The sequence below is a fragment of the Triturus cristatus genome, chromosome 5_1 (assembly GCF_964204655.1).
Source record: "Triturus cristatus chromosome 5_1, aTriCri1.1, whole genome shotgun sequence".
NCBI lineage: Eukaryota > Metazoa > Chordata > Amphibia > Caudata > Salamandridae > Triturus > Triturus cristatus.
This window is the reverse complement of record NC_140587.1, coordinates 16,735,432-16,879,610: the sequence shown is the minus strand read 5'-3', so window position 1 is coordinate 16,879,610 and position 144,179 is coordinate 16,735,432. Positions and strand designations below refer to the sequence as shown.

The window sequence follows — 144,179 nt, the reverse complement described above, 5'->3', positions numbered from 1 at the left end:
CGAATACCACACTAAAACACCCCTGATGCATCCCTTACCCTAAGGAGATTTCCAAACTTGTCCGTGCAAGTAACGCTGAGTTAGCACAAGTTGCTGTGTCCATGAGGAATAGCAGTGCCACAACAATGCAACCAGCAGACGGCATGCGCAAGTCCCTGGGGATGAGAGACACACAAGAAGTCAGCCACAACAAGCACATCCACTTGCATGTGCATGTACTCGACACATATAAGGATGACAACATGCTAGGTGACAAATCTGACTCGGGAAATACACTCATCAATTGCCCCATCACTCGAGTGACACATCCAAACACACCTCTGACTCACATGGCATACATGCAGATGGAGGCACACATTGCAACACATGCCACACAAGGCCCAATGCGTGCACACTCAGACACTGGAACTCACCACTAAGCAAAGAAGTCGCGTATGAGCCGACTCCGGATGTCCTGTTGCGGCTCCACATCCTCCACATCACTAGCCTCATCACCAAGCCCTTCATCCTCCACGGGTGGATGGTCCTGATCATCCTGATCCAGGATGAGTGGCACAGCTTTCTCAACTGCCATGTAGTGGAGCATGCAGCACACCATGAAGATTTTGCAGACCTTCACCGGTGCATATGGGAGTGCGCCGCCGGTCTTGTGTAGGCACCGGAATCGGCTCTTCAGACGGCCAAACGTCCTCTCTATCACTCGCCTGGTCCGGCCATGGGTGGTGTTGTAGCGGTGCTGGGCCGCCGTGCTGGGGTTGCAGAGAGGTGTGATCAGCCATGGCATGTTGGGATAGCCAGCGTCCCCTATATGGAAACAACATGGACAAAAGTAGGTCAGGAGCAGCTGAGGGACAGGAAGTGTACGCAAAATACAGGACTGACAGAGTGTACCCACCAACAATACATGCTCGTTCGTTGCGCAGCTGCAGCATCATTTCAGGCACCCTGCTACGCCTCATGATGTAGGCATCGTGTGCTGATCCTGGAAAACGAGAACAGACATGGGAAATCACCATGTTGGACAGACACACGACCAGGGCATTGATGGAGTGGTAGTGCTTGCGATTCCTGTACGCTACCTCCTGTGCCTGTGGTGGTACCAAAGCCACATGTGTTCCATCTATGGACCCAATGACATGGGGCATCCCTCCCAGGGCATAGAACTCACGCTTGACACCTGTCAACTGCTCAGGAGTTGGGAACTTAATGAACTCATCCAGGTGCAGCAACATGGCCTCTAAAAAATCATGCAGGACCCGGCTAAACATAGTTTGAGACATCCCACCCACATGAGCAATGGTATATTGAAAGGTACCCGTGGCAAAGAAATGTAGGGCTGCCATTACCTTAATCTTGGGTGTCAGTGCCGTAGGATACCTGTGTAGTGGTTGCAGGTGTGGTGCCAGCCTTGCCGTCAAGTCCTCAATCAACGTTTGGGTGAAGCGGTAGTGGCGTATACAGTCATTCTCCCGCATGTCAGCCAAGTCCGGAATCGGTCGGGGAAGAGGCGGAGCCCTGCAGTAATTTGGAAGTGACAAGGAAGAGTGAGTGCATTACAACTACAAGTTCTATGTACTGAGAACATGTTAATCTGTCAATACACATATGCCACATACAGAGTCAGGTATGTGCTATATGCCCTGGACACGTATGCCAGCCAGGTGACACTCCTACCAAGACCCAGCTACAAACGTGGATTGTGAACCTCCACATCCCACGGCATGGGACTAGCTGTGGGCCAGTGTAAGTGAACAGCCAGACGCATTACAGGAGTGACAGACATCCACATATGTGCAGATGAAGGATGTTGATCGCAGAGACAGGTAGTGGAAGACTAGAGCCACAGGTCACATGACATAGAACTGGGACAGACCACACACCTTGCCATGAAGGTGTACATGTCATGACTGCTCACACATAGATTGAGAGTATGCAGATATGTCCTTGTTTCGCTACTCCGTGTTCCATGCATACATACACACCTTACGTCGGATTCCACATGTGGCCTGGTGTGCATAACAGTGTGCCATGGCCATCTACACACAGACACATGTTGCTTGCAGCAACTGCTGATGCATTTGAGGGACACCAACAGCAAGCTAATCGGAACAGACGACACATACATGACATAGTCAGACCGTGCAACGCGGGTAGTCACATGTCAGGTGTGAAAACCCCTGTTGCTGGCATCAGGGGACAGTTGCGTGTGTTGTTGACTATGCCATGCCAGTGAGGCTTTTCTCAAGTGTACTGTACTACATGCACACATGTCAAAGGAGTCAAGGGGATGTCTGGCACATAGTGCACCATCACACATGACATCTGTACACATCTCATCATACATCTATTGCCTTCACAACTCTGGAGTAATGTGCCACATCACAGCCTGACACACCTGTGCCCCACACATGTAGTACTGCACAGACAATGCCTTGATGTCCAGCCTTGGACAAGTATGTCAGCTCTATTCCTTTCTGTGTGCCGCCTGTCACCACTGTCACGTGTGAAAGGCACCATACATATACGCTCTGAGGGCGTGTGTATGTTCTAGGGGTGGGCGGAATTTGCGGAATTAACCTTCGCAAATTATCGCGAGAATGTTTAAAATTATCGCAAACAAGCAGAAATATCGCGAAGATGCAGAAGTTTTTTTCCGGCATGTTCGCGAGATTTTCTGCATGGTTGCGGGTCGCCAACTTACCCATGTGGTTGCTTGCGGGCGCGGCCATCTTGTTTTGAGTTGTTCTCGCGGTGCATGATCGCGAGAAGAAAGACGCGATCGCGCGACGCATGACGTCACTGCGGGCGCGAACTGTCGCGAGACAGCGCAAATGGCTAAAAACAATACAACATCTCATGGAGAATGCGACCGGATCAAGAAAACTTGTCGGCGAACGCAGGGATTCAGGTAAGGCGATCGCGCGCGCGCGAGAATGTATCATTTTACAGCGCGAGCAAGAAACAAATTATCGCCAAGCTGCGGAAACCGGAATTTTTGACATTTTCGCGCTCTCCGCGGAACGCAAAAATGTCAAATTATCGCAATTTCCGCGAACGGAACGAAATTTTTGCCCAGGCCTAGTATGTTCCCTATCACTATGGGAGTGCTGCCGTAGGCGTACCCATAGTGATACAGACCGTAGACTCGCGTGTACGCTCCGGGTACGCCTACGCGAGCTAACCCATAGTGATACGGACCGTACACGCGTGTGTACGGTGTGTATCACTATGGGTACGCCTACGCGTGCAAACGCATAGTGATACGGACCGTACACGCGTGTGTACGGTGCGTATGACTATGGGTACGCCTACGCGTGCAAACCCATAGTGATACGGACCGTAGACGCGCGTGTACGCTCCGGGTACGCATTCACGAGCAAACCCATAGTGATACGGGCCATACACACGCGTGTACGGGCCGTTTCTATGCATTTGTGGTGCCCTAGGGCCCTAGAAAACACCGTACCTGTGTGTGAATATCAAAATTACATAGGGGACACATGAGGGACAAGTATAAAGTCCTAAATGCATGCTGGTTGTCATGGAGACCGAGTTTAAATTTTAAGTTTTTGCATCAGGTGGCCAGCAAGAGTCGGTTGGAAACAATCTACTTTGTTGCAAAGTGGTTGTTGACTTGACATCATGCTAAATTAAAAAAAAATGCCTCCTATGTCTGGGCACTGCTGGGGGGATTCTGCACCCACCCCTCCTATGTGTGGGCACTGCTGGGAGTGATAGGCACCCACCCCTCCTATGTGTGGGCACTGCTGGGAGTGATAGGCACCCACCCCTCCTATGTGTGGGCACTGCTGGGAGGACTCTGCACCCACCCCTCCTATGTCTGGGCACTGTTGGGTGTGATAGGCACCCACCCCTCCTATGTCTGGGCACTGCTGAGGGGACTCTGCACCCACCCCTCCTATGTCTGGGCACTGCTGGGGGACTCTGCGCCCACCCCTCCTATGTCTGGGCACTGCTGGGAGTGATTGGCACCCACCCCTCCTATGTGTGGGCACTGCTGGGAGTGATAGGCACCCACCCCTCCTATGTGTGGGCACTGCTGGGGGGGACTCTGCACCCACCCCTCCTATGTCTGGGCACTGCTGGGGGGACTCTGCACCCACCCCTCCTATGTGTGGGCACTGCTGGGAGTGATAGGCACCCACCCCTCCTATGTGTGGGCACTGCTGGGAGTGATAGGCACCCACCCCTCCTATGTGTGGGCACTGCTGGGAGGACTCTGCATCCACCCCTCGTATGTCTGGGCACTGCTGGGAGTGATAGGCACCCACCCCTCCTATGTCTGGGCACTGCTGGGAGGACTTGGCACCCCCCCTCCTATGTCTGGGCACTGCTGTGAGTGATAGGCACCCACCCCTCCTATGTCTGGGCACTGATGGGAGGACTCTGCACCCACCCCTCCTATGTCTGGGCACTGCTGGGGGGGACTCTGCACCCACCCCTCCTATGTCTGGGCACTGCTGGGTGTGATAGGCACCCACCCCTCCTATGCGTGGGCACTGCTGGGAGGACTCTGCACCCACCCCTCCTATGTGTGGGCACTGCTGGGGGGACTCTGCACCCACCCATCCTATGTCTGGGCACTGCTGGGTGTGATAGGCACCCACCCCTCCTATGTCTGGGCACTGCTGGGGGACTCTGCGCCCACCCCTCCTATGTCTGGGCACTGCTGGGAGTGATTGGCACCCACCCCTCCTATGTGTGGGCACTGCTGGGAGTGATAGGCACCCACCCCTCCTATGTGTGGGCACTGCTGGGGGGGACTCTGCACCCACCCCTCCTATGTGTGGGCACAGCTGGGGGGACTCTGCACCCACCCCTCCTATGTGTGGGCACTGCTGGGAGTGATAGGCACCCACCCCTCCTATGTGTGGGCACTGCTGGGAGTGATAGGCACCCACCCCTCCTATGTGTGGGCACTGCTGGGAGGACTCTGCATCCACCCCTCGTATGTCTGGGCACTGCTGGGAGTGATAGGCACCCACCCCTCCTATGTCTGGGCACTGCTGGGAGGACTCTGCACCCCCCCCCTCCTATGTCTGGGCACTGCTGTGAGTGATAGACACCCACCCCTCCTATGTCTGGGCACTGCTGGGAGGACTCTGCACCCACCCCTCCTATGTCTGGGCACTGCTGGGGGGACTCCGCACCCACCCCTCCTATGTCTGGGCACTGCTGGGTGTGATAGGCACCCACCCCTCCGATGCGTGGGCACTACTGGGAGGACTCTGCACCCACCCCTCCTATGTGTGGGCACTGCTGGGGGGACTCTGCACCCACCCATCCTATGTCTGGGCACTGCTGGGTGTGATAGGCACCCACCCCTCCTATGTCTGGGCACTGCTGGGGGGACTCTGCACCCACCCCTCCTATGTGTGGGCACTGCTGGGAGGACTCTGCACCCACCCCTCCTATGTGTGGGCACTGCTGGGGGGACTCTGCACCCACCCCTCCTATGTCTGGGCACTGCTGGGTGTGATAGGCACCCACCCCTCCTATGTCTGGGCACTGCTGGGGGGACTCTGCACCCACCCCTCCTATGTCTGGGCATGTACGCTCTGAACATACACGGGTGGGGGTACGCTCCATACATACACGGGTGGGGGTACGGTCCATACATACGCGGGTGTGGGTACGCTCCATACATACGCGGGTGTGGGTACGCTCCATACATACACGGGTGGGGGTACGCTTAGAACATACACGGGTGGGGGTACACTCCATACATACACAGGTGTGGGTACGCTTCGAAAATACGCTGGTGGGGGTACGCTCCATACATACACAGGTGGGGGTATGCTTCGAACATACACGGGTGGGGGTACGGTCCGCACATACACTGTTGGGGTGGGGGTACGCTCCATACATATGCGGGTGTGGGTATGCTCCATACATACACGGGTGGGGGTACGCTTCGAACATACGCAGGTGTGGGTGCGCTCCATACATACGCGGGTGTGGGTATGCTCCATACATACACGGGTGGGGGTACGCTTCGAACATACGCAGGTGGGGGTATGCTCCATACATACGCAGGTGTGGGTACGCTTCGCACATACGCGGGTGGGGGTACGCTCCATACATACACGGTTGGGGGTACGCTTTGAACATATACGGGTGGGGGTACGGTCCGTACATACACTGCTGGGGTGGGGGTACGCTCCATACATACGCGGGTGTGGGTACGCTCCATACATACACGGGTGGGGGTACACATCGAACATATGCGGGTGGGTGTATGCTCCATACATACGCGGGTGTGGGTACGCTTCGAACATACACGGGTGGGGGTACGCTCCATACATACCCGGGTGTGGGTACGCTTCGAACATATGCGGGTGGGGGTATGCTCCATACATACACGGGTGGGGGTACGCTTCGAACATACACGGGTGGGGGTACGCTCCATACATACACGGGTGGGGGTACGCTTCGAACATACACGGGTGGGGGTACGGTCCATACATACACATTTGGGGTGGGGGTACGCTCCGTACATACCCGTACCCACGCTCACCAGTGCTGGTACGGCCCATACCCAGGCCTTTGGCACGTGGGTACGGGCCGTACCGCCATTGTTGGGGTGACGTATGTGTGGGCGTGTTACGACTTGTACCCACGCTCTTAAGGCGTGGGTACGGTACGTACCTGTATTGTTGTGTTGCCGGTTCGCGTTGTCACCCACTTCTGTTGTGGCGGACGCTTGCATTGCTGGACACGCCCCCACCCCCTCGAAGTGACCAGGCCCTGGAGGTCAGGTATGTCCAGGGCATGTATGATGTGTGACTTGGGTGGGGGTTATGTGTCCTGCCCCTGCCCCCCCCCTTTGCCCCTGGGTGTGGTTCTGACCTTCTGCGGCATCTGCGTCGGTACCTGTGCAGAAGGTCGACTGCTATGAATGCCGGGATGACACGTAGGTTGGGGTCCATGGCTGTCCGTTGCGTACAGGTGTTCCTTGTGCGCGTCGTCCTGATTTCCCGGCAGTTTTTGGCTGCCGGAAAATATAATCCGTGCGGGGTGACGTCGGTACGAATCGCACTTCCTGGTTCGTGAAACGCAGGCTGCACGCGTCCCGACGTCACGTCAGCGCTTTCCCGGATCACATTTGTGTGTTTATTTTCGTCGGTCGGTGTTTTGTACGATTCGTACGGAAATAGTGTTTCCGTGCGAATCGTACTTTGATATTTGTAATGTTTATTTCCCGGGTACAAGTCGGACGGAGAAAATGCTCCGTCCGACGGTTCGTACCCGGTTTCTCCAGGATCGGAATCGGCACCTATGTTGTTGCAAAATGCCAACTGGTGCTTGACCATGAGAACCCGCTCCTCCCACCACCCAACATGTAAACATGCGTAGCTGGGCGGGAAGCAGGCTCCCATGGCCACACCTCTGAGTTGCTGGTATATCTTGCTGTTAAACATGAAGAAATTATGTGTAAGACACCAATCAATTAGAAACAAAATGAGATTGTTATGTTTATGGCAATTGATGGGTCTTTTGCCAAGGAAATATTTACATGCAGCAAGACCATCATGGTGACGTATGCTCGTATAAAGCGATGTAATGTCCATGGATATTAGCAGATAGTCCTCGTGCCAGGGTATGTCTTTAACTTTGAGCAAGAAATCACTGGTATCTCTGAGGTAGGTTTTCTGGTTGGATACAAGATCTTGGAGAAAGAAATCCACATACTTGGAAATGTTTTCACATACACTTTTCCTAGCTGAGATTATAGGCCGACCAGGGATGGGGGTCACATTTTAGTGCACTTTAGGCATAAAGTAAAGGGTAGGGAGAACTGGTGATTCAATGCTGAGAAATGCACATTCATCTTTACTCAGCTGGCCTTGTGATCTGAAATTGTTGAGGTGTTTCCTGAGTTCCTTGTTGCTGTTTGCAATTTCCTTGTGGTTGGAGAGCCTGTAACAGATGTTGTCACTCAGATGTCTGTTGGCTTCCTCCAGATACAAGCTGTGGGGCCACAGCACGATATTTCCCCCTTTTGTCCGCCTTATTAATGATGACTTCGTTGTTATTTTGCAGTTTTTTCATGAGTTCATTACATCTGAGGCTCTGCATACGTTTTGCGGCCGTCCGCCTCTTGGTTTTGAGATGCAGGCCTTTTAGCTCCTCAGTGATGACATCACTGTACATGTCAACCGCATTCCTTGGCATCATAGGGGTAAAGGTAGAGTGAGGCTTGAAAGGGCTTGGAATTCGGCGTGAACTCTCGATACCTTCATCTAATAGAACTTGTTGTGTAGGCCTCGGTGTGCAAGGTACTGCTAGTTCACCCAGGATGTGCAGTGTTGGGATGTCTGCCACCGTGAGTGATTGCTCAACTGGAGGAACGGCGTGTACAATGTTAGTAGTAGTGGCATTATTTTGTTTTAATTTGAAAAACTTCATCAACTTCAGTTTCCTGATGAGCTTGAAAACATCAATCCGGGAGTTACTGTAGTCAAATGTGCTTTCAGGGCAGAAAGTGAGGCCCAACGTGAGGAGTTGTTTTTCAGCCTCAGTTAAGTCCATAGTGTTCGAGTTTATGATAGTGTTGGTGTCATTTTTCATTTCTTTCTCCAGTTGCCTCTTCTTTTGTTTGTTTCGTTTATATATATATATTTATTTAATTTATTTTATGTTGGACCCGGCCTCGTAGGATGGCCCTCCGTGCCCCCGCACCACCGAAACCTGGTGCCTGCAGCCCTAGCACGCGGCCCAGCCGACCTTTCCCACCAGGACACCTGCGCCAACTCCGGACATCCCTGTCCATGGCCTCTCTCCCTTCGGCCACCCCGGGCCCGCGTGCCCACTCCCTGCAACAAGATGGCCGCCCGGCCCCAGCGCGACCCGGGCCTAGAGGCGCCACTCCGGCTGGAGGACATCACGCTTCCAGGGGATGAGAGAGGGAGGAGCAGTTTCTATCGCACCTCTGAACTCCCCTGGGACGATGGGTTTCGATCGGCCCTCCGGCCTCCCTGCGGGCTGGCTCCGTGCCTGCTGGGTGTCTGGGACTCCTCCCGACCCGGCCCTGAAAGGATCAAAAGACAATAGCAGGAAACCCCGACAAGCGGCCCCCAGGTGACAAGACCCCTGCCTGCGCAGACTCCGGACATCAAAGCAGGGTCGACCTATAACAAGGGGTGCTCTGAGACTGTCCGGCAGATTCGACGCTGGAACAACGAGAGCCTGCTGACGTGGTCGCGGCTCCTGGAACTGGAACTCACCTGAGCCCTGCTGAGTGACTCGCGGCTCCCTGAAGATCGTAAGACCTCCGAACTTGTACCTGAGCCCTGCTGAGTGACTCGCGGCTCCCTGAAGATCGTAAGACCTCCGAACTTGTACCTGAGCCCTGCTGAGTGACTCGCGGCTCCCTGAAGAACGTAAGACCTCCGAACTGGTACCTGAGCCCTGCTGAGTGACTCGCGGCTCCCTGAAGAACGTAAGACCTCCGAACTGGTACCTGAGCCCTGCTGAGTGACTCGCGGCTCCCCCAGACTCTCACGGTCCCGCCGGACCCCAACTCCGACCACGTATCCCCCAGCTCGAGGATTGTGAGCTGTGCGCCGGATACGTCCCTGCTTTGAACCGTTACCAGAGACAGTCCCGCTACCCCCTACCTTTCCGAGACTCTTGAGCCCGTGCTCACCTTGTACATATTTGCAGTGATACCTATTTGATAAAGCTTGTTCTGAGAATACCCAGTGTGGTCTCTCTGTGTCGTGTGGTGCCAGACGTACGATCCTAGTTGCGAGATCCCCCCCCTGGGGAATCTCCCGCCAGTGCCCGGCTACAATACTACACGGGTGGGACTCAGGGAAGTCAGGACCCCCTTCCGGGCTCCTCTGAGGTCGCCGTCTAACATTGGTGGCAAGCGACGGGATTCGGGCCCATCACCTAGAGATCGTACAGTGAACAACGGACGCACGACCAACAAAGATGGCAGAAGGAAGCGCCACGAGCTCCGCAGAAACCAACGCCAACAGAGTGTTCCAGGTGGAGCATCTGGAAGAATACACACACAAAGAGCTAAAACAATTTTGCAAAGAACTTAAAATCGCTACCACTGGCCTCAACACTAAGGAAGACTTGCAGAAAGCCCTGAAAACTTGGGTGGAGACCGGGGCCTCCCGCCTGGAAGGCACGGGGGAGCGCCCCGACGAGGCCGAACCCCCCCAAAGTGAAAGCAGTAGCAATCAGGTGCGAGGCATCGTACCAGACGGGGGCCTATCCCCGGAAGAGCTCGCGGACAGAGAGAGAAGCCGCAGTCATGAACTCGAGTTAGCCAAACTCAAAATCGAGGGCGAATTGAAGTTAGCGGAGAAAAAGCTAGCAGTAGAGCAAATGCGTGTACAAGGCGAACTGGAAGAAAAGAAGCTCCAACGGGAGCACGAAGGAAGAAAGCTCCAACTGGAGCACGAACGGAGCTTAAAGGAACTCGAGCTCAAGGCCCGAAATGAGGACGGGAGGCCCTCGGGGAACCGAGAGACGGCCCCCCCAGCGGAACAGAAGGTCCACATCCCCAAGGATGTGGTCAAAGAATATTATAAAAACGATGACATTCAGCAATGGTTTCGGGCCTACGAGGCCGCCATGACCTCCCATCGGATCCCACAGAAGGACTGGGGGGCGGGGTTGTGGGGACGGTTTCTGAGCGAAGGAAGGGACACCCTGCTCGACCTACCCCTCTCCCTGCAGACCTCCTACAGCCACATGAAAGAGGCTCTCCTCACAAGATACGGCCTCACCCCAGAAATGTACCGCCAACGGTTCCGGGACTGCAGGAAGATCCCGGGCACCACCTGGGTGGAGTATGTAAACTTTTTTAGTCGGGCCTTCGATGGGTGGGTCAAGGGCAGCAAGGTCACCACCCTTGCCGAACTCACTGACCTCATGTTATGGGAACATCTGGCTGCGAACTGCTTCGTAGAGCTACGTCAACATCTGCTGGATAGCAAGCTCACAGATCCCCGGAAGCTGGCCGTGGAGGCCGACCGCTGGACCAACACCCGGGTCTCCCGGGGCATGGTAGGAGAGTACCCCCGAACCAGTCAGGGACCACCCCGCCAGAGAGGGGGAGGGAACCAGGGAGGGCCGAGGGAGTCCCAGCCTAGCCCCCCGAAGACACCACCTCCACCTTTCCCGGCGGCCCCCCCACCAGTAACAGGGCCCCCTGGGAGACGAGGACACCGGGTGACCGTCACATGTTTTCGTTGCCAGAAACCCGGGCACTACGCCAATGACCCAGAGTGCCCCATGGCCACCCAAGTCACCCCTGCGAGACAGATAGCCAACGTAGCCCTGGGGGAGGAGGTTGAGGAAGCCGAGGAGTGGGAACCCGCCGCCATGGCCCTGGTATCCCTGGGAGATAGGGAAATGATCCCTGGTAGCCTCCTACCGTCCAACACACAGAAATATGGGCAGCTCGTCAAGATCAATGGCCACCAGGTAGAGGCCCTGCGGGACACCGGGGCCAGTATCACCGGTGTCCTCAGGCACCTAGTTCCCGAGGAGCAGATCCTCCCCAATGTCTTTTGCCCCGTAATATCTGCAGACAATAGGGAAAGTATGTGTCAGGTAGCCCTGGTGCCATTTGAGTGGGGAGGGGTGATAGGTAAACTCAAGGTGGCCGTAAGAACCTCCCAGCCGGTCGACTGCCTCTTAGGGAACGACCTGGAGAGTTCTCCCTGGAAGCACGTAGAGCGCAAGGCCCACCTAGGAATGATGGGACTCCCCGAGTGGGTGTGTGCCACCACCCGTTCTATGACAGCCCGACTCACTCCCCGGAGAGAAGTCGAGAGCACCCCGGTCGAAGTAGCCAGCACCGTCCCCGCCGAGGGTCCTCCCGTTCCCCCATCGGAAGGGTCCGTCGCCAGCAACGAACCCGCACCATCCGACCCCGCCCCAGTCCCCGAGTTGGGGGATCTACCCGAGTTGGCCCATTGGCGCCACGAGGGCGGGCCCACCCGAGAAGAATTTTGCCGGGAGCAAGCCACCTGTCCTTCCCTGGTCGGGCTGCGGAGCCAGGCCGAGGGCCAAGCCGCAGGTGACCAGACCGGAACGCACCGAATCTATTGGGAGAATGACGTCCTGTATAGTGAGCAGAAATCAGTGGAGCTGGGATCCGGACGGGTACTGGTGGTACCCCTCCGCTTCCGGGATTTCCTCCTGGGCTTAGCCCACGATGTCCCCCTCGCCGGTCACCTGGGTCAGGACAAGACCTACAGCCGTCTCGTGACCCATTTTTATTGGCCTAAGATGAAAGCAGCGGTAGAGGCACACTGCAAGTCCTGCCCCACGTGCCAAGCCAGTGGGAAGAGTGGGGGGAAGCGCAAGGCTCCCCTCCAACCCTTCCCGGTCGTCAGTACCCCCTTCGAACGAGTCGGGATCGACATCGTGGGGCCACTGGACCCCCCCACCTCCCAAGGTCACCGTTTCATCTTGGTCCTAGTGGACCACGCCACCCGCTACCCAGAGGCTATTCCCCTGCGCACCATTACGGCCCCCGTGGTGGGCCGGGCCCTGATGGGGATCTTCTCCAGGGTGGGTTTCCCCCGCGAGGTCGTGAGCGATCGCGGAACTAATTTTATATCCAGGTATATGACGTCCCTGTGGCAACAATGTGGGGTGTCCTATAAGTTCACCACCCCGTACCATCCCCAAGGGAACGGCCTAGTAGAGAGGTTTAATAGGACTTTGAAAGGGATGATCGCTGGCCTAGAAGAGCCCCTCCGGCGTAAGTGGGACGTCCTGCTCCCCTGCCTCTTGTTCGCTTACCGGGAGGTCCCCCAGAAGTCCTTATGGTTCAGCCCGTTTGAATTACTCTATGGGCACCCCGTCCGAGGTCCCCTCAGTTTGGTTAAGGAAGGGTGGGAGGCAGCACCCCAGACCACCCCCCGAGATGTGTTCCAATATGTCCTGGCCCTCCGGAACCAGACCAGGAGGTTCCGAGAACTGGCCGAGGCCAACCTGGAGGCGAGTCAAGAAGAAATGAAGCGCTGGTACGACCAGAATGCTACTCTGGTCGAGTTCCAGCCGGGCCAGCAGGTGTGGGTCATGGCCCCCGTGAAGCCTGGCGCTCTCCAGGACCGATGGACTGGGCCCTACAAAGTGGTCGAGAGGAAGAGCCAAGTCACCTACTTGGTGGACGTCCAGTCGCCTCGGGATCCCCTCCGGGTCCTGCACGTGAACCGCCTCAAGCCTCACTTCGTGCGGACAGAACTGAGCCTCCTGCTGGCCACCGATGACGGGGCCGAAGATGAGTCGGATCCCCTCCCGGACCTCCTGTGTGTCAAGGAGCAGGATGGCTCCGTGGAGGGGGTGAACCTCTCCCCAGCCCTCACTGCCCAGCAACAAGCGGACTGCCGCCAGCTCCTCAGACAATTTTCTGACCTCTTCTCCCTGACCCCCCGGGTCACCAACTGGTGTGTTCACGATGTGGACACCGGGGACAGCCCGCCGGTGAGACACCGAGCCTACCGGGTTCCTGACCGGGTCCGGTCCTGTATTCAAGCCGAAGTCTCGAAGATGTTGACCCTGGGGGTGATCGAGCCCTCTGACAGTCCCTGGGCCAGCCCCGTGGTCCTGGTTCCGAAGGCAGCCGCCCCCGGTGTCGCCCCCGAGCTCCGGTTCTGCGTGGATTACCGGGGGCTCAATGACGTTACCCGAGCCGATGCCCACCCCATTCCACGAGCCGACGAGCTCATTGACCGACTAGGGGCCGCCCGGTTCCTCAGCACTTTCGACCTCACCTGCGGCTACTGGCAGATTGCGCTCACCGAAGGGGCCAAGGAGAGGTCTGCTTTCTCCACCTCCGATGGGCACTACCGCTTCCGCGTGATGCCCTTCGGGATGAAAAATGCCCCGGCCACTTTCCAGAGACTGGTAAATAGGGTCCTGGCCGGACTAGAACAGTTCAGCGCGGCCTACCTGGACGACATCGCTGTCTTCAGTTCAGAGTGGAGTGAGCACCTCCAACACCTCCGGAGAGTGCTAACCGCCCTGCGCCAGGCAGGCCTCACCGTAAAAGCCAGCAAGTGCCAGATCGGGCACGGATCCGTAGTCTACCTGGGGCACCAAGTCGGGAGTGGCCAGGTCGCTCCTCTACAGCCAAAGATCGACGCCATCCTGGCCTGGGACCCACCCATCACCCAAACGGAAGTCCGGGCCTTTCTGGGACTCACGGGCTACTACCGCCGATTCATTCGGGGATATGGCAGCCTGGTCGGCCCTCTCACTGAACTCACGTCTAAAAAACAGCCAAAGAAGGTGCAATGGACGGCTGCCTGCCAGGAAGCTTTCGATGCTCTAAAAAAGGCCATGTGCACGGCCCCCGTCCTCCAGGCTCCCGACTACACCAAGGAGTTCATAGTCCAGACCGATGCCTCCGAGCATGGCATTGGGGCCGTCCTGTCCCAAGTGAATGATCAAGGCCTAGACCAGCCCGTCGCCTTCCTCAGTCGGCGGCTGCTACCCCGAGAACAGAAATGGAGCACCATAGAGCGCGAAGCCTTTGCCGTGGTCTGGGCACTCAAAAAACTATGACCCTACCTGTTCGGCACTCATTTCAGGGTCCAAACTGACCATCGGCCCTTGCGATGGCTCATGCAGATGCGAGGAGAAAACCCCAAGCTACTGCGGTGGTCAATCTCCCTCCAGGGAATGGACTTCACCGTAGAACACCGCCCTGGTACGGACCACGCCAACGCGGACGGCCTCTCCCGGTTCTTCCGCCTCAGCGAAGAGAACCCCCCAAGGTGATGGGCAGTTCTCTCCGGCTTTCAGCTGGGGGGGACGCGTGTTGGACCCGGCCTCGTAGGATGGCCCTCCGTGCCCCCGCACCACCGAAACCTGGTGCCTGCAGCCCTAGCACGCGGCCCAGCCGACCTTTCCCACCAGGACACCTGCGCCAACTCCGGACATCCCCGTCCATGGCCTCTCTCCCTCCGGCCACCCCGGGCCCGCGTGCCCACTCCCTGCAACAAGATGGCCGCCCGGCCCCAGCGCGACCCGGGCCTAGAGGCGCCACTCCGGCTGGAGGACATCACGCTTCCAGGGGATGAGAGAGGGAGGAGCAGTTTCTATCGCACCTCTGAACTCCCCTGGGACGATGGGTTTCGATCGGCCCTCCGGCCTCCCTGCGGGCTGGCTCCGTGCCTGCTGGGTGTCTGGGACTCCTCCCGACCCGGCCCTGAAAGGATCAAAAGACAATAGCAGGAAACCCCGACAAGCGGCCCCCAGGTGACAAGACCCCTGCCTGCGCAGACTCCGGACATCAAAGCAGGGTCGACCTATAACAAGGGGTGCTCTGAGACTGTCCGGCAGATTCGACGCTGGAACAACGAGAGCCTGCTGACGTGGTCGCGGCTCCTGGAACTGGAACTCACCTGAGCCCTGCTGAGTGACTCGCGGCTCCCTGAAGATCGTAAGACCTCCGAACTTGTACCTGAGCCCTGCTGAGTGACTCGCGGCTCCCTGAAGATCGTAAGACCTCCGAACTTGTACCTGAGCCCTGCTGAGTGACTCGCGGCTCCCTGAAGATCGTAAGACCTCCGAACTTGTACCTGAGCCCTGCTGAGTGACTCGCGGCTCCCTGAAGAACGTAAGACCTCCGAACTGGTACCTGAGCCCTGCTGAGTGACTCGCGGCTCCCTGAAGAACGTAAGACCTCCGAACTGGTACCTGAGCCCTGCTGAGTGACTCGAGGCTCCCCCAGACTCTCACGGTCCCGCCGGACCCCAACTCCGACCACGTATCCCCCAGCTCGAGGATTGTGAGCTGTGCGCCGGATATGTCCCTGCTTTGAACCGTTACCAGAGACAGTCCCGCTACCCCCTACCTTTCCGAGACTCTTGAGCCCGTGCTCACCTTGTACATATTTGCAGTGATACCTATTTGATAAAGCTTGTTCTGAGAATACCCAGTGTGGTCTCTCTGTGTCGTGTGGTGCCAGACGTACGATCCTAGTTGCGAGATCCCCCCCCCTGGGGAATCTCCCGCCAGTGCCCGGCTACAATACTACACGGGTGGGACTCAGGGAAGTCAGGACCCCCTTCCGGGCTCCTCTGAGGTCGCCGTCTAACATTTTACAAAACTCAATGGTGTTTATAGTTAGGGTGACCAGGTGTCGCCGTGTCACCGGACACCACTTTTCCATTCTTGGACTTAGCATTCACATAACATTATCTGATGGGTTGGTCCAATTGGTTGAATTAAAATGAACTATGACTACAACTCCCAGAATACACTTAAATATAAAAGCAAAGTCTTAGGACAGAAAAGTGATGTCTCTTTGACATAGAGGCAACTCTGGTCACTCAATTCATTGTGCTTAAGGATGTTGAAAGGATGAGCGAACCACTGCGACTCCAATCTGAGACAACACAGTTAACACACCGTTAACATACTTTGTAACGTCTTAGAATTTAGGAATATATATCCTGCACGACACTTAGTAAAAAAAGTGTGCCGGTGCCACAAACTTAAGGAATACCTAATAAAGCGAAATCCAAACAGATTTGGAAGCAGGTGCCGGGCATGACACATACAAAAGAGAACTCTGAGATCAACTTCGCAACGTACTGAGAAATGCGGGTTCAAGGGGCAAGTTAAACACGACCTACACCGCGCCTCTCTCTACCTCAACGCTTCATGAAAATGTGAGATTCTTGCGAAGCCTCAGGTGAAATACCTTGTGTGGAGTGTCAGATATCACGTCTACTGCCGTTGTCACCTCTACCACACACTTCAAGCGCTGGTGTTCCCTACTGCCCCAGGCCAAGGTGGTGTCTTCACACTGCCTCTTGGGTTTCGGGAGTCCTTGCTCAGGAAGTGCAGTCCAGGTTTCCACTTTACATTCGAGGACTTGTAGTCCGTTGTTGACCACAAGGAAATGAAGACTGCAAGTACCAAAATGCAACCCGAAGCTGAACCGGGTAGGCTGCCGCAGCTTGCTTATAGACCCAGGAAAGGTGACGGTCCCTGCACTCCTCTGCGAGAGTGTTGGACCCGGCCTCGTGGCGTGGTCCTTACCCCCGGGGATTGTGCCCGTTCCCCGCCCCGGCCTTCACGGGCCACCCTTCTGAACTGCACCGAGGCCCTTCATCCTGAGCTGCACGAGGTCGCATCCCTCTCGTGGCCCCGCCATCTTGTTGGCATCCACGTGACTCTGTGCGCCAGCCAGCGCGATCCCGCTCAACCCGGCCTCGACCCCAGCGAAGCCCCGACATCGGGGCACCACGAACTGGCCAGGGGGTGCCGCAGGAACCATTCATCGCCCCCGGCGGAGGACAGTATCAATGGGACCCCCAACTGTCCTCTCCTCTCGAGGTGTGATCGCCCTGCAACTCCCTTGGGCCTGGCGCCTCTCCTGCTGGGCGTCTGGCCACCTCCACCCGGCCTCTCCGCCCCCCCCGGGCGCCTGGGTCCGGACATCAAAGGGCTCCAGACCTATATCTGGGGCGACCCCGCCACAGATCGGCAGTTGTATCCCGGAGTCGAGAGCCCTGCTGATTGAATCGCGGCTGACCCTACGGAGAAGAACTCTTGTCGGAACCATCACGAGCCCTACTGACTGCGTCGCGGCTCCTTCTTGTGAACCCTTTGAAGCCACCTGGAACATCGGAGCCCTGCTGACGCTGTCGCGGCCCAACCTCGCTGAAACCTCCCTCGGAGCCCTGCTGACGACATCGCAGCTCGAGCTGAGCAGAAACCATCTTGAGAGCCCTGCTGATTGGATCGCGGCTCTCCACGAACTGTACGCCGGAGCCCTGCTGACGCCGTCGCGGCTCGACCCCTCCGAGATCCGGAGGTCCTCCAGCTTGAGGATAAGAACTGGGCCCCAGGTACCCTCGTACCGCACTCCTGCCAAAGACTGTCCCGCTACCCCTACCCTTCCAAAGAGACACTGAGACTTTTGGTGGATCCCTCGATCCCTTTGTGTAAATATTGACCTCGTAACCTTTTTATTGCTGATAAAGAATTGCTTGTCTTGAGACAACCTCCTTGAGTCCTGTGTGGTGGTGTTACTGTGCTAGTACGTGATAGGAGAAGGATCTCTCAGGAGACTTCTCAGCAGCGCTCGGCTACTTCGTACAGTGTGAGGGCCCCCCCTTGGTGGTCTCGCCGACTCCTCGGGGTCCGCCTTCCAACAGAGAGGATATCTCAAGGGCACTGCCGTTTTCATGCTCCGTTTGTTTCAAAGCCTCGTCCCCTGATGCACCTGCCTTTGCTCGGCGTTGAGCCAGGGCCGGTATTGACAGTCAGTTGAGCTGCGGTGTGCCCTGCGTGAATGAAAGGGCTCGCTGTGTGTCTGGGTCGGGGCTGTGCGTGCGCTCCCAGCTGCTCTGAGCGTGATCTGACCGGGCACGGGCTGCAGCCGCCACAGCAGACCCGGAGCACAGAGGTAGCCCCGGGGCAGAGGGCAGGCGCTGCCAAATAACACCGGCGAAATGTGGCTCGTGAAACACCAAATTTGAGCTCACCTCCAGACCGCAAAACCGATCATAGTCTGTTCCCTCAGAGGCTGTCCTCATACAGCCAGGCTGGTAGACACAAGCATACACCCTGAAGTACACAACCGGCCGACACATACACCAGACCAACACATGCATACATGCAACACATGCATATAGCCCGGCAGACAGCCACACGCACACATCCTGGCAGATGACATACGTCCAGACAAGAAGGACAAGAAGGAGCATTGCTAATGCTAGTAGGTTGTTTTAGGAGAGGGTTCACTCTCCGGTGTTTGCTTTCTCCGCTCAGGCATAGTTTATGAAGACACAACAACAGACAAACACTTACTGCTCTAGCGCCTCTGTGAAGTCTGAAGACTGGTTGCGTGGTTATACTCCAAGACCCAGGGAGACCCAGAGCCCAGCTCTTCTCCCTTCAGCAGAGCCCAGGATGAAAGAATTTCGTACGACTGGAGACCTCCAGGCTTTAAAAGTAGCGGCACAAAAAAACTGAAAACGCACCAAAGCAGAAAATGAGGCTCGCCAGTCCGAGCTGGGTTTCTGCTGCCACCGGTCACTTTGAGGAAGTTGATTAAGCTGCGCTGGATATTTTCTGAGCTTTACTTCTTGCTGTGATACCTACAATGGGAATTTGCATACAATTAGTGCCCTGGGGAGGCATGTCTGTCTGTGAAGGCGTGAGGAGGGTGTCTGCTACTCCGGAGTCCATGAGGCCTACTATTCAGTATCGGCCACATAGTGTGGTTTGATCAGGTCAATGGAGACAAATCTATTCTCCTTTTTTCTGGCAAGAGGCACAGAAGTACAGGCTTTCTGTATGATGGGCCAAATTCTTTTTTGTCCACTATCTTTTCTCTGACCAGATCCCCAACTTTAGGAATCCAGACAGGTCTTGCCGTGACTGACTTCACTTCCCCAGTGGCAGTCCTCTTTACCTGCACATTGCTTTGCAGGGCTCTGGCTTCGTTCAGGTCCTGTAAGATAGCCAAATGTTTATTGATATCAAAAGGTTTTTCATCCACCACTGTGCCTTCACAAGCAAGATGAGGTACCCACATTCTTGTCCCAAACAGGAATTCATAAGGAGTGACGCCCCTTAGAGAACTTCTTGGCATGTCATCTGAACCCCATATGAATGATTGACCCAACTACCACCCACACCTAATAATCTAGCTGTTAATGATTGCTTGCTGTCCCGGTTTTTCCTCTCCATGACCTATTTTCAGTCAGGATGGTATGAAGGGGAGTACCACAATGCTACACCCAAATTTCCCATGGCCTCCTTTTAAGCCCTAGAGCTGAACGCGGGGCCACGGTCAGAATGTAATGTACCAAGTGCGCATGTAAAGACTTGCAAATCTTTGATAACAGTTTAAGTCAAGTCAAGTCAAGTCAAGTCAGAGGTACTTATATCGCGCACATATCACTCTTGCGAGTCTCATGGCGCTTGCAGAAACACTCCGAAAAGATAGAGGACCACAGATTAATTGCCGAAGAGCCAGGTCTTTAACTTCTTGTGGAAATCACCGTGATCGGGCATGTTACGGAGATGATAAGGCATCTTGTTCCATGAAGATGGGGCCAAATAGGAGAAGGCACGGCCACCCTGCCTAGCAGGGTGAATCCTGAGGGGGGTGAGCAGGGCAGCATCACTGGAGCGCAGAGCCCTATAGGGTTGGTACCAACGAAGTTTCAGCAACCAATATTTGGGACCGTTTCCATACATTTGCTTGTGAGTTAAGCATAGTGTTTTAAAAAGAGTTTGTTTTCTTACTGGGAGCCAATGGAGGGTCTTTAAGCAAAAACGAGCCGAGGTCCTGTATGGACGGTCCAGAACTAACCTGGCGGCCGTATTTTGAAGAACTTGAAGTTTAGCCAAGAGATCTGAATTAATAGCATGCAGAAGCGAATTGCCATAATCCATTCTATTCATAATAAGGCCTTGATTAGAGGTCTACGGGCCTCAAGAGGAAGCCACTTAAACACTTTACGCAGGCTCCGCATAACACCATAACATGTGCTAATCACATGCTTTACGTCGCCACTCATAGACAAGTTATTGTCGATGTAGAAACCCAGGTTCCGGACCACGTTCTTGTGTGAAGGGCATGGGCTGAGCCTAGACGGCCACCAGTCATGCGACCAATGATCAGCTGCTTTGCCAAACAGTATGATCTCTGTTTTGGTTCCATTTAGTTGGAGATGGTTTGATGACATCCATTCATCCACCTGGATCAGACAGTCTTTAAAACCTTGCCTAGTTTCCCCGGGATCAGGGCCCAAGGTAATTAGGATCTGACTATCATCCGCGTAGGATATGACATCAAAGCCATATTGCCTAATCACTGCGGCCAGAGTGGTCATATAAAGATTAAAAAGGGTGGGGCTCAATATAGAGCCCTGAGGAACACCCATCTTTACCGTTCGTTCACTAGACGTGATGTTGCCCATCTGGACCATGGTTTTGCGATCCCTCAGATAGCTGCTGAACCAGTTTAGAGCCGGCCCCCTGACCCCCATCTCCCAAAGTCGACGTTCAAGTATATGATGGGAGATGGTGTCGAAGGCCGCCGACAAATCAAGCAGGATGAGGATGGCTGACTGCTGCTTATCCAAGGCTAATCTGATATTGTCCGTGATCTCAATCAGTGCCACACTGAAACCGGATTGGGAGGGATCCAAAAGGTCATGGCTTTCAAGGTGATTTACGAGCTGCTTATTTACTAAAGACTCCAATATTTTTCCAAAGTAGGGTAGCAGGGAGATTGGCCGATAGTTCAAAAATGTGTGTGGATCCGCCGAAGGTTTTTTTAAAATGGGCCTAATTCTGGCTTTTTTCCAGCACAATGGGAAGTCTGCTTTTACTAAGGACTTATTGAAAATTTCTACTAGTCTAATTAGGACTGTAGGGGCCAATGAGGAGAATATTTTAGGGGGGAAAGGGTCATCAGGGGAGCCAGATTTGATTTTTAAAATGGCCTCAGTGACCGACTTGAGGTCACATTCCTTAAAATTCAATAAAAGGTCACATGAACTCAGTGAAGTATGAGAGAGTACTTCCAGGTCAGTGTCAATGTGTGCAGGGGTAGGCGGAAAGGTTTGATGGATATTCATAATTTTGGCCTCGAAGAAGTCGGAGAGGGAATCCATCCACGTTTGAGAGACGGGCGCTGTGGATGCGTTGGTAGTGGTTGTGAACTCTTTAAGGATATGGTATAGCTCCTTAGAAGAATTATCTGCCATATTTATCCTATTGACCAAATATGATTTTTTAGCTAGTTTAATGTCGAGCATATAACCATTATGCATCTTTTTATAGTTGTCGCGGTCAACAAGATTTCTAGTTTTCCTCCACAATTTTTCTGTGGAACGGCACAAACGTTTAGTGGCCTTGAGTATATCAGTGAACCAAGGGGAGTTTCTGATCTTGGGCCTTATGTTCTGTACCGGGGCAATTAAATCTAGAGTGGTTACGATAGCATTTTTTAGTTGTAATACATCGTAGTCAACACTCGTTTCGGGGTTTAGGGGATAAAAGCAGAAATTATCTTTGAATAGTGGAGTGGTAACTTTCACCAGGGTCTGCGAAATACGGACTCATTTTCCGGGTGAGATTTCTTATTAGGTACGGAGGGAATGGTAAACTTCAATAGGTGGTGATCTGTCCATATTAATGGTACTGGAGTTTCGACAGTCAATTCCAATACATTAGTGAACAGGAGGTCAAGCGTGTGACCAGCACAATGGGTAGGCCCAGTCACCAGTTGGCCTAGACCAAGGGTGCTCATATCTGAGAGTAGTTTATCTGTGTCAGGATTGGCAGGTAATTCCGCATGATGATTAAAATCCCCAATAAGCAGGAATTTATCTGAGGCTAAAACATGAGGGGCGATGATTTCAACTAGCTGGTCGGAAAAGTTTCCCTTTAAGCCAGTGTCAGCCGAGCGCTGAGGCCATACCCATAGGAATCTTGACCATGAATCCACTGCAACCAATATATATTTGTAAACCCCATCAGATTGTAAGGGGCCGCAGTGGTCCAAATAGACACACCCAAGAGGTCTGTCTGATTTTAGCAATGGTTTCTGCGCTGGACGTGTTATGGGGGAGCCTTTCATCTGATGACAGATGTTGCATTTTAAAACTAAAGGGCATATCTACAAGGCGGCGATATCAAATTATCGCCGCTTTTGCGTCCGTTTTCGGCTGAAAAGCGGCGATAAATTTATCGCTATATCAGCAAGGTCACGCTATCATGTGAAACTTTGCCTTAGCGCCTGAATTCCTAACGCTCATCTTTGCATCTCTAATGAGATGCAAAGTGGGCGTTCCTCTCAGGATAACGGGAGAAATGTCACTAAGCGACATTTCTCCTATTATCAAGCCTCACGCAAAGCAGCAAAGCGACAAGAAAAGTAGCGATAACCTCTGTTATCGCTACTTTCCTTACGCCTGATTTTAAACTGACTTAGCCATGATATCCTATGTAAGGTGGATATCATGGCTAAGTATGTGAGGCCCTATCAGCAAGCTATCGCCATACTTCGTGGGATTATCGCTGGGTTTCCAGCGATAATCTCACATTTGGCAGTTAGCGCAAGGATTTTTATCACTTTTGAGATAAGCGTTGCTAATAGCACGCTATCTCAGCGATAAAAATCCACGGTAGCCGGCGATAATTATCCTAGCGCTAAGTGCGCTTAGCGATAATTATCGCCGGTTGTTGCTGATCTGCCCCATAGTCTTTGGTCTGCTTTGTTAACCTTGGCCACCAATAGCACTGTTTCAAAAAAGAAACAGTTGCCATAACTCCTGCATGTGCAGAGCCTAAACCCTTGTGTGCTGCTAATATTAAGCCGTATATGTGATCCATGTTTGGTGTTACTCTATCCCTCACTCCAGGATCTGAGCAAATGGAACGTTATTTGCATCTAACTTGTAGAAGAACTTGAGTGGAAATCCTTTCAGAAGTGCTTTTTTGTCCTTGCGCGATGCAAGACAGCTACCATTATCTGCTCGTCTATTCTCGTTTTTGAGTGATTGCAGCTACGAATGGAGTTTGTACTGCCCCCTTCGCAGCTTCATCAGCCAATAAATTCCCTTCAATGTAAACGCCATCATTTTGATGACTTAGCTTTGTATCACGTGAGCTCTTGGTAGTTCGTTTCTCAAATCAGCTATCTGTTCTCATAGCATTTTGTGCTTTATTGTGCCACCTTTTGAGTCCTTAAACCCATTTTTTTCCCAATAATGTACATATTCATTGTATGACTGGACACAGTAAAACGAATCACAATCAGTTAGTGTGGGGAATTCAGGAGCAGTATTTATCAGTGCCAGTAAAAGAGCTTTTAGTTCTGCTAACTGAGCCGTGCAGTCTCCTAGAGACTGAGTCTTTGTACAGCTTGAATGGAACTTGCCATCCTGCATACGACCTTTCACAATTGTGCATGCAGCACTGTATTGCTGTTTACTTTCTATGGCCGGTTGTGCAGATCAGTCCGTGTAAATTATATGTTCATATTGATCTAGAGACATTGTTTCATTTGGTAGAGGATATTCTTGTTCATATTGCAGAAATGCTTGTGTTTTCAGACTAGAGTCGTATCTGTATTCTATATCTGATGCAGTGAGAGAATTAGCCCATTGTATCCATCTCAGATGTAAAGCTTTAGCGTTTTGAACGCTTGCCTTCGTAGCAGCCTCTAAGGCTGGTACTGGCGTCACAACTAATATTCAATTTCCCTGAGCAAGTGCTCTTTCTCTCACTATGGCAGTCTGTACAGCTGTCAGAATTTTTTCTGGGGATGCGAAACACATCTCAGCATTTGTGTACAAGTGTGAATTGCAAGCAATGGGTACTATTTCTCCTTCATTATATGTGAGGTATGTGCACCCAGATTGACCCGCAACTATACGGATCACCAGGTTGCGGACATTCGCATGTGTCTGTACGTGTTTAGATGCTATCATGTCTGCCTGGAGGGAACTAAGTGTATATGTGTGTTCCTGTGTCCATTGCCTAACTGAAAAATCAGGTCTTATGATTTCGTAGAAAGACTTTACTCTTTCTGCCAATCCAAAATGGATGTTCTTGTGCATGGGTTTAGATGTCTGTACTCCAAAACTAGATGATATGTATTGTAAGGTTTAATTGCGGGAAACAAAGGATTATTCATTGAGGAGGTGCAAGTCCCCTGGTATTCAAGTTGATCTAAGATCTCCCTGACCTGTTTTTTAGCTTCCTGCGGAATTGGATACTGGCTCTGTGGTGTTAGAGTAGATTTTAATGGTATCTCGTGATGAGCTGAGTCTTAATCCCATCCAATTGGTTTCAATATAGTGCTGGAGCAAGGGCTACTGCCCACTCCCATGCATATATATGTTTTAGGCATTGGGGAATGAGGTCGGAAAAAGCTGGCATAATTACTGTTTCTCCGTTTGGGCAGTCTATAAAAAAAGCAGGCGGCCAATCTTTTTCTGCTATTAGGATGTCATAGCTAAAAGTTAAGTTCTCCCAAAGCAGACGTTTAATCCTCCTTGGTTTGTCCCCCTCCTTCTGGAGGTTTTTTTTATGTAACTTATGTGGAACGCTTACCCTAGAATCAGACGTGTCCACCGTGATACATTCACTCAACTCTGCTGTCATCAGAAATTCCATCAGGTTCTGGCGAGCTATTGTTAATTATGCTTCACTGTCTAGCATCGTCAGAGCCCATTCCCCGTTCAGTAGTTGAGTCCTCAGAATTCTGGGCATGTCTAAATTTGTGACCTGCTACTTTCTTCTTTTTGAATTGAGGTTTAGGTTTTTGTTTTTCTTCTTTTTTAGGTGCGTAGTCTGCAGCGCATTGAGTGTTTCTGGACTTTGTATGCTCCTCCTGTCTGTGTTCCGATCGTCCTTCTCTCTCTGAGTTTTTCGATGAACCCTGAAAGGAATGAGAGGAACGTGTATCAGTGTCCGGATACCTGTCAGTTTTTCAAATGTTGTCTCTATTCCTAAGATTATACCATTGAGGAGACACACCTCTGGATTTAGATCTATTTGTTTTATTCTTTTGTTGTTTGTTATTGCCCCATTTCTTCTTTGAAGAAGTAGGTGCATGCTTAAAGGTATAATTTTCAGGACTCCCCATTAGCTGAGGTTTTACTGGTCTAGCCCCCAAACTGTCTCTACCTAATTCTACATAAGCAGTTTCTATTGTTTTAGGTAATTCTATCTCCTGTTGTAAAGGACTGAATTTTTTTAAACGTTGGTGTATTGCCACTGATGTTGCCTCCCCTTTAATATTTGCCAACATTATAGCTGATACCTGGGCAATTATATTTAATAACTTCATCCCTAAGTTCAGAGCAGGTTCTGCTCCATACTAATTCTGTATCTGTCGCAAAACGTCTGGTATTACTGCTAATGAAGGGATACCATGTGTTCTGTTATATATGGCAGCGAAGACCGTACCTCAAGGAGGGCAATCCTCTACCGGGGCAGCTATCCCCATGGGCAAGCAAATTGTCATTCTATGCTTTTCTTGTTGACCAGTGTGTGGAAATACTGCCTCTAGCTGTGTTATCTTTTGAGCTATCCAAAAAGGCATTTGCTTGCGTTTAGTCGGCATTTTACCAATTACTGCGTGTAATGTCTGTGCTGTAATTTTGGTTGTAGTATTTTGGACGAGCCCTGGTGGTATAGCCGGTGGCAGCTGTAGTGTGAGTGTTCTCACTTCTCATCACAAACTGGGTCATGTTTCGGTAAGTTTTGTTTTTAGTTCTTTATGATGTGTGAGTAAGTCTCCTCCTGGATTGTCTCAATGTCAGGATGTGGTGCATATGTCGCCAGTACTGGCCATGTTGCTCCGTCTCTTCTGAGTGGACCACGTCGTACTCTATTTCTTGTATGGGGAGGGCGCCTTTAAACCAGTAATAATGCTCCTGGTAAGTGAGCGGAATTTCAATGTCTTACTATGGACTATATTAATTTGGCATGTCATCTTCTAAGTAGTAATGAAATGTTTTCGAACGTGCATCTGCATGTGGGAATTTAATTCATGAATAGAATACCTCTGTTCTATATGATTCGTGTACCTCAATCACGATTATTACTGGCCCACCCCTAGTTCTTAAGCCATCTTCTGCTGGTTTTAGAGTGATAGCAGTTCTAACATTTTCTGTAATGCGTATTGCATCGGCATCATCTTCTCCCGAGAGATTTAATTGAATCATAAAATCTTCCTGTCCTGTCATTGTTTTGGCAAGAAGAGCCTCGCAAGGGAACTGAGATAAGGTGTTATGCACAACAGGAACAATGTGTCCTTCCAGCTTGATTAACCAACAGCCAATAAATAGGATTTTGCCTACTCAGCTGCGGCGGAGTTTTGTACCCTCCCACTCCAGACGTATCTGGTGCAATGTGAGCAGGGGTCTCTGAGAATAGCACAACTGAACTACTGAGTTTTGACTGTTAAATAAGTACCCAACCAATGTTGGTGGTGTCATGTCGTGCAGTTCCTATAAGAGCTAAATAGGATCTGCGCGTTTAGACAACATACACTGTAGGATTGGTGCCGGCCTTACTCTGAGCACCCCCACTGGGTATGTTTAGCCTATATACCAGCTCGCTCACAATGCCACTGGAAACTCCTCTTACCAAGGAGAGAAATGTTCTTGGCAACCAACGAACATGAAAACCCTGATCCCTCAGGACCCGGGAAACAGTGTACTACTTTTTGCTCAGTCACTCGTGCTCACTTAGTCGCAGGGAGATACAACAGAATAAATGGTAGGGACGTTTTCAATACGTATTTATGGACCGGTCGTTATTCTAGTGTAGAATAAATGTGCTGTAACGATTATTAAACAGTAGCAGATATAAATGACTTGAAGCACTAAGAAAATAAAAGGATGGTAGATTTCTACCATTCTGATGTAATCATAAATACAGGCAAGTATATAAAATACATGACAATTAAATGCGTACTCCTACGGTGCTACCCAAACTAGATGTACTTACATTTACCTAGCATACATGTAGGTGTTAAGCCAAGAATCCCTCTAGGATAAAGTCAACCCCCATTACCTGAAGTGAGAGACTGTGGGACCCTGTCCTGGTCTCGGGTTGGACACCCCGACAAGGCAAGTCAGACAACTGCGAGCTGGAGTATCTGCATGCAGGGTGCTTGAGCGTCTTGCGTCAGTGTGTCGGCATTGAAGTCCTGATCTCCTCTTCTTGTCTCAGCAAGCTGTGATGTTTTAATACCCAAAGGTCTCCCCGGGGGTTCTACCTTGCTGTGTCAGTGTTGGATTTAGGATGACTTCGGGAATTAACTTTATACATAGTTATTATCCAGGAGATGAGCCCTGCCGAGTTTCCAAGAAACCTCATGCATAATATATGAGGCTGCTACTAGTGAAATCCAGCGTTCTGTGTGCAGTGTCTTATCTAGGTAAAAGGTCAATTCAGGGGGTGGGCGGAATCTGCGTAGTCGCACTACATAAAGCTCAGTGAAACGGCAAAAACTCTCCACAAGCATGCAGAAATTCCGCAAACACGCGGAATCGCTTGTTCCGCCCAGTCGCGATGCTTTTTTACTGTTCCCGAACGCTGTTTGCATGCTCAGGGTGAAATATCTCGCGAACATGCATTTTGAAAGCGTGAACAAGCAAATAATTCCACAAAGCCGCGGCTCGTGGAATTTTGGGCAATTCCCCATTCTCTGCGGAACGTGAAATTACCCAAATTACCCAAATTCCGCAAGCGGTACGAAATTTACCGCCCAGGCCTAGTCAATTCCCCAAGAACCGTTAGGTATGTAATGTAGGGGAGAATATAGTTGAAAGTTGAGATGTTACCTGAGCCTTTAACGAGGTACCTATATGGAATATAACAGTGGTTCTTCTATGAATTGCTGAACATTACAATGCCATCCAGGTAGGCTACATAGATGGCTAAACAGGCACTGAAAAGTGGCAGGAGCATTCTTCGACCCAAAGTGCATAACCTTAAACTGATACAGCCCTCCCGCTAATTTTATTTTCTCATCGGTATCTTGTGCTAAGGCCATCCGCCAGTACCCACTGGCCAGATCCGAGGTCCTCAAGTATTTTGTAGGACCTAACTGATCCACAAGCTTATCCTCTTTGGGGATTGCATGGACATCAGTTGAGGGCTTGGTGGTCCACACAGAACCACAAGTCATTAGACCCTTGTTTTAACACCACAGAACTAGACCACAGACTACAAGATCTGTCAATGAACCCTAGGTCAAACATTATTGCAACTTCTTCCTTAATGCATCCCTGAATCAGGTCAGGATGTGTGCTGCACATTCTGCACTTCACTGGCAGTTTGTTGTCTGTGTTTATGTCATGCACACAGACAGGTGTGAGCCCTGGAGCTGAGAGGACCTTGGAAGGCCATCCCCACACCTCTCTACTCTGCCTCTGCTGCTCCAGGCATTAACTGAGGGGCTAACTGATCCCCTTCCACAGTGCCGTTTCTCATGTCATTTTGCAGCAGGACAGGAAGAGGCTCCCTAGCTTCCTTACTTTGCCATAACCATGATATTCCCTGTGTAATAACTCCAGATGTAAGGCTTCAGACTGTTCACAAGGAACACCCTTTGGGTTCCCTTGTGGCACCTGTGTCCAGTATTTAAACCCCAAAAACCTCTGAACTACCTTGTATGACCAACCCCATTTGTCCTCCAAAGCCCTGGAACAAATAGGCTTTAGCACAAACACCTCCTGACCTTCCTGATTTCCAGTCTGTGTAGCTTTCTGGTCACACCTATAGGAAAGGGCCTCTTTTGACATGGTTAGCTCTGACTTGTTTCCTGATGCCTGATGGGACTGATAGGTTCCCAGTGCCAGATCTCTTTCCTAAACACTGTACCACAATTGGCCCAACGTCAGCGATCCCTGTAAGTCCCAAGTAAACGATACCCCAGGTACCTAGGGCATGAGTACAAAAAAGGTCCCTCTGGGGATGCAGCATGTATTGTGCCCCCCTCACCAAAACTATACATACTGCAATTGCAGGCTGCTTGTCTTGGTGCAGAGGAATCCGAAGAGTCGACATGGCCCACAGCCATGTGTGTCATGACCCCCACACACTGCATAATGTATAGGTAAGTCATCCCTACTGCAGGCCTTTAACCCTAAGGCTGAGTGCACTATATCCTAAGTGTGGGCTGATCAGCTTGAGCAGATATACCCTTCAATGTCCATTCTCTTCTGAGATATTGTAAGTTCACAGGGAAGTCAAAAAGAGTAAATGGGCTGGATACTTGTCAACACGGGTTTCCTTGCTCCATGATGGCTTCACTCATTTTTAAGGTGTTTGGTAACAAACATCTTGTCTCAATGAATCCTAACTGATGCCAGTGGTGGACCTATTAATAAAGTCCCACAGACGACCCTTTTAGAAGGTCCCCTAAAAACCTACCAAGCACTAGTGTGGTCTTTGACTTGTTTTGCCAGTCTGCCATGACCAGACATGTTTCTGACCTCATGGGGTGAGAGCCAGCACTCTCAGAGGACAGAGGCAAAGTCTGCTCTGGGAGGAGGTGCTACACACATCCACCAGGACATGATGTCCACCATGGGTGGGAAGCTTTAAAAGCAATGCTGCCTTTGAAATCCAACCTAGGATCCTCCAGTCAGAGGCGGACTACAAGCCCCCTTTCCTGCTCCACTTTTGGCAGAAGGAAAGGCTGGAAAACTAGTTGGATTAGGAGGAGGGTCCCCACTGAGCCTACACCACGGGCTACAGACGGATCAACAGAGCAGCAATGCACTCTTCAAGGCAGCACATTTGCCATACAGGGCTCCCAATTTTAACCTGCATATGGCTTGATCAGTGCAGTAATGGCTGACTTCACAGTGACCCCCTCCGGAGTCTGGGGTGACCGACTTGAGTCTGCACATGGGTGATGGCCCAATTGATGTATTATCATCAGATCCATTTATAGAAAGTTCCCACTCTTAGGAGTCCATAATACAGCTACCCTCTGTTCACACCTAGCACTTTCTGTGATGGAAACTCCAGATATGGAACAAGACTCAAACACACCTGGAGAATTGCAGCAGTAAATCACATGCAGGTTAGATACACACACTCAAACAGAAATAAATGCACAACAGAGGCACACACTCATACAACAGTAACAGTTGGTTTAATTAAAGAATTTGGCCCACGGACATGATGCCAGAGCAGCCGGTCAGTTGCATTCATCAGATACAGCCCAAACAATGCCTAGTAGTAAGCAACACCCTAGATAACACACATGACACACCCGGCCACCTGTCCCACCTCTGAACGTGAACTCCAGTGGTATTTATGGCCCCTTTTATCAGAGTGGGATCAAGCATCTAAACCTGCAATGTATGTCCCACTGTATCAGTATTTCCTGTCCATAGACGAGCTTCACTTTATTGCACCCACTGTACAATATAAAGCATGCCATGTACCTAGTGCAAAGTGAATACCGGAAGCAACTGTAGGAGATGTGGCTTCTATTACCGGCCATTATCGATAATTAAACATAAACTGTTCCTGGTGTCCAAGCCTCACCATTCTCCTTTTTTATAATCAGAACCTGCTTCAACAGGTGCAGAAGCTGCTTCCTCACACCTCCCTGTGGGGTTCCACTCACCAGGAGCCCCCACTGGACCTCACTCCCTCCAAGTGCGCTCCTCTTCCTCGCTGGGCGTATTGGTTTTGGAAAGCAGGAAGGTCCTGGTGCTTCAGGCTCCAGGGCAGGGAGACTAGCACACCTTAGACCTCAGTCCTAGTCACAAGTAGAGATCTTCCCCTCCTCGACGTGAAGCCTAACTGGCTGCTTGGTAGTTGGAATATGGAGTTCTGATGGTTGAATCATGATTTGTGGAGCCTTTAACTTACCTTTGTTCTAGTTTGTATTTAACTTGATACATCTGACTTTACACTTGGAAAACAAAGGACATTGACAAAAAGCAACGTTTTACCTTTAAAGGGGATATTTATTTCTACATAGTTCTAAAAACCAACAATTAGTTTTAGCATGCCATTATGTGATTGTACAACATGCATGTGAAGTTAAGACGTACAGCGTGGCACATGGGTGGTGCGCCTTAGCTTGCGCTTCTGGGTAGGGGAGTGAGAGAGGTAGTGCAACACGAACATATAACAAGACTAGTAACTCATATCCGCTCCATCTAAGTACATGTTACTATTTCCTCATGAGAAATGACGGCTGGCTTTTGTATATGTGGCCTCTTGTATTTTATGAGGCCCCTCATGCACCCCAGGGGAGGCACAAGTTTAGATGAGGCGTATTAAATCACACAAGGGACTGGTTCAAGCATTTCTACTGCAACTCACGGATTGGAGATTATTTATACTGGGGCATATTTACTAGGAACAGACGCATCTGCATAGATGTGTCAGTTTCCTTGCGTCACCTCCAAATGTCCTTGCGCCACCATGGATGCGCTGTATTCATAATACAGTGCACCATGGCGCAAGGAATTACAGATACATCAGAAATTCTGACGCATCTGTTGGAGGAAAAGTAACGCATTGTTGGAGTTTGTCACAAAAGTGACGCAACTCCAGCAATGCACCAGAAAACATAGGCAGGTCTCATTGAAATTGCCCTGCGTCAATCCTTAAGCCTGGTCTGAGCAGGCGTAGGGATTTTGGCCCAGTGAAGGCGTAGAGTGACACAGTGAAATCTTGTAAATTTCACTGCGTCACTTCTACGTGGCTTGATGCATGGGAACGCCCACCCTGCATACATTATACATGGCGTAGTAGTCATGTGAAGCAGGACTTTACAACGTGACGCATCTCCCTAGATGTGTAACGTTGTAAATGAACTGCAACTTTTACGCCTCCGCTGAGTCAAAAAAATGCCGTAACGGTGGCACAAAAGTGACGGAAGGGGCTTGTAAATCTGCCCCTCAGTATATTGTGAACAACCCTCCCACAGCACCTGATATTAAAGCCATGGGAATTACTGTGTAAGAAAATGGCCAGTTTCCAACTTCTGCTACTATCAGCCCAACTATCACCCCAACCATCACTCCTATAACTATGCCCTTGATCAATTGGTCTTTAGCAGCACATGCTTTACCAGGAATAAAATGTCCCCCATTCTTGACCTCCATTCGCTTTATTATGTTGATCAGCTCCATCACCTGCTGGGTGTTTTCATCGCCTGTCGCCTTGTTGTTAAATGCACAGTAACGATTCCCACATTTTGCAATGAGCTTCATGAGACGTGGCTCAGCTTCATTCACAAACTGATCGATTGATTTATCTCCCAGGTCCTCTTTTCGGGTGAACACGATCACCATGTGCTTCAGCGCTCCCCTTCCAAACACGCTTTGAATCCTTTCGACAGACTGCTGTTCCTCTTGGCTGAACCGCCCCACCTGCAGGACCAGGACTATGGCATGTGGTCCTGGACGACAGCGCTCCAGACACTCTCTCATATCGTTCCTCACTTCTTCTTCAGGTACATTTCTGTTGAAGAAACCAGGAGTATCGACTACTACAAGGTTCCTTCCATTCAGATTGCTGGTCATTGCCTCACACGTCAGGGTCACTGAATTCTGAGAAGCCCTGGACAAAAACGGCTTCCCACCAAGGATGGAGTTTCCGGTGGCACTTTTTCCAGCTCCTGCACTTCCAGTGAGTATAATTCTCAGCTCTCTGCCATTAGTCCCATAGTTTCTGTAATCTGCAAAGCAAAAAAGATCGACAATCTTATTGTTTTATCTTATTTAAAATTTTTATACACTGCTCCTGCACCAGGAAAACTGAAATAAACAAATACACCAGTACAATAGACTAGAGATAATTTTGCCACCTAAAAATATCCTCTACTAAAGTGCTGTCAGTTTGTTTGTGAAGCACCATGCATTTTCTATGTGGGGATAAGACCGTCCTTTCATTTAGTTGTTTCTCATTTGGAAGGGTGTCACTTTTCCTCTGTGTACCATTCTGAATAAATTGCCTGGGTTTGGGCCACCATCTTGGGACTCTGTTTATCTAGCCTGTCATTTGATTAGCTGGTGGAATATACATTGGCTGCCATCTACACAGCATTAATCCTATTTTTGGCAGTTCTGAAAATCTTCAAGTCCTACATATGGTAAATACAGAGGGTCTCATTTAAGAGGCCCTACCTGCACTTTTGCGCCACCGGAACCTCACTGTTCAGACGTTCCAGTGGTGCAATGTGCCAGTGCCATATTTATAAGGCCACATAAAGCCACATTACATGGCTTTTGAAGGCCTTATAAATATGTGCCCCTTTCATGCAGAAAACTGTGTGAAAAGGGTGTTCCATGGATGTTGCTGGGTGCGTTCCCAGTAACATCCATGGCTTTTTGACACTGCCCCAGATTTATGAGAAATCGTAAGTCTGAGGCAGTGCCATTAACGTACGCCCCAGGGAAGGAGTAAGGGAGGTGCAACACGGAGAAATATCTTTATTTCTCCTTGTTTCTCTCTTCCTGTGTGTGCTGCATTCTGCAGCACACACAGGAAGAGAAAAAAGTCTCTGGTGATTGTTTTTGTGCTGGAAGGTTTCCCTTCCTGCACAAAAATAATCATTCCCGCAAGGCAGGCACCCTTGCACCATGGTGCAAAGGTGCCTGCATTGGCGCACGGCAGCCCATTGTGCACTGGTGCAGGGGAAAAGGACAGGAATGCGCCATATCTAATAGATACAGCGCATTCCTGCCCTTTTCTTATGCCAAAGGGCAGCACAGAAGCAAGGTCTGCTGCGCTGCCCGACGGCAAAACCTCATAAATGAGGCCTAGAATGTTCTCATCGTTGTGCTTTTCTTAACCCTCGTCACTTGCAATCTCCCGCACTGCGCTGGCATCACACCACACCTGAAGGAGCCCACTGGCTCTCCATTCACAAACGAAAACAGCTCAAACTCCTCACCCACACGTTCAAGGTACCACACAACACTAGACCAGAATACCTCCATAACTGCATCAGCTTTTACAAATCTTTGAGACACCTCTGCTCATTCTTACTCATACTTCTACACATCCCATGCATACAGAAAACAGATCAGGGGCAGTATTATGCAAAGTGCCCTGGGGCGCAAAGAGCATTAGCGCCCACTTTGCCTGCCTCCGGGCCACTTTGGTACTATAGAAGGAGATGCAGAAGATTGTGCAGCCCCCTTCTGTAATACAGATAGTGCGGGGGCGCACATAACACCAGCGTTATCCTCAGAGGCGTGGCCCCATGCAAATGAGGGAATCTCTTTGCCTCTGCACCCATGCCGTATAATAGACGTGGGGCAAAGGTAAAGAAGCTATCAGGGGGCGCACTCATAGTGCACCACCTAAAATGTGGCTCACTGTCAGTGCGCCCCCTGATGGCAGCCCTCTGCATGGGGCATACAGGGGTCCTATGGACTCCCTAGACATCTCCTTGCAGGTGGGTGCAAGACCTCATTGCACCCTCCTGCAAGGGGATCTCTCACCCCTGTTAAAAATGTTGCATGAATAGACATTTACCTTGAAAAAGACAAGAGGCGATTTTCAAAACAGGAACAGTTGTTTTAATTAAACACTTCAGCCAGCTCCACAGTTACAGAAGCAGGTCTGAGGACTGTCTCAAAGTACAATCAATCCGGATGAGTTTTTATACATTTCTTTGGGTATCATAAAGTGCTTCCGACGATCCTTTTTTTAGTACAGCTTCAGGTGGGCCTCAACCATGTATGTACACAAAGAGGGCCAGTGAATAATGTGTCCAGATGTCTGGCATGGAGATATGTGGTCACTGCGTACATATGTATGTTGTGTCCTGATTAGCTGTGTGTTCCATACTTAACATGGACTCTGACTTTATGGTGTTTCGGGAATGTATGCACCCCTCTGGCCATGTGTGCTTTATGGGGGCCAATGTCCCTGGACCATTGTGGTGTCACTGCGCTTATCTGGTAGATTGAACTGAGTTTTCTGATAGCGTGTTTGTCTGATGGTTACATGCCACCTCACCTGTGACCTGTCAATCAGTAACCTCAGGCCTATATTGCAGAGCCTGCCTGACCATGTATGTAGTTGAGGTTGAATGAGAGTTTACTTTGGGCGAATTTGATAATAGTGATGCGATTTTGTTCTTGTATGCAAGTGTTTCATTATAAACATTTTCATCAATTTCATCAATATTAACATTCCCCCTCGAGTTTACCTAAGCCATACTTCATGACATTCATATTTTTGGGGACTTGTTGTTCTTCAGTTTTGACTGTTACTACTTTCCTACTTACTTGTATTCTGCCCAATTGGAGGACTGTGTTTTTACAGCAAGAAATGCCCATTTGCAGAAAACCACACAAAACCAATAGAAATATGAAAACGGTCAGCAATGACATGCAGAGACGGGTCAACCACCAGGGGAGCAGGAGAATCAATATCCATACCACTGCTGCTCAGGGCACTTCCCTCCTCACGCATGTCTCCTTGTAGATGGTGCTATGCGTGGATGGCAAGAGTTAGAGTCCCAGGGACACGGCAGAACACTGACATTAGGTGATGCTGCTAGTTGTGCTGTTTGAAACTTGCGCATTCTTTTTTTTAAAGTAAAATGCTGATGCTATTGCTGAAAGATCTTAAATATTTTACTATTGTACAACCGTCATTGCTGTTTTAAATATTTGTACGTTGCACATGCAGAATCTCACCTGTACCAGATTACCCCTTCGCCCCGGTCCGACGCAGCTAGTGCCGTTGCGCTGTCGTACTTTACAATTTGGGACCGCGTAGGAGGCAGGGCCCTACCCCTGTCTATCCCGGTATTAGCGAACCGCGAATGGTCAATGCTGTATGTACAAGTGCTTTGTGTAACGTTTTAGCTATGAATGCACTATGTATACGTTATTATACATCACTACGTGGGTTCCATCTTAGAGCAGTGGCCATCTTATGGTTGCCCTCACATAGGCTACATAATTATGAAGCAAATACGGGCATTTTAGAGCACATGGGCTTTCCTTTGACTTTTCTGTGACCTAGGCAGCTTGGCTCCGCTGCCCCAGGTCAGTCCGGTCTCACAAGCTCCCCGTCCTCTGGCCACCTGTGATTAGCATAAGGGCTTGACACACCATAAAGCCTTTTCATCCCACACAAGCCTCCAGCTAATCTCTTTCGCACCTGACTGTTCCTGCTTTATGGCTTGTTTTCCAAACAGGAGATGCTCATGTTTATTGGGGCCTATCGATATCTGATGTGGGATCTGAGCCTTGCTGGGTAAATAATTGCGGGCTGGCTTAACTGGAATGTGGGATGGTCATCATGACTCTGCCTTTTCGTTTGTAATGTATACACTTCTATGACCATATCATAAAACAAAGAATGTGTGCCTGAAGCAGAATATTTTGTATTTAAGGAGAAGCCCGTTTCTGTAATTTTTAGCAGTCTCCTGAGAACATACACGCTGCTGTACTTCTAGGATACCTGTAATTGGTCTGCAGCCAATAAACTGATCTTTGACTTCACCCAGAAGACTCTGTGTTTCTGTAGGTCTGAAACAGGAAGAACCCCGAAGTCATAGGGTGTGTTCCCCTGCACCGCTGGGCTTAAAATACCCAGTACTTCAGTTGGTACCCAACTCGGCGCGATTTCAGCGGTACCGGTCCAAGTCAGAGGTTCGTGAGGAGCTTCGTGTGGAAATTCTGGAGGAAGGCCGCCACTTTATCGACCCCTGCATGTCGACATGGTCCAAAAGTCTTTTCTGCGAGGTTCTCCGCGTCCCAACGGCTACGAAGGACTGCTGCCCTGATTAATCGCCCTGTTTTGGACCCTTGACGATTTTGGTAGAGCGAAACAATCGAGAGAGTCTTCTGGTGACGCCATTGATCATCGATATTCAGTTAAGTATAAGTGGAGCATCTCCCAATTTGTTTGGTATCCTTCGGGATCGCTTTGATTTGGAGTTTGCAAACGCCAAAACCAGAGGACTTGTGTATTCACGAGACTATCGTAATCGATAATCCTTTGAAGTTTGGAACTAGACTAGTGAGCAAAGATGCCTGGTGCTAGTGTATTTGGTAGATTGTTTTGTTTGGGTTGTGGAAGGGATTTCCAGTTAGAGGATTCATGTCCGGTTCCTCCAATTGGAACTCCAACTTATGAGCTTTATGTAAAACATGGCGTGGGCCCCATTGCATATAATGAAGTATGGATCCGATACACCAGAAAGGACGGTGTTTTAAAATGGCCCCAAAATGGTAGTTTCGATACAGATATCTTAGATAATTTGGAAATTAAATTGTTTAAAAAGAAAGCCCGGCCGGCGATGTTTGATTCTTTCCGCCTATGGCGAAAGGAAGCCAAACAGAAGGAAATTGAGCTAGCGAAAAGGGATAAGAGAGAAAGAGGTATGTCAATGATGCAAGCAGCTGTGCAATTTAAAGAGAATGAGGAGGAACAAATGAATGAACAGTTACATATACAGCGCAAACTAGGGATTGATAAATGTTACCCTGTTTTGTCACCCCTTGTGCAAGATGAAACAAAAGAGAAAGAGAAAGATTCCCTAATGTCCCATTTGCTAAGTTCGCCAGCCCCGTATGCGAAAAATGCCACAGCGCCTCCACAGCTTGTAAATGCGCAGCCTCCAGTAAATATGCCGCAAGCCTTCCCACAGCCGCCAGGTCCTCCTCAGCCGGCTCCTATCCCTGCAGTGCAGCCCTCTCAAGGGCCGCCAGTTTTGTTACCGGTTACCCCCGCGCTTCCTGCGACTTTGCCTAGCACGCCAGCGGCTTCCCCTGGTGCTCCTTCTTACACTACCCAGGTACCTGTATCTGAATCTGTTTTTCTTCCCTCTATCTATCCCCCAGTTCTCGCCTCAACTTCTCCTTCAGCACGACAATGACTAGCTAATGTAGTTACTAGTTTAATGTCGCCTCTCTTTGGGTCATCGAGTGCGACTCCTGGTTTACAGCGTAAACAATTGCGTAGTCAGCTGCCTGGTCCCGACGAGAAAGAGGTGTTAGATCATCTGGCGCGTAGGTGGATTGGTTTCCCTTCACTCTATGATGTGGAATCAGTTGTTAACGTTTTTCACCAATGGGATGCCCCAAAGCAGAGGTATGTCTTTGATAAGATGTGTGAATTCCTCTGTGAGGAATTGGAGGATAATGGTGCAAACCCAAACCCGCAGGAATTGTGTCGAGTGCGATTTGATTTTGAAACATTTATAATTGTGGGCCCCAATGTAGATAAAGCAGTTGCGACTTTACTGTCCCTCAGAAATGGGGATTGTCAGCAATCATTGTTCGAACAGGAATTCCCTGTGGGGAAGAAGGGAACAGCGCGACAATACCCTATGAGAGAAGTCCCTCCTGTATGGAAGGAAGCCGTTGCGGCTGATGCCGCTAATGGTATTGCTGCTATGCCAGCGTGTTTGGGTGCATGTCCCTTGGAAACGTTCTGAGGTCTTAGCGCTTAAACAGACATTGCCTGACCCCCGTAAAAACCCTACAGGTTATTATAAGGAGTTATCACAAACTGGAGAATCATGTGTAATGAATCTGGCTGACATAGACATGTTGTTTGGGAATGTTGTTCCACAGCCTTTATGGGGATCCATTCGTAATGTAGATCACGCTGCAGAATTGGGTAACACATGGGCTAATATCATTGCTGCAGATGCTGGCCAAGTTGGTGGCGCGAAACCTGACCCTTTAGTAGCAGAACTCCCTGGTCGAATTATTACCTACATGAAAACTATAATGCCTGCGATGCGCGTAAATTGGGATAAACTATCCGCATGTAAGCAGAAGAAAGATGAGACAGTGTCTGATTTCTTTACCAGGTTTTAAGAAACATTTATCGACCACAGTGGTCAAGACATGAGTACTGAAGGTGGCCAACGGTTATTTGTTGATAAATTTGTGCAGAATCTACTTCCTGAGCTATGTAAGAAATTAAAAGATTCAGAAAGTTCTTGGGCTGTTTCCTCTTCAGCGCAAATACTGGCTACTGCACAGTATTATGAAAATAGAGATAAAGATGAAAAAGATAGAACAGACAAGAAAACGAAAGAACTGAAAACGAAGGTCCTTTTGCAGCAGGCCTATCCGCCACGTGGAGGACAGAATAATTATAGGCAAACACAAGGTGTCTATCACCAGCCCCAACAATTTCAGAATAATCAGCAAATTAATGGGTATTATCAACCACGCATCCCTGTAGGTCCCAACCAATGTTCGTATTGCAAAGAGGAAGGTCATTTTAAATATAGTTGCCCTAAATTAATGCAGCGTAACTGTAATGCATATGGCGCAAGAGGTAGAGGTGGTCAGCAAGCTCCTAGAGGTAGGGGGCGTGGAAATGTTCCCCAGAACGCGCGTCCTCTTCCGCCTCAAAATGCCATAAATAGCTTTGATCAGCAAGCCAAAGCGACTGGTAATACAGCTCAGTACTACAATAATGATTATTATGCAGAAGATGGCAATGTAGAAGATAATGATTACTAGGACAGCCGTAGACAGAGAGAGGGAGTTGTTTCAGTGCCAGTGGATCAGAGCGGACCTTATGTTAAAGTAACTACAGCAAATGTAACGGAGCCCTTTCTGCTGGATACTGGTGCTGCAAAGAGTTCAATCATGCAGTCAAAACTCCCTGGCGCGCCTTTGTCTGGCGAAATGAATGTTTCAGTAGGTTTTTCTGGCGCCCCAGTTAGGAACCCGCTTTCTAGTCCTATGTCTCTTTCTGTTGGACCCTGTGAGCTAAAAACACCGGTCATTCTAACAACAGGTTGTGGTGAGAATTTGCTAGGATTAGATTTGCTAAAAAGATTGCATGCAACGCTATATTGTTCTCCCTCAGGAGTACAACTTACATTAGGTAAGAAAGTGATTTCCCCAATGTATTTGTCTAAAAATGCAATGCCACCTGAATTGTCATCCCTTCCGGATGGCCTTTGGGCTACTGGTCCCAATGATGTGGGTCTCTTGGAAATACCGCCATATGTGGTAACTTTAAAGGCCAATGTCAGATTGCCACGCATTCCCCAGTACAAGATCTCCAATGAAGGTCAGAAAGCATTGTTAACAATTGTCAATGATTTGATTAAAAAGGGTGTAATTGAAGAGACAAGAGGCAACGTTTGCAATAGTCCTGTTTTACCTGTCTTAAAACGAACGGACCCTTCACAGCCACCTGTTTACAGATTTGTGATTGATCTTAGAGAGGTTAATAAGATTGTTGTGCCACAGTTTCCAGTTGTCCCTGATATAACTGCCTTGTTAACCATGATTCCAGCCTCTGCAGCATGGTTCTCAGTGATCGATTTAAAGAATGCTTTCTTTAGCATCCCAATTGCAGAGGAGAGCAGAGACATTTTTGGCTTTAGTTTAGGAGGTCGAAGCTTCCGCTTTAAACGCGCTCCCCAGGGCTACTGTGAAAGTCCATCAATATACAGTCAGGCTTTAAAAGCGCAGCTTGATGCACTTGTTTTACCAAGTGGCGCTATCCTCATTCAGTACGTAGACGATTTACTGATCGCCGCGGATACTGAAAAGATTTGCAAAAACGCTACCTTGTCATTGTTGCGTCATTTGTCTGCCTTCCATCACAAAGTGTCTCTCTCAAAGCTGCAATATTGTCGACAAGAAGTGACCTACTTAGGTCATCTCTTATCGAAGGAGGGAAGGAAACTGACCCCAGAAAGAATTCAAGCCATTGCACAGTTGAGTGTGCCAAGAACACAGAGAGAAGTGCGTGCTTTCTTGGGCATTACTTCATACTGTAGGCATTGGATTCCCAATTTTTCCTTGTTGGCAAAACCTTTGTTAGCATTAACATGCAAAGACACACCGAATCCTATCCCATGGTCTGAAGAGTGTCAGAAAAGTTTTTGGGAATAGCGCAATGCATTATGTTCAGCTCCTGTGTTGGGTACCCCTGACTACAGCAAGCCTTTTACACTGTATGTTCATGAGAAAGATGGTTGCGCATTATCAGTGTTAACACAGCCTTTTGGCGACAGACCGGGCCCATGCGCATATTTTTCATCAACCTTGGACCCTGTAGCGCGGGCATTGCCAAGTTGTCTGAGAGCCACAGCCGCTGCAGCTATGTCTATTCGACAATCTGCTGGACTAGTAATGGATAATACATTGATTGTTATGGTTCGACATGCTGTGGACACATTGTTAAACAGGACCAAGACACAACACTTAACTAGTGCACGATTATCCGGATATGAGCTGACACTGTTAGCAAACCATATACACATAAAGAGATGCAACACGTTGAATCCAGCTACACTATTACCAATTCCAGCAGACCTAGATGAGATTGAGCAACATGATTGTCTGTTCAGAACAGAAGAAGAGACGAAAGGGAGAGTAGATCTCAAAGATACTCCCCTGACTGAGTGTGATGGTACTTTATGGGTGGATGGTTCGTGTTTCAAGCTCCCGAATGGTGATACGACTGCTGCATATGCTATCACTACTTTGCACACGATTGTGGAAACTGCACGTGTGCCACAAAATTCGGCTCAAGCAGCAGAATTGATTGCCCTTACGAGAGCATGCGTGTTGTCTGAAGGAATGAGAGTGAACATATATACGGACAGCCAGTACGCCTTTGGCGTGGCTCATAGTTTTGGGCGATTGTGGAAAGAACGTGGGTTCCTGACTTCGCATGGAGCTAAGATTCAGAATGGCAAGTTGATGAATGATCCCCTTGAGTCGCTGACCCTACCGTTGCAAGTTGCGATTATGAAATGCAGTGCGCACAAGAAAATCACTGATGATGTTGGTCGTGGTAATGCGTTTGCTGATGAAGTCGCGAAAGAAACAGCAAAAGATGTGAAGACTCGAATGTATGTTGCAGGCCCTGCAAGATGGGTTGTTGATGTTGGAATGTGTGAAAACACAATAGAAAGTGTAAAGTCCCTTCAAGCTGAAGCCACAGAGAAAGAGTTGAGCAAGTGGAGAGAAAGTATGGGTAAGTTGGATGAGAATGGTTGTTGGGTTGATTTGTCAGAACATAGGCGATGGTTGTTACCTGATGCATATGTGCTTCCAGTGGTTACGATGGCACATGGAATGGCACATATCAGTACGAAAGGAATCTGTAAGTTATTGGCTCCAGTATGGCAGAATGCTGGAATTCCCAAGTGTGCAGAGAATGTGGTCAAGAATTGTATGGTATGTTTGAAGTACAACCCTGGTAAGGGAACTCCAACTCCAGCTGGTCATTTTGCGCCTCCATCATATCCATTTGAAGTTTTGCAGCTAGATTTTATTCACATGGAAAGGTGCAACAACCTGAAATATGTATTGGTGGTTGTTTGCGCTTTTTCAAAATGGATAGAGGCCTATCCCCTAAAAGATAATACTGCTCTATCCACAGCCAAAGTCCTTGTGAAATAATTTTTCCCTAGGTTTGGAATGCCAAGAATGGTGTGGAGTGATAATGGAAGTGAGTTTGTGGGTAAAGTGATGAAGAATGTGTGTGAGGGACTAGGTATAAAGCAGAATTTCCACGCTGCAAATCACCCCCAATCAGCTGGATTAGTAGAGCGCTACAACAGCGCTCTAAAACTTAAATTGGCCAAAATCCAGGCAAGCACCGGTCTTAAATGGCCAGACGCTCTGCCTTTAGCACTCCTATCCACAAGAATGACCATACACTCACAAGTGGGACTTAGTCCTTATGAGGTCGTTTTTGGCCGCCCAGCCAATGTATGGGGTGTGCCAAGACCGACAAAATTCAGTGAAATCGAGCATCCAGTACTGCTTGATTACTTGTATGATTTGACGGCTAAATTACGTGTTTTACATCAACAGGTGCATGATACTCTTCCTCAGGCCTCTGAAGCTCCTGGACACCCTATCGAACCTGGCACGTGGGTCCTCGTGAAAAATTTCCAGCGGAAAAGCAACGATGAGCCCCGCTGGATTGGCCCTCATCTCGTACTACTGTCTACAAGATCAGCTGTTCGAGTAAAGGGGAAGAAGAACTGGATCCACGGCACCCACATCAAAAGGATCCCTTTGAGTCTGCCGTATGACCAGTGGGTCCAGGAGGGTATCGCAGACTCTGAAACAGACACTGTACCTCATTTTGTGCCGTTCAGTGATGCACGCATAAAAGGCACAACTTCAGCACAACAGAGTGACGATATTTTGCAAGAAGCTGTGCCACCGTCAATTCGATTGGACACCACAGAGCCTGAACTCTTGTTTCAGAATCAAACAGTACCTGGCCGTCTCCACTATAATCTAAGACCAAGGCCTATGGACAAATAAATATTCTTTTCCTCACCTTTTATTTTTTGATAACCAGAGCTCTCCCATCTGAAGGATTTTTGTTTTTCGAACCACCATCCGGGTTCAGCTGCAGGGTCGCCCTGCCAAGACTTTGGGGTACAGGCCGAAGACGTTAGGTCAATGGTTCTGGTTGGTCTAGGGCGTTCCCTGGACTAACAGACGTACTCCTTAGCAGAAGAAACTCACCCGCCGCGAGCGGCACGATTAGAGGATGGAGTTTTTTAAGATGGAGAGATCCGCTGAGGAAATGAACTTTAAAGCAAGACTGTGTAAAATAATGAAGAGCAAACATTTTGTATTTTTATGTTTGTTTATATTATGTAGTACGGTAGTGTTTACTGTAGGATTTGTATTCTTCTCCTCTCAAGAGCCCATTGCACCCACTGTACAGCCTATGCCTCCTTCTACTGTCTCCTCACACTCTTTTCACCCTCTGCCTGAACATGAACAAGCCAGACGATCAGAATTTGTAAACAACTCGTTTATTCAGCTCCTGCACCAGCACCAACTAGTCATGAATACAACCAATTGCTGGGTGTGTGGTTTAATGCCACATACCATTAACAAGGGTATTCCTTATCTAGTGCTGCCGTTTAGTTACAATGGATCGTCATGGGCATTCCAGACCATGTTTCTCTTTGTCCTAGATGCCTACTCCCCGCTACAACCGCGTTCCATCAGACCTAGCACCAATAATAAGGCCTTAATGAAAGGAGTTGCCGATATGAGCAGAGATATCGATGCATACTCATCTATACCCAAGGAGGAACTGAGAGCTTATGTAGGGTGGAACACAACGGGGTATAGTATTAGTCTGGGTGAAAGACAGCGAAAAATCTCATCCCCAATCTGGGTCGTACCCCACATAGGTCGGTTCTGTTTACAAGGTAATGGTCAGAATCCAAGAGCTCAACTGGGGAGAAGTGACTGTACTGAGACGTACACTTTTCCGTCACAGTTTTCCCCTGCGTTTTTGGCTGCCAAGGGTACCTATTTTGTCTGCAATGACCGAGCATATACATGGTTGCCCCCTGACTTCTCGGGCACATGTTATATTGCAAGTCTGCTACCGCCAACATTTACTGCCGCCTCTGACTATCACAAGACCAGAGTTGTGAGAGGCGTGATTAGTAAGCAGGATACTGCCGGTTAGGAAGCGGGAGACTTCTTTTTGGGTTTCCTGCCGTTTTGGGGACCTATGGTCAATAGTAGGAACCTGAGACAACTGACTTGTGTGGTTGAATCCACTGTTAATGTTACGGCTGGTGCCCTTGGTAATTTGACAGCTGAGCTCCAAGCGGATAGCCTCATGACTTTGCAGAACCGCATGGTTCTAGACGTTATACTTGCAGACCGCGGTGGGGTATGTAAGGTTATCCAATCCAGTTGTTGCATTTTCATACCAGATAACGCTCCAACTGTTTATCAAGCCATCTCCAAACTACATAAAATATCTGAGTCCATACACGTGGATAAAGGAGATTGGTCACTGGTGGGGTGGTTCTGGGAACTGATATCTGCTTGGGGTTGGAAAGTTCTGATGGTCATTGGAATGATCTTAGCCATCCTTTTCCTGTTCTGTCTGTGCATACAGTGTGCTCCTGCGATATGTGGCCTCTGTGCTACATTATGTGTAAGGAAACCTGTATCGAGGGATGAGCTAAGTAATAGGATGATGCTACAGCAACATCTCCATGACTTCGTGAATATTGACCTAGACTCGGATTGAAATAAGTATAGTTATTGCCTATGTAAGGGCAAAAGGAGGGTCTGTCGTACTTTACAATTTGGGACCGCGTAGGAGACAGGGCCCTACCCCTGTCTATCCCGGTATTAGCGAACCGCGAATGGTCAATGCTGTATGTACAAGTGCTTTGTGTAACGTTTTAGCTATGAATGCACTATGTATACGTTATTATACATCACTACGTGGGTTCCATCTTAGAGCAGTGGCCATCTTATGGTTGCCCTCACATAGGCTACATAATTATGAAGCAAATACGGGCATTTTAGAGCACATGTGCTTTCTTTTGACTTTTCTGTGACCTAGGCAGCTTGGCTCCGCTGCCCCAGGTCAGTCCGGTCTCACGAGTTCCCCGTCCTCTGGCCACCTGTGATTAGCATCAGGGCTTGACACACCATAAAGCCTTTACATCAAACACGGGCCTCCAGCTAATCTCTTTCACACCTGACTGTTCCTGCTTTATGGCTTGTTTTCCAAACAGGAGATGCTCATGTTTATTGGGGCCTATCGATATCTGATGTGGGATCTGAGCCTTGCTGGGTAAATAATTGCGGGCTGGCTTAACTGGAATGTGGGATGGTCATCATGACTCTGCCTTTTCGTTTGTAATGTATACACTTCTATGACCATATCATAAAACAAAGAATGTGTGCCTGAAGCAGAATATTTTGTATTTAAGGAGAAGCCCGTTTCTGTAATTTTTACCAGTCTCCTGAGAACATACACGCTGTTGTACTTCTAGGATACCTGTAATTGGTCTGCAGCCAATAAACTGATCTTTGACTTCACCCAGAAGACTCTGTGTTTCTGTAGGTCTGAAACAGGAAGAACCCCGAAGTCATAGGGTGTGTTCCCCTGCACCGCTGGGCTTAAAATACCCAGTACTTCAGCGCAGAGGGCTTCTTGGGAGTTCCAATCAGGGCAGGCACTTCCAGTAGGGGTCAGCGCTCTAGTTTTTCCGCTCCCCACAACTATTTAATTTAATGCTTGAGGGCAGCGCAGCGGACACGGCAGAACCCTGACATCAGGTGTTGCTGCTAGTTGTGCTGTTTGAAACTCGCGCATTCTTCTTTTAAAAGTAAAACGTTGCTGCTATTGCTGAAAGTTCTTAAATATTTTACTATTGTACAACCGTCATTGCTGTTTTAAATATGTGTACGTTACACATGCAAAATCTCACCTGTACCAGATTACCCCTTCGCCCCGGTCCGACGCGGCTTGTGCCGTTGCGTGGAGGGCTTCTTGGGAGTTACAACAGGGCAGGCACTTCCAGTAGGGGTCAGCGCGCTAGTTTTTCCGCTCCCCACCACTATTTAGTTTAATGCTTGAGGGCAGCGCAGCGGACACGGCAGAACCCTGACATCAGGTGTTGCTGCTAGTTGTGCTGTTTGAAACTTGCGCATTCTTCTTTTAAAAGTAAAAGGTTGCTGCTATTGCTGAAAGTTCTTAAATATTTTACCCTTGTAAAACCGTCATTGCTGTTTTAAATATATGTACGTTGCACATGCAAAATCTCACCTGTACCAGATTATCCCTTCACCCCGGTCCGACGCGGCTAGTGCCGTTGCACAGAGGGCTTCTTGAGAGTTCCAATAAGGGCAGGCACTTCCGGTAGCAGTCAGCGCGCTAGTTTTTCCGCGCCCCACCACTATTTAGTTTAATGCTTAAACGCACGCAGCGGGCGTGCCGCCGGCACCAATGAAGGCGCGCCAAAGGCAAGCCCATCTGCGCCCGTCCGCGGCCGTCAGGGGCTAGGGGCGGCCCACTATGCCCATTTTATTTCTTACTCAGCAACTGAACTGAGACACCTACAAGCAAACTGGCCCATCAACTCACGCACAAAAGCCTATCTGCATACTACAGGGATTTTCAATCCTAGAAACTTTCTCCCTGATCTCTCTGCCTTACCGTCCGAGCAGCGCCCGCTGGCCAAATCTAAAGAAACACCTGACCCTATTACTCCCCTGCCCCAGGAAAAAAGGACCCTGGTATTTAGCTACTTAAATACCCGTTCATTGGTCAAACACCAACTAGAAATATTCCAGCTACTCGACTCCGATAAACCTGACATACTTCTCCTGTCAGAAACATGACTTACAACCGAATCCGTACCTGATATCCTGGCAGCAGTGCCTACGGGTTATTATATACTTCAGACCAACAGACCTTCGGGGAAACCTGGCGGGACTGGAGCTCTGTAGTCTGGGATCGAAACCGACAATATATCCCTTTTAGCCCTCGCCAGCCCTTGTCGCCTTAGGCACTTGAACTCAGAAATCATTTCTGCATAGATACGGGATCTTTTCCTTACCGGTGTGCCGCTCGGCAGGATTCCCCCGTGTCTGAAGCAGGACCTCGTTGGATGCGACCCGCCGGACGCCCGGGTTCTCGCCCACATCGACGCTGGCTGTGTGTGGCCCCCAAGTCTGAGGCCGTGACCGGAGGCAGCCCCGTGGTGGATCTGGCAGGTCTCCGATGCCTGGTTTGGTACGTGGACGGCGCAAGTGGAGGACGCAGCGCTGGGGGCATCGTGGGAGGCCGCACTGCTTGCGCGAGGATTGTGGCGGCTGGGTAGCCCACTGACGTGCTTCGTGGCGGAGTCAATGCTAGAATTGCAGGTATTTCCCCTCCTTGTGCCGCAATTCAGGACCTTCCCCCTCGGGCTCCGGTATCGTTTTGCTTTTTCCTTCTCTTCGCTTTGCTTTGCGCAGGCGGCAGCACGCATCTTGTTGGGCCCATTTCGGATCCGCTGGCTGAAGACAGTGTGATTTATCTTCATGTAATCGACTCGTGAGGCGAAACGACCACATAGCTTCCCCATTGGTTCATTGTTGTGCTGGACATATCGAGCCTACCTAGGCAAACGTCGCATGACGCCTTAACTTTCATAGAGCGAGGCGGGGTACAAGGAACCGGCCCTGCTGATCGCCTATTGTTTATTGGGTAATTTGCTCGTTTTACCCTACATTTTGCATCATGGCTAAGCCACCACTTTGATTACTCTGGGTTACAGCAGCTTTTGCTCTCCTCAAAATGGCTGAGAGGGTTGTTCTCTCTTCACAACAAGCCATGACCATAGACATAGGACCACCTCGTTTCTCACATGACTAAAATAAAACAAACAAATGACTAACAACTACTACCTATGGGAATAGACAGAGGACTGCAACCAGTGAGTCAGGAGTATGGAAAGAGTGAGAGGTCTATACACTTGAACCCTAATTATAAATGGTCATTCGGCAGCCATCTTGGAACGCCTCGCCTACTAGTTATATCAATCTTTAGCTCTTCCGTGTTTTCTCCCTTTGATTCCCTATACTACCATATCATAGAGCCAGATATGGCCATTTTTCGCTGAATCCTCCCACCCTCCACCTTAGGTCCTTTTAGTACAACTCCTCTCTTTACCTTTCACACTCGCTGACCACCCCCCCACTTCATAAAAAAAAAAAAAAAACATTTCAAACTTTCCTTATTATCCTTTGCCTCTTTGACCTCACCTCTGCTTTTCACGCCTCTCCCCTCCCTTCTCGCCTCCCTCCTTCCATACGTCTCTCCACTTGGGTTGGACGTCATGGAGCGTGCAGGTATACACACCTACAGCATCATTTATCCCCCTAACCTATCTAAACAATCAGCCAAACGCTTCAAGCATAATTTTATTAAACTTCACCCTGAAACGCTCTTCGCGGACCCTTATTTCTCACCTCATACTGGAGTCACTACCACAGACTTCATTTTCCACACTAAACGAAGAGCCCTATGGAGACAAGCATTCCTATCCTCTCTCACGATCTCCTCCACTAGGAAATCAGCACACGGGACAGCCTTCGTTACTTCCCCCTCCCAACTATTTCATGCGTCAGCGACCATCACCATCTACAATAATGGCACCATCCTCATTCAGGCCTCGGATCATAATCTTAATCTCTTAGATACCATCTTCCCCATCATTAAAAACCGGGTGTCTATATCACAGCTGCCTTCTCAACCCGCCCCCCGTGGCATCTCTGACCGGATTAACCCCCCCATCCTTACTTACAATATCTCCCCTACTCCGCTTGGCTCCAGTCCCTCCCCCACTAGACCTACCCCCCTCCCCCACACTCAACCTACACCCCTCTCCCACACTCAGCACTTAACCTCACCTTCAACGCCTATCTCGTTCAACTCCCCTGCCCCACTCACGCCCCAGTCACAACTGACACCTTTGCCTTATAGCTCTCCCCCCCCGTGCACCCCTCCCATCCACACCCCCCCTGGCACGGCACCTGACCCACTAACCCTACTACTGCCCAGCACGAATGCATCAACCTATATGCCCCCCTTAGCTGAGGAACCTATTCCTCTGAAGCCCTCCGCTCCTCTCCCCCCTCACAATCTTTATCCCGGTGACACGTTCTCTTCCGCCACCTCCCTATCGCAAGACCCGGCCTCACCGGACACTTACTCCCTTCAACACGGTCTCCCTCCTCCACAGAGACTGCATGATAATATTGTCTCACCCCACCCCCTCTCGGATACTACTCCTCTCTCTGAACAAACCACCCGCCATCCTCTCACCATGCCTGCACAACAGGCTGCATCCACTACTTTGCATCCCCCCACTCAGCCTCCCTCAGTCACAACATACCCCCCTATCTCTCATTCAGCCGCATCAGATCCCAGATTAGACGAAATTATGATCACCTTGCACCAAATTAAAGCGGAGCTACATTCGTTCAAGATGATGCTGTCGAGACATTTGTTGCGCTACACGCAATCTAAGTTCTATAAATCACACGAGCACCTGGACCTCATTCCTCCTGCCTCCAAAATGCCCCCTCCCTGTTGGAAAACAGTTCCTTCCCACAACGCTCGTACACGCCCTCTTCGCACCTCCAATTTGCTTTCGGAGAGCGATCTCATCTCTCTTCTGCACTCTTACGAACCTCCCCCCCCCCATCTCACTTCCGCCCTCTCAGACAACCATCCCGACTATCCCCCTCAACCCTGGCAGACCCGCCACACACAACAGAAGAGTCTCTGCTAATAACCTTAGAAGAATCCTTGTCCCTCAAGACCCCTCTTCTTCCCTCACTGCTCCCCATCTGAAATGCACTCTTCTAAACTGCCGATCAGCCTCTAGACATGCTGCCGACATAGCTGACCTCATCATCTCACAGGATCTTGACATCCAATTTCTTACTGAAACCTGGTTAACAGACTCATCCACTCCGCTCCTTGACATCCTTGTACCACCGAACTATGACATCATTAGACTCGATAGATCGGACAAGATAGGGGGTGGCATAGCTTGTATACATCGCAGCAGCATCACCATAAACAGAGCCATTTCACCCTCTTTCCCATCCTGCGAATACTTATGCCTAAACATCTGCTGCAAGGGCAAACCGGTATGCTCACTCCACATCATCTACCATCCCCCAGGTGACAACCTCCTCTTCATCGAACACCTCATGGAGTTGATCTCCGCTAACAACGGGCGTCAAAACTCCCAAATATTCCTAGGTGACTTCAACCTCCATTGGAATGACATTAATGACTCAGGGGTCAACAGCTTCAAAAACTTCCTGGATGATCTAGCCATCATCCAATCTTGTAGTAGCCCGACTCACAACAAAGGATCAACCCTTGATCTCATTATCTCCAAAGCTGACGTCATCCAGGTGGATTCGATCCAACCATGCGACTGGTCGGACCATCAAATTATTGCCTTTCACATCAAAGAAACCTTTAAACTCAACTCATCGCAACCCACGAAACCTAAGATCTGGAAAAGAGACTTGAAAAAAATCAACCCCAACTCACTACCCGCCTCCAGTTATCACCTGCTCCAGCCCCCTGTAAACACCTCAGACGTCCATGTTCTCACAAATCACTATCTCAACGCCATGACCTCGATAATTAATGAGGCAGCCCCCCTGCAACTTAAGAGAGCTCCCATTAAAGATTCCAAGCCCTGGTTCAACGCTCTACTTAATGAGGACAGACGAGCCCTCAGGTCCGCTGAACGCAATTGGAGAGCAGTCCCATCGGCTCTCCACCTCAATCTCCTTAGGAAAAAGAGAAATGCTTACTACAAAAAAATTAAGCACACTAAAGCTGACTTCTTCAGCCACCAATTAGACCAAGCTAAGAACCGGCCCAAAAAACTCTTCGAGCTGGTCAAAAATCAATCCAAGGAAGCTCCCCAACGGGCTCGAGACCTAGCTCGCCCACATCCTAATTGTCAAGAATTCTCCACCTTCTTCAATCTGAAGACTGACAACATCATAAAGGATCTCCTTAATGACAGAGCACTACACACTGCCCCTCATCCAGTAACCACCCCCTTACCTAAACCCATCACATGTCACCCCCCCGCCAAGGCCTGCCTTAAAAAGGAGGCAGCCTGGTCTTCCTTTGAGACGTACACTGAAGACACACTAGGCAAGATTCTCAACAACCTGAAACCGGCCAATCACTTCACTGACCCTCTCCCGGCCAATGCAGTCAAAGCCCTCTCTCCTTGGCTTCTTCCACTCTGGACCAAAATCATTAACAGCTCACTCCAACAAGGCTGTATCCCGGACTCCCTCAAAGTAGGCCAAGTCTCACCTATTCTAAAGAAACCCACTGCTGACCCTACCGACCTTAACAACTACCGCCCCATTTCCAATATCCCCACCTTGGCCAAATTGTTGGAAAAATGTGTTCTCCGACAACTGACCACTCACATAGATCACTTCAACCTACTAAATAAACACCAATCAGGCTTCAGAGCGGGTCACAGCACTGAATCGGTCATGACACACATTCTTGATGATGCGCTACAAATCCTTGACCAGAATGGTGCGTGCTTACTCATCCTACTAGACCTCTCATCAGCCTTTGATACGGTCAAACACCAGAAACTATTAGACCTACTGGAGCATAGGATGGGTCTGTCTGGCACAGTGCTAGAATGGTTTGCATCCTTCCTGCATAACCGTACACAAAAATTCAAGGTTAACAACGCGCTCTCCAATTCCTCTCCTGTATCTCTGGGGGTGCCGCAAGGGTCCGCACTTTCACCATCCCTATTCAACTTGTTCATGGAACCTCTCACTGAAATCCTGCAATCATCCAATGTGCAATTTCATATGTATGCGGACGACACACAACTATACCTCAAGATCAATTCCATCGAAGACATTAATATGCTCAACTCCACACTCTTGATCACCCAGTCTTGGTTATCAGAAAACCATCTCAAACTGAACGCATCAAAAACAGAATTCCTCCTCATAGCACCACCGGCCAAGATCCGTTTAATGCATGACTTGATCAAACAGCTCACCGCGTTCAACATACAACCAACTATCGTGGACTCAGCAAAATCCTTGGGGATCACTCTCGACAACAACCTCATGATGCAAAAACACATCAGTAACGCCACTAAGAGAGCTAACTTCCAGATAAGTATCCTAAGGAAACTGAAACCCTTCCTGCCAGTAGAGGACCTCAAGTTAGCAGTACAAGCGCTAGTTATCCCTTGTGTTGATTACGGAAGTGTCTCCCTGTGTGGCCTCCCAAAAGCTGCAACAGCACCCTTAAGAGCGTCGATCAACGCTGCAGCTAGACTCATCACTGGCTCGAAAAGAACTGCACACATTACCCCGGACATAAAATCCCTGAACTGGCTTCCTTTTGAAGCTAGAATCCACCTAAAAGTGGCGTGCATGACCCATAAAGCCTTACACCACAGCTCTCCCAGCTACCTCGCGCAGAAACTGACAGTCTCTGGGGGTTTAAGGTCCTCCAGGAGCACTGAAAATCTTTTACTGAAACCCCAAAGGTCCAACAAAAAGAAAACTTATAATCGATCCTTCTCGGGGATGGCGCCCAGAATTTGGAACGCTCTGCCCCCCGCAACCAGACGGAACGCCTCCTACGCCGCTTTCAAAAAAGAAGTCAAAGCGTTTCTCATGGCTAAATTTACATGAGCTCTTTCTCCTCAGACCTGAGTTCTCCTGTTTCCTGTTATAAAAGACAGCACCAATCTTTAATCCTCCTACTTTATGTGCACCAACTATGCTTTTTTTTTTTCATGATTGTTTACCTGCATATTTCGTATTGTTCTACTTACATCCAGCTGTTATGTAAAGCGCTCTGATATCCGCAAGGATCTTGTTCGCGCTCTATAAAACTTTCTAAATAAAATAAATCACAAGCGCAGATTTACCACTATGGAAGTCACTGGCATACCTTCAGTTGACAGCCTCATTTTAAAATGTGACTCTCCTCACTCCCCTTTCATCTGCGCTCTCTTCTACAGACCCCCACAATACATGCCCTCTTTCCCTCAACTGTTAGGCGAAATGATCTCCCAACTAGTCATCAATAATGCCAAAGTTATCATCATAGGAGACTTTAATTACTGGCCCACCGACGTAAAGGAGAGCACCAGCTCGTTAGAATTTACTGACCTCCTGTCTGGGCTAAATTGCATCCAGCAGGTACAAGCCGCCACACACATCAAGGGACACATTTTGGACCAGGGATGGACATCCAACCTGAAAATTACACTACCCTTAATTTCCCCCTGCCTATGGTCAGATCATCACATTATCTCCTTTTCCATGGACTGCACCCCCCCAACAAAACCTCCCCTCCTGGGCAACCACCTGGCTATAAACTGGAACCGGGCCAACATTGGCGAATTTTACACTTTATTAAAAGCCTCCCTCCCTGATGAACAGGATTCCCTAAGCAATCAGGCTACTGGCATCAAGCATTGACTCGAGTCAGCCAGTAACATCATTGCTCCCTTTAAAAAATCCAAACTTAAACGTCCTCACGACACCCAACGCTTGTTCTCCGACGAGCTGAAAATAAAGAAATTAGCACTTAGACAAGCCGAGAGCAGTTGGAGACGTGACTATATCCCTGAAAAAAAAAAAACACCTATAGAATTCTATTAAAAGACTATAAAATTTCCATCCTCCAGACCAAGACAATGTACTTTTCCCTGAAAATTACTAACTCAGCTACCAAGACTAAAGACATTTTCTCCATGGTCGACGAACTATCACAACCAGATAGAGTAATTGCTAAACTGCTCCCCTCTCAATCACTATGGGGCATATTATCAAGACAGGCGATAAAATTATCACCGCTTTAGCGGCAGAAAACTGCCGCTAAAACGGCGATAATGGACTTGATAATATGCTCTTTGGAATTCCAATTGAAGCCCATGTTAGATGTGAAGGACGTCTAACATGGGCTTCAAATGGAATTCCATAGAGCATATTATCAAGCCCATTATCGCCGTTTTAGCTGCAGTTTTCTGCCGCTAAAGCGGCAATAAGTTTATCGCCTGTCTGGATAATATGCCCCTATGTGACTCCCTAAACGTGTATTTTATGGAGAAAAATGCCACCATCAAAAGCAGAATCCCCCCTCCCGTCCTTTCAACAAACCCTCCGATCTTGTTCAATAACGCCCAGGTGCTGAATCAAATACCTCTGTGTTAGACCTGTCAGCCCTAGGGTGGTCTCCAATTCTATTTTTGATCGTGCCTCATTTTTTTCCACCCTCATTTTTATGTTGGACTAGGTCTCCGGGCGCCTTTTCATTGCCAATCAGTGTTAAGGTGCAGGTGCTTCCTTCTCCCAAGATGGCTGCCACAGACCCCTGCTACTGCAGAGTGGTCTTTATTAGTAGCACCCTAGCTGCCAGGAGCTGGCTGGAACCCCACAACAATGTTGCGACACCAGCCCGCCTTTTTGTCCCATAGGTAGAATGGGGAAGCTCCTGGAATGTGCTGGAACATTCTAGAAGGGAGGTGTGGTTTTTACTTTTGCCGCCTTGGCTAGAGGTCACCTGACCTAGGGCTACTTAAGTGAGGGAGGGAACTTTTTCTAGTTAGTTGGCCAGTTGGGGTAAAGCAGAGCTGGAGAATCCATGAAGGAGTTTTAGGCAGTAGGGCCTAACCAGGGACTTATGCCTCTGAGAGTGACAGGGCTTAGTTGCTGCCTCTTAAGTGAGTGAGGGATCCTGTGAAACCCACTGATCTTGCCCAGCAGTAGGAGGACCCAGGGAACCTCTGCCCAGCCTGACTAGGAAGGACCTAGTTGCCAACTCATTCCCTACCCCCCAGGAACAGAACCCCAAGGGCGCCAGTATCATCTGCGCCACAAGTACTGAAACCTGAACTTTCATGACACCAAACTGACTACTGAAACGTGCTGTGAAGATTGACTGCCTGACTGCTGGGGATCAACCAGGTAACAGCGCTGTGTTTCCCGCGCTTCCCAACCTGGCCTGGAATCCCCTGCCTGGATCTGTCATCGAGCGCGGAGCTGGCCGAGCTCCGGCTTAATTTGTGACCCCCCTGGTGCGAGGACCAGCAGCGCGATCACCGCCGCGGCCCGTAGGCCTCAGGGACGTGTCAGGGCCGAGTCAGGGCCTGCGGAGAAGCCCGGGGCCCCGCCGCTGCCGTCCCAGCGTGAGGTGGGGGAGAGAGGATCCGTGACGTTTCCCGCGCCGTTGCGCGCAACTGACGAAGGGCCCGGAGCGGAGCTGAGCGAGGAGACTAAGGTAACCCCCGGGGGCTGGGAGGTAGCGCGGCCGTGTGGCGGCCTGAGACTCGCCCCCCCACGCTCCCCGGAAGTCTTGGGAAGGCCCGGTGCGCCCCCTGCCGAGTGGGAGCGACACCGCATGCAGAGACTGTGATCCCCTCCGTGGGATTTCCCTCCGTACTGTGAGTTCCCCCTCCGTGGGATTGCCCTCTGTACTGTGAGTTCCCCCTCCGTGGGATTGCCCTCGGTACTGTTGAGTTCCCCCTCCGTGGGATTGCCTGTAACCGGGGACTGCCGTCCGCGTGACTCCCCGTGCTCAATGCATTCTATGTCTAAGTAGCGCTGAACCTTCAATTGTATTCACCAGTGCTCAATGCGTTCTATGTTGAAGTAGCGTTGATCCTGAGCACTGAGCCTACCTTTGTATTCATAAGTGCTCCGTGCGTGCTCAGCCCGAATAGCGTGTACCCTCAGTTGATGTTCTCGAGTGCTCCATTCTCCAGTCGAGGTCTCAGGGGCAAGGCGGCGCCTCATCCTCAAAGGGTGTCCAGCAGTGCAGTACACTCCGTGTACCGGTAACGCTTTATCCTCAGGGTAGGCTTAAAAGTGCTCAAGGTACTAGGCAGGCGGGTAACGCGTTCTCCACACGACATGCCTAGGAGTGCCTAGTCCTTAAGGTAAACGATCAGCGCTTCAGCCTCAAGTTATGCTCCGGGGTGCATAAGGTTCCAAGTATACGAGAAGAACTGTATTGCCACGATACGCTCATGTGCCTTTGTTTCTTTGTAGACAACAGTAGCGCCGTGTGTGCAGGCCCCGGCCCGCAGCACTAGTGAAGTTCATACTGCAGGGATTGCTGAGGTAACCGTAATGAGATGCGGTAATGCAAATATTAATTTGTACAAGTTAAGATACATTGCCCTATAAGATACTGTGCGTGCTCCTTTGATTAGATAAATCTGATTAATTTGCATTCACTTTACTGTGTGGCGTCCCTTATTGTGTGCGTTTGCTGCTTCAGAGGATGTGTGTGTTGTATGGTCGCTTAATACATAGGCCTTTAGGCGCCCAGCCGCTCGTGTCACGTTACCCCCTTATGGCCTGGAGACACCAGGTCTTACACTCTGATATCCTTGTCCTACTAAAAAAAGTTGGATCCGGCTCCCCTACAGACTACTGTCCCCCACACATTCTACAAGAAGTCTTTTCTATCTGCCCAGCCCCCCCACTAGCGCTTCTCAATAATTCTCTCAGACAAGGCACGGTCCTCGACACCTTCAAAATTGGCCCCATCCTTAAGAAGCCCAACGCCGATCCCTTGATACTCAGTAACTTTCGCCACATCTCCTTACTCCCCTACCTCAGTAAGATTTTAGAAGCTCATGTAGCTAATTGCCTTGACTCCTTTATTGAACACTCACTGTTCCTTGACCCCCAGCAGGCAGGTGGTAGACCAGCTCACTCTACGGAGTTAGTCATCCTAGCAGTCATGGACAAGCTTAGGAGGGGGGCCGATAAAAATATCTCCCAGGCCCTCGTTCTTCTGGATTTTTTGGCAGCTTTTGACACGGTCAATCATGATCTCTTGATCGACCATGTCAGCAATGCCGGCATCCAGGGACTAGCCCTGAAGTGGATCTCCTCCTTCCTGGACAATTGTTTCCAGGCTGTCCACCTAGCTACCTTCTCAGCCGAGAAAGTTAGGCTGACATGCGGGGTCCCTCAGGGGTCTTCTCTCTCACCTCTCTTTTTCAATCTGTACATGTCACCCTTGAGACGCTCCTTACGCAACAGTGAAGTAGCTACCTTTAACTACGCCGACGGCCTTCAGTTGGTGTTTAAAATTGACTCCTCTACCACCTCAGCCTCTAACTTTCAGTCTACCATGAACCTCACCAGCAATTGGATGTACGCCAATCAATCGAAGCTCAACCCTGACAAGACTGAGCTAATCCTGACTGGCGGCACCTCCAATCCTTGGAACCCTAACTTCTGGCCCCCTCTCTTAGGCAACCCTCCTCACCCGGCGGAATCCGTAAAAAGCCTGGGGGTCATTATAAGCAAAGATCTGTCCATGAATTCCCAGATCGGTGCGGTGGTATCATCTTGCTTCTTCCATCTACGCAGAATCCGGAAAATTTGCAGATTCCTAACCACCGAGGCCCTAACCCTAGTCCTCCTGGCTTTTTCGTCATATCCCGTATTGACTACTCCAACTCACTTTATGTTGGCATCCTGGCCTACCAGCTCCACTGCCTTCAAATGGTTCAGAACCAAGCAGCTAGGCTCATCTTCCATCAACCCAGACATCAACATGCCCGCCCCTTGATGAAGAGCCTCCATTGGCTCCAGGTGGCCAAACATTGCGCATTCAAATTGGGCTGAACCAACTTCAAAGCCCTGGCTGATCAAGGCCCGGCTTTTATCTCCTCTATGATGCATCGCTATACCCCCTCACGTGAACTTCGCTCTTCCCACTTGAACCTGCTCACTGTTCCCCCCTTTAAGTGGAAAAAACAAGGTGGTCTCAGATTCTGTCTTTTGGCCCCTCAACTCTGGAACTCCCTTCCCACGGAGTTCAGATCTATAACCCCATACACCCGATTTAGAACTCTCCTTAAAACCCTCTTATTTTATCAGGCATACGAGTAAGCATCTGTCACTATACTACTGTCGTTTCCCGCCATTAGCGCCATGAAACCGCTTGGTGTAAGAGCGCTTTATAAAAAATTTTAACATAACATTGTCCATATCGCAGCAGGGTGCACCGACCTTAGCACACACCCCACCCTCCATTGTGGTCATCAAGTCCAACACATACCAATGCTGCATCACCCTGAGGCGGATGGCTCTTAGTTCTTCCTTAATCACATTCAGGCCGAGCTCAGTGCTGTTCTTCATCTTCAACATTTACCATCTGGTTATTTGTAACCAGCGATGTTCACTTTGATCTACAAGGTGATGAAGGTGTGGACCCTCCTGCGATTATTTGTGTGTCAGAAAACAGCCTGAATTCTTCTGGAATGTCCTTGTACTGAGCCCAGCCAAAATATTCAGCAGTTCTCTTTCCTTGAGCCTGATGCAACAGAGTCATCTTCTTCTTTAGTGGATGTTGGTGCAAGTCTGACAGATATTCTCCGTAAATGACCAGGGTCGAAGTATGTATGATGTAAATGGAGCAGAAGCCACACCATCCAGGGATGAGCTGAATGGAAGCATTGCCAGTACGTGACCATCAGCATGGAGATGCCCCATTGCTTGTCCTAAATATGTGCAATATGTGCATGGAGATGCCCCATTGCATGTCCAGAATGTGCAACAGTTTTCATTTGTTCCCAGTGGAATGGTTCCTTTACCTCTGAAGCACAAGGAATACAGTGTAAGTTGCTGTACAATTAGGGGTTGCCACTTTCTTTCTAACCACATTTATCTTTTCACCTCAGTATCCCATGAATGCTGTTGTTCAACCCTCCCCTACGAGACTCATTTCCCTATTTATCATCCTGGTGGATGTCCCTGCACTGGAACTCCATGCCTGAGGTCCATTTGTTATTAAAGAAACAGCCCCAGATATGCTAAGGGTCACCCTGGGACCACAGATGGAAGCGGGAGCGAAGGTGTTCATGCATTGCTATGGTGGTTTTTGTAACTCCAAGAATCTATTTTCTGGAAAGTTTTGGGCCAAACAGTATTCTCCCCTTTGGTGCCCCTCCTGCTCATCCTATATAGCTCACTTTGAATCTTGCTAGGCTCAGTGAAATGTACAATGCTATGGGAGTGGTCTTGTAATGGGTCAGATTCACTACTACTCAATGGGGTCCTACTTGGTTGGGTTGTATCCTGGTCCTAATCCTACATAGCTATAGGTGAAGAAGGCATTTTACGTTTTATGGGGCTACCTCTTGGGACATCTTGGGACTCTTGTAACTGGAGGTGAGTGTGTGAAAAGTGTCAGTGCTCCGGCCATCATCTTCTTGTGTGTGCTTTGTTCACCCTAATTTGGCAGGGTATGTGCCCATACGTGGGTCCCTTGCTCTCCTTGCCACTGGATTCAAGCTAGCCTGACTGATAAGGGGTGAATCCCCAAAACAGGTCTCAGGATGCTTGTTTCCGATCCAGGGAAGACCTGGCTTGGCAGCTTGAGCGGACCTGTTCCCATGAGGCACAGGGTCAAGACTGATTTGCATATGGCTGGGTCTAAACTACCGTGGTGAACTGAGCTAAAGAACGATGATGGATCAAACCCAGTTCTGTGAGACTGGGGGTGAGTGTATAAAAAGTGTCAGTGCTCCATCCATCATCTCCTTGTGTTTCCTATGTTTGCCCTAATTTGGCAGTGTATGCCGAGACATGGGTCCCTTGCTCACTTTGACACTGGATTCAAGCTAGCCTGGCTGCAGAGGGGTGAAACCCTGAAACCAGTCTCAGGATGCTTTTTTCCGGTCCAGGGAAGACCTGGCTTGGCAGTTTGTGCTGGACTGTTCCCATGAGGCACATGGACTGATTTGCATATGGTTGGGTCTGAAGTTCTGAACTGGGGTGGTGAAGTGAGCTAAAGAACAATGATGGATTAAACCCAGATATGTGACTGGGGTTGTCTGAAAAGTTTCAGTGCTCCATACTTCATCTCCTTGTGTTTGCTACAAGTAAAGCCTGCCTGTCCGTACTGCATAAGCCAGGATGATTTCCAGGCTCCCAAGAAGATGTTACGCTACCCCCCTGCTGTATAAGCTGCAATGGCTCCCCATCAGGCAGAGAGCAAAATTTAAGGGCCTCTGCATCGCCCACAAAGCAATCTATGACCAAGCCCAAGCCTACAATAAAGAACGCCGCCTGGCCCTTTCACGATGCAACACTGCATCCAAAGGGGGCAGAGCAATGAACCGGCACTCCTCCGGTTCAGGAAGCAGCTCAAAACGGTCCTGTTTAGAGAAGCCTTAGACACAGTTTAGCTCACTGTCCTTGCACCGGTACGGAACCGCTAGTAGCTCTGGCCACTCTATCCAAAGCGCTAAGAGACCTGTCAGTGATTATGAGCTATATAAATATCAGTTCACATAAACATTAACATTAACATATGGAATCAGCAAACAGATGTAACATGACCTGACTGTTGTCTTGGAGCCCAAGGTGGTCAAGTGCTGATAACAGGTGTTGTGTAAGAGGGTGCTGTGGGTGTAATTATAAGTGATGTGGGAGGGGTCCCTACGCAAGAGTGGTGATAGCTTCAGGGTGGACTTCATTAGACTAGGCAGTGCTTTGATGATGAATCGATAAGGAAATACCCATGGCAAAAAGAGGGTATATAGAAGTGCAACAATAGATAACTTATTTAACATTGCAGGTCTTTGGAGAAATGTCTGTAGTTCTCTGTCGAATGGGGTCTATTGAATTAAAAGTTTGAAACAAAAGTGAAGATACAGTTCGTAGTTCTCAGTTTCCACACTGTAGGTCTCATCGGGGTGTTGATGCGGCCACTGAAAAGGTGGTGCACTTCGATTGCCAACCTGTTGAATAAGAGCTGCGTTCAGTGGTTAGTCTAGAAAACAGTGCATTATTGTATGTGCCGTCATTTTACGTTTAGGGTTCCTGTGCTCTTCTTTAGGGGTTTTCCACATGCATTCATGCAATTTTGAGTGAGGCACCAGAAGACGGCCCAAGTCGGCGTATCTATTTTTGATCGGTAACGTTAAAGAGTGGGACGCACTAATTATTTATGGCTGTCCTGCCACTCTGTCTCCGTATCTAGCTGGGTTTTTAGACTGGTAAAAGATGTTTACAGGGTAAACTCATGAACAGAGAATGGAATCCATTTTGGCTAGGGTTCCATGGGCATTGCCAGACTCTCTCTCCAATGTGTACACAGGAGGTGCTATAGGTGACGGTGGTGTCTTTTGACCTACAAGTGTGAGAGGAGATTTATTAAGAGGGGGCTTGATGCAATTGAATATTGTTAGCGATTGCAACGTGCCCGGAGGTCACGTATTTAGCCCTCTAGTCCCGGCATGCAACGTGACCCTTCCTAGTCGCGCCAGGTGTCTTGACTATCCCCTTTTTTTAGTAATTTTATTTTGGGCTAGCTTTGGTCTTCTTTTTATTGGTCTTTTGGGCACTACCTTAGATCTTCTGTGATCTGCCATCTCACTTATCAGGGGAAACATTGAGGTGGTCAAAAAGCTGTCTGGTGGCCTCCAGGTGCTTCTGATATTGAAGTGCCTGAGATTGAGCTCACTGCTCTTTCCAGGCGCTTTGTGTGAGGTCTTGTGTGTTGACTGATTGCCAGGCCTGACACGGAGGTGGGAACATGTCTGTGTTCTAAGCTCACACGGAACTTTGATGGACTTTTGTGGACTATGGGCTTCTTTTCCCTGGCCTTCGTTCTCCTTCGTACCATGTCTTTCCCAGGGTATTTTCACCTGTGGTTCCCAGCTGGGCCAAGGACCTCGAAAAGGTGACATGCTTTGTTCATTATTTTAGAGGACCATGGCCCAGTGAACAGGCTTTGGATACTTGGAAAATTTTGAGCGTAGGGGAGGAAAAACATTGTTGCTTAAGGAATCAGGAGCTAAAGGTCAAGAACTCGTCAAAATTCATCTAACGAAGGGTATAGAATGGGACAGTTTGCTATTTGGGCAGACCTCCCTTTCTGACTGACTTGGTGGCCGTTGCACTTTACAACCTATCAGAACTAGTGCAGTAGAGGTTATTCAAGCGTATGGAAAACCTGGCTCCAGACGACGGATGACAGCTTAGTTTTGGAACTGAAAGGGGGCCTCCATTTAGGTAGAGGCAGCTAGCTTTTTGGGGGCACTGTTGGAACCATGCGAGATACAGAAATTTTGGTCCCGGGCTGTGTACCCGAGAATGTTTTTTTTTAATTTGGTCATAGGAACCCATTTCAGTTGACTTGTGTGTGCGGGGACCTGTGGGCCTGCTTTTAATGACTGTATAGGAGCTGTCCTGCCACCCTCATCAGTCTGCCTCCCCCGGGGTGGTTAGCAGCCCCACCCTGGGGGACCAGCAGCAGGAAGGGGCCTAGGCTACAACAGGCACCATGAATGATGTACTCCTGTGAGAATACCCGATCAACAAAACACATCCAGCAGCCCTGAATTTCCTGAAAGTAAGGAAAGGGTTGAATTCCTAATGTTGTCTCAATGGTCCTTCTTTTGAGATTTGGTACAGTGACTTTTTGGAGTGCGCATTTAATGGATGTTTCGCGCTGGGGGTTCTGCATTTCTGAGAAGGCATTGCCTTCCCAGACAGTTACCCCTCCCTGCAGCGGTTGTGGCCCCGGTCCCCGTAGGGCTGGTTTTCCTGTCTGTTGTTTCTGTTGCCACACGTTTGACCAATTACCTGATCCCTGTTGCAGTGGTGCAGTGGCTGACTGACTTTTCTGCAGCTGAGTGTAAGATGCATTTGGGTTTCCCTGGGCTTGGTTTTGTGGATGGAGATTCTGCGGGGCTGGCCCAGGCTTATCAACCTCTGTTTGTGATATGCTTTTAGCCAGCATCAGTCGTTCATGTGCCCAATCTGTGGCAAAAGCAACATTCTCTAAGGTCTGGCTGCTTCCAACCTACCTGACTTCTGCCGTTATAGTCAGGTTGAAACCTTCGGGGGTTTTACAGTGCAGCCCCCTTCCAGACTTGTGGCATTTGTATGCCCGCAGCAAACGCGACCCTCTTGAGAGCGGTCTTTTTCAATTTGTGTTGGGCCAACTCAGCTGTGTCTCTCTGAGCTTGCTTTTGTTTTTCCTTGTTCTTTTCTAGTTTCTGTTTGTAATAGTACAACAAGTGGGTATGTATCTCTCACCAGGGTTTGGTATCTAACCCTACTGCGCTGTCCAAACTGCTCTGTATCTCAGTTGGCAATCCCCTTTTGAGGATATTTTTGAAGAATGTGACTTGCGGGCCTGTATTGGGCCATGGCAGTCCTGTCGCTTGTCCCCATCATTCCATCATTCTATTCAAAAACTCATTCACGGTCTCCCCAGGTTTCATTGTGTCAGTCATTAACCCTCCTACATCTGGGAAGCCAGGGAACATATCCCTCAGAGCCAACCATATTGGGCGCCTGTACGGATTGACTGTGGCCCCATCATGTTCGGCGTTTGTCAGCATGCCCTGCTGGGATGCGAGGGGAACGTTGTGTTAGTCTGCTCTCCGATGAGACTAGTTAGCAGAGACTTGATATTGCCTATTGCTAAGTTTACTCTTGTGGTATTCTTCTCAAACATGAGATCTATTTCCCCACTCCGTCCAACAAGAGTGGCAATTTGGCCCTTAGCCCTTCTTTGTACATCTAAGCCCAGGGTACATATATGGTCCCTGACACATGCCCTTCTGCAGCAGTTGATACGTTTGCCTTGGGGTAGTTCCACTGGTCTCTTCGTAACATAGTGTTCCCATCTTCCTAGGCAATCCTGCATGTAGGGAAAATTCCACTTGATATCTCCCCCTCCATGCCAGATGTAGTCTTCTACCATGTCCTCAGGTTTGAAGGATCTGTCCACTCGACAGGTGTATCGTACTGAACCTTTTCCTCGGTCCAGTGGGCTAGCAGATGGAAAAATGGCCGTGTGAACATCTTGCCATCCTTTTGGGTTACTATCTCCCTTGGGGTTAGTCTGTCCTGTGTGTCGCTGCTCCCCTCATGCACATGCAAAGGTACCATAATAGTTCTCCTGCGTCTTAGTTGAGTTTGCACCAGGCCACCTTGGTCTCTTCTTTCCCTGGTCTGCCCCCTCCTATGTTGATGATCTGGTGAGGCTCAGGTCCCAGTCGAAAGCATCTCCCGTAGTTCTGCCTTGGACTCTTCCCCAAACTGGACTCTTGACCTACCCGCCCTCCTCAGTTGGTGGGCATACTGCTCTGCATTCTTGCTGTGCTTCCAAGATGCAAGCTCTCTCTCTCTCTCACTCCTTAGTTTGCACCTTTCCTCTAAATCCCACCTTTACTGCCTCCTTTGCTCTGAGCTATGTGCTGTTCTTTTTGGTCAGAACTTGCCTTCAAACTCGCTGCCTGTTTTTTCTTTGGCTACCCAAGCAAAGCCTGTGGCTTCCACCTTATCGTCTGATCCCGGAGGACTGGGAACCCTATCCTCATCCCCGCTAGTTGTATCAATTTCCAGAACTGTTATGAATCTCCCTATCACTCGTGTGTGCTCATCACCTGAACCTGTGGGACTGCATGTTCTGTTGTCGCTGGGGTTCGATGGGCTAAACGCGGACTGGAGTTCGAACATCTGGGAGCTCTAGCACTGGACTGGGGTGGAGCTGGGATTGCCTGGGTTACTGGCCTGTTAGATTCTCATGCCTGGACCGAACAGTTTGCTGTTTTTTGGTGGGGGCCCTCTGACTCCCTATAGCGGTGGGTTGGCTTAATTAATGCAAGGAGAACAGGCATCGGGGAGAGGACGTCCATACCCGCATATAATGGGGGAGGAGCAGATGCTATTGTATGTGTGATAGGATTATCGGTTTGGGCTTTCTTGAAGATGGTCCAGAGCTCTAATAGTGCATCTCTCCTGTCCGCCTTCTTATTTTGTGTTGTAACTCTTTATTAACAATTCTTTAATAAATTACATTTTGAGAGCAACAACATCGGCCACACAAATACAATGGCCGGAGGAAATAGTTTAATGAGAACTTGCGTGGTGTGTGCCTCTTGGGAACTGAAGGAAGTATCTAAAGGGTGAGGGGTAGTAGGTGTATGGTAGGGGAGGCGTGCCAGCTTTAGCTTTTCAGGTGGTGGCTGTGCTCTGACCGTGTGTGGGTAGGAGGGGGGTCCTGAAATATTGGCAACAGTATAAGGAGCCCTGCGGACTACAATTTCTTACGTCAGGCTGGGGCCGGGTCAGCCCCTAAGTGAAGGCGGATTGTGTGCAAGAGATACGAGCTGATAGGGTGTATCGCAGTTGATTGGGTGTTGCACCCCTTCTATGTGTCGACTTTTAGAAAAAGGGGGACTCACCCTGCTCTAAAGTGATGTAGGCAGTGCCTGGGGAGGCAGAGGCATGGGGGAAGGTGTTTTACATCACCTTCTGAGGGTTCCCATCACGGTTCCTTGAGGGGACAGAGGGGAAGGGCTGGGGTTACGGGAGAGGTTCGGTCACAGGGGAGAGTGAGAGCAGGGAAGAGTAGAGGGATAGGGGGAAATGGGGGTAGGTAAGGGGGGGACATATGCATGGAGGGTGAGAGAGATCATAGTAGTGCCGGACATCAGGGTGTGCAGGGTGTTTGGAGATGAAGGGGGTTGCACAGGGCAGTCTATACATGTCTGGACTGTAGCAGGTACATGCAGGAGAAAGAGGGGGGTTGGCGCCATGTTTGTCTGCAGGAGGGTTGATAGGGGGAAAAGGGGAGTGACTCTAGTGCGTGAGGCAGCTGTTGTCAGACTGTGGTTGGATTACTAGTTGTGCCAAATCCACGGGAGCGAAGATTACGCCTCTTCCTTCCCTCAGCGCTATGACACCTCCAGCAAATATATACTGAAGATATGCAAAGCCCCCAGGGAGTGGAGAGACTGGAAAGGATCACCAGGACCACGACGGGGAAATTAAAGGAACCCTGCAGAAAAGAGAGAGAACAGACAGATAAAAGGTTATAGCTATCCCACCCAAGTATTTAGTGTAATAAACAAGAAACTACAACATATCAGAGGTTATGCCTGCCCGTACTCACACTCTTCACCCAGACTCTACGCTGAATTGAGGATTCTGTGGGGCTCAGACTAATCAGTGAGAGTTCAAATGACAGGATAATACGTCCAACAATTCCTTTCAGGGTGCAAGAGAGTTCAAGTAGTTGCTGGAGAACAAGGAGGGGATAACCAGCGATAAACACCTCGCTGTTAACGATTAAAGTTTGTTCAAAAATAACAATATTCCCGAATGGGATTGATGTCTCTGATACTAACGTTAATTACAGTCCATAGGTTTGATAACGCGCTCGTCGGGGCTTATGTGCAACGAGAAGCATCAGTAAAAGTATTGAATTCACAATGTTCTGAAAGCGATAAACTGGAAAAAAGAAAAAAAAAAGGTAACGAAGTCGGGTACTCCGGCAGGGAGAACTTAACTGAAAGGGCAGTCTCTGTTCAACGCTATTCCTGGCTCTGATGGTAACGCCGATATAGTTTTCATGAGGAACAAACACTGCGGGTGCACGTGGTCAGAGCTCTGTTACGAAGCCGACGGCAGTCTTTTCCGTTGTAGCAAATTGTGAAGGCAGGGGCAGAGGTTCGCAGGCGGAATCGCGAAGGCAAGTACAATTCGCCAAGGAGGGGTCTTGGGAGGTGGGGACGTGAGCAGGACTCAAGTGCTTGAAAGGGAAACTGGAAACGCAGAGGATGACAAATCCTTCAGCAGTCCGTGAACTGTTGCTTACTCGCAAGGTACTCGAACAAGGGGGCGTGATCCTCAGCTGGAAGGAAGGTCAAGCACCTGTTACAAGGGGCTGCGTGATTATATACATTAACGTGTTCTCTGATTGGTCTCACAGCATCATGGGCAGGCAAACTATGCGATAACCATCGCAATGCATCCTGGGACATGTAGTATTTTGCTTGTTCTCGAGCCCAGAAAGCGTGCATGAAGCCCGACTGTTAACAGCTGTGCTGATTGTAATTTACAAGTCATCGATTGGCGTTGTTGCCGCTGCCTGGGACCGGTTCTCTGTTGTAGGGCTAACCTCATTGCCGCTCTCTGTGCATTGGAACGGTGCCCATACCTAAAGGAACAGTTCAGATTGGTCCTGGAGATTGTAAATGACTCATTCGTGGGAGGCCGTTTGGATCATGGCCACTAGCCAGGCCTCCTGTGACAGTGGGGTCTGCGACCTTCTTTGCCACAGGATACATATTTTAGCTGTGGCCAGTGCTGTGTGGAAGAGACGGTGTTATGGCTTTGATAGATCTGGGGAGTGCTGCAGGTCATGCAGAAGGATATGCAGCAGGGGTAAGTGGTAGGTATGGGGCATAGTGATGCTCAGGATCCGGCCCACGTAGGCACAGAAAGGCTGCACCGATGGGCATTCACATATAATATGGTTCATGTCACAGCCCATGTACGCGCAGCTCCAGCAATTTGCATGAGGGAGTAGGCCTGACCTGTGCAGTTTTGTTGGTGACCAGTGCCAATCATTTAGGGTCTTAAATATACAGAATTTCTATCTTGCCTCCCTGACGCCTCTGTCCAGGTGTTCTAGAAGCTCTGCCCACTCATCCTCCACGTAGGAGACCAATAATCGAGCTTGCCATGGGGTTTGTGACAAAAGGTGGGAGGTGAGTACCCCATACAGGCTGGACGTCACTCCTTTGTGTTTTCCCCACGTGTGCAGATACAATACCACTGGTGAGGCCAGTAGCGACCAAGGGCGCGGTCGCAGACATTTCCTCAGACAGTGCCGAAGTTGCATGAATTTCCAGGACTTCGGCGCATGAAGGCCAAATTCCTCTCTTAATTGCACAAATGTCTTGAGGTCACCATCATGGAGGAACTGGTCCAGGATGTGGAAGCCCGCTGCCTTCCACAGGGTCAGGACAGTTTGTGCATGGCCGATAGTACCGGATAGGCGGGGTCTTGGTGGCTTGTCCCTGGCCCATATAGTGCGGAGAGGCCTACCCCTGTAGACACAGGTGCCTTTCTATGTGCACCCATTGCGGCATGTCAAGGATTTCTGGTAGCATGTACGCCATTTGGGAGGTCTGCAGTGTGAGGGCAAAGTGCTCTTCGTACGGGAGGCTCAGTCCTCCGCTGGAGCGGTGGGCTTTTAGTTTCAGCGCACAGAGGATTTTATCCTTGAATCAATTAAGCATAGAGTGGCAAGAGGTACCTGGAGGTGAAGCATACCACGGGTATATATAAAGCTCAGGAAGGTGACGATGCGTATGGCTTGTACTCTACTCTACATGGGGAGCCCCAGCACCTTCCATTTTTCTAAGTCGCGTTGCATCCCCTCCATCCCTTTGTTCAGGAAGACACCCAGGTATTTGAGGCACGAGGGTTGCCACTGGAAGGGGAATCCATGTATGGCCGCCATTGTGGTGCCATCTGAGATGGGCAGTGCTTCGCTTTTGTCCCAGTTTATTTTGTAACTGGAGAAGGATGAGAAGTCATTTATAATTTGAAGCAACGATGGCAGTGAGCAGGGTAAGTTTGTAAGAGGGAGTAGGATGTCATCTTCGTACAGATAGAGTTTGGAATCTGTCACTGGGAGGCGTATGCCATTGGTGTTGGCCGATTGGTGTATGGTGGCTGCTAGGGGTTCCCTAGCCAAGAAATGGAGGAGTGGGGAGAGTGGTCATCCTAGACCCGGCCCCCTGCAGATCAGGGATGGATCTGATGCAAAGCCCCTGCAGTGTACCTGTGCAGGGGGGTTGTCATATAGCAGTCGCACTTTGGCGATAAACTGGTTGCCCAGTCCGATATCGTTCCAAAAGATAGTCACACTCGATGAGATGAAACGATGCGTCGAGTGATAGTACCAGTGCATCAGTCTGAAGACTTTTAGCAGACCGTAAAATGTGGCTAGGGTACGCTGGTGGTTCTTGAGGAAGCGGCCAGGTACGAATCCTACTTGCGTGTGGTGAACCAGGGAGGGGAGAACTTTATGGAGGTGGGAGGCCAGGTCACTGGCCTGGATTTTGATATCACAGTTCAGCAGTTAAATGGGGTGGTAACTGCTGCACAGTAGGTGGTCTTTCCCGGACTTCGGTAGGATGGCAGTCACTGCTTTATTAGAGAGGGGACCTAAAGAGGATGTGTAGTCCGCCTCTTGGAATGCAGCATGCAGCGTGTCAGCTACGCCCTGTCCTGCCCAGTGATAAAACTCCGCAGGAAAGCCGTCTTTGGCCGGGGCTTGTGGTAGGGGAGGTTCAATCTCCTCCTTACTGATCTCTCCTTCAAGAAGTTCCCTGATCTTGTCCGAGAGGCAGGGAAGGTTGCCTCTGCGATGAAGGTAGCTAGTTTGTCCTTGTCAGCTTGCGTCCCCGGGGTGTAGAGAGACTTGTAGAACAGAGAAAATGTGTTCAAAATATCCTGGGGACGGGTAAGTGTTGCCTCTCCAGCTGACTGTATAGCCGGCATGGCCATGGCAGCTTCCCTTTGGCATAGCTGCACCACCAATAGTCTCCCTGCCTTTTCCCCCTGCTCGTAGTGTCTCCCTTTCACCCTTTGTAGCACGTATTCTGGCTTTAAAAGTAAAAAGGCCGTTCAGCGCCATGTGGGCCTGCTCCAAGGATCTGTGGTGCTGTAGGGTTGGTTCAGCTGTGTATAAGGATGCAATGTCCTTTTCTAGCTCCTTCTGCAGAGCAGCTGTTTGCCTATTGGCCTGCGCTGCGTCCCACATAAGCTGCCCCGAATCGTGGCTTTTACTGTGGCTCGGAGGATCCTGCCTGAGTCCACAACCCTCGGTTGGTGAAGAGGTACCCCCGGAGGTGTGTTCACAATTGAGATTTGTCCTTAGGGGTCCGGTGACACTGTATATTCATGCGCCAGGGTTTATGGCCCGGTCTGGCCAGTCCTACATCCAGCGATAGGAGGTCCGGCGAGTGGTCAGAAACTGCTGCCTCTAGAATGTGGGATTCTCGGACAAGCTGCACTGTCCTCTGGGAGACCAGGAAGTGGTCCAATGTAGAAGAGAGTGCCGTGAGTAGGGGAGGTAAAGGTATATTCTGCATCGGCCGGGTGGCAGTGGTGCCAGTGGTCTGCCAATCCATTGTCTGCCAGTATGTTGTCCATCAGAGCTCTGTCTGTGGCGCTGCCCCTGTTGAGGGGGCCCGTTCTCTCCAGAACTGGGTCTCTCACCAGGTTCCAGTCCCTGCCAATAAAGTACTGTGAGGCACCTATCTCCACCAGTAGGCGATTCAGTTGACGAAGAAACTATTGTTTCCCTCCAGTCGGGGCACAGACTGATCCGAAGCAGACATGGGCCTCCCCTATACGCAACTTGGCAAATGCGTATCATCCGTCTGGGCCCGTCCATGTCCTCGCGACCATGGCCGGGAGAGATTTGCATGAGGATCAATACCCCACATTTGAGGGCAGATCCTGTGTCCAAGGAGTGCCCCATGTACACTACTGTGGATCACCTTTCGCACACAGTCCCTGTCCAACTTATCAGACTCTAGGGCATCTAGGTGGGTTTCCTTCCTCACCCTCCTCTCCTCCCTCCCTTTCTCTCCTCACAGCACCTGCGAGTCCTCACGTACCCCTCCCACCCTACCCGCCTCACTCACCCCTCTGCCTAATACTGGCCCTTTCGCCCCAACCCTCCTCCTCCCCTCTTCTCTCTATATCTGCACCTGAGCCTCTCTTCCTTTGACTCCATCCCCCTTTTCTGCGTACCACCCTGGACGCCCCATTTCCCAAAACACACAGAAGACGAGAATCGCCCCTGCTGCCCTCTAACGCGTTCTCCACACCACTGAGGTCTCTTAACACCCTCCTTCCTCAGTATGGCCACCACTCACCCTCTCTATGCAGTAACATGGAACAGTCATGGACTCACGCACTACATCAAAAGGAAAAAAGTACTCTCCCGTCTGCCTTGTGTTCTGCATATTTGGATGTCTCTGTGTCCTAATGTGTTCAATTAAGTTAGTGTCAAATGTTCCTCTTTTGGCCAGGGCAACGTGTGTGCCTTAGTGTGTGCATGTTTTGGTGGTGACTCCATGATAAGTTGGGTAGTTTTTAAGGGACATATGCACCCTATTTTTTCTGGGTTTTAGGGAATTTTTAGTTTTACTCTGGTTGTGGGGAAATATATATACATATTACCAGTGAACAAGGACTATGTCAGTGTGAAACGCGTTAGGCATAACATAATAATAAGATGGAACATACAGACTTTGTTTGCTGTCATGAATAACAGAAGTTGCCTGGAGAAGAGTGCGCTCTGTTGTGGACAAGTGTGGCTCTTCATATGTTGATGGCAGTCCGGCCATCGAAGCGCACCACCGCCTGGATGAGATGGCAGGTCTTTGGTTTGAAATAAATATAGAAATATAAATAGAATATAAATATAGTATAGACCAACTGGAGATGTGTCATAAGCAGTGCATTTCGAGGGCGCGAGTAATAGCTCAGCTAACTATAACTGCTGAATTTCTCTGGTTTTGTATGAATAAAACCTGAGCCTAACTGTAACGTCTCTGTAACTTTTGTTTTTTTTATTAAATTTCTAAGGTATTATTTATTCTTTTTCCTAACCATAAATTCCCTGTAACCTTTGGTTTTTTCAGTGAATTTCTATGTTTTTTTAACTAGTAGTCATGTTTGCAGAGTAGAGGAGAAAGAGGGCTGGACCTCTGACCAGCTCTCTGGAATCATGTTGTGTAGGACTTACAGTAGGTACCAGGAGGGCTTCCAAGGTCCCTGAGGAGTAAAGTGGACTTTATCCCCCAACCAGTAGTGCACCACAAGCTGCATTTGCAGAGCAGTGGAGAAAGAGTGCATGGCCTCCGAAGACCTGTTAGCAATCCTGCTTTATGGGACTTATTGGAGATAACAGGAGGGCTAGTTGGCCCCCATGGATGTCCTTGGGGTCCAACTACCCCTCCTGTTACCTCCAGCAAGTCCCTCATAGTGGGTTTGCTGAGAGGTTTTCGGTGGCCATGCCCCCTTTCTCCACCACTCTGCAAACGCACCTCCAGGCACACTACTAGTTGGGGGCTAAAGTCCCATTGGCTCTTGAGGGTCCTTCGGTGCCAACCAGCCCGCCTGTTACCTCTAGTAAGACTCACACAGGTAGATTGCTAAGAGGTCATCAGAGTCCACACCCCCTTTCTCCAACACTCTGCAAACTGCCGCCAGGCACACTACTAGTTGAGGAAAGAAGTCAACTTTAGTCCTGAGACACTCAGGAGGCAATGGGACCTCATCCCCCCACCCGCAGTGCGCCGAGAAGCGCATTTGCCTCCACCACCTCTGAGCAATCCTACTGTATGGGGCTTACTGGAGATGAAAGGAGGCACTGTTCCCCTTTTTTTTTTTTTTAATTTTTCAAAAACCTTTATTGAACAAATTTGCACAGCAAGGTTACAAGATTGTACCATATCAAGACATTATATACGAGCATACAGTGTTATGTAGCAGACATTTTGTAAGACTAAAAATTAAGATTGAGGTCCTGGCCCTATATGACACCCAGGGCCTATGCGTACCACCTGTGTCACGCCCAGCAGTCCAAACAGTTAGGCCTCGACCATGTATCCTCCTCAGGGGATAAGCGTACCACCTGTGTCATGCTCAGCGGTCCAAGCAATATTCACCTTTTCTAGCGTGCTGACTATCGGAAATAGGTGACCTCTGCGGGAACACCTCCAAGGCCACCTTGCGACTTCTCAGTTCAGACACATAAAATAGGTAACATGACAGAATTTTATTTTGAGCAAATTTTGAAATCAATTGGCTCTAATAGTGCATTTTAATGCACAAATTTCCCAAACATTTGCTCACAAGCCATAGGCTCTGAAAATACACTCATTAAATATCCAAGTCCTTTCCTGGTGTGCCAAGCTAATGAAACCTGACAGTCCCCACAAGTGGACTCAATTATGTTTTTAAAATGTTCTATGGGTGCCCTGTAATGTCAAAAATTACCTCCATTACTAGGGCCAGTACTTGCCATGAACGGCCCTTTTGTCCACAATAGCCCATGTAGGAGGACAGACAACTAGCCCTTGGAGTCACTTATGGTGGTCCTTGCTTCAAGGAGATCACCCATTTCTCCTTCAAGCATCAAGGCAGGTCTTCAAGCAGCAGGGCAGTTCTCTGGTAGCAGAACTGCAGTCTGCTTAGGGTGCAAGCAGTCATTCCGAAATCTTCCACAGGTCCAGAATGGACTGATGAATTGTTCTGAGAGTCCAATATTTATACCTCATGCCAGCCTTTAAAGCTGGGGAATCTTCTAGGCGATCCCCACATCTGGTTCTGAAAAAGTTATTCCCTTCCCCCGCCAAGGCACCAAGAAGTCCGGGGTGACAAAATACTAGTGACAGATTCCCATGTGTGTTCTGTAGGCAAGCCCGGTGACATGTGAGTGAGGCAGGGAATAGCTCCACCTTCAGCATTCTAAGCAGGGTGACCCATCTTGCAAATACCTAGTCTTCCTTTGTCGCACTATATGGGAGGAATACACATAGCCTAATAGCTTGGTTATTTACATTCATACCAAGGCACTGGCAGCAGGCATCAAATGATTAGGACAAGAAAGTGCCACCTTTTCAAAATCCAAATTTACCATTGAAGGCGATTTTAAATTACAATTCATTTGAATCTAAACATGATATTCTGAAAGGTTCCCAATCAAAAGTTAGCATTTATGATTCATTTGAATCAAACATGATATTTTGAAATGTTCCCAATCAAAGGTTAGCAGTTACATAATGTAAGAAGGTAACCCAATATTATCCTATGCGAGACGTAGGCTCTACAGTAGTGATAAACAAATTCAGGGGTTTTTCACCTCAAGGACATGTAAAGCTTAAAAACACATTTTCTACTTTTTAAATACAATGCTCCCTGCCCTACGAACTTATCTTAGGGGTGACATATATGTTTTGGAAAAGGTTTATTTTCCCAGGTCCAATTAGCACTCTAAAACGGCACTCCCTGCTGCAATGGCAAGCTTGAGACAGGTGTTAAAGTGCTGCTTTAGTGGATGTCACAATGAGTGATGCAGGTGCACTAGTAGTATTAATTTTACAGGCTTTGGCACATATATTACCATATACGAGCGACTAATAAGTAAATGAAATGAGTCAGTCAAGTGTTTCAGGGAGAGAGCACAAGCACATTAGCACTGGTTAGTAGTCCTAATGCCAACAAAAACAAATTCAGAAAACAGGAGGGGTGAAGGCAAAAGGCTTAGGAGTGACCATGCAGAGAGTTCCAAGCCCAATCTTGATCTTTACATGGATATCTCAATGATAAATGCCCACTGGAGGGTTCCATAAATTTTCAAAGAAACAATTAATCGCTGCTTTTCACTCACAGAAAATAAATATTTATAAACGACAGCGATAGCAGATAAGTTAGCCATGACAAGCAAGTTGAGAACAGCTATATGGGTACTCTTGAACATGCCTACTCCGATAGGGGGCCAGTCACAGGGACTGGTCCCTTTGACTGGTCCCTGTGACTGGCTCCCTATCGAAGCCAGTCACAGGGACTGGCTCCGATTTTACTTTTTTATTTTAGCAGTCTCCTGTCCAGTTCTGAATCCTTAAATCAAACAGCCTTTGAAGTCAATGGGGTGGTCCAGACGCTTTGAATACAGGAAGCTAGGCTGGAGCAGTTGGCCCTATTGTGGCCACTCCTTAGTCCCGAAGCTTGGGGGGCAGTGTTGGTCTTAAGGGTTGATCTCCCACAGTGTCCAGTCGAAGTCCAGCACAGATCCAATTGTTACTGGTGTCCAGTTACAGCCAGACCCACTGGTTTCCTTTCTCTTATAATAACTGTTTTTCAGGCTGACTAAGGTATACTCTGATGACTCTCCTATATGCAACAGACTCAGGGGCAACTTGTGAGGGTGAGTACTCAGTCTCCTAGGCTGCACCTCAGTGTCCATCTACAGTCAGTCTTCATGGTGCTAGGCTCTCAAAGGTGCGGGCTTCTCAGCTGTTATCGCCCTGCAGCTGTAACAGGGAGTCATCCAACTGACTGTTGGAGTCACCTCTTTTGTCTGGCACACTGGGCAACTATTGTACAAGTTGGGTGCTGCATGCACAGTCCTGTCTTTGCTAGTCTACAGGTTCAGCAGGTGCCGTCTAGACTTTGGTGCCGCCTCTAATTGCTGGCTCCAGTGAGCAGAAGGTCAGTCCTTCTTCATTCTTGTCTCCAATACAGACATGATATAAGGTCTGGATGCCAGTGGTGCCACTTTTATGCCAGTGACAAGCCTAGGGGGTTGTGGTGACTAACTGGCCAATAGACTACCAGGTCCCATCTCACCTGATGATTTCCTGCGAAGTGCACCATCTAGCTATCCAAAAGCAACTATTCTGTCCACTCCAAACATGACCAAACCATTCTCACAGTGTTTGGAGCTCCCTAGACCATCTAATAAGTGCAGCTACCCCGGGTCTACACTTTCCATGGAAAACCAGTTTGACACCAAGCTTTCCTGCTCTTCTCAAGATACCAGTTTGTCTCCCTAAACAAGAGAGCAGCCCTTACCTTGTGTAAATAGAATCTGCCCTTTAAAAGTGGCTTCCCCTTTAAAGCGCACTACCTGGGCTCACACCCACTCTGGCCATTCTGCCAGGATGAGTTCATACCTCTTCTTACAACAGGTCTTGTGTTTCCTTTCCTGAGAGTCACTCTCACATACCTATGGGAGGGCAGCATGCTCTCTTGAGGATAGCGGCTGTGTGCGATCAGATATGGCTACTGAAAAACTTTGGGCAACATGGTGGAAACTTTGTAAAGTTGCCACTTGTAAAATACCTACATTAAATTCGACAGTAAAACGACAAAGCAAGGGTTTTACTCTCAGTATGTCAGGACATCTAAAGTTAACAAAGTGCCTTTAGGGCTTGTTAGGCCTGCTTTCAGGATGATATAAATAGTCAAAAGGAAGGTTTGGGCTTTGACCTCAATTTAAATGGCAAATTGGTGGTAGTAGTTAAGAAACAGCTCTGCTAGTCTGCAATGGCAGCCTGAGAGTCATGCTGGTCTTTGTCACACTCATGGTGGCACAATAAGATCTCCAGTACACGAGCCTCTGGTACCATACACTAGGGACTTATATGTAAGTCAAGCCAATTGCGGGTAAACCATACACCCTGTAAGGGCTAGGGCTATGGTACTGATGCCTGGTTGACAGGTCTTAGAGTCGACAATCCAGCAGCATCAGACCAAAGGTTTGGGGCAGATCACGCAAAGAGAGGCATTTCATCATATTTTCCACCAGGACGCCCTCATACACCGGTGACCAAAGTTTGTCCCCGCAGCAAAGAATACTCTCCCACTAGTCACAGATCACTACTGCAGCGTCAGGTGCAGTGTCTGTCTATATACCTCAGCTACTACAACCTATGACCTAGGCACTGATATGGTACATGTGATGCATACGATCGCTTGCCCATGTGACCTATGATACAAAGGCACCGCACCGAGGAAGACTCGAATCAGGATCAAAAGAGTTTGACGTAATATCCGATCGCACTGCTATACCGCTCACATCGCAGCACACTGCTTAGAAGTTAGGGGCAGTGAACATTACATTCAATGGGTCATTTTAGAGCAAATTGAGAACTACAACCAATAGAAAATGACCCAAAATCACCCTCTTTCCAAAGAACAAACATGAGTGTTTCACCTCAAAACCCACCCTAGAGGACTAAACCACAAAATCCTAGGGCTACTGGTATCGATCCCTTGACATGCATCTATAGTCTTGTTGATTCCAGGGTCCATTCTCTCAGTATTAGAGACTATACATCCTAATCATGAGCCTTCGGGCTCAATAGCCACTAGATGATTCCTCAGAATGTATGCCCAGGTGCCCCATCGACACACCAATGTTTACCAACTATTGACTGAACAAAAACACAGGTATTGGTATTGTCAAGGGAAACATGGATATTTGTCAGTGACTTCCATACAAGTTAGCTGCCTATCTGGTACTCTCTTAACATACTCACTCTGGTAGCTGATCCCACCGCGTGCACCATGTATAGCAGCCATTTTCATTTTTTGTGGTTACTAGCCTACTGGGCACCATCATAGTTTCCATTGGTATTGTGATAACCCCATTATTGGCTGCCGGCATTTCCCGCACACCTGGAGTCAGCACGCCCTCTTTCATTTTTGCAACTCAGGGCAGTCCAAATACTGCACCCCAAACTTATTACACCAACATTCAGACAGGACGCGTGCGGCAGGTGTGCTGAGGGCAATTCCTGTTGATGATGTTAGTATTTATATTTCTGGGACTCCTTTAAAGTAGATACAAGCCTCAACAGACTCCTAACTCCTGTATGATATTTAAACCCACAACAGTGAAGTACTACAGGGGTTTTGGGGTTTTACCCCCATAGGGCCTACCAATTAATACCAATGGGGAAAGAATATGAAGGATCAGGTCAAGAGTGTGCAGGTAAGTCACCTGTGGGGTGTCGGTGTATTTCTTAGAATAACGTCATCACTGTTATGCATGTATTCATACTGAAAAAATAAAAATGTCTCTTCTTTTTGTCTATTGAGCTATTAATTCCCTTTCGTAGTGGAGTGAACTGTACGGCACGTATCATATTCAATTTGTCTGTATGTCTTATATGTCTTAATGCCCCACAAGAACTCCCCAGAGGATTTTGACTGAAACTGAGAACATTACATGCTCTATACATGAATGTGTGTGTTTGTATGGCGTGCATGAAGGTGTACACTAGAGATCCATGTCTGAAGAAATCTGGAGACCCATCTGAGGGCCAAATTCAAAGACAGAAACATGTCAACCTGCAGGATACAGGACAAATAGTTATCCCCACTTTCCTTCTGCTTAACATCAGTAGGAAATTGGGTCACTGTGCTACTCAAGCAGCCACCACCATCTGTGTCAGGGTGAAAGACAAGCAAACCCCAAATTAACCTGTGCTCAGCCCTCTGGTAGCTTAGTGTCATGTCTAGGGAGCGGTAGCATGGGAGAGGCTTTGTTCTTCCATTCTCCCTGTCCTCTTTCTATGCTGGTGTTCTTACCAGTTTCTCTGTGGTTGTGGGAGGGCTGGTGACGGACGCACGGCGGCTCGCGCTGAATTTAATCCAAGCTTGCCAGTTTTGTTTCCGGTCTTGTGCCCCCGGAAGGACTTTGCCGTCTGCATCGTTGAGTCTCGCTGACATTTTCCCCGCGGGACGCGTAAGTATTCCGAGCGCATCGTTAGCGCTCTATAGAGACTGGAGCTGGGTTCCCTTTCCTTTGCCTGGATTGTTTATCGGATGCTGAAGTGTTGCTTTCCAAGCCTTGACAATCGCTGAGGGCAAGGCGCATTTGGCTATAATTTAGGAACAGTGGAAGACCTGTCTATCGGGCTCCTCGAGGCACAGAGTGTCTTGGTTACCAGAGATTGGGTGTTCTATAGCTATGTGCTTCCTGGAGTAATTTCTGCCCCTCCCCCCCTTTTTTTTGTTTATCCATAGAAAGGATCCCTTGTATTTTTGGGATATTCCTTTCACTGTTTTTTTCCCAAATTGGGTTTTTCCCGAGAAGTTGGCACAGGAACAGATCTACTATTTTGATTCCCAGGCTTCTAATCCTTGAACATTCTGCACTACGGAACATGTGGGTATGTGTCAGTCTGCGAGGACACTTTGAGTCCGCTAGGGTAAGCCATGTGTTGAGAAAACACTATGGAGGCATGGGTGGGGATCGGTTCCTTGTATCATTCTGTTAACATTTCTTCATGTTTCTCTTTCCTTCTCTGCTGCAGTTGCCAGTGTTTATCTGGAGTGTTGTCCCAGCAAGATTCAGGAGACTAGACTTGTAGTCTGTCGCAGTGGGTCCTTGTTTTCCCTCCTATTTTTTTGCTCCCTTCTCCCAAAGTATTCCTTCGCTCCTGTCTGAATATAATATAGGGTAGGAGTGTTGCATGCATGGGTAGAGGATTGGTATGCTCTTCGCGCCTGTAGTGTTTGGTTGTTGATTGTGGTTGTGGCGGACGGGACACTTGGCACAAATGCAGGCAGGATTAATTTGGAGGTAATGTGTAAAGTATTCATGCAGCACTTCAACCCGTAATAAAGTGAAACACAACTCAAGATAAACCCCACATCAATTTAGAAACAGAGAGCAAAGTGTAATAACTGATTTAAGAACAAAATAAGAAAAAACAAATCAGTAGAATGAAGCAGGGTCCTGTTTTACCATATAAATGCCCCAAACAAATTCATGCCCTACACCTGCAGCGTAAGACCCTCATATAGGCCCTACCAGCCAGTATACAAATGTGTTAACTTGACCATTCTGTCTAAAAAACATTCACTCGATGCCATAGTCCTCACGTCCACCTAGGAACATACACGTCCCCATGTAAAGAAGTTATAGGCCTCAGCTCACTGTAATCTTGGTAAACAAAAGACCCACTGGTCTCAAATGTGCATTTCTGTTGTACACTGTGCAGAGAGCCAGCACGGACATGAAAAGTCCCTGAGTTATAGGAACAACATGAGGCAAGACGTGGGTAGAGGCCGGCTGGTACATTTCATCGCTACATATCTGATATTTGATGTTTTTAGGTCTCGGCCTGAAGTAGGCAGTGCATGCGCTGCCTCGTCATACCAGGCTTCTTGGAATCAATACGATTCCAGAAGCCTCGTCCCAGCTCCGCCCTCAGCTTTCATTCGTGCTCGTCATTTGGCGTCACAAATTATGCCAAAGGCAGTGCAATGATTGCACTGAAGGCATGTCAATCCCTCCTTGTTGCCCCCCTGTCTCCTTTTAGGCACCCCCCCCCCGGGATTGGATCTTTTACCCGCGTTGTTACACCATTGCCTTTAATTACTGGGGAAGCACTATTTGTTTCCCCTTCTGTCTGTCTCTCTCTGTGAGAAGTTGGCCTGGCATATGCTGGTCACTAGTTATAGTGGCCACCTTGCACCAGTCCAATTCGACTCCTAAGGTGATAGGTTAAAAGGCAACCTTTAAAGAAAGCTATCCTAGTGGTAGCAGTGGAGAGTCTTGAAGGAGTGTTAAGCTTATTGTTTTACCATAGATAACCTCTTGAATGACCAAATGAAAGAGTAGTCCACACCGGTATATATATATAAAATATATGTATTTATTCTAAACAGAATCCCACAAGTCTCTTTATGAGGCTAGAGGCAAAGTTACAATTCAAATAAGCATTGATAGATACAATAACTAGCACTTGAATCACAGGGCCCCAGGGGGGGACCAAACCATATATTAAAAAAGTGGTATAATAACCACGACAATTTTACAGACAATGCCTAGGGCATTTAGGATCGCTGGCCCCTTAAGAATCCACCCCAGGTTATGAGGAAGGGGACCCATGGGATGCGCGTGCAGTGGAAATAGCTGCTATCGGGATCTCCATTAAAGCCTATGGAGAATATTGCGGTTGAACTTTTCAAGTTTAAAGACACTTCTAGCAGAAGTTTAATTTCAAGAGTTTAGAGCTAAGCTTTTGAAGAGCCCACACCCGCGAGAGTACCAAGGTACCACTGTTACTTGCCCCAGGGAAGCCAGGTGCATAGGTCGATTTTGCTGTCGGGTCGCGGGCTGATTTTCAATGGGAAAATGTACAAAACTGCTGCTAGCCAAAAGCGTTGATGATGTCGTGAAGAATGAAGTTGTAGATCTTGAAGAGAAGAACCTGAAAGCAGAGGGGACATGTTGGACAGGCCACATGAAGGGCTTGCTCCCCCCCCGCATGACAGGGCCCGAAGCCCGGCCCTCCAGGTGTTACCCACAGAAACAACCCGCACCCCGTCTCCAGACGGGACTCCTGCCCCCGGACATCTCTGTATCATGGGGCCAAACCACTACCGGCTCCCTCGCCCCGCCCGGCCGCCATCTTGGACACTGCACCACGAGGCCGCGTGGCCTCAGCTCGACCCTAACCCTGGGCCTGGCCAGGCCCCGACATCCCGGCACCACCATCCACCCCGGAGGTGAACGGACCACTTGGCAGGTCGATGGGAGGAAGAAGTGTCGATGGCTCTCCCCCGCCAGGTGCCGATCGCCCCCCAGCTCCCCCGGGCGCTGGCTCCACCCCCCTGCTGGGTGTCTGGACTCCCTCATCCCGGACCTCCCGACCTCCAAGTGCGAGGGTCCGGACATCAAAGGGCGCCAGACCTATAACTGGGGCAGCTCCAGAGCACGAAGGCAGTTGTATCCTGGAGTCGAGAGACACCGAGAAGAACTCATCCTTGACGGACTACCGGCGCTGCCGTAGCCCTGCCTTGTGAACTGTCGTCCTGCCTGCTGGCGCTGCCGCGGCCTTCTGCATCCTCCATCCTCGTCGGGACCTGCTGGCACTGCCGCGGACCGTTGTGACTACCACCTTCATCGGGACCTGCTGGCGCTGCCGCGGACCTTTGTAACGACCACCTTCACCGGGTCCTGCTGGCGCTGCCGCGGACCGTTGTAATGACCACCTTCACCGGGACCTGCTGGCGCTGCCGCGGCCCGTCCATCTAGAACACCGAGCTCGAGGATTGTGAGCTATCCATCATATCATCGCCTCTACCAGATTGGTAACAAGACTGTCCCGCTACCCCCGTTCCCAACCAAGAGACTAGTATCGAGGGGACCCCTGAGTCCTGACCTCCTTGTACCATTCCATCGTACCTAAGTGATCGCTTATAAAGAACGTTAAACCTTATCCTTGTGTGGTGTACATCTGTGGGGGGGAAGTTACTCGTCTGTACGATCGCTGGAGACGGCTCTCCCCGGAGACCTCTCCCCTTGTCCTCGGCCGACCCTCCCGGTCCGTCTAACATTGGTGGCCAGCGGCGCGATCCGAATCAACGCGTAATCGTACAGAGAGTAGCTCACCCCACGACGAAACCACAATGTCAACCGAAGAGACATGATCCCGCGGGCTCCCCTACCCGCCAACACCAGAAAATATAGTCAGTGGGTGAACATTAATGGACGCCGGGCCGAAGCATTACGTGACACGGGGGCCAGTGTGACGGTCGTCCGCTGTCACCTGGTAAAACCAGAGCAGATCCTGCCGAACATTCTCTGCCCCGTCCGTTCAGCCGACAATTCGGAGAGTCTATGTCGGATGGCCTGCGTCCCCTTCGAATGGGGAGGAGTCTCCGGCATGTTGAAGGTGACGGTCCGAGATGATGCCCCCGTGGACTGTCTCCTCGGGAATGATCTTGAGAGTTCCCCGTGGGCCGCCGTAGAAAGAATAGAGCACCTGGGGATGTTGGGCCTCCCGGACTGGGCGTGCGTAACCACCCGGTCCATGGCCGCCCGTGCCATCCCCCGACCAGAAGAACCAGAATGGCCAGCACCTCCTCCCCCGATCGCTCCAGTAGAGGACACCGACCATACCGACCCCCCACAGCAAACCCCCGAAGGGCTCGCCCAGCCCCAGGACCTTCCCAACCTGGCTCAGTGGCGTCAAGAAGGGGGGCCCACCCAGGAACAGTTCCGTCAAGAACAGAAGACCTGTCCCTCCCTCGAGGGACTCCGCCAGCAAGCCCTCGCCCAGAGCGCAGGGGACACCACCGGAGCACATTGGATCTATTGGGACAACGACCTATTGTACAGTGAACAGAGAATCGCGGAGTTAGGGGCCAGTCGAGTGCTGGTGGTGCCCCTCCGTTTTAGAGACTTCCTGTTAAATTTGGCCCACGATGTCCCTCTGGCTGGACACCTGGGCCAGGACAAAACCTACAGTCGCCTGGTGACCACCTTTTTCTGGCCAAAGATGAGAACCGACGTCCACAACCACTGCCGGTCCTGCCCCACGTGCCAGGCCAGCGGGAAGAGTGGCCGCAAACTCAAAGCACCTCTGCAACCCTTCCCAGTTGTCACCACCCCGTTCGAGAGGGTGGGAATAGACATTGTGGGGCCCCTGGACCCCCGTACAGCACAAGGACATCGGTTCATCCTGGTACTGGTGGACCACGCCACCCGCTACCCCGAGGCTGTGCCCCTGCGAACTGTAACAGCCCCTGTGGTCGGCCGGGCCTTAATGGGGATCTTCTCCCGGGTGGGCTTCCCCCGAGAGGTCGTCAGCGACAGAGGCACCAACTTTATTTCGAAGTATATGAAGTCCCTCTGGCAACAGTGCGGGGTCACCTACCGATTCACGACCCCCTATCACCCTCAAGGAAACGGACTAGTCGAGCGGTTCAACCGCACGCTCAAGGGAATGATTGGGGGGCTGGAAGAGCCCCTCCGTCGTCAGTGGGATGTACTACTTCCGTGCCTCCTCTTCGCCTATCGAGAAGTTCCCCAGAAGTCCATCGGCTTTAGCCCTTTCGAACTCCTGTACGGGCATCCTGTGCGAGGGCCCCTCAGCCTAGTCAAAGAAGGTTGGGAGATGGCCCCCCCTAAAGACCCCTCCAGACGTCTTCAAGTACCTCCTGACCCTACGCAATCAGACCAGGCGATTCAGAGAAATGGCAAAAGCGAACCTTGAGGCCAGTCAGGAGGACATGAAGAAATGGTACGATCAAAATGCCTCCTCCATCGAATTCGAACCTGGCCAACAAGTGTGGGTGATGTCCCCCACCGAACCATGTGCCTTGCAGGACAAGTGGACGGGGCCCTTCAAAGTGGTCGAACGCAAGAGCCCCGTCACCTATCTCATCGATATGGAATCTCCACGGAACCCCCTCCGGGTCCTCCACACCAACCGACTCAAACCCCACTTTGTGCGCTCGGAGCTCAGCCTCCTGATGGCTACAGACAATGGAGCGGAAGAAGACTCCGAGCCTCTCCCTGATCTCCTGAAGACTCGGGAGAAAGATGGTTCCATGGACGGGGTCCGGCTCTCCGATGCCCTCACCCCGGAACAGCGCCAAGGCTGCCGGGACCTCCTGCTGCAGTTTGCTACCTTGTTTTCCCTCACCCCAGGGGTCACTCCCTGGTGCTTGCACAACGTGGACACTGGGGACAGTCCCCCTATCAGACACCGGGCGTACCGCGTACCAGATCGGGTACGGGCCTGCATCCAAGAGGAGGTATCAAAGATGCTCACGCTCGGGGTCATCGAGCCCTCGGACAGCCCCTGGGCCAGCCCGGTCGTGCTGGTCCCCAAAGCTGCTGCCCCCGGCACCACTCCTGAGCTCCGATCCTGCGTCGACTATCGGGGCTTGAATGCTGTCACCAGAACCGACGCTCATCCCATCCCCCGAGCGGATGAATTGATCGACCGCATGGGGGCTGCCCGCTACCTCAGTATCTTCGACCTGACAGCGGGCTACTGGCAGATCGGTCTCACACCTCGGGCCCAAGAACGATCCGCCTTTTCTACCCCCGATGGCCACTACCACTTCAAAGTCATGCCCTTCGGCATGAAGAATGCCCCAGCTACTTTTCAGCGACTGGTGAACCAGGTCTTGGCGGGGCTCGAGGAGTTCAGCGCCGCCTACCTGGACGATATCGCTGTGTACAGCCGCCACTGGTCCGACCACCTCCACCACCTCCGAGAGGTCCTGCAGGCCCTCCAACGGGCCGGCCTCACAATCAAGGCCAGCAAGTGCCAAATTGGTCAGGGGTCCGTGACCTACCTCGGACACCAGGTGGGAAGCGGTCTGGTGGCCCCTCTGCAACTCAAAATCGCTGCCATCCAGTCCTGGCAGCCCCCAGTCACGCAGACCGAGGTCCGAGCCTTCTTGGGGCTCACCGGCTACTACCGGCGGTTCGTGAGGGACTATGGCAGCATTGTGGGGCCCCTCACGGGACTCACATCCAAAAACCTCCCGAAGAAGATCAACTGGACCCCAGACTGTCAAGCGGCCTTCGAGAAGCTGAAAGCCGCCATGTGCACTGCCCCTGTGCTCCAGGCCCCCGACTACAGTCGGGAATTCATCGTGCAAACAGATGCCTCCGACCATGGCATCGGGGCGGTCCTCTCCCAGCTGAACTCCGAGGGACTTGACCAACCGGTGGCCTTCATCAGCAGACGCCTCCTGGCCCGAGAACAGCGCTGGAGCACCATCGAGAGGGAGGCCTTCGCAGTGGTGTGGGCCCTCAAAAAGCTCCGGCCCTATCTCTTCGGTACCCACTTCCGGGTGCAAACAGATCATCGACCCCTGCAGTGGCTAATGCAGTTGCGGGGGGAAAACCCCAAACTATTGCGTTGGTCCATCTCACTGCAGGGGATGGACTTCACTGTGGAACATCGACCGGGCCAAGACCACGCCAACGCAGATGGCCTGTCACGCTTTTTCCGCCTCGGCGAGGAAAGTCCCCAAGAGGATGGGTGACCCTCCCCGCCTTCAGCTGGGGGGGACGCATGTTGGACAGGCCACATGAAGGGCTTGCTCCCCCCCCGCATGACAGGGCCCGAAGCCCGGCCCTCCAGGTGTTACCCACAGAAACAACCCGCACCCCGTCTCCAGACGGGACTCCTGCCCCCGGACATATCTGTATCATGGGGCCAAACCACTACCGGCTCCCTCGCCCGGCCCGGCCGCCATCGTGGACACTGCACCACGAGGCCGCGTGGCCTCAGCTCGACCCTAACCCTGGGCCTGGCCATGCCCCGACATCCCGGCACCACCATCCACCCCGGAGGTGAACGGACCACTTGGCAGGTCGATGGGAGGAAGAAGTGTCGATGGCTCTCCCCCGCCAGGTGCCGATCGCCCCCCAGCTCCCCCGGGTGCTGGCTCCACCCCCCTGCTGGGTGTCTGGACTCCCTCATCCCGGACCTCCCGACCTCCAAGTGCGAGGGTCCGGACATCAAAGGGCGCCAGACCTATAACTGGGGCAGCTCCAGAGCACGAAGGCAGTTGTATCCTGGAGTCGAGAGACACCGAGAAGAACTCATCCTTGACGGACTACCGGCGCTGCCGTAGCCCTGCCTTGTGAACTGTCGTCCTGCCTGCTGGCGCTGCCGCGGCCTTCTGCATCCTCCATCCTCGTCGGGACCTGCTGGCACTGCCACGGACCGTTGTGACTACCACCTTCATCGGGACCTGCTGGCGCTGCCGCGGACCTTTGTAACGACCACCTTCACCGGGTCCTGCTGGCGCTGCCGCGGACCGTTGTAACAACCACCTTCACCGGGACCTGCTGGCGCTGCCGCGGCCCGTCCATCTAGAACACCGAGCTCGAGGATTGTGAGCTATCCATCATATCATCGCCTCTACCAGATTGGTAACAAGACTGTCCCGCTACCCCCGTTCCCAACCAAGAGACTAGTATCGAGGGGACCCCTGAGTCCTGACCTCCTTGTACCATTCCATCGTACCTAAGTGATCGCTTATAAAGAACGTTAAACCTTATCCTTGTGTGGTGTACATCTGTGGGGGGGAAGTTACTCGTCTGTACGATCGCTGGAGACGGCTCTCCCCGGAGACCTCTCCCCTTGTCCTCGGCCGACCCTCCCGGTCCGTCTAACAGGACAGAGTCTGGGTCACGGCACAGTGACCAGGGAGCTTAAGGAAAAGAGCCCTTCAATGTCGGGTGCTTCACGTGGAAAAGGTGTAGCTTGGATCTGCAGCCACGGGCTCCGAGAGGCTTCAAGGAAGGCCAGCTTCTGGAGGGCAACTCTCCCACATCGGATGAGGGTCGCTGCGGTGTTAGTGTCCGGATTGGATCCACTAAGCCTTGGCAACCGCAACCCACGCAACATGAACAAATCAGCTACTGGTGCAGACCCACGAGGTCTGAGAGAGGTCTCCTTCAAGGAGACTGGAGAGCAGGCCTGAAGCAACCAGAGGAACTCTTAAAAGTAAAGATTGACCTCCGCTAGGACCCCCAAGTCGAGAGACAATGGACCGCGGGAGGCAGCAATTTTGGCGTGCATAAAAGAGTGCCCACGGGCCACAGGAGTGGGCTAGGGTACTGATCTTTGGCACAGTTGCTGCAGAGAGGTTGGCTCAATTTTGGGCTAAAGCACAGCTTCCCCACTGGTCAGGGTCGTGTTCTATGCAAGAGGTGGCTGGTTTCCTGGGGTATTGGGGATCTCGGCACCCACGCGGTCCACGGTGCTCAGATTTGCTGAACACACTCACTGGCCTCTGGGATGCTCAGGAAACCGACCTCAAGGTTGAGAGGAGTTGTCGATGTCTGAAGGAGCAGCAAAGTTCCAACCGGGTCACTTGCAGTTTTTCAGGTGCCTGCCAAGCATGGGGGTAACTCCTTTACCCCAAGGGAGATTTCTTCAGTCAGCTGGGCAGCAGCAAGACGAAGGTCCTGTCTGTGAAGTTCAAGAATAATCTGAGGCTCTGGGGACACAGAATTCACCTTTATCCAGAGGATATGGGGAGGGTCCAGATCAGAGCCAACCAATGGGTGGTTAGGCGGGAAAGGGTGGCTACACCCACTCCCCTTTGTGTGTTTCCTGCCTGGGCAGGGGACAGGATGCCCCTGAACCAGTTCCAGACGGTGTATGCAGAATGGAGGCGCTGGGAAAGTCCAAGTGTAATTCTGAAAGCCATCCCTTGGTGCACCCACCCAGTTCCAATCCACATATCCTGTCTGGGGAGGTGCTGGCACCTCCCTGCAACAGGATCCCTATTGTCCAGCTGCCGAGGCTGGGCTTCTGCCCAGCAACAGGCAGCCAGAGTCGTGTGGGTGGCGGGTAGCATCCATTTTGTACCACTGGTGCACTTTTAAATTGGTGTCTAAATTCTGCCGCTTTTCCCATATCGCCCCTCTAGCAGGGGGGAATCATGCCCTCATGCCCATGGCTGGACTGGGGGTATGATTCCTACATGTTTGACACCAAACAAAATATGGTTCTGTGTAGCCATTCTCAAGTTATCACCCTATCGTGATAGACTTATAATGCGGTAAGAGTATATGGTATGGCTACACTACAAACAACCCAGCAATGTGTTTACGAGGGTTGCAGAGGGGCCCTACTCAGGTAGGGGTCCCCTCTCACACATACCTCAGCACCCTGCCTTGTAGGATTATCAAGGCCTGCTTGAGGGGTGACCAATGAGAATACATGTGTTGTACATAGGTGGGATATAGGGTACCTGTATCCCTGTAAACCCAGACTACAGAAGTGGTCTGGTGGTGTCATTTTGTATGGCTGTCCCAGGGTGGCACAATAACTGCAGCAGTAACTGGTAGGCCTGTGAAGTACCTATGCCCTGGGTACCTAAGGTACCATAGACTAGGGGCTCATAAGGTATCACAATGTCCAATCTCTAGTGCATCTAATATGCACACCAAGTCGTTTTAGGGAGAAAGCAGATAGGCTGGGGTCCTGGATAGCAGGATCCCAGCCAGACTAGTCAAAAACCACTCAAATACCAAGCAAAAAGTTGGGGGCAACCATATCGTCAGATTCCACCTTCATACACTCTCAAAGACACAGACTTTCCTCTTCTCCGTGGGAACAACTTTTAATTCGTGAGTCTCCTGAGGCGGAAGCCGGGAGTGAATCTGCATTTTTAAATCTTTGCTGTGTGATACTCTGTGCTTTTAACCACTTACCCCGTGCACTGTAACAGCGCTTCTAGCGCTGCAACGAACACTCCATTTCGCCATCACTGAGGGCGAGGCGCCACGGCGGACACGCCCACCTCAGCTGGCCACGCCCCCTTCTTGTCACTATAAAGTGCGCGCAGCTGGAAAGCGCGTCACTTTAATTCGTGAGTCTCCTGAGGCGGAAGCCGGGAGTGAATCTGCATTTTTAAATCTTTGCTGTGTGATACTCTGTGCTTTTAACCACTTACCCCATGCACTGTAACAGCGCTTCTAGCGCTGCAACGAACACTCCATTTCGCCATCACTGAGGGCGAGGCGCCACGGCGGACACGCCCACCTCAGCTGGCCACGCCCCCTTCTTGTCACTATAAAGTGCGCGCAGCTGGAAAGCGCGTCACTTTAATTCGTGAGTCTCCTGAGGCGGAAGCCGGGAGTGAATCTGCATTTTTAAATCTTTGCTGTGTGATACTCTGTGCTTTTAACCACTTACCCCGTGCACTGTAACAGCGCTTCTAGCGCTGCAACGAACACTCCATTTCGCCATCACTGAGGGCGAGGCGCCACGGCGGACACGCCCACCTCAGCTGGCCACGCCCCCTTCTTGTCACTATAAAGTGCGCGCAGCTGGAAAGCGCGTCACTTTAATTCGTGAGTCTCCTGAGGCGGAAGCCGGGAGTGAATCTGCATTTTTAAATCTTTGCTGTGTGATACTCTGTGCTTTTAACCACTTACCCCGTGCACTGTAACAGCGCTTCTAGCGCTGCAACGAACACTCCATTTCGCCATCACTGAGGGCGAGGCGCCACGGCGGACACGCCCACCTCAGCTGGCCACGCCCCCTTCTTGTCACTATAAAGTGCGCGCAGCTGGAAAGCGCGTCACTTTAATTCGTGAGTCTCCTGAGGCGGAAGCCGGGAGTGAATCTGCATTTTTAAATCTTTGCTGTGTGATACTCTGTGCTTTTAACCACTTACCCCGTGCACTGTAACAGCGCTTCTAGCGCTGCAACGAACACTCCATTTCGCCATCACTGAGGGCGAGGCGCCACGGCGGACACGCCCACCTCAGCTGGCCACGCCCCCTTCTTGTCACTATAAAGTGCGCGCAGCTGGAAAGCGCGTCACTTTAATTCGTGAGTCTCCTGAGGCGGAAGCCGGGAGTGAATCTGCATTTTTAAATCTTTGCTGTGTGATACTCTGTGCTTTTAACCACTTACCCCGTGCACTGTAACAGCGCTTCTAGCGCTGCAACGAACACTCCATTTCGCCATCACTGAGGGCGAGGCGCCACGGCGGACACGCCCACCTCAGCTGGCCACGCCCCCTTCTTGTCACTATAAAGTGCGCGCAGCTGGAAAGCGCGTCACTTTAATTCGTGAGTCTCCTGAGGCGGAAGCCGGGAGTGAATCTGCATTTTTAAATCTTTGCTGTGTGATACTCTGTGCTTTTAACCACTTACCCCGTGCACTGTAACAGCGCTTCTAGCGCTGCAACGAACACTCCATTTCGCCATCACTGAGGGCGAGGCGCCACGGCGGACACGCCCACCTCAGCTGGCCACACCCCCATGACACCCTCTTACACAGACATAAAAAATGTGTCTCGCTAGGAAGCGCAGCGGACGGGCGCAGCGGGCGCGCCGTCAGCGCGCCGAAGGCGCGCCAAAGGCAAGCCCGTCTGGGCCCGTCCGGGCCTGGACCGGGCCCAGGGCCAGTCCCCCTGCCCCCTTCACTAGCCCCATCCGCACGTGTTGGACCAATACCCAACTTCACCTACTTAATCCTCGCCCTTGCTTGACCAGCACTCGCTGCATCCCAAACCACCTGGAGTCCGCTCATTTCCACTGCCCGCAATGCAATTTCAATCTTCCGCCCTACCAACCTTGTCTCTCTTCACGTCCCCCGTCACAGTTACCCTTCTCTAATCAGCGCACCCTGAAAGCTGGTTTGATCAATTGCCGATCTCTTCCCCGGCATGCCAATGACATCTGGATGTCCATCTCTTCAGATGAGTGGGATATTCTTTTCCTCACAGAATCCTGGATCACAGACTCCTCTTCTCCGGATATCTATCTGGCTATTCCCCCTGGATATGATATAAAATGCTTGAACCGGGCTGGCGGTAAGTCTGGAGGCGGTCTAGCCGTCATTTTCAAATCCCTTTTCCAGTTGACTTTTACCAAACTTACCAATATTGGTATAATTGAAGCCATGTACTTCTCCATATCTGTCTCTGCGGCAGTTATCCTGGCTGGCACATTAGTTTACAACCCCCCCCCGCCACTTCCCCCTCTCTCACTGCCCTCTTTCACCAACTGGCTGACTTATCTCTTAAACACCAATATTTCATTGTCCTGGGCGATTTTAACCTCCACGTAGACAACCCGCTCTGCGTGAAGGCTAACAATCTGTTGGAAACTATGGATAGCCTGAATCTCAAACAATTAGTCGTAGGTCCCACTCATGTGGCTGGTCACACCCTGGACCTCATATTCGCCAATTTCTCGAATATCACTGTCCTCCCACCCCTCCCTCTCACCTGGACTGACCATTACCTCATCCCCTTCTCTCTTGCCCTCGGACGAAAAACTGGCCCTATGGCCCCAAGGAAGGAGCTGGGAAGAAAGTGGCACAAGGTTACATGTGCTACCCTGGACCCGGTATTCCATTTTCAGACAGAGTACCTCTCCTCGGACATAGATGAAAATGTTTCTAGGCTGAATGCTGCCCTCGTTAATGCGATTGATTCTATCGCCCCCCAGAAAATCATCACCTCCACTAGATCGCGACCCTCTGCTCCCTGGTTTTCTACCCCCCTCCGTGAGGAGAAAAGCAGATGTAAAGCTCTCGAACGTAAGTGGAGACTAAACTACGACCTCGAAGCCAAACTCTTATATAGATCTGCCCTGAAAAAATTCCTTAAACAAAAAAAAAGCGCTATGAAAGATCACTTTGCCTCTCAAATTACTAAGGCCAAAAACTCATCTAAAACCCTCTTTAGCATCGTTAAGGATTTTATTAACCCTCCGGCCAGGGCTCCTCAGAACACCGCGAGTCAGGCTCTTTGCGAGGGACTCTCAGACTACTTCCTCGAAAAGATTAATAAACTTCGTGTCTCCTTCTCCACAGGGCTTGTCCCCATGCCTTCCCCCACAAGTTCCCCAGAATCACCGTCCTTTCTTTCATTTAACAAACTTAACCAGGATGATGCTATCAGGCTACTCATCCACTGCAAATCCGGCGCCCCCTCCGATCCTGTCCCCGCAAAAATCATGGGAGAACTGGCGCCTTCACTTGCCTGCCCCTTCCTCTCCATCTGGAATGCCTCCCTCCACCATGGCTTCTTCCCTACCTCCTGGAAGGAGGCCTTGGTGATCCCCATCCTAAAAAAAGTGGACGCAGATCCCGCTGTTTTTGCTAACTACCGCCCCATCTCCCTTCTCCCTAAACCCGCTAAAGTCCTGGAAAAAGCCGTGCAGCTGCAACTTTCGGAATATCTAGAAAACCACTCTCTGCTGCATGGATCACAATCCGGTTTCAGAGCCGGATTCAGCACTGAGACGGCCCTGCTGGAAGTTTCCGAAACAATTCGAGAATGCGTGGACAGGGGCGAGGAGGCCATGCTGGTCCTCCTCGACCTGTCCGCAGCTTTCGATACGGTCTCCCACCCTATCCTCCTTGACCGACTTAAGCAGATCGGCATTGGTGGCACTGCCTTCAGCTGGATCGAGTCCTTCCTCTCGACTAGAAGTCAGAGGGTATTGTTGCGTCCCTTCAAGTCTGAGAAAAAACCCTTGTCATGCGGGGTGCCACAAGGCTCTGCCCTCAGCCCCCTGTTCTTCAACGTCTATCTTGCCCCCTTGGCCGACGTTGTGGAGTCCTACGGAGTCAGGGTGGTCTCTTACGCTGACGACACACAGTTGGTGTTTTCTTTTAGGGACCACTCGGACTCCGCATTCGCCAACTTTCGCCAATGCCTCAACGACATCAGTATCTGGATGACCGCGAATCACCTCAGACTGAATGCAGACAAAACGGAGGTACTGTTTTTTAATCAGAGAGCCTCCATCCCCTCCTTCTGGTGGTGGCCCACGGTGCTTGATCCCGCCCCGTCCCCTGTTCACTCGGCTCGGAACCTGGGTTTCCAGTTTGATGACGCCTTGTCTTGCAAAACTCAGGTTAATAAAGTCACCTCTGCCTGCTTCCTGAAGTTGCGCATGATCAGAAAAATTCTCCCATATCTCCCCCTGGATTCCCGCCGTACAGTTACCCAAGCCCTCATCACGTCCCACTTGGACTATGCCAACAGCCTCTATGCTGGTGCCCCCCAGTACTTGGTAGGCCGGCTGCAGATTGTCCAGAATGCTGCAGCCAGACTGATTGGTAACATCCTGTACCGCCAATCTGTCTCTGCTTACCGGAGGGAACTCCACTGGCTTCCAGTGGCTAGCCGCATCCAGTTCAAGGTCCTCACTCTCACCTACCGAGCCGTAAACGACCGCGGACCTAACTACCTGAAAAAACGTGCCTCGATATCCCGCTCCACCAGATCCCTGAGATCCAATGACCTTCGCCTCCTGATCCCGCCCCGTTTTAGATTATCTAGAATGGGTGGCAGAGGGTTCAGTGTCATTGCTGCCAAACTATGGAACTCCCTACCAATCGAGCTGAGATTCTGTCCCTCTGAATCCATTTTCCGAGCCAAACTCAAAACCTGGCTCTTCTCCGGACTTTGAGTCACTCCACTGCTTCGCCTGCTCTTTACTCCCTACTTTCCCTTGGAGGCTCAGGATTTTAGCGCCGGGACACCCCTTCGGGGGTAGCTGCGCGCTCTATAAACTACATAAAATAAATAAATAAAATAAATAAACAGCCGAGTAATTATTTTGTCTGGATTTTCTCAGTCTCTGACGGCGCGTCCCGAGACCATGGACTGCGTACTATTGATTGTGGACTCAGGGGGTCTGTGCCTGTCAGAGTCTGCAAATCCCTCTCAGGGTTTGTAGAGTGTTAGATTTCTTTTTTTTACTGTTTGACCTATGGGCGCACCCTTTTAGGGGTCCCCCCATGGGATGTGCGCTAAAAAGCGAAAGCGGACTGAACCGTTCCCCCCCTTCACAGGGATTTGCTCGACGTCTCTAGTGCGCCTCCCGCTCTCCGTGGCAGTGCAAGGGCACCCCGGCCCTTCCACGAAGCACTGCTGCTCTCACAGCTCTGTCAGTGCACCTCAGCCCTTCCTCGAAGCATTGATGCTCTCCCAGCTCTGTCAGTGCACCTTTGCCCTTTCTCAAAGCATTGATGCTCTCACAGCTCTATCAGTGCACCTCGGCCCTTCCTCGAAGCACTGCTGCTCTCCTAGCTCTGTCAGTGCACCTCGGCCCTTCCTCGAAGCACTGCTGCTCTCACAGCTCTGCCAGTGCACCTCGGCCCTTCCTCGAGGCACTGCTGCTCTCACAGCTCTGTCAGTGCACCTCGGCCCTTCCTCGAAGCATTGATGCTCTCCCAGCTCTGTCAGTGCACCTCGGCCCTTCCTTGAAGCACTGCTGCTCTCCTAGCTCTGTCAGTGCACCTCGGCCCTTCCTCGAAGCACTGCTGCTCTCCCAGCTCTGTCAGTGCACCTCGGCCCTTCCTCGAAGCACTGCTGCTCTCACAGCTCTGTCAGTGCACCTCGGCCCTTCCTCGCAGATCTGCTGCTCTCCCAGCTCTGTCAGTGCACCTCGGCCCTTCCTCGAAGCACTGCTGCTCTCCCAGCTCTGTCAGTGCACCTCGGCCCTTCCTCGAAGCACTGCTGCTCTCCTAGCTCTGTCAGTGCACCTCGGCCCTTCCTCGAAGCACTGCTGCTCTCACAGCTCTGTCAGTGCACCTCGGCCTTTCCTCGAAGCATTGATGCTCTCCCAGCTCTGTCAGTGCACCTCGGCCCTTCCTCGAAGCACTGCTGCTCTCACAGCTCTGTCAGTGCACCTCGGCCCTTTCTCGAAGCACTGCTGCTCTCCTAGCTCTGTCAGTGCACCTCGGCCCTTCCTCGAAGCACTGCTGCTCTCACAGCTCTGTCAGTGCACCTCGGCCCTTCCTCGAAGCATTGACGCTCTCCCTGCTCTGTCAGTGTACCTCAGCCCTTCCTCGAAGCATTGACGCTCTCCCAGCTCTGTCAGTGCACCTCGGCCCTTCCTCGAAGCATTGACGCTCTCCCAGCTCTGTCAGTGCACCCCGGCCCTTCCTCGAAGCATTGACGCTCTCCCAGCTCTGTCAGTGCACCTCGGCCCTTCCACGAAGCACTGCTGCTCTCATAGCTCTGTCAGTGCACCTCAGCCCTTCCTCGAAGCATTGACGCTCTCCCAGCTCTGTCAGTGCACCCCGGCCATTCCACAAAGCACTGCTGCTCTCCCAGCTCTGTCAGTGCACCTTGACTCTTCCTCGAAGCATTGACGCTCTCCCAGCTCTGTCAGTGCACCTCGGCCCTTCCTCAAAGCACTGCTGCTCTCACAGCTCTGTCAGTGCACCTCGGCCCTTCCTCGAAGCATTGACGCTTTCCCAGCTCTGTCAGTCCACTTCAGCACTTTCTCAAAGCATTGACGCTCTCCCAGCTCTGTCAGTGCACCTTGGCCCTTCCACGAAGCACTGCTGCTCTCCCAGCTCTGTCAGTGCACACCAACCCTTTCTCGAAGCACTGCTGCTCTCCTAGCTCTGTCAGTGCACCTCGGCTCTTCCTTGAAGCATTGACGCTCTCCCAGCTCTGTCAATGCACCTCGGCCCTTCCTCGAAGCACTGCTGCTCTATCAGTGCACCTCGGCCCTTCCTCGAAGCACTGCTGCTCTCCCAGTTCTGTCAGTGCACCTCTGCCCTTCCTCGAAGCATTGACGCTCTCCCAGCTCTGTCAGTGCACCTCTGCCCTTCCTCGAAACATTGACACTCTCCCAGCTCTGTCAGTGCACCTCGGCCCTTCCTCGAAGCACTGCTGCTCTCACTGCTCTGTCAGTGCACACCGGCCCTTTCTCGAAGCACTGCCGCTCTCCTAGCTCTGTCAGTGACTCAGTGCACCTCGGCCCTTCCTCGAAGCACTGCTGCCCCAGCACTGTCAGTGCACTTTGGCCCTTCCTCGATGCACTGCTGCTCTCCCAGCTCTGTCACTGCACCTCGGCCCTCCCTCGAAGCATTGACGCTCTCCCAGCTCTGTCAGTGCACCTCAGCCCTTCCCCAGTGTACCAGTGGCACCCAGTGGGCAGACTGAGCACGCTCCCTCAGGCTCTGGGGTGAGAAGGCAGTGAATGGTAATAGACGTCTGGGACATGTGGTGGTGTCGGAGCCCAGGAGACAGCCCAGTAAATAAGAGCCCCGCTGCCCCCACCCCCAAAGCCCATCTCCATAAAGTAATAATGAAGACCCACACAGCCACATAAACACTGTGGCTCCCTCACACTGCAGCCCGCCGAGGAGGCTGCTGGGAATTTGTCCTGTCATTTACAGGCTCCGGTGTTGTGCAAATCTGTTCCGCTGCCTCCCTTGTCCTTTACGGGAAGAGCAGCGGCATCAGACGGGGGACATCCTCCTCCGATGCAGGGGACATACTACTGCCAGCCAAGGGAGGGCACAGCATCCCAGAGAGAGTGCACAGCACTGCGCTCTGGGTCAGGTAAGAGACATCCTAAAGCCAGCTGAGGTATAGCAGGCAGCATGGAGCATAGTGCCAATATCGGCCACACTCACCAGCCCTCCCGCAGCAACATACAGGTAGTATAAATAAGCAGACAAGACAACTTTTTGGTGGAGAAAATTGCTGCAGGTTTATTAGCATACCAAATATGCCAATATGGTGGGTTATCTTACAGGCGATCCAAAGGCAAGCCGCCCCTCGGGCCTACCACCTGATGGGCCAACTTGCATCGTGGTCTTAGCCAATCGGTGCTTAGTGGTTGTGGTGAGGGGATAGCCCCTCCCACTTCCGGTGAAACATTGGTCCACCATATAACTCACGCCCCCCCCTACGAGGGGCGGAGCGTTCAAGCGACCCCCGGTTTGTCAGGTTTCCAACCGCCCGTAGGACAGATGGGGTGCCGTCGCACACCAGGGTCCACCGCACAGACTTCCTGGGGATATTCAGCCTCAGGACCCTTTGTGCTCCTGAAGAGGGTACCCCTGAGTACCTTTCCGCCTCTGGATCGCCATGTAACTCCGCCAGGGCCCCCCACCAAGGCCGGCGCTCCTACTTACATCCCGCTCTTTCCAGGGCCTCCCCTAGGTCCAGGAGGAACAAGTCCATGCCTATTCTGGAGAGATTTACCCCATCGTCCTCAACACCCTGTGGATTTAGCATGAAGCAAATCATGTCTTATGAATCCAAACCCCATTTGTTCGATGAATTTACGCATCACGCAACTGACTCTCCTGCATGCAGCCTCCATTGCCTCCCCAGACTGGGCTCCCTGCCACAGGAGCCGGGGAGTGATCTCTGACCACCACAGTTCACATGTCCCTAACTGGTTGCTTAATTTGCAAATTGTGGCCTTAATGTTTTGAAGCAGTGTTTTTTTGCCTATAGTAGCGGCCTTATCTTTAGCTATTTATGGTGCCTCTCCCCCTATCCAGCAAGAACAGGTCCATGCTTAACTGGACAGATGTTCCCCATTGTCCTCAAAGCACCCTGTGAATTTGGTGTGTAGCAACCCATGTCTAAGGAAGCCAAATCCCCTCTGCTCAGTGAATTAACGCATAGCGCAGATGACCCTCCTGCGCACAGGCTCCATCACCTCCCCCAACCAAGCTCCCTGCCACGGGAGCTAGGAGTGATTTCAGACCACAAAAGTTCACCTGTCCCCAACTGGTTGCTAATTTCCACATTGTGGTCTTCGTGGTCTTCTTCTAGGGTGCATTACTTCGCCCCACTGACCAGACAACTTTACAGTTCTTTTGGATTGCTCCCATGCGTAATGGTGTCAAAACAGGTTTGAGGGAATATGTGAATGGTACCCGTTATTAGACACTGCACCCTTTCATGGACTGAAAACTTTCTCAGTCCACCCTGCTTGCTGAACCTTCACCGGTCACAGATGCCCAGTCCCTGCTATCCACCTGTGACCCTTGGTACTTACATCCAAATCAGCGGCCCCCTCCGACCCCTGTCCTCCTAAAATACTACAACTGGTGCCTGATGTCATCAGTGAACAACTAACCATGGTTTACAAGGAGATAATTCACTCAGGTACCTTCCCTGATGCTCTGGAAATCACATTGATTCTTCCACTCCTAAAAAAACTCAACCTCTAACCAGCAGCTCCCAGCAGCCACAGACTACCCTTCCTGGCTCTTTGCCAATTAACTAGGTCTTACACAGTTCCTTCGGCACCTCACTGATCTTGCTGGTATAAGTGCCTAGGTGGCCTAGGGCATTCATGAGCTATATAAATGCTAACATCAAATCAACTGAAATCAAACTTGTAATATATTTGTGATGCACAAAGGCATGATCATTTCAACAAGTTTGGACATACATTCTCCCTTGGAAGGAACTTCCAAAGTGGTCCAGTATGTCAAGATAATAGGACAAATTAAACATATTAAAAGTACTAGAGAAGTGTGCTCTTAATGAATCTAAGCACCTGGAGAATCTTTAGTAAATCTGGATTCAAGGTTTACATTATATCTACTGTTGTTTAAGGTGTGAGAGACAGTATACTAATGCATTAGAAGGAAACTAGAAAAACTATTCTTAAGCAGTGAGGCTTCTAGTGCCTACAGGTATAATTTGCAACAATTGAATTTGTGCTCCTATAATAATCATATCTTAGGTCTACCCTATCCCTGAACTTTATTGGAGATCCTAATAGACACACCTCATTCTAGGGATCCTAAGAAAAAGATAAGCCACTTGGGGTCAACTGGCCCCACCAACACCTACCAAGTGAATACAAGATCTGATCAATACCGTCACTGTGGCTGAAAGAATTACCTCAAAACGAACCTTCTCTTTTATCTCATAAATCCCACCACAGTTTTGAAACCGCTTCATGTAAACTAGTTCCACAAGGCTTTTATTCTGAGAAGTAATGAAATATAACAACAAATAAAACAAACCCTCTCCTATCTTCTATGGGGTCCATTCAAGGGTGCATCTTGGCTCCCTCTCTCTTTATACAATATGCAGATGACACTCAAATCAAATTTCAAATATATATCTTTATTCGGATATTTACAAATAACCATAAAAGATTCACATCATCAAGTCAACATACTTTTGTTAAAAACCACAATCAGATATGCATAATACCCTAAAATCATCAATACATAAATTCCCAAAATGCGAGATCATAAAAGGCAGGACAATTAAGTGCTAAAGTTCATTTGTCGGCAACCTTCTTGTGCCTATTAATGATTGTCTGTATCTGAGAGGAAACTTTTATATTCGTATTGGCAAGGGAGCAATCCTAGCAGTTAGTCCTCTCCTCTAGTGTTTCTTAATCTAACTGCCAGTCGCAAAAAGTGCACAGTGCTAAATAATACAAATGGGTCAGCAGAGAGTTTAAGAAACAAGAGGGCCACTTTAGCCTGTCTAATTTTCGCGCGTTTCAAGATGTTTTTTAGAAACCGCTTCCTGGGAAGGTCGTAAAATGGGCATATAAGAACAAAGTGAATGGTGTCTTGCGGAGATCGTTAATCACAGCCGCAACACCCTTTTTTGCTAACATCATTCGTGTAACCAGCTGGAACTGAAAGAATATGGTGCAGGAGGTTTAATCTAAATCTTGTTAACAGGAATATATCATGTCTGTTATGTATATTGGACAGGTAAAATTCCATCCCTGCACAATTTTTTGTAAGCTGGTGTTCTCTTACAGTGGATTTCCGCCCTTCCCTTTCCTCTCTAACGTTAGCTGAATATCGTGAGAAGTCTGCCTTTATGGCCCCCTTGTCTCTCTTTCCTTTTGTGGAGGGGTCATCAAAAAGATTAGCATGGCCCAGACTAGTTAGTGTGTCCTTTACATATTTGAGCCAGGGTATTTGCAGCCCCTTGTCCCCCTTTAAACAGTCCTCCAAGATTTGTCTGCTAAGGGTTGCCTCAGGGTTTATCCAGATTTTAATCCAACTGATGATGGGTTTGAGGCATGCCCTATCACTAATATAGGGGATACCCAGCTCTTCGTGGACTATGAAAGAGGGAATACTTTGAGGGACTTGCAAAAGTCTCCTCAGGAACTTATCTTCCTCAATCTGAATTTTTCTCCCATTTGTAAAGCCCCACACCTCACTTCCATACAGGGTTTTAGCGCAGCAGACAAGACTATATAAATGTACAATTTCGTTGGGTGACCAACGACCCAGTCTGCGTGCATAATTCATAATTGACCCCTCGGCACCAAGTTGTTGGGTACATTTATGACTTACAAGCGGTTTAAAATGTAGGTCTTTGTCAAAAACCATACCCAAGTAGTTAAAATGTTTCACCTTCTCCAATTTGTGTGTGCCTATGGTGAAAACACAATTCTTATGTGGGGTTTTTCCTACTTCCATAATGAAAGATTTTGTGAGGTTAGGGACTAAGTCAAGGTCTGCCATAAAACTGACAAATCCCCCGATGAGGGCCTGCAGGCTCCTGCCAGTGCGCGCCAGGAGGACCGCGTCATCTGCGTAAAGGAGGACAGGTATTCCTCTCCTCCCTATGCAGGGGTAATCTGCCTCCAGGGCTCCAAGCGCCTTGTCTAGCCCGTTGATATAAAGTGTAAATAGGAAGGGTGCTAGGATACATCCTTGTCTCACCCCGCCCTTACACTGAAATTCCTCAGTGACGTCGCCCTCATTTGTATACCTGACCCGTGCCGTAGTATTTTGGTGAAGCATACGCAGAGCGTGGATCAAACCAGGATCCACGCCCATGGCACTCAGGATTTCCCACAGCCTTCTTCTGTTGACACAGTCGAAGGCCGCTGAGAGATCCATGAATGCCAGGTAAACTGTCCCCTCCCTGGCCACAGTATACTTTGCCACCAGATGGTAAAGGTTAAGGCATTGGTCAGTTGTGGAGCGCCCTTTTCGGAAGCCATACTGTACGTCAGTAATAATATTGTTTTCGTCAGCCCATATCATTAGGCGATTTAAAATGACTCTTCCCAAGACTTTCGCCGTTACATCTATTAGGGATATTGGGCGATAACATTGAGGGTCATTTTTGTTACCCTTCTTAAATATGGGCACAATGATGGCCGTAGACCATGATCTCGGCATGCCCACCTCCATGGTGGTGTTAAAAACCCTAGTTAAAATGGGGGCCCAAAGATCTGTCTGGCTTTTAAATAGATCAGGAGGTATCCCATCTGGCCCTGGCGCCTTCCTCACTACTAGGCCTTCTATGCCCAGTTGAACCTCGTCCACCATAATGGGTGTCCAGTCACTAGTGGGGCAACCATTTACTGGTGTTAACTGCGCCTCCGGTGCCCCACGATTATACAATCTTGAGAAGTGTGCCTCCCACGCCTCTGGTAAAATATGGGAGGCCAATTGTGGTTTATCTAGGGGTTGGAAACAAGGGGCGTTTATTACCCTCCAGAAACTGCTCATATCTTTAAGCTCGGCAGCCTCTCTTAGAGAAACCCATGCTTCATTTTGTAGGGCTATTTTCCGTCACTTGGTCGCCTTTTTGTAGCTACTCCTGCAAGCGGCTATCTCACCTTTGTCCTTAGGGACCTTGGTTAATGCCAACTTCAGGTCCCTGTGGGCCTTTGAGCAGTTCTTATCGAACCACCTGGGACTAAAGTCACCCTTAGGCTTGGGTTTACTTCTTAAGAGACTATCGATATGCAGAGCAGTGCCCTCAAATGCTTCAATTAAGTCCGTCCCCTCTATCTTGGGATCTAAGCACCTCCAGATATGATTCTCGGCATTGTCGAGGAGAGCTCTGTGGAGTTCATCGCCATCAATGTAACTCCATTTGATTCTTCTCCCCTGGTCCCTGGCTTTGTATTCACCCACAGTAGATACTTCAGCCCCCTTGGTACCAAGTATGTCCGCTAATGATAAAACCAAGGGGTTATGATCGCTGAACACGCTAGGTATTATCTCAAAATGGGCTACCCTACTTTCAAACACAATGGATATAAAAAAATAATCTATAATTGAATCCCTTCCTCTCCCCTTAAAGGAAGGGATCCATGAGTTAGGTGTCCCATTCCTGATCATGTCCATCGTGTGGGTTAAAGCGAACTTGCCGAGAATTCTAGTTAGTGCCAGGCCCTCACTGGAGTGTTCCGGATGCCAACCAATGGTAGTGGGACAGGCATCCCACATCCCATCTTCCCATTTCAAGTATGGGCACTGGTGGCAATTAAAATCCCCCATAAGAATTAATTGGGTGCCTGCATCCCTTGAATCATTTAGACTAGTCAACCTCTCTTCCAGTTCAACCAAGTTTAGCATGGATTGTCCTGCATTGTAAAAATTAATAAAAATAATCTTTATACCCTTTATTATGAGTTTCACTCCCTGGAGGCAACTTGAATCCCATTCTAGGTCTACCCACCTCCCATTCAGTGCCAGTGCCACGTACATAATTAACCCTCCCATGGCACGGCCCATAGTTGATTTCCTGGCTGCGACAAAGAATGACTTGTAACCTTCGATAAATGAGGCATTGTTACTTATTTCCCATGTCTCCTGGAGGCAAATAACATGATATTTTCTAATAAAATCTAGCCAGTCCGAATTATGAATTTTAGATGCCAAACCAGCAGTATTCCAGGAGATCAGCCTCAAATTGTTATGGTCTGGGTCTTGACCTTTTGATGCACCGGGCAAGTTCCTTGGGGTGGTGCCCCTAAATAGACAATTGGCATGAGGTCTCCTGGATCCAGCTTCTCTACCCACCATGCCTACATCGCCAACTGCTACATCTGGGTCGGGGGCCCCCAAAACCAAATCAGGTACCATTAAGGGAGGCGATTCTACATGGTTACTAAAGGTATCTATGTCTGTCACATACTCCCCGTTCCCTGGTGTCGTCAGTCAATCTTGCTCATCCAGGGGGGATAGACTTGAAAGGGGGCAAATCTGTTCGATTGAAAGCCGTGAGCCTCCTCCCTTCTTCTCAGTACTGCCCCAGACCCCAGCCAACTAGTACCCTTGGGCGAAGCTCTATTTCTATAAAAGAAATGCAGAGGTAACATCCTAATACAGGACCCAGGGACTCCTTCCTCATATCGATTGTCCAACAAGTCTCTGACTAGCTCAGGATACCTGAAGTTAACTATCACACAGTCGCCCGCAAATTTTTTCGCTGACTTTCCAATCCAAGCTACCCTCCTAGCCATAAGGATATGCCTGTGCTGCAAACTTCTATCAGGCGTGTTATTGAGTAACCAGTGTGAGGCTTTATTGATCAGAGCATTGGTTGTTTCCTCTCTATCGTTGTTCAGGCCCGGCACTCCTACTAATACAATTGAATAGGGGCTAGAGGCGGGGGGCAAATCCAGAATCTGGAGGCCTGGGGTGCTTTGAACACAGGCATTTGCAGTGTTTTTATCCCTGATAGCTTGCTCGCTTGGTCCCCAGCAGGCCTCATTAGGTTCGGGAGGGAGTTGTGTGGGGCCCTGGGCCATGCCACCAAGGGTTCTGTTGCTTGTATTCCTGTAGTCTGGGGGTACTTGCCTATGGGCTCTAAGATCAGGGTCGGGATTAGTTACAGACTTAATTCCAATATCCTACACTACTGGCTCCTTCTCCCTCCTCAGTGGAATAACCCCATTGACACTCAAATCACCACCTCTGTTCAAGACATGCACACACTACAAACAGTCCCATTGTGGTTGCAATCTTGAGTGTTTGAGTACTGTCTTACACTAAATACACAAACTGAATTCATCTTTTTCTCCCCAAAGTTTAAGATAGTCTTCCCATCAGACAACAATCTATTTATGTAAATGTACCCAGTCATTCTCTGCCACTGTTTCTTCTCTTGGTATTTCACTGGATAGACATCTATGATTCCCCATATCAAAAAACTGGTCAAATCAGCTACCTTATTACCTCCATGCATTAAAGAAAAATAAATCACTTTTATCCTCTTCCCTTCTGAACTCAGCAGCCTCTGCTCTCATTCTTTTTATGGTTAGCTTTGGCATTGCCGCACTGGCTGGCAATCTGCGAAGTGCCCACATGTCCCTGAAATCTGCCACCAAAGCTGTAGAAAATCCTTTGCCACTTTTAAACAATTCAGCCATGTTACTAATAATGTTTGAAATGGGATGTTTGGGATAGAAGGTGATATACTTTAATGCTCCACCCTACCTCATCTTACTTTGCCAGTATGAGAAAGGGCCTCTTTTTGCATGGGTACCCGCATTTTTTTCAGAGTGCTATTGCATGTTCGTGAACTCTGTGCACTGGATTACAGCTGTGGCCCCAGTGCATATGCTGTGATAAATAAAACATAGTAAAATTAACTAATTTCCTAATGACACGTTTAACTTTACAGTAAGACCTCTGGACTGCAGCACTTCCAGTGGAGTGACAAGGAAAACATGTCTTCGGGCCTACACATATGGCCTGACTACATCAGCTTTTCAACCTGAAGGCGAACCTGTCAAACAAACGGTTTTTTACAGAAAAGAACTCTACTGTTAAATATTAAGGGCCTTATTTATGAATCCCTGCGACACTTTTGCGCCGCCGTTGCTTCCCTTTTTGTGACACACCAGCAGCAGAAAAAATGCGCCATGTAGCGCCCTATTTACAAAGTGGCGCATCTAGGCAGCTGCTTCACTTTGTAAACCCCTGCGCCACATTATACTTGCGCCAAGTATAATGTATGCAAGGTGGGCGCCCCCCCCCCACCGCAAAAAGCCTTGTGGAAGTGGCGTATTGAAATCTATAAGATTTCAGTGTGCTACTCTTAGGACGCCATTGTGTCGATATCTTACGCCCGCCTCACAGCAGGCGTAAGACGGACGCAGGCACATTCAGCATGGGATTTGCCCATGTGTAATGGCCCATTGCTGGAGTTGTGTCACTTTTGCAGCACACTTTAGCCATGCGTAATTCCTGCGCCTACAGATACATCAAAAATACCGACGTATCTGTAACTCCTTGCGACATGCCTTAGAACTCTGTGCATTTACCCCTGCAAATTAGTGTTAAAGTGCTTGTGATCTCCATTATAAACATAGTAAAATTGGTATAGCCATGATTTGCACCTTTAATATACTTCTAACTCCCTAGTATATGGTACTACACATTTTATTTACTTATAAGCCCCTAGTATATGGTCCTACATGTACCCAGGGCCTATAAAATAAATGCTACAAGTGGGCAGCACTCATTGTGCCACCCAGTAAATTAGTACTGTCAAAAAAGCCATTTAAATCTGGCAAAATAAATCTTTTGCCTGGCATAAACCATCCTTTTTAGGACTTATAAGTCAACTCAAAGGTACGCCTTATAATTTAATATTTTACAAATGCTCGCCTTGGAAAATCTCCAAAGTTGTTTTTCACTGTGGCAAGGCTGGTCTCACATAGACCAACACTGGTTTACCATATTACATATAATAGGGGGTACATTCTGTTTGGGAGATGATGGAGAAACATTTGAAAGACTCCTTTTAATTGCAATTTAAAATCTAACTCAATGGTACAGTTGGGTATTATATTACTATTTTGGAAATATACTTTTAGAAAGTTGTCATTTTCCTGCCTAAACCACCAAGGCATGGCTGCCAATGTTGAATGCCACCTAAGGGCCCTGGGAATGGGGAGGGAACTCCACCCTTCAAAGGATAGGTTGAGGCTGTGCCCAGTCCTTTCCTGAGCTACAATGGATGCCTACCTTGATATTGACAGATGAAGCTCACATCTAGACCTGTCTCTCCTCTGTCTCTCTGGTCAAGATGTCACCAAACCCAGTGGGGGTAGGGGAACTGACCAGAACTGTATTAGAGGGTGGACAAAGACTTTCCTTCCACCCTCTTGTGGAAATGTGGATTTTCCTGATCAGTTATGTCCCCTATCTTGGACCCCAACGGTTCTATGTGCATGTTACAAGCACCTGTATGTTCCCTCCAGTTCCAGTTTCAAAGACGCAAACACATGTGCGTCCACCATCAACATGTCCTCTGTCAGATCCGCCATCAATGGGCTGGATATTCGATTCCTAAGTATGAAAGGCCACCGACTTTATATGGCTAAGTTACTCCATTTTTGCAGTTCAGGCAGAGTAGGCCCGATTCTGTCCTCAAAGCCTTTCCCTGCTCTCTGCCTCTGACAGCATCAGTTTGAGCTCGCATCTGTATCCATGAACTTTGTCCTACTTCCTGTGCAGCTAACGGTGCCTGCCTCGGCCAGTTTCGCCTGCCTGCCAAGAAGCTGTATTTCACCTTCGAATTATCTACTTTGCTCCTCAGCCGATGCATTCCTGTCTAGTAGTTTAGGTAAACATTTCCTTTAGCTCCCAAGCAAAGGGCTCGGTTTTTTCCGTCCTCATGCAAGTAAATCATAGCCCTGTTGCCATGGAAAGTTTCTGCCTCTCGCATCTCATATAGACACTTAGACGCTTGTACACGCACACACACAGTCAGTATAGAATAGATTCTGTCCGAGAGTCCTTCCTTGTGGATAACATAGTTCTTTAAACATAGGATGTTAGATATGATTTGGGATTAGGTTGACTTGACCCCCTAGACTTTTTGTCTCCACATGTAGAGCTAAATGTCAAGTCCCCTTCACCCCCTAGTTACACGTCAATTACACGTCATGCTGCTGCGCGCGCATCTATGCCAAGTATTATCTTATAGATCCACCTATGCACAACATCATGACCAATCATGTTTCTTCTTACTCCTTATTACGCCCATTTTCGGTTACGCACTTACAGTATCGTTTCTCTTATCAATTGTTACGCCTTCTACATTGGTTTCATTGTAATGTATGATCTATAAAAGCAATTTCCTGTCAATAAAGTATGTACTTCACTTCCTGAACCCCCGTGGTGACGGAACCTGAAGGCCGCGACTCGAGTCGGCCATTTTGGAATAAAGCCCATTCAGAAACCTCTTATACCACGGATTCTGCCTCTTATTATTCTGAGCTATTTTATTTAAGATTCCGTATGAAATTCAGTCCAGGTAAAAGAATATTTACCACATAATGGCGCCCGAATAGGGACACTTTCTCATCTCACGCGCCGGCGGTGCGTTGCAGGCCCGGTCTCCTGCCACAGCTGGACGGACCATAACGCGTACCAGCAGGATTTCCTGTAGCTCCCTCCGGTCAAGCGGGGGCGACTGAGGCTGCGATCAACCCAGACGAGGCGGTGAGAAGTGCGAAGTATCCCGACCAGAGCCTAGCTGAGAGAGCAAGATCCGAGGTATACAGAGGCCCACCAGGTTTTCGAAGTCCCGATGTCCAGAGGGTCCGATGTCCACAGTCATCGAGTCCAGTCCATTCTCCGAGGCCTTCCGTTTCAAGGAGCTACCCGGTGAGTACCATCGCCGGGGAGGCGTGTTGACGCGCACATAGGTTGTGCCGGTCAAGACGGATTTGGGTACACAAATCCGGTCTGCACTGTTTAGCAGTGTATATGTACTGTTTAGCAGTATATCAAGTATTCCGAGGTATCTAGTTATTGTCAAGAATTCTGCTTGGTGATTAGTTATGCAGACGATCATCATTGCTGCTTATTCTAAAGGTTAAAAATGTTTTAATGTTTAATGTTTAATGTGTTAAACGTCTTGCATATTGTGGTATGAATGGTTGTTCATTAGTGTGCTTTTGTATTAAGTGTGTTCAAAATTAAGTATCGGATCAGTTGTCAATATGCCGCTCTTTTCGAAATTAAGACAGATCACTACTAGGAAAGGGGTACTTGAAGAAGCCGTCCCTATTCCTCCTAGGGACACTCCAGGGCACTTTATGTATCACAAGCATGGCTTAGATGCCATATTATTTCTTGATTTATGGGTAGATTACACCAAGGGATTGCCAGAAAGTCAAAGGTGGCCCGCAGCGGGAACCTGGGATGCAGAGTGCATCATGAAAGTCGAGGAAGAATTATGGAAAAGAAAGGTCAGACAGTCACAGAAAGACGCTGTTGAGTTATGGTGTAAAGAATCTCATAGACGTACAGAAAAAGCACGTAGACAAGAAGAGAAGAGTAAAGAAAGTTCAAATAAAGTTCAAGAAAATCTATTAATTGAGGAAGGTATCCGAGTGAAATCAGAACAAGTAGATAGACAAAGAAATGCCCTTATGAATGGTATGTATCCCCTTCTAGCCGAAGGATTACCTAAGGCTGCTCCAGAGATACTAAAAGACTTGCCACCCCCATTATTTCCAATTAAGGTACATCCTAAAGGACATCCCAGAACCGCAGAAGATGTTTTTCTTTCCTCATATCTAGATGACGCAGCTCCCGAGTATGCTAACCCCGCACCACATAGACCGTCTGCCGGGGGGGTTCAACGTCAGGATCAGGTATCTGTCCCTGTGCAACAGCAAGTCCCGACACAAGCTTCGGCAAGCACATCTGTTTCCGCATGTGTCTCCGCAACCGATTCTACAGTGGTGTCCACACCTATAGTTGCTGTGTCACGTTCGACGAATCCATTCACACCCGACGCCCCAGATGGGGCCACGGGAGGTGCTAGCAATACTTCTACGCCACCTAGAATAAATAAACTTGTTTTTCAAGAGTCAGCGCATTCACGTACACCCAAATTCGTAAGTGAACGTGCGCTTAAGGAACTTCTTATAGATTGTAGATATGACCCGGTGGTCGGTAAAGAGGACGAAATGGTCCTGGCATCATTACGCATCAGACGAGCCGCAGGGTATTTAGCGAAGTTACCAGGAATGACTGCGCATCTAGATAAAATATATCATTTTGTTCAAACAGGGCGAGATCCAGAATGTATTAATAGAGCTATGGAATTCCAGAAAGTAGAGATACAGGGGGAACTGTTACGTTTCCTCATAAACTGTGTGATCAGAAATCAAGACCGACCGAGGGTAGACCCGAATGCAATGCTTATTCTTACAAGATGGAGCCAGAATATATCAGAAGGGAGACACGATAAGCAAAATTGTATAATAGCCATGTGCCGAAAGATCCGTAAAGAAATAGAACGTATTCATGAAGAAAGATTGGAAACAGACGAGTTCGAGCAAGATGAAGTGTCCGAATCAGGGGATTCCGTAAGACAGTCAGAGACCATAGCCTATGTAGGTAGAGGAAGATCCTGTAATAATACTAGATGTTTTTCTGATCCAATACACTCTGTATGTCCAAATAATAGCAGAACGTATCCGACGCCAATAATAAATCTGAAGTCTCCTGAACATTTGTTTCAAGCCGCAGATAAAATACTCCGAGAACGAAGGGGTTACCACCTCCTCGATTCCATGGATGAGCAAGAATTAGCCAGATCAGCCGTCCACTGGATTGACAGTCCTGGAAAATACGGTGATGAGACCGTAGCACACACGTTTTTTAACCTCAGTCCAGATGAACAACGTTTAGCTGGAATCTATATGATTCAGCAACTCCTTATATTATATAAGAGCCAACATGCTGATCCTGGTCCTTTACCTGATATATTAACGGAACTACTCACGAATAGATGGAGAGGTTCTAGTAACAAGTTAATTAAAGAAATATTAGTGTCACGTAAACAGTACGTCCTTTTTGTAAGCCCAGATCCTTTCTCGCTGCCCAGCAAGGAAAGAATGCCGTATTACATGGATAGACAAAATCCCTTACGAGAAGTGCACCCAATAAAAGGCGAAGACAATCAGTTTCACCGTGTATTTGTATACACACCCATAACAAAAATTGAATTGTTAGAAATGAAGAAAGTAGTACCGAGTCATGACAAAGACCCAGCGGGTTTCCACCGAGAAATTAAAGACATGTTACTGATGGGAGAGTATACCTATCCTGATATTATGACGATATTAAAGGTGCTAATGCCTGCTGGCATTTATGAAAAGCTGAAAGAAAAAGAGTGGGAAGTGGGAGACCAAAAAATAGATTGGACAGCATTAGAAGCAGAGGAAAGGGCCCGAACTGCAGGTTCGGGGCTCGGGGATAAAGTTAAAGCATTACCAGGTTTACTAGTACAAGTACTGCCACGTTTATTAACTACGAAAAAGGAAGATTGGGGTGCAATCTCAGCCTGTAAACAAAAGCATGATGAAGACACAAGTGATTATTATGCCCGATTTGAAAAATGTTTTGGTGTAAATAGTGGTATAAAAGCAAGTAGTGAGTCGTATCCACATTTATTTGTGACAAAATTAGTGGAAAATGCATTGCCTCCAGTGAAGAATAGAATATTGAAATTCGAGAGTACCTGGCAAAGTAACACTCCGTCACAAATGCTACAAATGTTACAGTATCATCACAATAGAATTAGAGATGAACAAGAACACGAACAAAGACGTATGAAGGATACAAAAATGAAAATGCTAGTTTCCCAGACAGTACCAGCGGATGGTCACAAAAAGGGTGTGACACATTCCGGAGATTCAGCAGTTCCTGTAAAAGGAACATGCAATTATTGTAAACAACTAGGCCATTATGTACACGATTGTCAAGTCCTGAAGCGTAATATAGCTATAGGTATTGCAAAAGAAAGACCACGACCACTCAGACAGGATCAGAATGAACAAGGAGCTACGCAGCATGGACAGTCTATGCCAGCTCAGCAACAGTCTATGCCAGCCTCACAACAATCCATACAGTTTGTGCCAGCTGCACCACCGTTGCCTGTTACTGCCACACAAACAACAACACGACAAATGTATCAGACTGCACAGTATGAATATCCTGAGTATCAGCGTTACGCATGAACTAGCCTAGAGAGGGAAGTTGACTTACCCCTTATTGAGATTCCTGTAGATCAAGAAGGACCTTATGTACATAGTGAATTATTAGGTCAAGATAGAAAATTCTTACTCGATACAGGGGCAAGTCGAACAACCATAAAACGTAGTGAAGTTCCAGGGGCACCCCTCTCAGGCTCTCAAAATGTTTCCCTTGGTTTTTCAGGAAAGCCTATTGTTAATGAGGTATCACAGCCACTTCCACTTACGATTGGTCCCTTGACACGAACTACTGATTTACTGCTTACCAAATCTTGTCCAGAAAACCTGTTAGGTATAAAGACATTGAAAGCCCTAGGGGCTATTATCTGTTGTTCTCCGGAAGCAGTAAGATTGTTTTTACGGGATTTTAAAGGTCATTATGTATCCAGAGACATGGATCACCGATTACAGACTTTACCAGCACATCTATGGGCACAAGGCCCTACTGATGTTGGTTGCATGAACATTACACCATACCGAGTCACATTAAAGGCAGGAGTGGTACTACCACGAATGCGACAATACAAGTTACCGCAAGATGCTGTAGTGGCTTTGCTGAAAATCATTGACGAGCTAATTGCCCAAGGAGTAGTTGTAGAAACAGACTCCAATGTATGTAATTCACCGATAATTCCGATTCTTAAACGAACAGATCCTACAGCCCCGCCAGTGTATCGATTGGTTATTGATTTACGCGAATTAAACAAATGCATTGTGCCACAATTTCCTGTGGTCCCCGATATCTCATCATTATTGACAGCCATTGATTCCGAAGCAACATTCTTTACTGTAATTGATCTCAAGAATGCCTTTTTCAGCGTCCCCATAGATCCGGAAAGCCAATATTTGTTCGGATTCAGTTTAAATGGGCGTAGCTTTAAATTCTCACGCGCACCTCAAGGATTTACAGAAAGCCCCAGCATCTATAGCCAAGCACTGAAACGAGAACTTGACAGTATCCACATGCCAGTTAACACTGCCTTGCTTCAATATGTCGATGATCTGCTGATCACCGCCCGAAGCGAACCCGAATGTGAAAAGGCTTCTCTGACAGTTTTACATTTTCTAGCCGACAAGGGGCACAAGGTATCTCCTTCTAAGCTGCAATTCTGTGTCCAGCGAGTTATTTATCTTGGTCACTCGCTGTCCAAGGAGGGAAGGAGGCTTACACCAGATCGCATTCAGTTAATTGCTAACATGTCAATACCCAAGACACAAAAGGAGGTGCGGGCTTTCATAGGCCTCACTTCATATTGTAGGCAGTGGATCCCTCAGTACGCATTTCTAGCAAAACCACTCATTCAGTTGACAACACAGGAGGCAGCCACATCGACTGTCCTCCCTTGGACCCAGGAACACACACAAGCTTTTGAAAGCTTAAAGAAAGCTCTATGTCAAGCACCTGTTTTAGCGACACCATGTTACAGCAAACATTTTACACTCTTTGTTACAGAACGCGAAGGTACTGCCTTGTCAGTACTCACTCAGGAACAAGCAGGATCACGCAAGCCATGTGCTTATTTTTCCAGTACATTAGATCCCGTAGCTCAGGCTTTGCCTGCGTGCCTGAAATCAGTGGCAGCAACAGCTTTAGCAATCAGACAAAGCGATGCCATAGTGTTAGGACATCCATTGACAGTACAAGTACCACATGCAGTAGAAGCCCTTGTGAACCGAACGCAAACACAACACTTGACCATAGCAAGACTTACCGGTTATGAACTGACGTTGTTTCAGCCACACATAGAGATCCGACGTTGTAATACATTGAATCCTGCTACACTTTTACCTGTAATTGGAACAGACCCACTAGCTCATGATTGTGTTGAAGTTATTGAAATAAAGACGAAACCCAGACAAGACTTAACAGACGTTCCATTGTTAGATCCAGACCTGACGTTGTATGTAGATGGATCGTGCATGAGAACAAGTACAGGAGATTTAGTGGCCGCGTATGCAGTCACAACAGACACTGAAGTTATTGAAACAAACTGTATAGATACTTTGTCAGCCCAAGCAGCAGAACTTATTGCTCTAACACAAGCCTGTATTCAAGCCACAAGTAAGAAAGTTAACATATACACTGATTCACGTTATGCATTTGGAGTCGTACATGACTTCGGGGTGCTTTGGCGAGAGAGGGGTTATTTAACTTCTCATGGGACCCATATTCAGCATGGGTCTCTCATTCATGCTTTGTTAGACGCAATCCATCTGCCCACAGCTATATCGATTATGAAATGTAAAGCACACACGAAGGTTACTGATATCATTTCTCAAGGCAATGATTTAGCTGACAGAACAGCTAAACAGACTGCTCAGACTCGCACATCCGACATGACAAAGACAATAGTTCGGACACCAATACAGTGTATGACGATTAAGGATCCCGCACTTGATATAATTGACATACAGTCACATGCCACAACAGAAGAAATAAAGAAATGGACTGAACTAGGAGGGATCCAGACAGATCAGGGATGGGTGACAAAGGAGAAATCTGTATGGTTTCTTCCTGACTCTATGGTTCAAGCCATTATAGCTACAATTCACAGTCCGGCGCATTTAGGAGAGAAAGCCATGCTAGACAGCATTCAACACATTTGGTTTAATAAACATTTACGAACAGCAGCTAAACAAAAAGTCCGTACCTGTATGATATGTTGTCAGTTCAACCCAGGAAAAAGTGTTCCCGTAGAGCAGGGTGGATTTCAGCCTCCTAATCATCCTTTCGAAGCCCTCCAGATGGATTATATCCAGATGGAACGATGTCGAGGATTCAAATATGTTCTTGTAGTTGTCTGCGCTCTTTCCCGATGGACTGAGGCGTACCCAGTATCAGATTACACTGCCCCGACCACTGCCAAGCAGCTAGTTCGAGAATTCTTCCCACGGTACGGTTTACCACGTGTTGTGTATTCAGATAACGGCCAGCCTTTCTCATCCGAATTAATGAAACATGTTTCACTTTTGCTGGGATATCAGTGGAAGTTTCATTGTGTCCGACACCCCGAGGCAGCAGGTCTCGTGGAACGACATAATCAAATTTTGAAAATCAGATTGTCAAAAATATGTCAGGAGAAAGGTGTTGACTGGATAGTAGCCTTACCAGTTGCACTATTTTACATAAGAATGGTAGCACACTCTCGAACAGGGCTATCCCCTTATGAGGTGATCTTTGGTAGACCACCGAATATGTGGGGGACGCCTATACCCCGTAAAATAACTGATGTTGATTGTAATATGCTGACAGATTACCTGGCTTCCTTGATGTCTGCACTACAATCTTGTCGTTCACAGGTAGCTGCAGCCTTTCCTGACAACACTGAGGTGAAACCCCATGACGTAATCCCGGGCGATTATGTCCTTGTGAGGAACTTTGACAGAAAGACTCAACTGGAGCCCAGGTGGAAGACACCTAAGCTCGTCCTGTTGACCACAAGGACAGCCGTGAAGATCGAAGGAAGAAAAGGTTGGATCCATTCAAGCCACATCAAGAAATTTCATGGACTTCCTTCAGATATAAACAGTCCTCCTCGTGTGTCTTCACCCATTGACTCAAAGCTACCTTTGGCTGAGGCCAGTAGCACAGACCTTTACAAACTGAAACTTAGACCCAGGCCATCGGACGATTTGATTGTTTAAGTCCTCTCCTAGGTGAAGCGGTTGAATCTGTCCCGACATGTATCCCTTAGGTCTGAATCATGAACAATCAAGAACAATGTTGAAACGACATGCATACTGTAAAGCACTGCGTAGCCACTGTATAATGACATTATTAATTTTGTTTTTCTTGAGTTTTATAATAATTACTGCAAGTATATTGTTGCATATGTATTATCCTGTTTCTAAACATATTTTCAATATAACTGATGAACATTCTTTTAGTGACCTACCCCCACATGAATTATCCTATAGACTTGCGCTGCGTAATAACACTTTCATTAGTATGTTACATCATTCCCATCAGACTAGTAATGCCACTAATTGTTGGGTGTGTGGCCGACTCCCTCCCTATCAGAATAACAAAGGAGTTCTGCCTTTCTTCCCCCATCCGTTCACACATAATGGCTCCTGTGGAGCATGGTTTAGTTTACTAAATTCCATAGACTCAGACACAGCAGTTTATCAACACCATTGGATATGGGGAAATCTGAATCTAGTTTTATTCAAAGTCTGTTACCCTGATAAGGAGGGTCACCCCAGTAGAACAGGAACTGATCTAGAAAATGAAGTGTATGGATTAGGTAATTTTACACCTAATCTTATGATTCTGAATGTCGAATCCGAAGTTGAACTAATTCTGCCCACTATGTCAGTATTTCCAGTTAAGGGTGAATTATGTGTAAGAAAAGTTGGTTCCATACATATGGGCCATAGCAAATGCATTACTACAGTAGAATATAGTGATCAAGGTAAATCTTCATTTAGAGCTTCTCGCCATTCCTACTTTATATGTGGTCAGACCGCATATATACGTCTGCCTCTAGATTGGGATGGTACCTGTTACATAGCATTCCTTTTGCCACCTGTTTTCCTAGCTCCTCCTGATTATTATCGAAATGTTCATTTAGTACACAATAGAGAGCGAAGAGATCTCCCAGTTGTCGATTATACTGAGACGGCATGGGACAAGTATGTAGATTTCAATAAAGGTATCTTTCCCTATATAGGTACAATTTCAAATAGTAAGCTGATACGTAGGCTAACCAAGACTCTTGAAGCTGTAGTGAATGAGACTATAGCCGCCCTAGGCAATCTGACAGAGGAGCAATCGGTGATGAGAATTGTTGTTCTTCAGAATCGTCTTGTCCTTGACGTCATCCTGGCCGATAGGGGCGGAGCTTGTAGGGTCATCGGATCCAGCTGCTGCATATTCATACCAGAAAATTCGCCATCTGTATATAAAGCTATAACCCGCCTTCATAAGATTGTGAGCCAGATACACGAGAACCCAGGCACTTGGACGTGGTCCGGGTGGTTTTGGAGTGTGATATCAGCCTGGGGATGGAGAGTTCTGTCCTTCCTAGGTATTGGCCTCCTTATAATATTCAGTTGCTGCTTATGCCTGCAATGTGGACCAGCGATTTGTGGTCTGTGTGCCACATCGTGTATTCCACATCAAGGTTTTCGTTCAAAATCCCGGAAGAAGAAAGAAGAAGAAATGATGCTCCATGAGCAAATCGATGGACTAATGAAGATTGATGTTTCTTGACGGGCAAGTAGGGGACAAGGAGGGAATGTGGAAATGTGGATTTTCCTGATCAGTTATGTCCCCTATCTTGGACCCCAACGGTTCTATGTGCATGTTACAAGCACCTGTATGTTCCCTCCAGTTCCAGTTTCAAAGACGCAAACACATGTGCGTCCACCATCAACATGTCCTCTGTCAGATCCGCCATCAATGGGCTGGATATTCGATTCCTAAGTATGAAAGGCCACCGACTTTATATGGCTAAGTTACTCCATTTTTGCAGTTCAGGCAGAGTAGGCCCGATTCTGTCCTCAAAGCCTTTCCCTGCTCTCTGCCTCTGACAGCATCAGTTTGAGCTCGCATCTGTATCCATGAACTTTGTCCTACTTCCTGTGCAGCTAACGGTGCCTGCCTCGGCCAGTTTCGCCTGCCTGCCAAGAAGCTGTATTTCACCTTCGAATTATCTACTTTGCTCCTCAGCCGATGCATTCCTGTCTAGTAGTTTAGGTAAACATTTCCTTTAGCTCCCAAGCAAAGGGCTCGGTTTTTTCCGTCCTCATGCAAGTAAATCATAGCCCTGTTGCCATGGAAAGTTTCTGCCTCTCGCATCTCATATAGACACTTAGACGCTTGTACACGCACACACACAGTCAGTATAGAATAGATTCTGTCCGAGAGTCCTTCCTTGTGGATAACATAGTTCTTTAAACATAGGATGTTAGATATGATTTGGGATTAGGTTGACTTGACCCCCTAGACTTTTTGTCTCCACATGTAGAGCTAAATGTCAAGTCCCCTTCACCCCCTAGTTACACGTCAATTACACGTCATGCTGCTGCGCGCGCATCTATGCCAAGTATTATCTTATAGATCCACCTATGCACAACATCATGACCAATCATGTTTCTTCTTACTCCTTATTACGCCCATTTTCGGTTACGCACTTACAGTATCGTTTCTCTTATCAATTGTTACGCCTTCTACATTGGTTTCATTGTAATGTATGATCTATAAAAGCAATTTCCTGTCAATAAAGTATGTACTTCACTTCCTGAACCCCCGTGGTGACGGAACCTGAAGGCCGCGACTCGAGTCGGCCATTTTGGAATAAAGCCCATTCAGAAACCTCTTATACCACGGATTCTGCCTCTTATTATTCTGAGCTATTTTATTTAAGATTCCGTATGAAATTCAGTCCAGGTAAAAGAATATTTACCACACTCTGACTGGAACTGGGCATAAAGAGGATCCTACAAACCTGTCCTCAGAACACTCACGGACCTTTATGGATCAGAAGAAGGACTGCCCTGCCTTCTGAAGAACTGAAGGAAGACTGGACCTGCTTGCCTTCAACCTAGGACCCCAGACGTTACTCGGGGTAACTGGCCATTACAACGAGGCTGTTACCCCGCAAGTCATTACATCGCATGTGTTGTAACGCATGCGATGTAACAACGCATAGTTATTACTATGCATACCATTAAATTGCATGCGCTTTTACAACGCATGCGATGTTATGGCTATCCACATTGTTGTGAGGAAGCTGAGGCTGTTCCGTTTCCTCACAACGACGTGCACCGGAAGAGAGACCACGCTGGAACCAGGAGAGAGGAACCACGAGGAGAGAGAGGTAAGGGGGATTGTGCTTGGGGTGAGGGTTACTTTTTTAGGGTTTAGGGTAGTGTTGAAGTACTGTTGTAATCTTTGTGTAGTGTAGGATTGGGTTTTAGGATTTAGGGTAGTGTCGGGGGGTCGTGCAGGGTAGTGTTAGAGTGTAGGGACCAGACTGGGGGTAGGGGGAGGGTTGTGCTTGGGGTAGTGTTTTAGGGTTAAGGGTAGTGTTTTGGTGTTTGTGTAGTGTAGGGTAGGGTTTTAGGGTTTAGGGTAGTGTTGGGGGTCATGCAGGGTAGTATTGGAGCGTAGGGACTGGACTGGGGGTAGAGGGAGGGTTGTGCGGGGGTAGTGTTTTAGGGTTTAGGGTAGTGTTGTGGTGTTTGTGTAGGGTAGTGTTTTAGGATTTAGGATAGTGTCGGGGGTCGTGCAGGGTAGTGTAATGTTATTGTAGGGAGAGGACTGGGGGTCAGGGGATGGTCGTGCAGTGGTACTACATTAGGGTTTAGGGTAGGGTAGGGTGGAGTCACTTACCTTGCAAACGTTTACCATGAGTTGAAATGGCATGCGTGGTAAAGGCATAGTTGTGGTAACATTTTTGGTTGTAATGGTGCTCATTGTAATTGACATCGCGTAGTAATACCCACATTGTCATGGCATGCGTGGTATTGCTATGCAATGAAATCAGTCATATTTGTTACTCAGTGGTGAATTGGCTGACCGGTCTGAGCTACAGGGACACAATCAGCTCCCAGAGGCCTTGCGGGGCTCTGTTGGAGTAAGGTCTATACCCTACATGGTGCCCCAGGGTCCCGGCCCCTGGCTGGTGCTTTCGTCCTGCCCACACTACAAAAGCTGGGACTTTTTCAACAGAGGAACAGTAGGAGACTGTGACCGCCATCAAGTCATAGCTGTTGTCGTCTAATCACTGGTTGAGTTCATCTTGCCGGTTTGCCCTGCTGCAGGAGATCTGACTTCTAGAAAGGTTTATACGTCTGAACGTACAGAGCTTCAGCAGAACTGATGCAGGGCGCGAGTAGGTAGATTGACCCGAATAGGCAGTGAGTAAGAACCACCTGGCATATAATATATCACTCTGACAATCATCAATGAATGAAACATTCCTACTCAGGTATTACTTTAAAAGAAAGAAAGAAATACAACCATTAATATAAATATTGGATGTAAGTTATTTATTAAGCCTTAAAATGTTCTCCAATCCTATACTACTCAAGATGAAGGGTGCAAATAAAACAGTCAAAGCGTAATATTCAGCTCAATGGGCATTATTACAGTGTAGTTGAAAAAGGAATGCACTTTCCTGCACAGTCTTTTCCAGACACATTAGCTCTATCTGCTCATGTCAAGGTGGTTAAATGGTATCTGTGCTTGAGTTGAAAATCTGCTGGGATTTAACATCCATCACTTGTGCATTTAGTTTTTAATGTTTTACTCCTGTCAGAGTGTACACAGTCAAATGATCTTTACAACTCTCTCTCTACTTGTCATTTATAGCACTGCCTATCATTGTATGGCATTCTAAAGCCTGTTGCAAAGTCTTCAAAATATATCAAGACAATACCTGTCTTTGCTCTTGTGTGCAACTTGCTATGACTGTGAATCCAGGCAGCAGCAGATGACATGGGCCCAGTCCAAATCAACAGCTCATAGCTATGACTGGCTCAGGGTGAATCATACAGAGCATCGCTTTACAGCATGAAACAGGGTCTGTACAGGGTAATGTTGGAGATGGCCATCCATTTCAGGAACAGAATCCCATTCATGGCCATCCATTTCAGGAACAAAGTCCCGTTCATGGCCATCCATTTCAGGAACAAAGTCCCGGTCATGGCCATCCATTTCAGGAACAAAGTCCCGTTCATGGCCATCCATTTCAGGAACAAAGTCCAGGTCATGACCATCCAATTCAGGAACAAAGTCCAGGTCATGGCCATCCATTTCAGGAACAAAGTCCCGTTCATGGCCATCCATTTCAGGAACAAAGTCCCGGTCATGGCCATCCATTTCAGGAACAAAGTCCCGGTCATGGCCATCCATTTCAGGAACAAAGTCCTGGTCATGGCCATCCATTTCAGGAACAAAGTCCAGGTCATGGCCATCCATTTCAGGAACAAAGTCCCGTTCATGGCCATCCATTTCAGGAACAAAGTCCTGGTCATGGCCATCCATTTCAGGAACAAAGTCCCGGTCATGGCCATCCATTTCAGGAACAACGTCCTGGTCATGGCCATCCATTTCAGGAACAAAGTCCCGGTCATGGCCATCCATTTCAGGAACAAAGTCCTGGTCATGGCCATCCATTTCATGAACAAAGTCCCGTTCATGGCCATCCATTTCAGGAACAAAGCCCTGGTCATGGCCATCCATTTCAGGAACAACGTCCTGGTCATGGCCATCCATTTCAGGAACAAAGTCCCGGTCATGGCCATCCATTTCAGGAACAAAGTCCTGGTCATGGCCATCCATTTCAGGAACAAAGTCCCGGTCATGGCCATCCATTTCAGGAACAAAGTCTTGTTCATGGCCATCCATTTCAGGAACAAAGTCCCGGTCATGGCCATCCATTTCAGGAACAAAGTCCCGTTCATGGCCATCCATTTCAGGAACAAAGTCCTGGTCATGGCCATCCATTTCAGGAACAAAGTCCCGTTCATGGCCATCCATTTCAGGAACAAAGTCCCGTTCATGGCCATCCATTTCAGGAACAAAGTCCTGGTCATGGCCATCCATTTCAGGAACAAAGTCCCGGTCATGGCCATCCATTTCAGGAACAAAGTCCCGTTCATGGCCATCCATTTCAGGAACAAAGTCCTGGTCATGGCCATCCATTTCAGGAACAAAGTCCCGGTCATGGCCATCCATTTCCAAGTCAATCTGCTGTCACTCTCCCATCTCAAAATGGCTCTCTTTTTCTGGTAGGTATTTTCTTGACAATGTTCCTGCATGCATTATAAAAGCATGCGCGCAATTGGAATATTGATCTAGTCTCAGAATAATCTATTGCCAATTCAGAGGCCTTCTATGAATGATCATTTCAGAAGCTGATAATTCTGCAGTAGCTGCACCACATTACATAAAATAAATATTCTTGCACGCAGCTTGACTAAAGGAGTTTAGAAAAACATATATAGTGATTCCCCCCAAAATCACACTTTTAAAAATAGCCTCATTGCACAAACTGAGTAGTATTAACTTTGATTTATGAAATAAAAGGACATTAATAGCATATTTACAACTGTAATACAGTCAGAGATGTAGGTGTGGTACAAAAGTATGAGAGTGTACATCATATCCCTAATAACCATGAACACATTGAGAATCAAATATTAAAGAACTATGATGTAAAAGAAGGGCCTTTCACTTTACTTACTTGACATTCTTTGTATTTTCTTTGGAGACTGATTGAGAGGGATCTGAAATAAACTGCACAGTACACTTATTTAATGGAGTGGACAAACCATGAATACATATGCAATGAAAAGCACTTTGGCAGAGCACAGACACGCAAGCCTCTTGTTTTCAGTTTTTTTAATATAAACTAGACATCTAAAAGTGCACAGGACAAAAGCGTATGCTGAACATAGCAGATTATAAGTCTCAATCTCCAGGGACCCACGGCCCAGTGTTCCTTCTCTATTTGTTTCCAAAATGAATGAAATGCCACTCGCTGAGACCTACATCACCCATTGCTGCCCCTTCCACTGGAGACAGATCTGATGAAAACAAGAATCTTGACAATATCTCCCCTTCCGTGTTGCTACATTTCTGATCATCCCATAGTTCCCCAATGAGCTGTTTCTCCGTTTCCTAAGATTATTAATTTCATCAAACAGGCAGTGTAAGGCATGCTAAAAAACACTCATCTGACAATACAGCAAGATTATACGAAATTAAAACAAGTGCAAATGCATTATTTTGTGCCATATTTTAGTGAAAAATATATCCTTGTGCCAGCTTTTGACAGGAGAGCGCATCTAAAGATGAGCACTCGCACTTTGCTTTCTTGTGCCATTCACTGTACCGTAAATAGAGCGTATTTACTCAAATTAGGTATTTTCATTAAGATGAATTATGTAGAATTCTCAGCATTTCTCAAACTACGCCATAGTAATTTACATTTTGCCTAGGCCTAATACACACCCAGCCCAAAGGTTTTCCGCAGTGTCAGTGTTTGTAGGAAAGTGCTGCTTTGGCAGGGTGACCCCCACTTTTTGCCTGACTCTGAATGCAACTTTGACTGTATCTGCACTCTGTTCCTGCTAATCATGTTCCCAGGGCCTGTGTTCTTTACCGTAACTATACCTTTGTTTCCACAATTGGCGCACCTCTGGCCCACATATAAGCCCCTTGTAAAAGGTATCAGTGGCAGGGTATGCAACTGCATTCAAGCCAGCCTGGCTGAAGACAGCTGAAATGCCAGAAACCGGTCCTAGGAAGCTTGTTTCCGGTCCAGGGAAGACATGACTTGGCAGTTCGGGCTGGACTGTTCCCATGAGGCACAGGGTCAGACTGATTTGCATATGGCCATGTCTGAACTGGGGTGGCAGAGTGGGCTAAAGAACGGTGATGGATTAAACCCAGATCAGTTGACTGGGGGTGAGTGCTTGCAATGTTCAACACTCCGTCCATCATTTCCTTTGGTTTTTGCTTTTCATTACTTGGCGCCGAGGGGGCGTATCACGGGTGGAGCATGGGTGATCCTGTGCAACCACCTATGTGCTGCTTTAATTTACCTAGCGCCGAGGGGGCGTACCACGGGTGGAGCATGGGTGATCATGTGCAACCACCCAAGCGCTATGTGCTGCTTTAATTTACTTAGCGCCGAGGGGGCGTACCACGGGTGGAGCATGGGTGATCCTGTGCAACCACCTAAGCGCTATGTGCTGCTTTTCATTACTTAGCGCCGAGAGGGAGTGCCATGGTGGAGCATGGGTGATCCTGTGCAACCACCTAAGCGCTATGTGCTGCTTTTCATTACTTAGCGCCGAGAGGGAGTGCCACGGGTGGAGCATGGGTGATCCTGTGCAACCACCTAAGCGCTATATACTGCTTTTCATTACTTAGCGCCAAGAGGAAGTGCCACGGGTGGAGCATGGGTGATCCTGTGCAACCACCTAAGCGCTATGTGCTGCTTTTCATGACTTAGCGCCGAGGGGGCGTACCACGGGTGGAGCATGGGTGATCCTGTGCAACCACCTCAGCGCTATGTGCTGCTTTTCATTACTTAGCGCCGAGGGGGCGTACCACGGGTGGAGTATGGGTGATCCTGTGCAACCACCTAAGTGCTATGTGCTGCTTTTCATTACTTAGCGCCGAGGGGGCGTGCCACGGGTGGAGCATGGGTGATCCTGTGCAACCACCTAAGCGCTATGTGCTGCTTTTCATGACTTAGCGCCGAGGGGGCGTACCACGGGTGGAGCATGGGTGATCCTGTGCAACCACCTCAGCGCTATGTGCTGCTTTTCATTACTTAGCGCCGAGGGGGCGTACCACGGGTGGAGTATGGGTGATCCTGTGCAACCACCTAAGTGCTATGTGCTGCTTTTCATTACTTAGCGCCGAGTGGGCGTGCCACGGGTGGAGCATGGGTGATCCTGTGCAACCACCTAAGCGCTATGTGCAGCTTTTCATGACTTGGCGCCGAGGGGGCCTACATCCTTTAGCCGTGGGACACTCAGCATACGTGTGTATTATATGCCGCAAAAAGTTTACACTTGGGGGAACACGAGCTTTTTAAGTCTGAATCACTGAAGAGAACTGCCAACAATAAATGTTTCTATTTAAATACAGGGCACCCTACCTTGTCAGCTACAAGGGCTATTTAAGGGTTAACTATTTAGAGCTTCATTTATGAAAAACGTTGCATTGCTGGAGTCAGAGAGACACCCTTGCACCATGGAGTAGAGGTGTCTCTGTGGCACGCGACAGCTGTTTCAGCTAGTGAAAGGGGAGGAGAGTGCCATATTTTGGTAAATTTGGCACTCTGTGAAGAAGTGGTGAATCTACCCCTTCGTATTATCTACTTTAGCCTCCGAGGACCCACTGGAGTCTGTGCACACTATACCCTACTTTGGTATAGTGCACACCGAGCCAGCGTCCGCCAGGGTTCATTACACATCCTCTCTGGTATTTAAACAAGTCCTTCCCTTCTTACGTGCCCGCACGCGCTGCCGAAAGCGCCTGTAGCCGTGCATCAGTTTTGTGGCAGGGATCGCTGGTCTTTTAATAAAAACTCATGCACAAGGTCACCAGTATGCGTCTACAGCCATGGATATGTGTCATTGACAGACACACCACACACAGCGCGTCCATGTGCTTCTCACCACAGCACGTCACATCCGTACCCAGAGGCGTGTAGTGTCACAGACTCTATTATAGTTCATTGAAACCTTCACAGTCTCTGAAAGGCGCTTTAACCGATTCCTCGAATTGTAAATTCACTTAACACCGAAAAGACTCCTCTAAAGTGCTGAACAGACAGAATCGCAGCACATAATAGACAAGGGTACACAGCACCCAACAAACCCACGTGTAACATGCGAAAGACACACATACATCACACCCCACGTGCACACATACTCCGCAAGAGATACCCACACACCATCGATCGCTGCTTCTACGAGCATCCGACACAGACAGCTCCATGGTATCTTCACATAACGCAACGTAACCTGTAGCAAACTCTCTGAAGTCAGCTGTGTGTACAGCTCCTACGAGCCCCCACCAAACATTCAGCGAATACAACCCACATGGGGTTTTAAAACCTTTCCCGTGTACTGCCCAGACCCGCACTTACCACCAGCAGACCGTCACAATGTGTCACAGACTGTGGCTCGCCTGTACCACACCCTCATATCACCAGACCACAATAACACCGACTCTCCCTCAAACAGAGCCTGGAATGTCCTCCGAGCCTCAGAAATCACCAAGCAGACCATCATGTGTCACTACAAGTCCTTCACATAGTGCCTGGTGCCCTGTGAGAGGGCCGTAGGCGCGGGTCAAAGCGTAAACTCACGTGACAATCAAAGTACACAATTGATTCACGCAGGCCTCATATACACAGATTGTCACCTATTACGGGTGTACGTGCGGTGCCGTGGTCTTCCGCGTGATGTGTGAGGGTAAGAACGCAAACACTGCCACTTCTATGGGCCACCCCGCCCGCTGGGGGCCCTCAAACACCACCAGAAACTGAACCCCGAAGAGTGGCGCGGACGGTGCTGATCACTTTATTCTAAGTTCCTGCTGCACACACTAGAGTGGCAGACACACCAGGCCCAGACACACACACCAGAGCCAGACACCCACACACATACACACACACCCCCGAGCCATGCATTCTCCCTGTTGCAGCCCTCACAATATTTGTATGAGGCTTGCTATACAACGCCCTTGAACCCCAGAGCGCCTCAGTGTGGGGGCCAACCCGGGGACAGTGACACACACGGCACACAGCTCACCTGCTGCAGCCGCCTCCTGCTCCGTCCGTGTGTCTGTGACTCCTGCAAGTGCGGACAACATCTAGCATAGAAACCCTACTCCAGCCTAGCACCGCCCTCACAAGGCGCAGTACTGCTTGTTGCCACACGAGGGCGCCAAGAGTCAAGACAATGGCTGCACTCACTCTACTACTGTCTGTTGTTTTTTTTTTTTTTTTAAAGTTTTATATAGCGCTAGTTCGACCTGTAGGTATCAGAGCGCTTTACATACACACTGTGAAAACATAAGGAATTGCATTACGTAATAGGAAGGCCGTAAGGAAGCAAAACAGATTTAAAATACAAAATGAAAAATAGGTAAACAGTGCAGGGGAGGGAGAGAAAACAAACGAAGGTGGCTAACACAGTCCGGTCACCAACTACCCTTGAATGCCAAGAGAGAGGAGTCAGCTCGGATATTGAAGTCTAGGGGCATATTATCAAGAACGGCGTTAAACATTTTCGCCGGTTTAGCTGCTAAAACGTCGATAATGGACTTGATAATATGCCGCAGAGAATTGCGATTCTCCTATTAACATGACCAGAGAATCTGGATTTCATTAAAGACACGGAGGCTACCATTATGCTTACACTTTTAATTGCGTCACCAAGCAGCCGCTTAGATCACAAAGGAAGTATTCCAAATAGAACATTAACAATAATAAAAGGCATGAGCCCACAGCATTCTGCCTCTTTTAAATGCGGCTCCAAGCAGATAAGTTCTCCTTACTTTCCTTCTCTGTTTTGCCATATGCTAGATTCTAGATCCTGTGTAGATTCTGGATGCTTATTGATGCTTATGTATTTTACTAACTTATTTACCTTTCGTTCATTTGATCTGTTGGTACATTGCTTAACTTGTGCACATTGTCGCTGTGCCTAAAATTTGATTTGTGTTTCCCTTCATCTCCCGTCCTACACTGGACTGTCGCTTCTCTATGCGCGCCCCTTCTGCGTTTTTCCCCCGCTTGCTCACTCTTCGGGACTTTACGGAGGTGGGATCACATTTGACTAGCTTTATTCACCTTTTTCCGGTCTTGTAATGAAATTCCCATAGAAGCCCAAGTTCGCCTTTCATTATTAAGGTCCACATGCCTGTATGTAGCTCTTCAGCGCTTTTCAGTCCATCAGAGGCCTTTAAACCCCTGGTCCGCCGCGTGCCAGTTCGGGCTTCACATATATGGATATCAGTTTAAATCAGCCCTTGTGGCGCACTCTAGTCCTGTTTCATCTGTAGTGAATCTTTCACCATCATTGTGAAACAGGACCTGCCAATCAGAGTCACGGCCCAGGAGTTATTGCCTCTCAATCAGCAGCTAAAAAAGAACTGCTGCCTCTTTACATAAGATATCTTTTACTGGTGAAAAGGGGCCTCTCAGACTTCAATCCCTGTAACATGTTTTTCCTCAACTAATCCACCACAACCTGGCTCTCAATAATGTACATCTACTTACACGGTATTTTATTAAACCCTTTTTTTACGGTTTAGGATGTCAGAACAGGACCAGTTTATTATTATTTAGAAAAACTGTCATAGCTGTCGTGTCCCTGCTAGCGGCCCGGCCAGGACAAGCAGGTAGGCCTTGGTTAATGAGTAATGCTGACAAGCGTTTGAGGACCACACTAAAAGACTGGACACACACCATCATTACTGGTCTCAGGAGATACCCCACATGTTGGTCCTCCCCTTTTATTTTACCCCGCAGGCCATGCCTGGCCTGCTGATAACGTGGACATAATATCCAGCATGCTGGCGGGAGCACAGGACCACTGACCCATTACATCCCTCCCCAACTTGGATCTTAAAACTCGTCTTTGAAAAGTCCAGCACACACAGAGGCGCCCTGGCATCAGTCTTTGGGAGTTTCAGCATGCAAAGTCCTGAAGGTGCCGGTTAAGTCGGGGGTTGGGTCGCAGGCTGTAGCGATGTTGTTGACCGCGGATGGATGGTTGACCTGGCGGCGATAAAGCTGTCAGCGAATCAGAAGGCACTACCTCTGACGGAGAAGGATTAGAGGTGTTGGTTTCTTCGTCCATTCGGCAGGGGTTGCCTCCGTCAGGGTTTGGCCAATTTTGAGGGTCTGATTCTGCAGACACTGACAGGATCTCTTTAAACCAGGAAATGTTCCAAGACATTTCCTCACTTCCTTTCCGGGCGGTGACCATGGTGCCATGGCTGGTTACTACGGTCCAGGTACCAGGCTCATGGGTGGTCCGAAACTTCCCTCCAGGCCGGCAAACTTTGAGTATGACTGTTGCTCCTGATTGAAGTGACCGGGGCATGGCACGGTGTTGGGCACTCGCTAGGTGGTTCTGCCATTCTCGCCTTGCCTGGGTTTCCTGGACTTCTTGAGGCGGGGGTGTCCACCCCGGGCATGTTGAAATCAGGTCTCTCTGCGGCCCTTTGAGCATGTGGGCCCAGGGGCTCCGGAGCATCGTGTAGTGTGGGGTACTCATGTATTCTCTCAGGAACTTGTGGAGGCGTTGTTCGGGATCCGCTTGGTCCACACTGTCAATGCGTTGTACTTTATTCAATGTCTGCATGAAACGTTCCACATCTTCGTTAGCTTGGGGCCATTGTGGGGTGACTCGACGGTGATGGATCCCGTGCTGATTGGGGAATGTGGCAAATTACGCCCCCTGGAACGACTGCTCATTGTCGCTTCGGATCTCTGTCAGGAACCCAAATGTGGCAAACACATTCTCCAAGATGAGTGCTACCTGTGCAAAGGCGGTCAATAGTACCAGTTCCACTATGGGGTACTTTGAGTATGCATTTATAAGGACAGGCGTGTGTTTCCCTCCAGGGAAGCTTTCAAAATCTATGCTTACTTTCGACCACGGGATGGTGCAGGCTTCTTCTGTGATTATCGGGGTTGGCCGCTCGGTGCGCTTGTCACCTGTGAGGCATGACAATGGCGTTCTAGATCCTCAACCATCGTTTCGAATTCTGGAAATCAGACCTTTTCTCTCCTTCTTGCTTTAATTTTGGTCTCTCCTTGGTGACCCCCATGGGCCAGTTGAGTTGCTCGTTGCCTCAGAGCTTGTGGTATTACCAGCCTCAGGCCTCGCAGAAGTATTCCGTCTGATGTGGCCCTCAGTTCACTCCACACCCTCCATATTTTCGTCAGCTCCCCATGGTCCTCCAGTGACACGTGTTGGTTTTCTGGAGGAATGTCTTCCATGACCCTTCTTGGACTGCCTGAAGAGTCTGGGTGTATATAGTGTCTTGCTCAGCGGCTTTCTTGATGACTTCAAGCGTCATCTCCTGGGGGCATGCCACAACAGAGATCATTTTTATGTAATGTTCTGACCCCTCGAGGTTGTCGGTCTCTTCCTTGGGGGGTGGGTGTCAGGACAGAAAATCATTGATGTTCTTCGCCATGGGTCGGTAGACTACCTCCATCTGGTAGGGCTGGAGTTGTACGGTCCATCGCTCGATTCGGGGAGGTGGATAAGGAGCTGATCCTTTGAAAAGGGGAACTAGAGGTTGGTGATCTGTTACCATGGTGAATGGCTGGCCCTTCAGTACAGATGGAATTGGTTGCAGGCCCATTTTATCGCTAGCGCCTCTCACTCAATTTGCGCATTTCTTGCTTCAGTGGGGGTCAGAGACTTGCTGGAAAACAACAGGGCAGCCCATCGGCCTGGCTCCTGTTCCTGGGCGAGTACTGCTTCCAGCCTCACCGGACAGGCATCTACCAGTAGTTCTGTTTGTTTCGCTGGGTTGAAATAGGCAAGGGTGGCTTCTCCTAGTAGTGCATCCATGATACTCTGGAACACTTCCTCTTACTGTGGTCCCCAGTTCCATTTGACATCCACTTTTGTGAGAGCCCTCAGCGGATCGGCGTGGGTTGCGAGATCGGGGATAAACCTCCCGCAATAAGTGTCCATGCCAAGGAAACTACTCACTTCAATGGGCGTGATTGGAGCTGGGGTGCTTCGGATGGCCTGAGACTTCTTTGGTTCCACCTGGATGCCCTCCTGGTTGAACACATATCTGAAGAACTCTCAAAAGGGTTGAAAGAACAGACACTTCTCCTGGTGGAGCATCGTGCCATGTTCACTATTGCAACGCAGGGTACTCCTCCGATGCCTGTGATGGTCAGCGGCAGAGTGGATCAGGATGTCGTCGCTGATGTTTATCATCCCGGGCAAACCAGATAACATCTTACGAACAGTGCTCTGGAACACGTCTGCTGCTGAGGATATTCCAAAGTTCAGTTGTTTGTAACGCAGCAACTCCAGGTGGGTACTGAGAGTTGTAATGTAGCGGCTCTCTTCCGCCAAGGGCAGTTGGTGAAACCCAGCGTTCAGGTCTATTTTTGAAAACCACCTTGATCCATTGACATCTCCAATTATATAATCCATGGTTGGCGTTATGTGGCGCTCCCTCTTGATTGCCAGGTTGGGTAGCCTCATGTCGATGCAGAGACGGATGGCTCCCGGCTGTTTAGGATTCTGCGCAATGACTATTCGGGACACCCATGGCATCGGTCCCGAGACTTTCTCAATCACCCCTTGCTTTTCAAGTTCCTGTTTCACCAGGGGTCTCAGGTGAAAAGGGACTCGCCGATGTTGTAGTGCCACCGGGGTGATTGTCTTGTCAATGTGCAGTTTGATAGGGTCGCACTTAATGTGTCCGCGTCCTTGGAAGAGTTCCGGGAAATAAGTACTTTTTAAAAAGACGTGCATACTTTTTGTAATGAAAAATTACCTGTAACAGTAGTCTGTTATAAGTTATAATTTAACAATGAACACAAGAGAAAGAGGGCAGAGGCTATAGAGATCCGCACCCAACAGCTGACAAGTGTCTTTGAGTCCACAAGATAGCGCAAAGAACCAAGGAGTACTCCCCTCTATACTCCTTATTTAGGAACAAATCCTATCATGAACACAAGATACACAGAGGGTTCAGCGCTATATAATGTACATTTGTTATTCCAAGTTCAGGTTTCACATCAAAGAATAAATTATTCAAGAGTCTTCATTTCTTGATAAAATAAATTTCTTCTTTATTTTTCTTTAAAATGTTTTCTTTATTTTCAAGAAGCCAGAGATCATAGCCAACGCGTTTCGTCTCACATCGAGACTTCTTCAGGGCTATTCAGATTAAAATAAGAAAAATACATTACAAATCCAAAATTTGAAATTTGACATCTTTCACATACAAAGACAAGTGCAACACATTCAGGATCACGAACAATCCATATTTCCAATATGAGGGTCATGATTTGATAATTACACCTTAAGGCATAAATTATTTTTAGATTCCATCATAACAATTTATCAAAGACAAGGATCGAAAATTATTTTTAAACTCCATCCTAACAATTTATCAAAGACAAAGATCGAAAAAGTATATGTGCAAATGGTTATAGGCATACCTTGGCAGTGAAATATTGCGTGATCTCGTCAAATATATAATTGTTTCATGTATTCTAGACTTCTTCAGAAATTCAGAACCTCTATGCGGTACACAGTATCTATAATGATTAATATATATAATCAAATTAAGAACTCCTGTCAAATATTTATGTACATATTATAAGCATGAGAAACCATCACACATTTCTAATATCAATTTTGGTATATTGTTATATTAATCGTCTTTATATCAAAAAACATTTATCTCAAGCGGTATATAACAGAGCAAAAAACAGGAGAAAATCAACATTCACCAGTTGTCTCTATTCGGAAAAGCAGAAAACCCAAGAGACCCTAGTCAAAGAAAGAGTCATCAATCATTTTCATAATAAAAGGCCAATTCCATAGTAAAATAATTTGTCCACTCGATATATTAGCAGAGTGGTACATACATATCATGACAAACAACAGTGACGCGTCACTTATAGGTTAACATGTTAAACGCTGTTATATGTCTAGATATCGGTCAACATTATAGTATCACAAAGCAGTTTAGTAAGAATAGTGCCATCGCTCAAGTAGAAATCTTAGTCACAATTATAATGGACTAGTACAATACCGCATTATATCGATTCAATTGCGAACAACTTTGAGTAGCATGAAAATATGACACTTCAATGTAGAACAATTTCATATGCCAATACGGTTTCGTCCATGAATTAAATAAACAAATCATGGCATGTTAATTATATATATTTTTTTTAAAAAAAGGGGGGAAGGGAATAATATCCACATAACATGTCAAATAACTTTGACGCGTCACTACTTCACTTCCATACTAGACGCTGTTGCATGTCTGTGTATCATTCAACAAGGATATATCTAAGTGTGAGTGACATCGTAGCTCAAACATAAGATTAGTTAAAAAGCGGAAATAGACTGATGCAGTACCACACTATATTAAATCCGCGGCAGACATCTTTGAGTTGCGCCAATATAGACCACAGCAATATAAACCATAGCATATATTCACTACGGAAATGTACTAGTAAGATGCCACACTATGTCTAATCTGAGGCGGACATCTTTAAATTGCACCAACCTATGACATGACAGTGTAAACCATACGAGTACCAGTGACCTCATAGTATATGAGCATTTAACATCGTCCGTATTTCGATACAAAATTTTTTTTTAAAAACACGAGCTGTCAATAAACCAGAATTTATAAAGTTGCTTCTATGTATTAACATTAGAAAGCAGAATAGAACATAAACTGCATAGACATTATTGTCCATTGCGAGACATAATGGCAACCGCACATAGATTAAACTCACCCAGAATGGCATGGTAGCCCAAGATGTATGTCCTTCGTGTTGTCGATGCAAAGACGAGCAATTACAGCCACGTCTTTTTAAGCTCCCCGCCCGGAAATGTCAATTACCAGAGATTCGAAAACGGACAACACTTGGAATTGAAGTCAAGGAACTCCGCAAACTGATCCCAGTATCGCGGCCATTTTTGACTTGATAACGCGCTCACAAAAGCGTATATCATGGTTTATATATTCGCAAAATTATGTTTTTAGCAAAGTATAGGAATTATTAATTTGAATTACTAGTCTCAATCTACACGATTCTTTAAATATATTACTCGAATATCGCGGGTAGGACAACATATTCTCCTCGTAGTCTTAATAGTTTTTTACTACTAACCAAACATGATGAGACTTACTAAAAATACCTGATATAGATAAGTCAATATGCTTTAAGTGTAAAGGCATCCTTGTTCATACGATATTTTTAATACAGAAATAAGCGCATTTGTTTATTTAATTCATGGACGAAACCGTATTGGCATATGAAATTGTTCTACATTGAAGTGTCATATTTTCATGCTACTCAAAGTTGTTCGCAATTGAATCGATATAATGCGGTATTGTACTAGTCCATTATAATTGTGACTAAGATTTCTACTTGAGCGATGGCACTATTCTTACTAAACTGCTTTGTGATACTATAATGTTGACCGATATCTAGACATATAACAGCGTTTAACATGTTAACCTATAAGTGACGCGTCACTGTTGTTTGTCATGATATGTATGTACCACTCTGCTAATATATCGAGTGGACAAATTATTTTACTATGGAATTGGACTTTTATTATGAAAATGATTGATGACTCTTTCTTTGACTAGGGTCTCTTGGGTTTTCTGCTTTTCCGAATAGAGACAACTGGTGAATGTTGATTTTCTCCTGTTTTTTGCTCTGTTATATACCGCTTGAGATAAATGTTTTTTGATATAAAGACGATTAATATAACAATATACCAAAATTGATATTAGAAATGTGTGATGGTTTCTCATGCTTATAATATGTACATAAATATTTGACAGGAGTTCTTAATTTGATTATATATATTAATCATTATAGATACTGTGTACCGCATAGAGGTTCTGAATTTCTGAAGAAGTCTAGAATACATGAAACAATTATATATTTGACGAGATCACGCAATATTTCACTGCCAAGGTATGCCTATAACCATTTGCACATATACTTTTTCGATCTTTGTCTTTGATAAATTGTTAGGATGGAGTTTAAAAATAATTTTCGATCCTTGTCTTTGATAAATTGTTATGATGGAATCTAAAAATAATTTATGCCTTAAGGTGTAATTATCAAATCATGACCCTCATATTGGAAATATGGATTGTTCGTGATCCTGAATGTGTTGCACTTGTCTTTGTATGTGAAAGATGTCAAATTTCAAATTTTGGATTTGTAATGTATTTTTCTTATTTTAATCTGAATAGCCCTGAAGAAGTCTCGATGTGAGACGAAACGCGTTGGCTATGATCTCTGGCTTCTTGAAAATAAAGAAAACATTTTAAAGAAAAATAAAGAAGAAATTAATTTTATCAAGAAATGAAGACTCTTGAATAATTTATTCTTTGATGTGAAACCTGAACTTGGAATAACAAATGTACATTATATAGCGCTGAACCCTCTGTGTATCTTATAATTTAACAATGTTTAAAACTTAATTAACACTAATTAACATATAAGTGTGGAAAAAGTGTGACGCAGCAGCTATGATACCTGACTTCGAACAACAGCATTCACAGTTCGATTACCGTCTCCGGCGGCATGTTAGCCCACCACTATGTCACTGTGGGCAACACCGTGCTTAATCTTTTCGATGCCACCGAGTGCCTCTCCGGAGGTAGCTGTATGCTTTACAAATGCTGGCATTTTTTAAAATTTAAAACCATAGTGATGAGAAATATTACCACATATCTTTTTTTCGTCTATTCGGAACAATATTTTTTATATATTTTCTATTTAGAATTACGGCAATTAATAGATGTTTTAGTCACAAGAAAGGAAATGACATGGTTTGCTGGGTAACAGTTTTTAAGCTCTTCAACGTATATACATATTAAGGAACTTATATTCATGAGGATCGAAAGCGATACCTTTACCGCTTCACATTTTGTAACTTTTTCCAACACGTGCATAAGTGTAACAGTGAAAACGGGAGCATGTGTCAACTGTAAAACGTGACATCTGAATGGGCGAAGCCGCATCTTCCTTCCATAGACTACTCAATAACCAAAAAGTATATAAACCACACCCTTTGTTCGGTTCGATTTGTTTTTGTGAGTTATTTACGCGTGTCCGTTCTGTGATGCAGGCTCCCTCTTCTAGCGTTGGATTTTTCTTTTGCAAAAACAAAACATATTACGGAGTTGTAAATTGTTTGATTATGTCATAGTAGAACGTGAACAGCTTCTCCTTCTTACTCTGTTTTCCGCCTGGGATCATATAGTGTGAACATGTATATTATAATATTCACAGTCAATATCATCTCAGAGGAGTTTATGAGCCGTCGGCGCGAAGACGAAAGATATCAAAGTTCTGGAGAAAAAAAGTTTTGTACATATTCACAGCTGGAAAATATTTTGTTATTGATCTTGTTTTGTGTTTATCACTTTATTTATCTTGTCATTTTTTGTGTGGCATCAGTGACACTCTCTATATTGTAGTAGAGTGTCATATTTTCACACAAGAGGAAGTGGAGATTCGGCGCCGCCAGGAGTAAACCATCTGAAATACAGCTTACTGACCTTAATAACTGACTTGATCAGATATTTTTATAGTGAGAATATTTTTCGACATTGCAGTTTAAAAAAAGATTGATCGCATAGATACTTTTTTACTGAATGCCTTTGATTAACCCTACATTTCTTAATTGATATTTTGCTATTTCTCTTTTTCTATGTTGTGGTTCCTATTCTCGTTCTCTCTATGGAATATATAGGAATAGTATTATATAAATTACTACTTTCCTATATATTCTTAAATGAGTACGTCATCTGTTAGCAGAGCAGTGAGCGCCCTCTAAGCACAACGACAAAATGTTCCCGACTCCTACAGAATAGAGACTGTATATTTTTTTTTGTTGTGCTCCTAATTCTTCTTCTCCTGTAGAATACTATAAACTCACCCTGTACATTTTAACACTGTGAACTTATAGTACTTTGAAGGGGTTGGAGATCTATCTGTGCAACACATTAACAACATTTACTACAGTTATTTCCGTTGATAACTTACTACCTCATAGTTTGTAACACTGCTAATATTTTATAAAATAGTAGTCCCTAAAAAAATAATTGTATTCATAGTGCTTCATTGTAGCAGAGTAGGATCTGCCTACTATGGTTACCCCCACGTTTTGCTGATTTTTCATTGTTTTTCGACTTTAGTCTTGCTGGGGCCATGCTATCCAGGACCCCAGCCTAGCTGCTTCCTCTCTAAATTGATTCCATGTACTATAGGTACACTCCAGTTTGGTTACTGGGAAACCCTTGTGAGTCCCTAGTATATGGTACACTAGGTACTAAGGGCATAGGTACCCCAGAGGCCTACCAGGGGCTGCAGCATGCATTATGCCACCCCTGGGAAGCCTTCCAAAATGACACCACAGGACTGCTGCTGCAGCCTGAGTAATGTGGTGCATGCATCCCTTACTAAGATATAGGTTACCTATATCTACCTTAAATCACTACACATAGAGACCTATCTGTTACCCCTATGCCAGGCCTTATCAATCCTGAAGGCAGGGTGCTTGGTTTCATGTAAGAGGGTGCCCATGCATGAGCAGGGCCCCCCTGCAGCCTTCGGAACCTATTCTCCGAGGCTGTTCTTTGGTGCAGCCTGACCATATACTCTTAAATGCATTATATCCTCGCAGTAAATGGTAACTTTGGGATGGCTGCACAGAAACATGTTGCGTTTGGTGTCAAACACTTTGGAATCCCCCCCCCCCCACCAGTCCTGGCAGCGGGGGTAGAATTCCACCCTTCTAGAGGGAGAGACATGTACACACCGTTCTACCCGGTAACTAGTTTAAAGAGCCGTGGCATCACAAAATGGATGCTGCAGCCACAGACACGAGTCTGGCCTCCTGCTGCTGACCGAAACTCCGGCAGGGGAGGCCTGGACAATAGGTTTCCTGTCACAAGGAAGTGTAACCACCTCCCAGACAGGCTTTAGTGTATTGGGGCTGGGTGGGTGCACTGTGAGAGTGCTTTGAAGTCTCCACTGGGGGCACATTTGGTGTTCTTGTGCATAGTCCAGTTCAAACCGGTTGCAGGGGCTACCAGCCCCTGTTCTGGTGTGAAAATGGATAAAGGAAATGGGTGTAGCCACCCCTCTTTCCAAACCCTCCCATAGGTGGGTCCCCAGATTATGTCCAACCCCTTTCTTAGGTATAAGTAAGGAACCCCTGGCAACAGGACTTTAGATATCACTAGATAAAACTCTGCAACTGAATCCTGGAACTTCGATGCTCTACTCAAGACTAGAGGACTGAAGAAATCTCCCATGGGGTTAAGGAGTGACTCCCCTGCTTGGCAGGCACGAACAAAGCATTTGCCAGTCTACATCTCTGAAGCTCCCGATGGACTCTGAAGTATCTGCAGCCCCAGAGGTGGATTTCCAGACTTCACAAATGGCGTCCTAAGTCCCCAGCAAAGCTTAGACCCACTGGCCTCGTGAGTGACGTGGAACTGGAACTCCTGGACACCGAGCACATTTGTAAGTGCATCAGCTTCTCAACATCCTTTGGGTTACTGATATCCCAAGCACTATCTGCACCAAAGATTGCTGGCCTACACTCCACGAGTGTTCTGTGAACTAGTTCTGAGTGCAACTGCTCAAGGCCCCTTTGCGATCCCTGGTTCGTTGACTGGTGGGTCCCTGTGAAGGCAACTCTGATTTTCCTTAGGCTTTCCTGGTTGCTCCAGACGTGCCTGACTCCCCACTGTGGGGTGAGTCCCTCAGACCTTGCTGATCCGTACCGAAGCATCTTTCTCCTTTCTGTGTGGGTTGCTGTTGCCAAGGCTTGTTGGGTCCAATCCGGACACGGATACTGCAGCACTCGGCATCCTTTGTGGGACAGCTCAAGTCCAGCTCCTGGTTGTCATGGACGCCTCCTGGTCCTCGCGGCTGAAGAGTCAAGCTTCATCTCTTTCGCCTGAAACACCCGACATCCGTGGGCATTCGTCTATTGTGCCCCCTAGTCACTGGCTAGTGACCCAGACTCTGTCCCCTCTGCTTTCAGGTTCTTCTCATCTTTGATTCAGGCTTGGATCATCCCGGACACTTTCCACTTCGACGGTAGCAGCACTTTGCAGCAGATTGCCATTGAAATCAACGACGATTCCCGACACCAAAAGACACCTATGCTCCTGGCTTCCCTGGGTGAGGTAACTGGAGTACTCTGGTGCTCCAGTAGATGTTGGCCCTAGAACCCCTTAAGTCTAAAGTGGTTTGCTCAAAGTCCTCCTCTAAGTGCCCCTTTCCTTTAAATTTCCAACCGCGACCTTTCCCATTTAAATTAACAGTGATCTGTGGTTGTGTTCAGACACTGCACATGTCCCCTGTGTGTCTCCTGTGTCACTACCTTGTGAGGTTCCTTGTGGCCCCAACACTTCTACAGGCTCTAGGCCTTGTGTCTAGCAAAGTCGTGGTTCTTATACAACTTTATTGATATATGGTTTGGTACACCCCTAGGGCTCGACATATATTGTGCTAATTTACTGTGTGCTATTAAGTGTTATGTATGTACTTTTGCCTCATAAAGAGACTAGTAGGGTGTGTTTAGAATAAATACATATATTTTATATATATAACTGGTGTGGTTCTCCTTTCATTTGGTCATTCACGAGGTTATAGACTGGTAAAACAAGCTGCTTTACAATTCCTTCAAGACTTAGCCTGAAGGCTGCTCTCCAGAGCTACCACTAGGATAGCTTTCAATAAAGGTTGTCTTTAACCTATCATCGATAAGGGTCATTTGGACTGGTGCAAGGTGCCCACTAGAATAGTGGACAGCATATGCCAGGCCAACTTCTCACATTCATTTAATGTTTTGATGAAGCGTACATTTCTAGATAATGACGTCATTTATGTTTAACTGTTTTTTACTTGATGTTGTTGTGACCTGAGATGATGTAGTGCGGGAGTGTTTCTTGTAGCACTTCTTTTCTACTTTATCTAAAAGTAACTGATTCCCTCTTATATTTACAAGAATATGGGGCAACACTCATACAAACTATATGCGAGAAAAAGGAGGGTGTGGCCACGCTTAAGGGATATCTAATGAATTGCGTTTTTATTTGTTACCCCTTTGATATATACAGCTACACTTTCCTAAGAAAGTATATTTGTGATTGCTTAATAAAAAGTGTTTCAAACCTGGACTGAAATTTCTGCAGCGCAACCACACCTACTATTTTGCTGCAAGGAAGTAGCACTCCCCGCGACAGAAGTAATCACCGCACTATAAGTATACATTATAAGTAAACATTGCTCCCGAGAAGTAGCCTTATCAGAACCTTATTTAAATGAAGACCGCAACTGCGCACTTTCTTTTTGCAACCCCCTTCTCCATGTTATAATATTTGCTCCAAACATGTAGCACTCCCCGCCAGAAAAGTAAACATCACATTATAAGTAAATACTACTCCTGTGAAGTATCCCACCCGCTGACTTGATAAAAAGAACACCGCAACACAATCTGTTATTTTCCCGACGTGATTCGTAGGCCCCACGCAAATAATATAAATGGCCCTTAAAATATATAAAAAACTATTTTTACCTTCACAGTCCCTGTCCACTACCTTGTGACCACTGTACAGAGTTAATAGTGTTCCTACCCACTCCTCTACTAAACTTTTTTCGTGTACTCCTTTGACGTGTGTCACAAAATGGCTGACAACAGTGAACCGTTCCCACCCAATAAGGAGCAAACTTGTACTCGGAACACTTTAGTCAATAAAATGTCCATGGTGCTCCGCAGATGGGGAGGGAATGGCTGCCAACACTTCTAATTTTAATGCTTCACAGGCAATGAACATTAAGCTTGGGAAGGTCTTGCTTGGAACACGTTACCCAATTAGATGTCCCTGATACTCCGCGGAGGGGGAGGGAATCGCTGACAACACTCCATCGTTCAATGGTTCGCAGCCAATGAACATTAAGCTCGTTGTTGGAGCACCTCAGCCAATTAAACGTTCATTTTGTTCCGTGCACAGGGAGAGAACACGCCCTCCCACATAATATTAAATTTCCTCTAACAAAGTGACACTATCCGTGAAAAAAGTGAACACTGCATTGTAAGTAAACATTTCTCCGCATTATATTAAAGGAAGGCCTCAATACAGCGCATTGTTGTTTTCCCGATATGATTTCCACAGCCTACTGAACATTACCGCAATACTGCGCATCGTTCTTTTGCGGACATAATTTCCACGGCCTACGCAACATTCACACTACCTGTGTGTGCACCCTACACGATGCATGTGTCAATATGGCGCATTGCTTTTCCAACGGGCTTTGTTGTTTTCCCGATATGATTTCCACAGCCTACTTTACATTGCCCCAATACCGCACATTGTTCTTTTGCGGACGTAATTTCCAGGGCCTACGCAGTATTCACACTACCTGTGTGTGCACCCTACACACTGCTTGTCATAATACGGTGCATTGTTTTCCAACGGGCTTTCCAGAGCCTACGCAACCTTCCACAATACAGCCCACCGTTGTTCTGTGGATATGATTTCTGTAGCCAACGCAACATTCAAACTCCCTGCCTCTGCACCGTACAGACTACTTAAACTAAGTCCACAGTGTTCCTACTATACTCTCTTATACAATTTTTCTCTTTTTTTCCCCCTACTCCTTTCAACTCATAAAATGGCTGCCAACACTTCCTAGTTTCAACCGTTCACAGCCAATGAGCCGCAAGCTCGTGCTCTTAATGCCTCAGCCAATCAGATGTCAGAATTCTCAAATATTGATATCTGTAAAATGTTATATTTCTCAAAAACTACTGAACGGATTTACCCCATTTAAACAAAAGCGTGCTTTCTGGACCAAGACCTTTCTCCTTGATAAATTTGGCGTTATTCCGTTCAGCAGTTTGATCTGTAGCATTGTCTAAAGTTGCCTATGGAAATTGCATGGAGAAAACACGTTTTGGGACACCCCTTTTTTCTCAGCCCCCCTTGAAGAATCACCTGCAAACTTTCAAGATGGGAACTGATCTAAAAAGAGAAACTTTTGGGAAAATTTTGTAAAAATTCGTCAAACAACGCCAAAGTTATCAAAAAATGCTTTTCCTATGGAAATATGGTCCTAACTATAACTACCTACTGGCAACTGCCAGTAGGTTATATATATATAGTCGCCAGTAGGTTATAATAGTTAGGACCTATTTTCCATAGGAAATCTGCAACATTCTATTTGGAGTAACGTTGGCGCCGATTGACGGATCTTCGCGAAATTTTCCAAACTTTTGGCCAGCTCCGGTCCGCTCCTATCCTGATTCGTCAAGCGGGGGCTGCATTTTTCCATAGGACCTGTTGACGCAGCTACAGCCCGAACTGCTCAACGGAATAACACCAAATTTGGCAAAGAGGTAGTCCTTAGTTCAGTGTCGTGCCTTTTGCTTAAATGGTGTAAATCCGTTCAGTAGTTCCTGAGAAAATTAGAGTTAAAAAGATAGATATATCTGGGCGGAGCCTAACCACACATCTCATCGTGAGATCTGATTGGCTGTCAGCACTTCATCCAAGAAGTGTTGGCAGCCATCTTGGGACCAATATACATGATCGCACCTCATTAACAAGCATTGCAGTTAATAGAAGGTTTTGAGACTTTAGTTACATTAGAAATCATTTGTTGATGGTACCATACTCATTTTAGCAATTGTGGTGTGTTCTAAGGTGATTGTATCATGTGAAAAAGCCTTCTGCTGGGATATTATGAATCATGTTTGAAAGAAAACTATTTTCTCATGCTTTTCCCACAGAGGTTTGGAAGATGAGCTATAAGCTAAACTGAGGGAAAATTTTCTGTAAATTCACATTTTTCAGTCATGTGAGAATGAAGTCTGACATTCTCAGTAAAACATGTACATCCAACAAGGGAAGAGACTGTCAGTTGATTCCTGTGTGTTCTACTGCTGCTTCTCAGAGTGTTCTAAAGAACAACTAGAGCGCTAACAGTCCTACTTATGACAAACGTATTGCACACCTGAAGCCATCTTGATTGGAATAAAGTGGTAACTCTTAAAATATTTAATTTAAAAAGGAGCAAAATGAGGGGGATCATTTTGCCATAGAAAGTATGATTAGTGCTGCAGAAAGAAAAATTAGGGCAGATTTTGAGTGACTTCTCAAATCCTCTTCTATTTCATTAAAAAATTCTGACATGCAGACTGAAACATGCACTTTCAATACCAGCAGTAGACTTCCCTGGTGAGCAGTAGCTTTACTACAGTGATCTAATGAGCAACTAGAGTGCTAACATTCTGAATTTATGGCAAATGTGTGACACATCTGAATGCCTTCTTGATGGAATCAAAGTAAAAACCTGAAAGTATTTCCTACTGAGGAGACTGTAGTAAATGAGGAAATTAGGAAACCTCATAACAAATAAGTCTCCCAAAATGGCCACCAGAGACAAAAGAGCCCAAATGTAGCACAAATATCACCCAGATGTAGCCCAAGTATAGCCCAATGACAGAATGTCCCAGAGTGTTCTAACGAACAACTAGAGCGCTAACAGTCTTACGTATGACAAAAGTATGGCACACCTGAAGCTATCTTGATTGGAATAAAGTGGTAACACTTAAAACATTTAATTTACAAAGGAACAAAATGAGGGGGTTCATTTTGCCATAGAAATTATGATTAGTGCTACAGAAAGAAAAATTAGGGCACATTTTGACTTCTCAAATCCTCTTCTATTTCATAAACAAATTCTGACATGCAGACTGAAACATGCACTTTGAATACCAGCAGCAGACTTCCCTGGTGAGCAGTAGCTTTACTACAGTGATCTAATGAGCAACTAGAGTGCTAACATTCTGAATTTATGGCAAATGTGTGACAAATCTGAATGCCTTCTTGATGGAATCAAAGTAAAAAACAAAGTATTTCCTACTGAGGAGACTGTAGTAAATGAGGAAATTAGGAAACTTCATAACAAATAAATCTCCCAAGATGGCCACTAGAGACAAAAGAGCCCAAATGTAGCCCAAATATTGATCCAGCGGTAATTACCTGGTAATTTCCCTATTCAAAACCACATCACCTATGGTTTACCGCTGTAAAGGGTGAAAAATGATGGATCTTTTGATGACCGTGTTTCACCAAACAGGAGACTTTACATATATACAAAAATTAAATGCAAACCATATTAGAGGCAATAATGAGAGTGGTGAGTTATTTTAAAGGGTTTTATTTAAGTCAAAAGTGAAGGTTCTCTGACTCTTTATTCATCAGTCAAATATCAATCAGGTTACAGAATTGAAAAATAGGAAAAATAGCATTAATACTGAACATATTACAGTCTGCATACAAGCATCACATATAGGAAGGGAAATGTGGCGCAAATTGTCACTCAAAACTCTTAAAGAGTTTCTAAGAAAAAGAGAAAGTCTTACAAGGTTAATCAATAATTAATAATTGCAAAAATATCCCATAAAGAGAAATAAATGCAGTTTAGCACCTAAAATCTAAATCTGTTCTGATCCTTTCAGCTCTTTCCCTCTGCCTCTGCTTCGCTGTGCTAGTCTGTGTCTTTGTCTCAAGCTGCACCATAGCCCCCACAGAATGCAGCCCCTCCCTGTCTCTGTGTCCAGCACAGAAACTGGGCCTGAAGAGAGGCAGAAAGCAAGGCAAAAAAGGCACTCCTCCCACTTGTAAGCCATATTTCAAGTAAAAGTTCACGTGCTCAGTCCTCATAGCTGGTCCAATCAGAACTTCAAGACATATCATCTCCCCATGGGCTGACTGGATACGTCATTTATCAGGCTTGTTCCAGTTCAAATTTCAGTCTTGTGATTTGTGAAAAAAAACGTGTGTTCTTCTCTCCACGTTTAAACAGGCTACAAAAAAATGCAAAATTTTGAAGGTCGAAGGAAGCGGTATGCAGGATTTTTTATCAGGGCCCTTTCATTGAAAGTTGCTAGGGAAAGAGGAGCACATTCCAAAATAATGTTTCAGTTTAGTCCAATAAAGCAAACTAAAATCACGTGGTTTTCTACACTGTGAAACACAATTCAGCACATTTCTACTCTTGCAAAAATACATGATGCCATTTTGAAAGTACAAATACATTTTCTAAATTAATGTGCATTCTATAGTGAGATTACACATGGATTAATCACATATAAGCATGGCTGTTCAACTAATTAAGCATGTTTTCACATAAAAGCACCTCCAAACTGAAGCCCTATGTTTTCAACTTGCTTTTCCACAATCTGCGTGCCATTTTAGAACTCATGTCTGCAGATTTATTTATGATTCAAAGTTATTCAAATATGTAGATCAAACTTTGCAATTGTTTTCTGAAACATTTAAGCATAGGCTTACTCGGATTCACTCTGTTTAAGGCCAAATGCTAGATTTATTATGTATTCATACTGCCACCGAATGTGCTACAGTACTTTGGGTGGGGGGGGGGGCAGCACAGAACCACGTCTACTAAGACAGACCTGCTGCTGCTGTCATCCACCCTACTGGCGCCATGAACTGCTTTGCAAGAAGGGGCAGATTTGAGTGTGCAATCTCTGAAATATTGGGGCAGATTTATGAGCCCCTTGCACCACTTTTGCGTCACTTTTCTCATGTTGAAATGATTGAAATCTGCTGTACACTCCTGGGAACCTGTAGCTCCCGAGCATCACACTGTTTCTTTCTAATTAGACTGCCACAATAAACTAAACACACAAAATCAGTAATTGTGTTAAGAAGCCCCAAGCTAAAATACATACAGAGCTCTGGTGGCTTTCTCCTATCAGTTTAATAGCACTGCAAATAGTTCTACAACACACATTGATTAACACATCATTCTTTGGGGGCCCAATTAAAAAAAAGTTGATTTCTTTGTTTTCAAACCAGT

The 144,179-nt window shown here is 48.2% G+C and overlaps 1 protein-coding gene across 4 annotated transcripts; it reads right to left on the bottom strand.

Moving 5' to 3' along the window:
• Window positions 1–31,468: 31,468 nt before the first annotated feature.
• Window positions 31,469–125,439, bottom strand: LOC146829972 (GTPase IMAP family member 9-like). 4 transcript variants are annotated; one of them, XM_085604001.1, is made up of 3 exons: window positions 125,314–125,439; window positions 121,221–121,273; window positions 31,469–33,217 (listed from the first exon to the last, which is right to left on the bottom strand). In XM_085604001.1, exons 1-3 carry the CDS (start codon window positions 125,379–125,381, stop codon window positions 32,436–32,438), a joined length of 903 nt encoding a protein of 300 aa, XP_085460127.1. In that variant the 5' UTR covers window positions 125,382–125,439; the 3' UTR covers window positions 31,469–32,435. The 4 variants fall into 4 exon arrangements, with proteins under 4 accessions (XP_085460127.1, XP_085460130.1, XP_085460128.1 ...); XM_085604004.1 differs by lacking the exon at window positions 125,314–125,439 and adding an exon at window positions 124,647–124,739; XM_085604002.1 differs by lacking the exons at window positions 121,221–121,273; window positions 125,314–125,439 and adding an exon at window positions 71,934–72,049.
• Window positions 125,440–144,179: the final 18,740 nt, after the last annotated feature.

Bases quoted from the DNA above. Each gene is read 5' to 3' on its own strand.
- LOC146829972 (XM_085604001.1), bottom strand. From the start codon at position 125,381: ATGCTAGATGTTGTCCGCACTTGCAGGAGTCACAGACACACGGACGGA. The intron at 121,274-125,313 runs GTGAGCTGTGTG...TGTACTGTGCAG, and splicing joins GCAGGAGGCGGCTGCAGCAG to TTTATTTCAGATCCCTCTCA. The intron at 33,218-121,220 runs GTAAGTAAAGTG...TTTGCTTTGCAG, and splicing joins GAAAATACAAAGAATGTCAA to ATTACAGAAACTATGGGACT.